The 125,089-nt window shown below is 45.2% G+C and overlaps 3 protein-coding genes across 5 annotated transcripts; 1 reads left to right on the top strand and 2 right to left on the bottom strand.

Annotated features, from left to right (window-relative positions):
* The first annotated feature begins 13,375 nt into the window (after positions 1-13,375).
* Positions 13,376-17,740, top strand: LOC122424397 (proline-rich protein 36-like). Its single transcript, XM_043442141.1, has 5 exons — positions 13,376-13,409; positions 14,336-14,490; positions 14,607-14,748; positions 15,328-15,482; positions 15,848-17,740. Exons 1-5 carry the CDS (start codon positions 13,376-13,378, stop codon positions 17,738-17,740), a joined length of 2,379 nt encoding a protein of 792 aa, XP_043298076.1.
* An 11,114-nt stretch (positions 17,741-28,854) lies between these two features.
* Positions 28,855-47,540, bottom strand: MRPS24 (mitochondrial ribosomal protein S24). Its single transcript, XM_043443533.1, has 4 exons — positions 47,347-47,540; positions 47,199-47,267; positions 46,969-47,080; positions 28,855-29,291 (listed from the first exon to the last, which is right to left on the bottom strand). Exons 1-4 carry the CDS (start codon positions 47,521-47,523, stop codon positions 29,008-29,010), a joined length of 642 nt encoding a protein of 213 aa, XP_043299468.1. The 5' UTR covers positions 47,524-47,540; the 3' UTR covers positions 28,855-29,007.
* Positions 47,541-54,702: 7,162 nt separating this feature from the next.
* LOC122425139 (up-regulator of cell proliferation) lies at positions 54,703-90,774 on the bottom strand. 3 transcript variants are annotated; one of them, XM_043443526.1, is made up of 5 exons: positions 90,611-90,774; positions 74,747-74,817; positions 61,313-61,363; positions 61,058-61,096; positions 54,703-57,980 (listed from the first exon to the last, which is right to left on the bottom strand). In XM_043443526.1, the coding sequence occupies exons 1-5, from the start codon at positions 90,622-90,624 to the stop codon at positions 55,387-55,389; spliced, it is 2,769 nt and encodes a 922-aa protein (XP_043299461.1). In that variant the 5' UTR covers positions 90,625-90,774; the 3' UTR covers positions 54,703-55,386. The 3 variants fall into 3 exon arrangements, with proteins under 3 accessions (XP_043299461.1, XP_043299462.1, XP_043299463.1); XM_043443527.1 differs by lacking the exon at positions 61,058-61,096; XM_043443528.1 differs by lacking the exons at positions 61,058-61,096; positions 61,313-61,363; positions 74,747-74,817; positions 90,611-90,774 and adding an exon at positions 58,782-58,911.
* Between the last annotated feature and the right edge of the window lie 34,315 nt (positions 90,775-125,089).

Consider the following 125,089-nt stretch of genomic DNA (forward strand, 5'->3'; position numbering starts at 1 on the left):
GCCCACTGGCTCCACGGGATTCTTTCCAGGGTCTCTGCTTGGCGGCCAGGGGCGTCCCCTCTGACTAAGCACCCACCACCATTGACGTCAATAGGGGCGGAGCTGCCTCACCCTATCCAAAGTCCCGAGCTGCTGGGTCCTGGCCCACTGAGAAGGCAGTCTGCAGCGTCCTTGTGGCTCTCCCACCATGGCTTCGTCCAGCTCCTCCAGCACCTCAGGCGGTACGTTTGCCCTCGCTCCCTGGGGTCGGATCACGTCTCGGGGGGTGGTGGGGGGGGTCTGTGGATAGCCCGGCCAAGGGCCCATGGCAACCGTGTCGACTGACCGCCAAGAAAGCCAGGCACCGGTCAGCTGGGTCCCTGGTTTCCAGGCGTCAGGTGTGCCCAGAGAGGCACCGTTTGGTCGTTTGGCTCCTTTGGCACACACATGGCTTCTCCTTTCTCTTTTCTGTGATGATGGTGTTGGTTGTGTGGTCGGGGGGCCGGTAGGGGAACTGGCATGGGGCCCTATTTCCTCATCTTGCCATGGAAATGGAAGTCGGGGAGCTCTGTGGCTTTGCCACCTTCAGTGGCTTGCTCTCCACAATGGCCTAGGGCCTTCTGTCTTCCGTCAGGCGTTGCGTGTTGGGCTTCGCTTCGGCTTCCTTCCCTTTCATTTCCTGTTCCCCTAGTGATGGCAAATATGGCCCTGGCTCCTGTTAGCCCCGAGAAGCCAGGTTCCCTCCCCCCCGCTGGCATCGTGATGGAGGGAATTGTGGGAGAGGTCCCATCGAGACGTTTTCCAGGCATCTGCTCAGGCAGGTGGAAAAATGTCTCCGCACACAGGCGGGATGGTGTGCTGGTCTTTGGTGGGTGGGATTTCTTGCCAGCTTTGTTTCAGGGGCGGGTTTGGCTTCCTTTCTGCTTGCTGGTGTTCCTTGGATTCCGGCGTGGGTGGGGCGTGGGGGATTTCCCCACTGCCCTTGACTCTCAGCCTGGCTCTCGGGGTGTAGCCAAGTGACCTCCAAATGCAGAGGCGTCCCCGGGCTCCCGGCTTTGCTGAGGCACAGGGGCAACGGCCCTGGGTGGGGAGCATGCTTGGGCACTTCCGTCGAGTCCTCTCCCACCCCCACGTCCTCTGAGACTTTTCCCTTTCGTCTCTTCCACAGGCCCCATCGCCAGAGGATCTCGAAGGAGGAGGCTTGTTCTGAAGCTGAGCCAGAAGGACACCCTGCAAGCGCTCTTTCAACAGAACCCTTACCCTGGGATAGCGACCAGGGAACGACTGGCCCGAGAGCTTGGCATTGCCGAAAGCAGAGTTCAGGTAGGGCCCTCTCTCTCCACCCGTTCTCCCTCTCAGGCTCCCCGTGCCGATCCGCGTCAGCAGAAAGCATCTGGAGGCCTTTCTCTTGAGGTCGAATTCTCTCTGTTTGCCCCTAGGTCTGGTTTCAGAACCAACGAAGACGATGGCTAAAGCAGAGCCGATCGCCGTCTGCAAATATGCACCAAGACGGGGAAGGGGCGCCACGGTCCACGGCCAGGCCACCGTCGACACCTCCTCGACCTCAGTCTTCCACTCAAGGTAAGTTACCCAGCGTTCTGCAAAGGCAAGCCCCCCAGAGAGGGTCCCGAAACCTCCCCCTCTTGACAGAGAATTCTCTCTGCTGGTGGATGACCACCAGAGGCTCAGAAACACCAAGGAGGGAGGAAACAGGGCCATCTGGTTGCGTCCCCCATCAGTGACCCAGATAGGGCCACCATGTCCCCAGGCAGCGTGGACGGGCAGCACTGTTCCCCCTTTGCACCCCCTCCCCAGTCCCCGTCGGGAACTTTAGCCTCCGGCCGCCCAGGCAACCTTGGCCGAGGAGCATGCTTCAGGGCACTCTGCGGCAAGACCGGAGGAACAAGGAGACACACAGGGGCATGCATGTGTGCCGAGTGTGCGTGCGTGCGTGTGTGCATGCACACCTCCACCATGGATCCAGGCACGCGATCCATCTGTGGGTGTATTCCCTAGAACCCCGCCCCGGCTGCAGAGCCACCTGAAGTGATTCATGTGTGTGGGACTGTCCACCCCCTGCACACCATCTAGGGTGTCTGTGTTGTCAAGGTCCCATGGGCCTTAAAGTCCTCTCCTCTCGGTGTGTTCTTTCCTTGGTAGAAGACTCGGCCAGAGAGGCCAGGAGAAAGAGGACAGTCATCTCTCCTTCTCAAACAAGGATCCTTGTGCAAGCCTTCACGAGGGATCGCTTTCCGGGGATTGCCGCCAGGGAAGAACTGGCTCGTCAGACGGGAATCCCAGAAGCTCGAATCCAGGTACGTTCTCCACCCAGCGCATGGGCCCAGGCCGTGGCCCAGGAGACGGGCACGTTCAGCCCTGCCAAGCCTTTGGAGCTGGATACACGTCGGCTTGGGCCGGGGCTTGGGCTAGGGGGGAGGGGGCCGAAAGTTGGTGGGCTGAGTGGTGGGTTATGTGGCGCTTTGGGCCCTGCAGGCGCCCCTCATTTCCCAGGGCCCAGGGATTCGTTTGCAGAAAATGGCCCTGCAGAACTCACCCTGGGCCTGCCAGATCAGAGGACGGGTGGCCAGGCGGGGTGTCGAATGGGTGCCACAGAGGCGCCAGCACGTTGATCTGGACGGTCACGACTTCTGATGTGCCTGTCTGCCTTTTGCTCCCCTAGATATGGTTTCAAAACCGAAGAGCTCGGCACCCCCAGCAGAGCGCAAGGGGGCCTGGCAATGGCCAGGCCCGAGGACCAGGCGGCGCATCGGCCACGACCGCTCCTGCTCCAGAGGACCGAAGGGCCCCAACCGCTGTCCACAGCACCTCTCCTCCCCTTGGCCCCTCTCAGACACACGAGAGCATGCCACCCTTGGCTGCAGCCGCTCCTTTGGGCGCCCCCACCTTCTGGGTGCCCGCGACTGCCTCTGGGGTCTGTGTGGGCCAGCCGTTGATGTTCTTCGTGATCCAGCCCAGCCCGGTGGCTCTCCAGCCAAGTGAGAAGCCACCACCTCCTCCCCAGGTTGCAGTGCCCTGGGCCCCGTGCTCCCCTGCTGACACGGCCCCTTGGCAGCCTGGGCCAGGGGCCATCCTGCCGCCTCTACAGCCTGAGACACACATCAGGCGGGAGCCGGAGTCACCCGTTGGTGAAGGCACGGCCCCACCGCTAGAGCCACAGCCCCATCCGCCCAGCCTTCCAAGCTCAACAAACCTCCTAGATGAGGTCTTGGCGGCCACCGGCATCCTGGAAATGCAGGCGCCTTCCGCGGGGGCCGCTGCAGATGCAGGAGCGCACCCTGCCCTCCCAGGCACACCCAGCTTCCTAGAAGAGTTCGTGGAGGCCACGGGCATCCCAGACACGCAGGCCCCTTCCCTGGGGGCCGCTGCAGATGCAGGAGTGCACCCTGCCCTGCCAGACGCACCCAGCTTTCTAGATGAGCTCATGGAGGCCCAGGGCATCACGGAATGGCAGGCGCCTTCCCCGGGGGCTTCTGCAGATGCAGGAGAGCACCCTGGCCTCCCAGGTGCACCCAGCTTCCTAGAAGAGTTCGTGGAGGCCACGGGCATCCCGGACACGCAGGCCCCTTCCCTGGGAGCCGCTGCAGATGCAGGAGAGCACCCTGCCCTCCCAGGTGCACCCAGCTTCCTAGAAGAGTTCGTGGAGGCCACGGGCATCCCGGACACGCAGGCCCCTTCCCTGGGGGCCGCTGCAGATGCAGGAGTGCACCCTGCCCTGCCAGACGCACCCAGCTTCCTAGACGAGCTCATGGAGGCCACAGGCATCACGGAATGGCAGGCGCCTTCCCCGGGGGCTGCTGCACATGCAGGAGTGCACCCTGCCCTCCCAGGTGCACCCAGCTTCCTAGACGAGCTCTTGGAGGCCACGGCAATTGCGGACTCGCAGGCGCCTTCCCCGGGGGCCGCTGCAGATGCAGGAGAGCACCTTGCCCTCCCAGGCGCACCCATCTTTCTAGACGAGCTCTTGGAGGCCACGGGCATTGTGGACTCGCACGTGCCTTCCCCAGGCGCTTCTGCAGATGCAGGAGTGCACCCTGCCCTCCCAGGCGCACCCAGCTTTCTAGACGAGCTCTTGGAGGCCATGGGCATTGCGGACTCGCAGGCGCCTTCCCCGGGGACCGCTGCAGATGCAGGAGTGCACCCTGCCCTCCCAGGCGCACCCAGCTTCCTAGATGAGCTCTTGGAGGCCACCGGCGTCCTGGACACGATGGGGCCTTCCCTGGGGCCCTCTGCAGATGCAGGAGCACACCTCGCCCTCCCAGGCTCACCCAGCCTCCAAGATGAGCTCCTGGCCATCACATGCATCCCGGGCTCGCTGGGTCCTTCCCTGGGGTCCTCTCCTGTCATCCCAGTGTATCATCCAGGCCTCCCCGAGTCACCCAGCCTCCTAGAGGAAATCATGGCTGCCACGTTCATCCAGGACACGCCCTGGTCTTCACCAGGGGCCGCTGCAGGGGAAGAAGGAGTTGAGGCAATCCTGGAAGCACCCCTCAGTGAGGAGGATTACCAGGCCCTCCTGGACATGCTGCCAGGCTCCCCAGGCCCTCGGGCTTAGAGGGAGAAGAAGGAAAGGGGCACCTTCTTCCCTGAGCCCCTTTCAGGTCTCCTTGCCTCGGATGCCGAGCCACGGAGGTCTCGGAGTAGGGAAGATTTAGGTTGGGGGGGGGGTGGCGGGTGGAGAGCATAGTAACGGGATGACTACCAGCAACTTTGGGGACAAACACTAGAGCTGGACCTGTGGGAAGTATGGGCCCCTCCAAGAGGCACAGCCCACCTGAAGCCTCAAGGAATCCCAGTATTCCAGTGACCAAGAGGGTGGCTAAGAGCGGACATTCCGTGGAGCCAATAAAGAAACCCTGTGCTCTGCACAAGTCCTTTTGGTCTGACTCTTCTGTGTTCTGGTTGCGTCTTTCCAGCAGTCCACACAGTCCACACAGTCCACACTCCTTCCCTAGGCCAGGGCCAGCCGAGGGAGTGGGAGTGGGAGATAGGGCAGTGGGAAGGTGGAAGGCTGGGAAACGCAAGGTAGGAGGGGGCGAGTGGATGGAGGGAGAGGGTGGGGGTGAAGGGAGAGGGTGGGGGTAAAGGGAGAGGCTTGGGGAAGGCTGAGTGGGAGAGGGAGGGAGGGAGAGAAGGGAGGGAGACAGAGAGAGTTGGGGACGGAGAGAGGGAGAGGGCGTTTGGGGGAGGGGGCGGAGCCCCCGTCTGGGACTCAGCGTCTAGCCACCGGCCATCCCTGCAGCTCTCCCTAAAATAGTCCGTCAGGGACATGCTTCCCTCGGTTTCGGGGTGCCTGCTCTGGGCGGGTTTCCCGAGGTCAGATCCTCTGAGCCAGCAGTAGGGACCTACCCACACAACCGCTTTCACGACCAGACTCCATGTCAACACACATGCCCGATAGAGCTGCAAAGGCCAATCATCTCCGTGTGTCTCTCTGACCCTCAGGGTGTCGTGACTCAGCTCGCCCTGCCACCAGAATCCCCCCGTCACCCGCAGACAAACAGGCATGATTTCCTTGCAAACCCGTTCCTGAATTCCTAGACACAGTGGTTTCGAAGTACATACAAGCCCCTGACTGTTCTCATGTGAAGCCCCCGTGGTTGGCTTTAGAGACCTGGGTGGCCAAAGAATCCATTGGGAAAGATGGCTGTGGCTGTGGTGTTGTGGTTCGTTCGTTTCTTTTCAACTCATTGGGACCTGTTCAGAGCCATCCCCCGTGTTGCCTCACGCAGCCTCGTCCCTTCTTTGTCTGCTCCTGCCTCCTGATTGCCTCCTCCTTCTCCTCTCTGCCCTCCGTTTCTTTAAGAAAGCACACACTATTTCCACGTCCAGTTGTTGGCACAGGTCAGGGCGTGTCTCGGTCCAGAACGTGCATGCTTCCTTCCTTGGCTTAGTGGAACCACCTTCCACTAAGTAGTAGACCCACTAAGTAGTACAACCACCTTCCCCTGAGGAGTAGGAATTACAGTGTCCCGTTTCCCAGGTCTCCCCAGGGCACTTTGGGTAGGGGGTGGACTGGGGAAGTGCGAGCATCAGGGTGCACCTGCAAAAGCCCCAAACGGTGTGAGTTGCCATTCGAGACGCTGGCCCATCACGTCTCTGGCAGTCGACATGGGATTCTGGCAAGTCAAAGACTTGGGGGTATTTGGTGGGGGTGGGGGTAGGGTGGGTGTGGGCAGGGTGGTGGACTGGGACTGCTGTCGGGAAAGGACGCCAGGGGGACACGGAGGAGGTGGGGAGGAATGTGGGAAAGGGAGGCAAGGATTTAAAGGATCTAGGAGGAGGCACCGGAGAGAGCGTCCAGTGTGCGGGAATGCCTCGGAGGAGCCGGCGGAGGCCATTGCGGCCAACGTATGTGTGCAATGTGGAAAGGCGGGAAAAGCCAGGGCGTTTCGGAAGGCAAGGCAGGCTGGGAAAGGGGGCGTGGGCGGCAACTTCAAAGGGACCTAGGGGAATACCAGGCAGTTAGGACTCTGTGCACTGCCGAGGGCCCCCAAGCCTGGGGTTGATTCCAGATGCTGCGTGGCAGGGCCACACACCAAAAGCCCCAACGGCCCCCCCAGCCCAACCTGGACCTTGGGGGTCTGGGGCACGGGCCATGCCCATGAAAGCCCACTGGCTCCACGGGATTCTTTCCAGGGTCTCTGCTTGGCGGCCAGGGGCGTCCCCTCTGACTAAGCACCCACCACCATTGACGTCAATAGGGGCGGAGCTGCCTCACCCTATCCAAAGTCCCGAGCTGCTGGGTCCTGGCCCACTGAGAAGGCAGTCTGCAGCGTCCTTGTGGCTCTCCCACCATGGCTTCGTCCAGCTCCTCCAGCACCTCAGGCGGTACGTTTGCCCTCGCTCCCTGGGGTCGGATCACGTCTCGGGGGGTGGTGGGGGGGGTCTGTGGATAGCCCGGCCAAGGGCCCACGGCAACCGTGTCGACTGACCGCCAAGAAAGCCAGGCACCGGTCAGCTGGGTCCCTGGTTTCCAGGCGTCAGGTGTGCCCAGAGAGGCACCGTTTGGTCGTTTGGCTCCTTTGGCACACACATGGCTTCTCCTTTCTCTTTTCTGTGATGATGGTGTTGGTTGTGTGGTCGGGGGGCCGGTAGGGGAACTGGCATGGGGCCCTATTTCCTCATCTTGCCATGGAAATGGAAGTCGGGGAGCTCTGTGGCTTTGCCACCTTCAGTGGCTTGCTCTCCACAATGGCCTAGGGCCTTCTGTCTTCCGTCAGGCGTTGCGTGTTGGGCTTCGCTTCGGCTTCCTTCCCTTTCATTTCCTGTTCCCCTAGTGATGGCAAATATGGCCCTGGCTCCTGTTAGCCCCGAGAAGCCAGGTTCCCTCCCCCCCGCTGGCATCGTGATGGAGGGAATTGTGGGAGAGGTCCCATCGAGACGTTTTCCAGGCATCTGCTCAGGCAGGTGGAAAAATGTCTCCGCACACAGGCGGGATGGTGTGCTGGTCTTTGGTGGGTGGGATTTCTTGCCAGCTTTGTTTCAGGGGCGGGTTTGGCTTCCTTTCTGCTTGCTGGTGTTCCTTGGATTCCGGCGTGGGTGGGGCGTGGGGGATTTCCCCACTGCCCTTGACTCTCAGCCTGGCTCTCGGGGTGTAGCCAAGTGACCTCCAAATGCAGAGGCGTCCCCGGGCTCCCGGCTTTGCTGAGGCACAGGGGCAACGGCCCTGGGCGGGGAGCATGCTTGGGCACTTCCGTCGAGTCCTCTCCCACCCCCACGTCCTCTGAGACTTTTCCCTTTCGTCTCTTCCACAGGCCCCATCGCCAGAGGATCTCGAAGGAGGAGGCTTGTTCTGAAGCTGAGCCAGAAGGACACCCTGCAAGCGCTCTTTCAACAGAACCCTTACCCTGGGATAGCGACCAGGGAACGACTGGCCCGAGAGCTTGGCATTGCCGAAAGCAGAGTTCAGGTAGGGCCCTCTCTCTCCACCCGTTCTCCCTCTCAGGCTCCCCGTGCCGATCCGCGTCAGCAGAAAGCATCCGGAGGCCTTTCTCTTGAGGACGAATTCTCTCTGTTTGCCCCTAGGTCTGGTTTCAGAACCAACGAAGACGATGGCTAAAGCAGAGCCGATCGCCGTCTGCAAATATGCACCAAGACGGGGAAGGGGCGCCACGGTCCACGGCCAGGCCACCGTCGACACCTCCTCGACCTCAGTCTTCCACTCAAGGTAAGTTACCCAGCGTTCTGCAAAGGCAAGCCCCCCAGAGAGGGTCCCGAAACCTCCCCCTCTTGACAGAGAATTCTCTCTGCTGGTGGATGACCACCAGAGGCTCAGAAACACCAAGGAGGGAGGAAACAGGGCCATCTGGTTGCGTCCCCCATCAGTGACCCAGATAGGGCCACCATGTCCCCAGGCGGCGTGGACGGGCAGCACTGTTCCCCCTTTGCACCCCCTCCCCAGTCCCCGTCGGGAACTTTAGCCTCCGGCCGCCCAGGCAACCTTGGCCGAGGAGCATGCTTCAGGGCACTCTGCGGCAAGACCGGAGGAACAAGGAGACACACAGGGGCATGCATGTGTGCATGCACACCTCCACCATGGATCCAGGCACGCGATCCATCTGTGGGTGTATTCCCTAGAACCCCGCCCCGGCTGCAGAGCCACCTGAAGTGATTCATGTGTGTGGGACTGTCCACCCCCTGCACACCATCTAGGGTGTCTGTGTTGTCAAGGTCCCATGGGCCTTAAAGTCCTCTCCTCTCGGTGTGTTCTTTCCTTGGTAGAAGACTCGGCCAGAGAGGCCAGGAGAAAGAGGACAGTCATCTCTCCTTCTCAAACAAGGATCCTTGTGCAAGCCTTCACGAGGGATCGCTTTCCGGGGATTGCCGCCAGGGAAGAACTGGCTCGTCAGACGGGAATCCCAGAAGCTCGAATCCAGGTACGTTCTCCACCCAGCGCATGGGCCCAGGCCGTGGCCCAGGAGACGGGCGCGTTCAGCCCTGCCAAGCCTTTGGAGCTGGATACACGTCGGCTTGGGCCGGGGCTTGGGCTAGGGGGGAGGGGGCCGAAAGTTGGTGGGCTGAGTGGTGGGTTATGTGGCGCTTTGGGCCCTGCAGGCGCCCCTCATTTCCCAGGGCCCAGGGATTCGTTTGCAGAAAATGGCCCTGCAGAACTCACCCTGGGCCTGCCAGATCAGAGGACGGGTGGCCAGGCGGGGTGTCGAATGGGTGCCACAGAGGCGCCAGCACGTTGATCTGGACGGTCACGACTTCTGATGTGCCTGTCTGCCTTTTGCTCCCCTAGATATGGTTTCAAAACCGAAGAGCTCGGCACCCCCAGCAGAGCGCAAGGGGGCCTGGCAATGGCCAGGCCCGAGGACCAGGCGGCGCATCGGCCACGACCGCTCCTGCTCCAGAGGACCGAAGGGCCCCACCCGCTGTCCACAGCACCTCTCCTCCCCTTGGCCCCTCTCAGACACACGAGAGCATGCCACCCTTGGCTGCAGCCGCTCCTTTGGGCGCCCCCACCTTCTGGGTGCCCGCGACTGCCTCTGGGGTCTGTGTGGGCCAGCCGTTGATGTTCTTCGTGATCCAGCCCAGCCCGGTGGCTCTCCAGCCAAGTGAGAAGCCACCACCTCCTCCCCAGGTTGCAGTGCCCTGGGCCCCGTGCTCCCCTGCTGACACGGCCCCTTGGCAGCCTGGGCCAGGGGCCATCCTGCCGCCTCTACAGCCTGAGACACACATCAGGCGGGAGCCGGAGTCACCCGTTGGTGAAGGCACGGCCCCACCGCTAGAGCCACAGCCCCATCCGCCCAGCCTTCCAAGCTCAACAAACCTCCTAGATGAGGTCTTGGCGGCCACCGGCATCCTGGAAATGCAGGCGCCTTCCGCGGGGGCCGCTGCAGATGCAGGAGCGCACCCTGCCCTCCCAGGCACACCCAGCTTCCTAGAAGAGTTCGTGGAGGCCACGGGCATCCCGGACACGCAGGCCCCTTCCCTGGGGGCCGCTGCAGATGCAGGAGTGCACCCTGCCCTGCCAGACGCACCCAGCTTTCTAGATGAGCTCATGGAGGCCCAGGGCATCACGGAATGGCAGGCGCCTTCCCCGGGGGCTTCTGCAGATGCAGGAGAGCACCCTGCCCTCCCAGGTGCACCCAGCTTCCTAGAAGAGTTCGTGGAGGCCACGGGCATCCCGGACACGCAGGCCCCTTCCCTGGGGGCCGCTGCAGATGCAGGAGAGCACCCTGCCCTCCCAGGTGCACCCAGCTTCCTAGAAGAGTTTGTGGAGGCCACGGGCATCCCGGACACGCAGGCCCCTTCCCTGGGGGCCGCTGCAGATGCAGGAGTGCACCCTGCCCTGCCAGACGCACCCAGCTTCCTAGACGAGCTCATGGAGGCCACAGGCATCACGGAATGGCAGGCGCCTTCCCCGGGGGCTGCTGCACATGCAGGAGTGCACCCTGCCCTCCCAGGTGCACCCAGCTTCCTAGACGAGCTCTTGGAGGCCACGGCAATTGTGGACTCGCAGGCGCCTTCCCCGGGGGCCGCTGCAGATGCAGGAGAGCACCTTGCCCTCCCAGGCGCACCCATCTTTCTAGACGAGCTCTTGGAGGCCACGGGCATTGTGGACTCGCACGTGCCTTCCCCGGGCGCTTCTGCAGATGCAGGAGTGCACCCTGCCCTCCCAGGCGCACCCAGCTTTCTAGACGAGCTCTTGGAGGCCATGGGCATTGCGGACTCGCAGGCGCCTTCCCCGGGGACCGCTGCAGATGCAGGAGTGCACCCTGCCCTCCCAGGCGCACCCAGCTTCCTAGATGAGCTCTTGGAGGCCACCGGCGTCCTGGACACGATGGGGCCTTCCCTGGGGCCCTCTGCAGATGCAGGAGCACACCTCGCCCTCCCAGGCTCACCCAGCCTCCAAGATGAGCTCCTGGCCGTCACATGCATCCCGGGCTCGCTGGGTCCTTCCCTGGGGTCCTCTCCTGTCATCCCAGTGTACCATCCAGCCCTCCCCGAGTCACCCAGCCTCCTAGAGGAAATCATGGCTGCCACGTTCATCCAGGACACGCCCTGGTCTTCACCAGGGGCCGCTGCAGGGGAAGAAGGAGTTGAGGCAATCCTGGAAGCACCCCTCAGTGAGGAGGATTACCAGGCCCTCCTGGACATGCTGCCAGGCTCCCCAGGCCCTCGGGCTTAGAGGGAGAAGAAGGAAAGGGGCACCTTCTTCCCTGAGCCCCTTTCAGGTCTCCTTGCCTCGGATGCCGAGCCACGGAGGTCTCGGAGTAGGGAAGATTTAGGTTGGGGGGGGGTGGCGGGCGGAGAGCATAGTAACGGGATGACTACCAGCAACTTTGGGGACAAACACTAGAGCTGGACCTGTGGGAAGTATGGGCCCCTCCAAGAGGCACAGCCCACCTGAAGCCTCAAGGAATCCCAGTATTCCAGTGACCAAGAGGGTGGCTAAGAGCGGACATTCCGTGGAGCCAATAAAGAAACCCTGTGCTCTGCACAAGTCCTTTTGGTCTGACTCTTCTGTGTTCTGGTTGCGTCTTTCCAGCAGTCCACACAGTCCACACAGTCCACACTCCTTCCCTAGGCCAGGGCCAGCCGAGGGAGTGGGAGTGGGAGATAGGGCAGTGGGAAGGTGGAAGGCTGGGAAACGCAAGGTAGGAGGGGGCGAGTGGATGGAGGGAGAGGGTGGGGGTGAAGGGAGAGGGTGGGGGTGAAGGGAGAGGCTTGGGGAAGGCTGAGTGGGAGAGGGAGGGAGGGAGAGAAGGGAGGGAGACAGAGAGAGTTGGGGACGGAGAGAGGGAGAGGGCGTTTGGGGGAGGGGGGCGGAGCCCCCGTCTGGGACTCAGCGTCTAGCCACCGGCCATGCCTGCAGCTCTCCCTAAAATAGTCCGTCAGGGACATGCTTCCCTCGGTTTCGGGGTGCCTGCTCTGGGCGGGTTTCCCGAGGTCAGATCCTCTGAGCCAGCAGTAGGGACCTACCCACACAACCGCTTTCACGACCAGACTCCATGTCAACACACATGCCCGGTAGAGCTGCAAAGGCCAATCATCTCCGTGTGTCTCTCTGACCCTCAGGGTGTCGTGACTCAGCTCGCCCTGCCACCAGAATCCCCCCGTCACCCGCAGACAAACAGGCATGATTTCCTTGCAAACCCGTTCCTGAATTCCTAGACACAGTGGTTTCGAAGTACATACAAGCCCCTGACTGTTCTCATGTGAAGCCCCCGTGGTTGGCTTTAGAGACCTGGGTGGCCAAAGAATCCATTGGGAAAGATGGCTGTGGCTGTGGTGTTGTGGTTCGTTCGTTTCTTTTCAACTCATTGGGACCTGTTCAGAGCCATCCCCCGTGTTGCCTCACGCAGCCTCGTCCCTTCTTTGTCTGCTCCTGCCTCCTGATTGCCTCCTCCTTCTCCTCTCTGCCCTCCGTTTCTTTAAGAAAGCACACACTATTTCCACGTCCAGTTGTTGGCACAGGTCAGGGCGTGTCTCGGTCCAGAACGTGCATGCTTCCTTCCTTGGCTTAGTGGAACCACCTTCCACTAAGTAGTAGACCCACTAAGTAGTACAACCACCTTCCCCTGAGGAGTAGGAATTACAGTGTCCCGTTTCCCAGGTCTCCCCAGGGCACTTTGGGTAGGGGGTGGACTGGGGAAGTGCGAGCATCAGGGTGCACCTGCAAAAGCCCCAAACGGTGTGAGTTGCCATTCGAGACGCTGGCCCATCACGTCTCTGGCAGTCGACGTGGGATTCTGGCAAGTCAAAGACTTGGGGGTATTTGGTGGGGGTGGGGGTAGGGTGGGTGTGGGCAGGGTGGTGGACTGGGACTGCTGTCGGGAAAGGACGCCAGGGGGGCACGGAGGAGGTGGGGAGGAATGTGGGAAAGGGAGGCAAGGATTTAAAGGATCTAGGAGGAGGCACCGGAGAGAGCGTCCAGTGTGCGGGAATGCCTCGGAGGAGCCGGCGGAGGCCATTGCGGCCAACGTATGTGTGCAATGTGAAAAGGCGGGAAAAGCCAGGGCGTTCGGAAGGCAAGGCAGGCTGGGAAAGGGGGCGTGGGCGGCAACTTCAAAGGGACCTAGGGGAATACCAGGCAGTTAGGACTCTGTGCACTGCCGAGGGCCCCCAAGCCTGGGGTTGATTCCAGATGCTGCGTGGCAGGGCCACACACCAAAAGCCCCAACGGCCCCCCCAGCCCAACCTGGACCTTGGGGGTCTGGGGCACTGGCCATGCCCATGAAAGCCCACTGGCTCCACGGGATTCTTTCCAGGGTCTCTGCTTGGCGGCCAGGGGCGTCCCCTCTGACTAAGCACCCACCACCATTGACGTCAATAGGGGCGGAGCTGCCTCACCCTATCCAAAGTCCCGAGCTGCTGGGTCCTGGCCCACTGAGAAGGCAGTCTGCAGCGTCCTTGTGGCTCTCCCACCATGGCTTCGTCCAGCTCCTCCAGCACCTCAGGCGGTACGTTTGCCCTCGCTCCCTGGGGTCGGATCACGTCTCGGGGGGTGGTGGGGGGGGTCTGTGGATAGCCCGGCCAAGGGCCCACGGCAACCGTGTCGACTGACCGCCAAGAAAGCCAGGCACCGGTCAGCTGGGTCCCTGGTTTCCAGGCGTCAGGTGTGCCCAGAGAGGCACCGTTTGGTCGTTTGGCTCCTTTGGCACACACATGGCTTCTCCTTTCTCTTTTCTGTGATGATGGTGTTGGTTGTGTGGTCGGGGGGCCGGTAGGGGAACTGGCATGGGGCCCTATTTCCTCATCTTGCCATGGAAATGGAAGTCGGGGAGCTCTGTGGCTTTGCCACCTTCAGTGGCTTGCTCTCCACAATGGCCTAGGGCCTTCTGTCTTCCGTCAGGCGTTGCGTGTTGGGCTTCGCTTCGGCTTCCTTCCCTTTCATTTCCTGTTCCCCTAGGGATGGCAAATATGGCCCTGGCTCCTGTTAGCCCCGAGAAGCCAGGTTCCCTCCCCCACGCTGGCATCGTGATGGAGGGAATTGTGGGAGAGGTCCCATCGAGACGTTTTCCAGGCATCTGCTCAGGCAGGTGGAAAAATGTCTCCGCACACAGGCGGGATGGTGTGCTGGTCTTTGGTGGGTGGGATTTCTTGCCAGCTTTGTTTCAGGGGCGGGTTTGGCTTCCTTTCTGCTTGCTGGTGTTCCTTGGATTCCGGCGTGGGTGGGGCGTGGGGGATTTCCCCACTGCCCTTGACTCTCAGCCTGGCTCTCGGGGTGTAGCCAAGTGACCTCCAAATGCAGAGGCGTCCCCGGGCTCCCGGCTTTGCTGAGGCACAGGGGCAACGGCCCTGGGCGGGGAGCATGCTTGGGCACTTCCGTCGAGTCCTCTCCCACCCCCACGTCCTCTGAGACTTTTCCCTTTCGTCTCTTCCACAGGCCCCATCGCCAGAGGATCTCGAAGGAGGAGGCTTGTTCTGAAGCTGAGCCAGAAGGACACCCTGCAAGCGCTCTTTCAACAGAACCCTTACCCTGGGATAGCGACCAGGGAACGACTGGCCCGAGAGCTTGGCATTGCCGAAAGCAGAGTTCAGGTAGGGCCCTCTCTCTCCACCCGTTCTCCCTCTCAGGCTCCCCGTGCCGATCCGCGTCAGCAGAAAGCATCCGGAGGCCTTTCTCTTGAGGACGAATTCTCTCTGTTTGCCCCTAGGTCTGGTTTCAGAACCAACGAAGACGATGGCTAAAGCAGAGCCGATCGCCGTCTGCAAATATGCACCAAGACGGGGAAGGGGCGCCACGGTCCACGGCCAGGCCACCGTCGACACCTCCTCGACCTCAGTCTTCCACTCAAGGTAAGTTACCCAGCGTTCTGCAAAGGCAAGCCCCCCAGAGAGGGTCCCGAAACCTCCCCCTCTTGACAGAGAATTCTCTCTGCTGGTGGATGACCACCAGAGGCTCAGAAACACCAAGGAGGGAGGAAACAGGGCCATCTGGTTGCGTCCCCCATCAGTGACCCAGATAGGGCCACCATGTCCCCAGGCGGCGTGGACGGGCAGCACTGTTCCCCCTTTGCACCCCCTCCGCAGTCCCCGTCGGGAACTTTAGCCTCCGGCCGCCCAGGCAACCTTGGCCGAGGAGCATGCTTCAGGGCACTCTGCGGCAAGACCGGAGGAACAAGGAGACACACAGGGGCATGCATGTGTGCCGAGTGTGTGTGTGTGCGTGTGTGCATGCACACCTCCACCATGGATCCAGGCACGCGATCCATCTGTGGGTGTATTCCCTAGAACCCCGCCCCGGCTGCAGAGCCACCTGAAGTGATTCATGTGTGTGGGACTGTCCACCCCCTGCACACCATCTAGGGTGTCTGTGTTGTCAAGGTCCCATGGGCCTTAAAGTCCTCTCCTCTCGGTGTGTTCTTTCCTTGGTAGAAGACTCGGCCAGAGAGGCCAGGAGAAAGAGGACAGTCATCTCTCCTTCTCAAACAAGGATCCTTGTGCAAGCCTTCACGAGGGATCGCTTTCCGGGGATTGCCGCCAGGGAAGAACTGGCTCGTCAGACGGGAATCCCAGAAGCTCGAATCCAGGTACGTTCTCCACCCAGCGCATGGGCCCAGGCCGTGGCCCAGGAGACGGGCACGTTCAGCCCTGCCAAGCCTTTGGAGCTGGATACACGTCGGCTTGGGCCGGGGCTTGGGCTAGGGGGGAGGGGGCCGAAAGTTGGTGGGCTGAGTGGTGGGTTATGTGGCGCTTTGGGCCCTGCAGGCGCCCCTCATTTCCCAGGGCCCAGGGATTCGTTTGCAGAAAATGGCCCTGCAGAACTCACCCTGGGCCTGCCAGATCAGAGGACGGGTGGCCAGGCGGGGTGTCGAATGGGTGCCACAGAGGCGCCAGCACGTTGATCTGGACGGTCACGACTTCTGATGTGCCTGTCTGCCTTTTGCTCCCCTAGATATGGTTTCAAAACCGAAGAGCTCGGCACCCCCAGCAGAGCGCAAGGGGGCCTGGCAATGGCCAGGCCCGAGGACCAGGCGGCGCATCGGCCACGACCGCTCCTGCTCCAGAGGACCGAAGGGCCCCACCCGCTGTCCACAGCACCTCTCCTCCCCTTGGCCCCTCTCAGACACACGAGAGCATGCCACCCTTGGCTGCAGCCGCTCCTTTGGGCGCCCCCACCTTCTGGGTGCCCGCGACTGCCTCTGGGGTCTGTGTGGGCCAGCCGTTGATGTTCTTCGTGATCCAGCCCAGCCCGGTGGCTCTCCAGCCAAGTGAGAAGCCACCACCTCCTCCCCAGGTTGCAGTGCCCTGGGCCCCGTGCTCCCCTGCTGACACGGCCCCTTGGCAGCCTGGGCCAGGGGCCATCCTGCCGCCTCTACAGCCTGAGACACACATCAGGCGGGAGCCGGAGTCACCCGTTGGTGAAGGCACGGCCCCACCGCTAGAGCCACAGCCCCATCCGCCCAGCCTTCCAAGCTCAACAAACCTCCTAGATGAGGTCTTGGCGGCCACCGGCATCCTGGAAATGCAGGCGCCTTCCGCGGGGGCCGCTGCAGATGCAGGAGCGCACCCTGCCCTCCCAGGCACACCCAGCTTCCTAGAAGAGTTCGTGGAGGCCACGGGCATCCCAGACACGCAGGCCCCTTCCCTGGGGGCCGCTGCAGATGCAGGAGTGCACCCTGCCCTGCCAGACGCACCCAGCTTTCTAGATGAGCTCATGGAGGCCCAGGGCATCACGGAATGGCAGGCGCCTTCCCCGGGGGCTTCTGCAGATGCAGGAGAGCACCCTGCCCTCCCAGGTGCACCCAGCTTCCTAGAAGAGTTCGTGGAGGCCACGGGCATCCCGGACACGCAGGCCCCTTCCCTGGGGGCCGCTGCAGATGCAGGAGAGCACCCTGCCCTCCCAGGTGCACCCAGCTTCCTAGAAGAGTTCGTGGAGGCCACGGGCATCCCGGACACGCAGGCCCCTTCCCTGGGGGCCGCTGCAGATGCAGGAGTGCACCCTGCCCTGCCAGACGCACCCAGCTTCCTAGACGAGCTCATGGAGGCCACAGGCATCACGGAATGGCAGGCGCCTTCCCCGGGGGCTGCTGCACATGCAGGAGTGCACCCTGCCCTCCCAGGTGCACCCAGCTTCCTAGACGAGCTCTTGGAGGCCACGGCAATTGTGGACTCGCAGGCGCCTTCCCCGGGGGCCGCTGCAGATGCAGGAGAGCACCTTGCCCTCCCAGGCGCACCCATCTTTCTAGACGAGCTCTTGGAGGCCACGGGCATTGTGGACTCGCACGTGCCTTCCCCGGGCGCTTCTGCAGATGCAGGAGTGCACCCTGCCCTCCCAGGCGCACCCAGCTTTCTAGACGAGCTCTTGGAGGCCATGGGCATTGCGGACTCGCAGGCGCCTTCCCCGGGGACCGCTGCAGATGCAGGAGTGCACCCTGCCCTCCCAGGCGCACCCAGCTTCCTAGATGAGCTCTTGGAGGCCACCGGCGTCCTGGACACGATGGGGCCTTCCCTGGGGCCCTCTGCAGATGCAGGAGCACACCTCGCCCTCCCAGGCTCACCCAGCCTCCAAGATGAGCTCCTGGCCGTCACATGCATCCCGGGCTCGCTGGGTCCTTCCCTGGGGTCCTCTCCTGTCATCCCAGTGTACCATCCAGCCCTCCCCGAGTCACCCAGCCTCCTAGAGGAAATCATGGCTGCCACGTTCATCCAGGACACGCCCTGGTCTTCACCAGGGGCCGCTGCAGGGGAAGAAGGAGTTGAGGCAATCCTGGAAGCACCCCTCAGTGAGGAGGATTACCAGGCCCTCCTGGACATGCTGCCAGGCTCCCCAGGCCCTCGGCCTTAGAGGGAGAAGAAGGAAAGGGGCACCTTCTTCCCTGAGCCCCTTTCAGGTCTCCTTGCCTCGGATGCCGAGCCACGGAGGTCTCGGAGTAGGGAAGATTTAGGTTGGGGGGGGTGGCGGGTGGAGAGCATAGTAACGGGATGACTACCAGCAACTTTGGGGACAAACACTAGAGCTGGACCTGTGGGAAGTATGGGCCCCTCCAAGAGGCACAGCCCACCTGAAGCCTCAAGGAATCCCAGTATTCCAGTGACCAAGAGGGTGGCTAAGAGCGGACATTCCGTGGAGCCAATAAAGAAACCCTGTGCTCTGCACAAGTCCTTTTGGTCTGACTCTTCTGTGTTCTGGTTGCGTCTTTCCAGCAGTCCACACAGTCCACACAGTCCACACAGTCCACACTCCTTCCCTAGGCCAGGGCCAGCCGAGGGAGTGGGAGATAGGGCAGTGGGAAGGTGGAAGGCTGGCAGACGCAAGGTGGGAGGGGGCGAGTGGATGGAGGGAGAGGGTGGGGGTGAAGGGAGAGCATGGGGGTGACGGGAGAGGCTTGGGGAAGGCTGAGTGGGAGAGGGACGGAGGGAGAGAAGGGAGGGAGACAGAGTTGGGGTCCGAGGGAGGGAGAGGGCGTTTGGGGGAAAGGTGCGGAGCCCCCATCTGGGACTCAGCTTCTAGCCACCAGCCATCCCTGCAGCTATCCCTAAAATAGTCCATCAGGGACATGCTTCCCTCGGTTTCGGGGTGCCTGCTCTGGGCGGTTTTCCCGAGGTCAGATCCTCTGAGCCAGCAGTAGGGACCTACCCACACAACCGCTTTCACGACCAGACTCCATGTCAACACACATGCCCGGTAGAGCTGCAAAGGCCAATCATCTCCGTGTGTCTCTCTGACCCTCAGGGTGTCGTGACTCAGCTCGCCCTGCCACCAGAATCCCCCCGTCACCCGCAGACAAACAGGCATGATTTCCTTGCAAACCCGTTCCTGAATTCCTAGACACAGTGGTTTCGAAGTACATACAAGCCCCTGACTGTTCTCATGTGAAGCCCCCGTGGTTGGCTTTAGAGACCTGGGTGGCCAAAGAGTACATTGCTAACGATGGCTGTGGGTGTGGTGGTGTGGTTCTGTTCGTTTCTTTTCAATTCTTTGGGACCTGTTCAGAGCGACAGGAGAAGTGCCGCTCATTGTCCATCCCCCGCATTGCTTCAAGCAGCCTTCTTCCATCTTTGTCTGCTCCTGCCTCCTGATTGCCTCCTCCTTCTCCTCTCCGCCCTCTGTCTCTTGAAGAAAGCACACACTCTCTCCATGTCCCGTTGTTGCCACAGGACAGGGCTTCGTTCTGTCCAGAATGGCTTGCTTCCTTCCTTGGCTTAGTGCAACCTCCTTCCTAAGCAAAGGGGTCACACTCTCCCCTTTCCAGGGTCTCTCCAGGACACTCGGGGTGGGGGCTGGGCTGGGGAGGTGCAGGCATCAGGCTCCACCTGAAGAAGCCCCAAATGGCGCAAGCTGCCATTGGAGACGCTGGCACATCACGTCTCTGGCAGTAGACTTGAGCTCCAGGCAACTCCAAGGCCTGGGGGCGTGGTGGACTGGGACTGCTGTAGGGAAAGGACGCCAGGAGGGCATGGAGGAGTTGGGGAGGGACGTGGGCAAGGGAGGCATAGAAAGCGAGGGATCTAGGTGGAGGCACTGGAGAGAGCCTCCAGTGTCCCGGAATGCCTGGAAGGAGCCTGCGGAGGCAATTGAGGCCAACGTCTGTGTGGAATGTGAAAAGCCGGGCAAACCCAGAGAGTTTGGCGAGGCAAGACAGGCTGGGAAGGGGGGCGTGGGCGGCACCTTCACAGGGACCTCGGGGAATTCCCCGGCGGTTAGGCTCCGTGCCCGGGGTTGATCCCGCCTGCTGTGAGGCAGGGCTTCACACCAAAGCCCCCCCCCAACGGCCCACCCAGCCCAGTGTGGACCCTGGGGGTCTGTGGCACCAGCGTGCCCGTGAAAGCCCACTCGCTCCACGGGATTCTTTTCCGCCCCCTCCTCACTTGCCGCCCCTGCCCCTCCGCTGGGCTGGTAACTGATCCGAAGAGGAGGAAAGACACAATTGGAGCCACCCGCCCTAGTGAGACTGCATCCCGCCCCATGATCATGCCAGGGCCAAAGGTCTATTCCTCCGCTGCGCTCCGCGCACACGTGCATATGCACGCATGCACGCACACACCGTCCTGTCCAAGACGCTCTGCGACCCCCTGGACTCATTCTGGAGGCCAGGTGGTAGCTTTCTCGCTTCTCCAGCGGATCTTCCCAACACGGGAATCAAACCGGGGTCTACTGCGTTGCAGGCGGATCCTTTCCCAAAAGAGCTATCAGGGAAAGCCTGAGCACCGCCAAGCCAAGTTCAAGGCCAGGCCCAAGGAGAGGCCAGGCTAGCTGATCTCCGCCTCATCCATCCATCCGCCCGCCCCACATCCCAGCCAAGGGTGCGTCCCGGCCTGAATGAGGAGGCGTGGGTCAGAGGAAGGAGCCCCACTGGAGGCACAGCGCTCCGGGGACTGGCTTCTTTCCCCCGGTATCGGTCTCCTCCAGGTTCAGCCGTGTGGCTTGCACCACGCAGGAAAGAGTCTTCTTTGCGAGAGGTGGGAGCAGAAAACGCATTTGGGTGGACACAGCAGCTCGTCGGCGCCCACGCACTTTTCCTTTGCCCTGGACACTTCGGGTGCTTGCCAAAAGGCTTCATGCTTGGGAAACCCGGTGCCCATGACCAGGGCGCAGCTTCCATCTCTACCAGGGGCCTTACCCCACTTCAATGCTTCTCGGTTTGGGCGGGAGGTGCAGTGCGCTGAGCCCAGCCTGACCTGCTTGATCCCGCGGCAGGTCCTTCCGCTCCACTGCTGCAGCTGCAAGTCCAGGGCGGCATTGGCAACTGCGCCCGGCAGGACCACCACTCACAACCAGGCTCCTCTTGCCTTCACTCACCCTCCTCAACCCTGCCCTTCTCGGATGCTTTGTGGGCTGGAGTGGGGTGGGAAGAGGAGACAAGTTGTTCTTTCTCGAAAACGATGCCCTTGGCCATAGGGCGCTTTGACCGAGCTTAGTAAGCGGGATGGGGTGGCACGGTGCAGTTGAAGTTTGAAGGAAGTTCTGGCTAGATATCGCCAGGCAAACAAGAGTAGCCTCTCTCTAGCAGGACAGCTGCAGCCCACACCCTCTGGGGGAACAGGTCAGGACACGCATCCTAGTCCATTAACCATCCAGGTTCTCTGGAATTTCCCTGCTTCCAGTGGGGGACAATTTGAGCCTTCTCTGCTGGTCTGGTCCGTGGCCAGGAGAATGCAGTCCTTCAGGCGTGGGCGGAGCCGTGGGCCGAGGCTCCACCCCTTCCGCCTCTCAATCCCCGCCCGCCCCCCCGACCGAGGTTACTTAAGGCCTGGCCCTGGGGTCCCTGGGTCTCTGTTTGGCCACAGACACGCAGAGGAGGGACACTTCAGTCTGTCCTTCTCCCTGTGCCCGGTGCTCACAGCGTCCTGCCACCTGGAAGCCCATTCCCAAGACAGAAGGAGGGAAAGCCTGAGTCGAGGTCTGTCTTTTCGTTCTTACATCTGAGCTGCTGGGTGGTGTGGGGAGTGTTGCTTTTGCTCTTGTTTTTGGTGGGGGTGCTGGGGGAGGTGGGGGAGGTGGTGGGGGGGAGTGGGGAGGCATTCCATCCTTGACCCTTCAGGCGCTCGCCTACGCATTCAGGGAACGGCTACCCCGACACACGCTGCACGCGCACACACGTACACATACCTCATCCCCCATTTTGGTCGAGGGCGGTGGAGGAGGAGGAGAAGGAGGAAAAGGGGTGTGGGGTCAGGGTGTCCCTGAAAGCCAAAAGTTTTCTGCAGTTGGCGCGTGAGGAGACAGGCACAATGGACGTCTCTCGCCCTCGAGCGTCCTCTGGCCTTCACTACCCTCACAGTGGGCCGGGCTCCCACGGCCTCTCAGGCTGCAGAGGCGACGCCTCAGCAGGGGCACCACAGGGGCCGTTTCCTCCACCTCCAGGCCGAGCACCTGGGCGGTTCCACCTCCGGCGCCCTCCTTGGATTTCCCGCTTCCCTGGGGAGAGACCACAGGGCAGTCACCACCGGATTCAGGGGGCTCGCCGTCAGCTTCTTCCCGCGTGGTGTGCTCGCTGTCCCCTGGCTTCACCATGAGGTACCACATGTTCGTCCTGTCGTCCCCGAGTCCTTCACGCCCTCCCCTCGTGGAGTCGTCCGTGGGCCCCAGCTGCTCGTTGCCCAGCACGCCTCCCAGACCCCGCTGGCAGTCAGAAGCCAGTCCTTGGGACACCAGCGGTCCATGGCAGAGTTCCCCCATGTCTTGCAGAGGGTCGCCCCTGGCATCAGCAGCAGCCCCCTGGAACCCTCCTGAGGACCCCAGCTATCCTCCAACCGTCCCCAGGCTTCTGGGTCCCTGGGCCCGTCCCATGCAGGAAGCATCAGCCCCAGCGCTGAGCCCGCCAGATGCTGGGCCAGGATCTTCCCTGGGTTCACCCATGGCCCCAGGCTCCTCGCCACCCTGCACCCCGCCGAGCCGCCGGTGGGAGGCAGAGGCCAGCCCCCCGGACACCGAGGGGCCCTGGCAGACCTCCCCGATATCTTTGATGGGGTCTGCCCTGAGCTGGGGCCGCAAACCAGGTGAGCCCCCCGAGGATGCCAGCTCCTGGCCACCCTGCACCCATCGGATGGGCCGGCGCGACGCAGAGGGCAGCCCAGCGGGCGCCCCGGGGCCCTGGCAGACCTCCCCTGTGTCTTCGTCCGGGTCTCCCCTGAGCTGGGGCGCAGACCACTGCGAGCCCCGCGAGGAGCCCTGCAGCCGACAGAGTCGCCGCCGCGAGGCAGAGACCAGCCCGCCGGGGCCCTGGCAGACCTCCCCTGTCTCTTCCGTGGAGTCTCCCAGGGGCTGGGACCCAGACCCCGCGGAGCCCCGCGACGCCCACAGCTCCTGGCTGCCCTGTATCCCGCCGAGCCTGTGGCGGGTCGCAGCGGGCAGCTCCCCATATCCCTGGCAGACCTCCCCCGTCTCGTTGGAGGAATCTCCTTTGGGCTGGGGCCCTGACCCTGATTAGCCGCCCGAGGCCGCCATCTCCTCGCCACCCTGCACCCCTCGGAGGGGCCGGCGGCACGCAGAGGACAGCCTGCCCGGTGCCCCGGGGCCCTGGCAGACCTCCCGGGTCTCTTCGGAGGAGTATCCCCTGGACTGGGGCCCGGACCCTGCCGAGCCCCCCGAGGCCACCATCTCCTCGCCGCCCTGCACCCCTCGGAGGGGCCGGCGGGATTCAGAGCGCAGCCCGCCCGGTGCCCCGGGGCCCTGGCATACCTCCCCCGTCTCTTCAGAGGAGTATCCCCTGGACTGGGGCCCTGACCCTGCCGAGCCCCCCGAGGCCGCCATCTCCTCGCCGCCCTACACCCCTCGGAGGGCCCGGCGGGACGCAGAGCACAGCCCGCCCGGTGCCCCAGGGCCCTGGCAGACCTCCCCCGTCTCTTCGGCAGAGTCTCCCGAGAGCTGGGGTGCAGGCACCTGGGACACCCAGGGGGCCCCCTGCACTCCTCCGAGGCACCGGCGGGAGGCAGCGCCCAGCCTGCCGCCCGGGCCCTGGCCGACCTCTCGCGCCTCTTGGGTGGAGTCTCCTCTGGGCTCCCCCGCAGCGAGCTGGGGCTCTCCCATGGCTCCGCTCGTCTCCCACAGCCACCACCCGCCCGCCAGAGCGGGCTGCTTCCAGGCTGGAAAGGCCCGTTCTGGCACAGACCTCATGGCTTGACTCCCTTCCCTTTTCCGTTTCCCCAGCAGGGACTGCGGCCTCTTTTCCCGTGTTCCCACGCTCACCTGGCTTCCCACTGGGATGGAGCCAGGGTGTTCCCGCTGCTCCCCCTGACGGCTTCTTCCCGCCACGCCCTGGCCAAGGGTCGGGCCCACCGGAGCCTGGGTCTCGCCGGTCTCTCCTCGGCACCGGTCAGTGTCACACACGTCCCCACCACAGAGGCCCTCCCGCCAGGCGGCCTCGCCACTCACACCCTTGCCCTTCCGCTTGCTACTGTCAGGCCCTGAGGCGCCGGAGGGAAGCCTCTCTCGCCCGACCTCAGCACCCCTAAGCCGGACCTCCCACGGAGCGGGAGCCCCCGGCGTGCTGGCGCGCTACGCTGCAGAGGACCTCAAGTAACCTTGGTGAGTTAAACCAAGCGCCATCAGCCTCTTTCTCTCTCTTACTTTCTTATCGTCGACTCCAGACCACCAGGTTTCAGTCCATTAAAGGACCAACACAAGACCCCTATATATGCTGTCTAAACAGACCCACCTCAAACCTAGGGACACATACAGACTGGAAGTGGGGGGTGAAAAAAAGATACTCCATGCAAATGGAGAACAAAGTAAAGTAGAAGTAGCAAGGCTTGTATCAGGTGAAACAGACTTTAACATAAAGATGGTTGTAACAGACAAAGAGGGACACTACATAATGATCAAGGGATCAATCCAAGCCATAATATTGACATACATGAACCCAACAAAGGAGCACCTCAAGACGTAAGGCAAATGGAAATAACTATTAAAGGAGAAATTGACAGTAATAGTGGGGGGCTTTAATCCATCCTCTCATGGATGGATAGATCATCCTGACAGAAAATTAACAGGAAACACAAGCTTTATACAATACATTGGACCAGTTGGACCTAATTAATATCTTCAGTACATCTGATCCAAAAACAATCAGTTCAGTTCAGTTCAGTGGCTCAGTCGTGTCTGACTCTTTGCGACCCCATGAACGACAGCACACCAGGCCTCTCTGTCCATCACCAACTCCCGGAGTCCACCCAAACCCATGTCCATTGAGTCGGTGATGCCATCCAACCATCTCATCCTCTGTCGTCCCCTTCTCCTCCTGCCCTCAATCTTTCCCAGCATCAGGGTCTTTTCAAAACAATAGATTTCACTTTTTTCTTAATTGCACATGGAACATTCTCCAGAATAGATCAAATCCTGGACCACAAGTCAGCCTTGGAAAAATTTTAAAATGAAATCATTTCAAGCATCTTTTCTGATCACAACAGTGTAAGCTTAGATAGTATCTACAGATGGTGTATTAAAAAGCAAAGACATCACTTTGTCAACAAATGTCCTTACAGTCAGAACTATGATCTTTCCAGTAGTCATCTATGAATGTGAGAGTTGGACCATAAAGGTAGAATGCCAAAGAATTGATCCTTTTGAACTGTGGTGCTGGGAAACACTCTCAGAGTCCGCTGGACAGCAAGGAGATCAAACCAGTCAATCCTAAATGAAATTAACCCAGAACATTCATTGGAAGGACTGATGCAGAAACTAAAGCTTCAATACTTTGGCCACTTGATGCAAAAGCCAACTCCTTGGAAAAGACCCTGATGCTGGGAAAGATTTAGGTCAAAAGGAGAAGAGAATGACAGAGGATGAGATAGTTGAATGGCATCACCAATTCAATGGACATGAACGTGGGCAAACTCCAGGAGATAGTGAGGGACAGGGAGGCCTGGTGTGCTGTAGTCCACAGGGTGACAGAGTCGGGCACAACTTGGTGACTGAACAACAGGATAAAAAACTATAAATAACAAGAAACATGGAGGCTAAACAACGCACTTCTGAATAACAATAGATTACTGAAGAAATATAAAAGGAAATCAAAACAAGCCTAGAACAAAATGACAATGAAAACAAGACAACCCAACACCAATGGGATGTAGTAAAAGCAGTGCTAAGAGGGAAGTTCATAACAATAAAAGCCTACCTCAAGAAACAGGAGACATCAAATCAACAACCTAACCTTACACCTACAGCAACCAGAAAAAGAAGAACAAAAAACCCCAAAGTTAGTAGAAGGGAAGAAATCATAAAGACCACAGCAGAAGTAAATGAAAAAGAAATGAAAGATAGCAAACATTAATAAAAATAAAAGCTGGGTCTTTAAGAAGATAAAACTGACAAACCGTTAGCAAGATTCATCAAGGGAAAAAGGGAAAAAGACTCAAATCAATAAAAATAGAAATGACAAAGAAGTTACAAAAGACAACACAGAAAAACAAAGAATCATCAGAGACAACTATGAGCAACTATATGCCAATAAAATGGACAACTTGGAAGAAATTGACAAATTCTTGGAAAAGTACAACCTTCCAAAACTGAACCAGGAAGAAATAGAAAATATGAACAGAACAAGCACACACATGGAAGTTGAAACTGTAATAAAAAATATAGATCAGTGGAACAAAACAGAAAGCCAGGAGAAAAATCTACACACCTATGAATACCTTATTTTTGACAAAGGAAGAAGGATATACATGGAAACCATTTTTTAATAAGTGGTGCTGGAAAAACTGGTCAACTAAATGTAAAAGAATGAAGTTAGAACACTTCCTAACACTATATATAAAAATAAACTCAAAATGGATTAAAGACTTAAACATAAGACCAGAAACTATAAAACTCTTAAGAGGAAAACAAAGGCAGAACACTCTGATATAAATCACAGCCAAGATCCTATATGACTCTCCTCCTAGAGTAATGGAAATAAAAATAAGAATAAACGAATGGGACCTAATTAAACGTAAAAGCTTTTATACAATGAAGGAAACTACAAACAAGGTGAAAGACAACCCTCAGAATGGGAGAAAATAATAGCAAATAAGACAACTGACCAAAGATTAACTTCAAAAATATACACGCAGCTCCTGCAATAGCAGGAAAAAAAAATCAAAAAAAGACATTTCTACAGATATATAGATGGCTAATAAACACATGAAAAGATACTCAGTATCGCTCATTATTAGAGAAATGCAAATCAAAACCAAAATGAGGTATCATCTCATACCAGTCAAAATGGCCATAATAAAAAAAATTTACAAATGCATGCTAGAGAGGGTGTGGAGCAAAAGGGAACCCTCTTACAAAGCTGGTGGGAATGTAAACTGATACCACCACTATGCAGAACAGTATGCAGAGTCCTTACAACACTAGGAATGAAACTATCATACAGCCCAGCAACCCCACTACTGGCCATATACCCTGAGGAGACCAGAACTGACAAAGACACAAGTACCCCAAAGTTCACTGCCCCACTATTTACGATGGCCAGGACATGGAAGCAACCCAGCTGTCCATCGGCACTGAATGGATAAGGAAGTTGTGGTTGATCAGTTGCTCAGTCATGTCAGCAGCCCCGTGGACTGCAGCATCCTAGGCTTCCCTGTCCTTGCCCATCTCCCAGAGTGTGTTCAAACTTAAGTTCAATGAGTCAGTGATGCCATCCAACCATCTCACCTTCTATCGCCCCCTTCTCCCCTTGCCCTCAATCTTTCCCAGCATCAGGGTCTTTTCCAATGAGTTGGTTATTCCCAAACTGAAGCTTCAGCATCAGTCCTTCCAATGAACATTCAGGGTGGATTTCCTTTAGGACTGACTGGTTTGATCTCCTTGCAGTCCACGGAACTCTCAAAAGTCTTCTCCAGCACCATAATTCAAAGGTACTAGTACTCAACCTTCTTTATGGTCCAACTCTCACATCCATACATGGCTACTGAAAAAAATCATAGCTTGGTGTATATGAATCTTTGTCAGCAGCAATGTCTCTGCTTTTTCATACACTGTCTAGGTTTGTCATAGCTTTTCTTCCAAGGGGCAAGCACCTTACAATTTTGTCGCTGTAGTCACTGTCTACAGAGATTTCAAGATTAAAGAAAAAAAAAAAAACACACTCTCAACAGATTGGGTATAGAAGTAACATACCTAACATAATAACACCATATATGACAAACCAGCCTTGTCATCATGAGGAGGCTTGCAAAACTTAATGAAGCTATGAGCCATATCTTGCAGAGCCACATAAGACAGGTCATAGTGAAGAGTTCTGAAAAAAAAGGTCCAAGGGAGGAGGAAACAGCACACCACTCCATTATTCTTGTCACGAGAACCCCAGGAGCAGTATGAAAAGGCAAAAAGAAATGAAACCAGAAGATGAGCTCTCCAGGATGGTAGGTTTTCAGTATGCTACTGGGGCAGAGCATAGGGCAATTACAAATAGCTCCAGAAAGAATGAAGTTGCTGGGCCAAAGCAGAAACAACGCTCAGCTGTGGATGTGTCTGGTAGTCAAAGTCTGATGTTGTAAACAACAGTATTGCATAGGAACCTGGAATGTTAGATCCATGAATCAAGCTAAGTTACAAGTGATCAAGCAGGAGATGGCAAGACTGAACTTAAACTGAACTGAATCTTAGTAATTAGTGAACTAAAAAGGACGGGAATGAGAGAATTTAATTCAAATGACTGTTATATCTACTATTGTGGACAAGAATCCCTTAGAAGAAATGGAGTAGCTCTCACAGTCAACAAGAGTCCAAAATGCAGTATTTTGGTGCAATCTCAAAAACAACAGAATGATCTTGGTTCATTTCCAGGGCAAACCACTCCAAATCTATGCCCCAACCACTGATGCCAAAGGAGCTGAAGTTAACCAGTTCTTTGAAGACCTACAAGACCTTCTAGCACTAACCAAAAAACTAACCAAAAAAGGGATGTCCTTACTCATAGGGAAGTGGAATGCAAAAGCAGGAAGTCAAGAGATACCTGGCTAAACAGGTAAGTTTTAGCCTTGGAGTACAAAATGAAGCAGGGCAAAGCCTAACAAAGTTTTGCCAAGAGAATGCACTGGTCATAGCAAACACAATTTCCCAACAACAACAGAGATGACTACACATGGACATCATCAAATGGTCACTTCCAAAATCAGGTTGATTATATTCTTTGCAGCTGATGGAGAAGCTCGATACAGTCAGCAAAAACACGACTAGGCACTGACTGTGACTCAGATTGTGAACTCCTTATTACAAAATTCAGACTTAAATTGAAATAGATTTTTTAAAAAATAACTGCTTTATAATCTCCAAAAATGGATCTTTCCATTTTAAGAGAAAACAAAGAACTTCAGTTAAAGTTCCTGACACAGTGATTGGCACAGGATGTGCACTGAACCATAGCTATTACTTAAACCTCAGGTAACTGGCAGCCTTCTTGGGAACCCTGGAGCATCCTCAAAGACCCTATTCTAATTCTCTAGACAGACCAAGAAGCAAGACAACATGGACAGTCTATTTATTCAATAGCAACACTGAAGACAAAGTCTCAGAAATCTGAGGGGATACAGTTCCCCTATTTCTACTTCAGTCCATTTTCACAAGTTTCTGTCCTTTGCAGGCTACAACTTGATGTAAAAAGCTTGATGTATGTCCTAGATATACTTATACACAACCTTTGAGGGAACAGTTTGGAGGTGCAGACGAACAGGACACTTGTAAAAGTGGGACAGCAGGGTCTCACTGTAGCCCACAAGGAAGTAGAACTTGTGTGCGGGCAGCTGCCTCAGGACCAGGGCACAGATCTCCACCTGGTTAGCCCAGCGCTTTAGAATCAGCTGGTCAGCCAGGCAGCCTGGGAAAGTGCCCAGCATAAATTTGCGAAGGAAAACATCTTCCACTGTTCGCTCGGCAGCATGGTCCTCCCCATCCAGGTTACCTGAAGAGACAAGGGTACCATGGTGAGTTGGCCAAAACTCCAGAGGTAACATCCAAGAGCACTGGGCATTCAATTCCCCACCTTAGCCTCTTCTCTTTTCTTCTACAATGGAAAAAGAATAATACTCTGAAGCTTCAAGAACATTATTTCAATAATCCCCAAACAAATCCTGTGAAGTATGTATTATCATTATCTTGTCTCACAAAAGAGAAGGGCACAAAACTGAGATGATTCCTTTATGTAGACACAGAGTACCCCTTTCCCACTCCTTCCTCATTGCCATACAGAAGCACTGGTCATTCCATGGGCCAGAGAGAGAAGGCCATCAAGCTACTTCTGAGATGTGAGCTCTCTCACTTAACGAGAGCCATGGCCTCAACAAGTAAATTCTCACTGTGGATCATAAACCTTTGCACCTCTTACAATATTTGTTATGAGTCTCCACACCCAGCCCCTAGACCTCAGAACAAGAACTTGAAAAGGGTTTGGGACAGAAATCCATACTTTAAGTAGGTTCTCTAGACAGATGTGTCTCAAACATTCAAGTTGAGAACCCTTATAAAGAACAAAATATTGTTGATTCTCATTAGTTCATAGTAGTTATGCTTTGTAAAGTTAAGAGTTATGTCCTATATAATCAAAATGAATGACAAATTAGTAAACACTAAACTAAACCACTGTTCCTGGTGGAAATTCTGCAAGTCTCTGGTTACAATATTTTTATCAACAGATTGATATTAAGCCTTATTTTATTTCTCTGTTAAAGACACCTACAAATGGCTGATTAACACGGAACTCTCTCCCAACAGCTCTGTAACACATGCCTGAAGGAAGCTTTTCTAACAATTATGCCCTGTAAGGTACAACTCAGTCTTCTTGTGCTTAGGAACACTAGACGGTGTTGCAGTGAAAAGAAAAAAAAAAAAAGCAATGAGTTTCTCTTTTTTTCTTTCCCTTTCCTGAGAACAAAGGAAATAATGAGAACAGTAAACAGGCTGGAGGGAAAACATAAACAGGCCTGAAAGAGATAATCACTCCTAATTTTACTTAATTCCCAATCTGTAGTCTGTATCTAGGTTTACTTTTCCCCAAACTAATCTGACACTATGTAAATTACATCCTGCACCTATCACCCCCTAACTGTATGAGTTCCATCCAGAACCTATTACCCTTTCCTAAGTGAAGTTGCTCAGTCATGTCCAACTCTTTTGTGACCCCATGGACTGTAGCCTACCAGGCTCCTCCATCCATGGAATTTTCTAGGCAAGAGTACTGGAGTGGGTTGCCATTTCCTTCTCCAGGGGATCTTCCCGACCCACGGATCGAACCCAGGTCTCCCATATTGTGGGCAGACGCTTTACCATCTGAGCCACTAGGGAAGCCTATTACCCTTTAACTCTTTGCTAATTACATCCAGTATCTGGTGCATACCCTCATCACACTCCCTTTGTAGACCACTCCTTGTAGCTTTTTCATTGCAGAAAGAAGGCCACATTCAATAAACCACAGACAAATGAACCCAATTACTGGGTTTCCTGCTGCCTACTATGACTGTTTTGAAACAATGCAAGAATGCAGGACCTTCATTACTTTGAGCCTTATCATTTACCCTAAGACCAGGAGACCCAGGCTATATAAAGTCTAGAGAAAAAAGAAAAAAAAAAAAAAAAATGAAGTCTCCTGGTTCACAGTTCCTGAGGCACTAGCATGCTGTTGTTCTCCCCTCAGCTGACTTCTTCCTCTAAACTCTGTCTCCATAATTTTTATTTGGCATGGGTGGGCAGAGAAAGCCAAGATTTTGGCTGCAATAAATGGGAGCTCATGCAGAATCTGCTTGCGGGCAGGTGACCCCACAGGGCCCCTTGGTTTGATTGGAAGTTTCGGGATCTCTCTCCACACCAGGCTCTTTCAAGAAGAGTGGCTCATTGGGGGATTTCTCTGAGGCCAGATGGCCTGAGACTCCCTGTTGTAGGGCTGTACCCCAAACACACCCAACCAGCCAACTTGGCTGCATAATTCCGAGGCTACGGTGGAGAATAGGGGAGAAAATGCTCTACAGCTACAGAAGCTTTATTTCTGCCTTGAAGACGCCTTCTCTTACACTGTCCCCTCTGGCACAGATTTCTACTCCGAGAAAACATTAATTCTTGGAGGAAAAAAAAGAGGGAGTTTCGTATGTACCAAACTGCTACGTTTGGTAAACCCCCTAGAGACCATTGATATTTCCTGTTTGGGGAATCGCTTCAGTCCCAGTTTGGAAATTTCTATGAAGAGAAACTGCTTTCACAAGGTGCCACTCTGGACAAATGTCACAGGTTGAGCAGGACTTGGAAGTCACATTTGAGGCATTCTTGCCATTTGGCTTTTTGATTTTTGAACATCTCCATGCCATCCCTTTGGGGCATTTTTCTGCCCCCTTGCTTTTGATTTATGGGCATGTCTTTGCCATTTTCTTTGTTTTTAGTGACTTCCTGCTGCTGCAGTTTGGTTTGTTTATATTGGTATGAGCATGCAAACATCCAGTACTAACTGTTCAAGCTAGAATAGGAAGCACTTCCTCTAAGCTTCCATCACAGAGTCCTCTACAAAAAATTCTAAGTTATTGTTGACCTATAGGTAACAAGACCAGGAGCTGACTGTGGCTCAGATCATGAACTCCTTATTGCCAAATTCAGACTTAAATTGAACAAAGCAGGGAAAATCACCAGACCATTCAGGTATGACCTAAATCAAATCCCTAAAGATTATACAGTGAAAGTGAGAAATAGATTTAAGGGACTAGATCTGATAGACAGAGTGCCTGATGAACTATGGATGGAGGTTCATGACATTGTACAGGAGACAGGAATCAAGACCATCCCCAAGAAAAAGAAATGCAAAAAAGCAAAATGGCTGTCTGAGGAGGCCTTACAAATAGCTCTGAAAAGAAAAGAAGCAAAAAGCAAAGGAGAAAAGGAAAGATAAACCCACATGAATGCAGAGTTCCAAATAATATCAAGGAGAGGTAAGAAAGCCTTCCTCAGTGATCAGTGCAAAGAAACGGAGAAAAACAATAGAATGGGAAAGACTAGAGATCGCTTCAAGAAAATCAGAGATACCAAAGGAACATTTCATGCAAAGATGGGCTCAATAAAGGACAGAAATGGTATGGACCTAACAGAAGCAAAAGATATTAAGAGGTGGCAAGAATACACAGAAGAATGGTACAAAAAAGATCTTCACGACCCAGATAATCATGATGATGTGATCACTCAACTAGAGCCAGATATCCTGGAATGTGAAGTCAAGTGGGGCTTAGGAAGTATCACTACAAACAAAGCTAGTGGAGGTGATGGAATTCCAGTTGAGCTATTTCAAATCCTTAAAGATGATGCTGTGAAAGTGCTGCACTCAATATGCCAGCAAATTTGGAAAACTCAGCAGCGGCCACAGGACTGGAAAAGGTCAGCTTTCATTCCAATCCCAAAGAAAGGCAATCCCAAAGAATGCTCAAACTACCGCACAATTCCACTCATCTCACATGCTAGTAAAGTAATGCTCAAAATTCTCCAAGCCAGGCTTCAGCAATACGTGAACCGAGAACTTCCAGATGTTCAAGCTGGATTTAGAAAAGGCAGAGGAACCAGAGATCAAATTGCCAACACCCACTGGATCATTAAAAAAGCAAGGGAGTTCCAGAAGAACATCTATTTCTGCTTTATTGACTATGCCAAAGCCTTTGACTGTGTGGATCACAATAAACTGTGGAAAACTCTGAAAGAGATGGGAATACCAGACCACCTGACCTGCCTCTTGAGAAACCTGTAAGCAGGTCAGGAAGCAACAGTTAGAACTGGACATGGAACAACAGACTGGTTCCAAATAGGAAAAGGAGTATGTCAAGGCTGTATATTGTCACCCTGCTTATTTAACTTATATGCCGAGTACGTCATGAGAAACGCTGGGCTGGAAGAAGCACAAGCTGGAATCAAGATTGCCAGGAGAAATATCAATAACCTCGGATATGCAGATGACACCACCCTTATGGCAGAAAGTGAAGAGGAACTAAAAAGCCTCTTGATGAAAGTGAAAGAGGAGAGTGAAAAAGTTGGCTTAAAACTCAACATTCAGAAAACTAAGATCATGGCATCCAGTCCCATCACTTCATGGCAAATAGATGAGAAAACAGTGGAAACAGTGGCAGACTTTATTTTTGGGGGCTCCAAAATCACTGCAGATGGTGACTGCAGCCATGAAATTAAAAGACGCTTACTCCTTGGAAGGAAAGTTATGACCAACCTAGACAGCATATTAAAAAGCAGAGACATTACTTTGCCAAAAGGTCCGTCTAGCCGAGGCTATAGTTTTTCCAGTAGCCATGTATGGATTTGAGAGTTGGACTATAAAGAAAGCTGAGCACCAAATAATTGAGGCTTTTGAACTATCGTCTTGGAGAACACTCTTGAGAGACCTTTGGACTGCAAGGAGATCAAACCAGTCAATCCTAAAGGAAATCAGTCCTGAATATTCATTGGAAGGACTGATGTTGAAGCTGAAACTCCAATACTTTGGCCACCTGATGCAAAGAGCTGACTCATTTGAAAAGACCCTGATGCTGGGAAAGATTGAAGGCAGGAAGAGAAGGGGAGAACAGAGGATGAGATGATTGGATGGCATCACTGACTCAATGGACATGAGTTTGAATAAACTCCAGGAGGTGGTGATGGACAGGGAGGCCTGGAGTGCTGCGGTTCATGGGGTTGCAAAGAGTCAGACACGGCTGAGCAACTGAACTGAACTGAACTGATAGATATGATTCAAAGAGCAAAAAAAGTGGGAGGGGGACAAGAGATACTTACATCTCAAGAGAAACTATGAGATCTCTGTCTGAATATATGTGTATGTCTCAGTATGCACCTCTGATTTGGATAATATTGCTGAGGTTAATTTGTCAATGAGCTCTAACTAACTGGCTTAAAGTAAGTGCTTACAAATCAACCATTTCTGAACACAAGAGAAATTAAGCTAAATTTCAGATTCATGTGAACAGGGAAATATTCAGTATTTTATTAATACCAAGTATTAATGTGTTAGTTTGTTGATCTAATTAGCATAAATATACATTAGAGTTATCTACCTTAAGTATAATACATCTTATTGTGCCCAGATTTAATAAAAGCTAAATAAAATCTTGTTACACTTGTTACAAATTTGTCATCAAGGAAAGTAACTCAATCTGAAGAAACTTTTAAGGAAAGAAAACAAATCTGAGATAAAAGCTTTAGGTCAATTAGGAATATTTATGTTTTAGCAATGTCTTACTTAACTTAAAATATAGAGTTGTGCTAAATGAAGTTAGATGATGGATGTATACTGAATAACTAGACAATTTCCAAACAATATACAATACTGAAACATTAATTACTCAACACTGGCTTCCTTTAACAAAGAAGCAAAAGGTTTAGAATACATTAATAGCATATATCGACATTAAGTAATAATATATTAGCACATATTAATAAATGTGTCTGGTGCCACACTGAGATATTTTCAGTAAGAAGCACACTTTTCAAGAAATTATTATTTGGATTTATGTTTATCAATCTACAGAGTGCTGATAAAGAACAGTTCATGACTGCTTAAGGAAGAAGGATGTGTGTTTTCATTTTCAGTAAACAAGACATGGGAAATGGAATTGCTTTTTTATTAGCGGAGGAGGAAGCAAGTCTGACTTACAAGTGGCTGGTTTTGGGGGATGAGAAAAAAAAAAGAATGATACAGAAAGTGATAAAAAGGTCTGTGGAAAATGGACCCCAAGAAAAGAGTTTTGTGGTCAGGATTAACAAAGTTCAAAATAAATAACTGAGAAAGCAAATCAAAAAAAACAAAAAAGCTGGTGCAAATCTTGAATTTGGTTTTTCTCTCTGATAGGCGGACAAGTTTTCTTAAAATCCTAAACTGCCTTTGATAACAGATTTTAAGTTCTTTACCATTTAAGTTACCTGCTCTGTGTTTGCCTTTGAAATCTTGTATTGGTACTCTGACTAAGTGAATCGCTAGTGTCTCACCATGACCTATGATCCTATGTGACAGTGTGTTCTAAAGTGGAGAAGAAAATGGCAAATCACTTCACTATTCTTGCCTTGAGAACCCCACAAACAAGATGAAAAGGCAAAAAGATATGGGAGTGGCAGGATATAATTAAAGTAATGAAACAAACAAAAACCTACAACCAAGATTAATCTACCTATCAAGGATCTCATTCAGATTTGACAGTGAAATCAAACAAAAGCTTAAGAGAACTCAGCACCACCAAATCAACCTTAAACAAATGCTAAAGGAACTTCTCCAGCAGGAAACCAGAGAAGAAAAACAAAAAAAAACAAACCCTAAATGATTTAACAAAATGGCAGTGGGAACATACATGTCAATAACTACCTTAAGTGTAAATGGATTAAATGCTCCAACCAAAAGATACATACTGGTAGAATGGATACAGAAACCAAAACCTGCCTATAAACTGCCTACAAGAGATCCACTTCAGACCTAAGGACAAAAACAGACTGAAAGTTAGGGGATGGAAAAAGATATTCAATGCAAATGGGAATCAAAAGAAAGCAGGAGTAGCAATACTCATATCTCACATCAGGCAAAATAGACTGAAAACTGTTACAAGAGATAAGGAAGACACTGAATAATGATCAAGGGATCCTCCCAAAAAGAAGATACATATAACAATTGTAAATGTTTATGCACACAACATAGGAGAACCTCATACATAAGGCAAATACTAAAAACCTTTATGATAAAAGGGAAAATCAACAGTAAACAATCCTAACAGGGGACTTTGACACCCCACTTACACTGATGGACAGATCATCTGGACAGAAAACTAATAAGCAAACAAAAGCCTTAAATTACACATTAGACCAGATGGTCCTAACTGATATCTTCAGAACATTCCACCTCAAAACAGCACAGTATACTTTTTTCTCAAGTGCACACAGAACATTCTCCACGATAGATCACATCTTGGGTCACAAATCAAGCCATGGTAAATTTAAAATTGAAATCATATCAAACATCTTTTCCAAGCTCAACACTGAAACTAGATATCACCTACAAGAAAAAAAACTGAAAAAATACATGGAGGCTAAACACCACGCTTCTAAATAAGCAATAGGTCACTGAAGAAATCAAAAGGGAAATTTAAAAATACATGGATACAAATGGCAATTAAAATATGACCCAAAACCTATGGGATGCAGCAAAAGAAGTTGAGAGAAATTTATACAAGCCTACCTCAAGAAACAAGAAAAATATCAAATCAACAACCTAACCTTACACTTTACTAAAGCAACTAGAAAAAGAACCAAAAAACCCTTCAAAGTTAGTGAAAGGAAAGAAACCATAAAGATTAGAGCAGAAATAAATGAAAAAGAAATGAAGGAAACAATAGCAAAGATCGGTAAAACTAAAAGCTTGTTCTTTGAGAAAAACCGAACCAGGGAAAAACAGAAAGCATGAACAGATCAATCACAAGCACCCAAATCAAAACTGTGATCAAAAATCTTTCAACAGACAAATGCCCAGGGCCAGATGGGTTCACAGGTAAATTCTACCAAAAGTTTAGAGAAGAGCTAACACCTATCCTGCTCAACTCTTCCAGGAAATTGCAGAGGAAGGAAAAAATCAAAACTCATTCTATAGGACATCATCACCCTGATACCAAAACCAGACAAAAAAAATAACACACAAAAAAGAAAATTACCAGTCAATATCACCGATGAACATAGATGCAAAAATCCTCAGCACAATTCTAGCAAACAGAATCCAACAACACATTAAAAGGATCATATACCATGATCAAGTGGGATTTATCCCAGGGATGCAAGGTTTCTTCAATTCAAGTAAATCAATCAATGTGATATACCACATCAACAAACTGAAAGAAAAAACATATGATTATCTCAATAGATGCAGAGAAAGCTTTTGTCAAAATTCAACACCCATTTATGATAAAAATTCCCCAAAAGTAGGCACAGGTAGTAGGTCTACCTCAACATAATAAAGACCATATACAACAAACGACAGCAAACATTATCCTCAACAGTGAAAAACTGAAAGCATTTCCTCTAAGGTCAGGAACAAGACAAAGGTGCCTGCCCATTCCCGCCACTATTTGTCAACATAGTTTTGGAAGTCCCAGCCACAGTAATCAGAGAAGAAAAAGAAATAAAAGGAATCCAGATCAGAAAAGAAGGAAAATTCTCACTGCATATGACGTGATACTATACATAGGAAATGCTAAAGATATCACTAGAAAATTGCTAGACCTAATCAATGAATATCATAAAGTTGTAGAATATAAAATTAATACACAGAAAGTTCTTGCGTTCCTATACACTAACAATGAAAAATCAGAAAGAGAAATTAAGCAAACAATCTCATTCACCATTGCAACCAAAAGAATAAAATACCTAGGAATAAATCTACCTCAAGAGACAAAAAAGCTGTATGCAGAAAAGTGTAAGACACTGATGAAAGAAGTCAAAGATGACACAGAGATGGAGATATATACTATGTTCTTGGATTGGAAGAATCGATATTGTGAAAATGACTAAACAACCCAAAGTAATCTACAAATTCAATGCAGTGTCTACTAAACCACGGATGGTATTTTTCACAATTTGTATGGAAACACAACAGACCTCGAACAACCAAAGTAATGTTGAGAAAGAAAAACAGAGCTGGAGGAATCAACTTTCCTGCCTTCAGACTCTACTATGAAGTACAGTCATCAAGACAGTATGGTACTGGTACAAAAATAGATAAATAGACCCGTCTTTAACTTTACACACAAAAATAAGCTCAAAATGGATTAAAAACCCAAATGTGAGACTGGACACTATAAAATTCCTAGAGGAAAACATCAGCAGAATGCTCTCTGACATAAATTATAGCAGCATCTTCTTAAATCCATCTCCCAGAATAATGTAAATTAAAAAAAAAAAAAAAGGACCTACTTAAACTCAAAAGCTTTTACACAGCAAAGGAAACAATAAACAAAAAGACAACCCACAGATTGGGAGAAAATATTAAAATATTTGCAAATGATGTGACTGACAGGATTAGTCTCCAAACTTTACAAACAGCTTATAATCCTTAACAGCATCAAAAGAAACAGCCCACTCAGGCAGAACTGAACAGACATTTCTCCAAAGAGGACATACAGATGGCATATGAAAAGTTGTTCAACATTGCTAATTATTAGAGAAATGCAAATCAAAGCTACAACGAGACGCTGGTCAGAATGCTATCATCAAAAAATGCACAAACAATAAATGCTGGTGAGGGTGTGGAGAGAAGGGTACCCTTCTACACTGTTGGTGTGAATGTAAATTGGTATAGCCACTACAGAGAACAGTACAGAGGTTCCTTAAAAAACTAAGCTACCATACGACACTACAATCCCACTCCTGGGTGTACATCTGGAGAAACACATGATCCAAAAAGATTCATGCACCTCAATGTTCATTGCAACACTATTTACAATAGCCAAGACATGGAAGCAACCTAAATGTCCATAAGCAGAGGAATGGATAAATAAGATGCTACATATATACAATGGAATATTACTCAGCCATTAAAAGCAATGAAATAATGCCATTTGCAACATGGTGGACCTAGACAGTGTCAAACTGACAAATAAATCAGAGAAGAAGAAACATCATATGACATCCCTTATATGTGGAATCTAAAAAGAAGTAATATAAATGAACTTACGTACAAAACAGAGACTCAGAGAACGAACTTATGGTTGTTGGCATGAAGGGATAGTTAGGCTGTTTGGGGAGGTCACGTATACACTAATATACACAAAATGGAAAACGAAGAAGGAACAATTATACACAGTAATGCAACTCTACTCAATGTTAGAGTGGTGAGGGGGTGGATGGGAGGGGTGGGGGAGAAAATGAATGCATGTAAATGCATGGCTGAGTCCCTCCACTGTCCACCCGCACTGCATTGTTAGCTGGCTATACCCCAATACAAAATAAAAGGTTTAAAGTTAAAAAACAAACAAACTACAATGAGGCATCACCTCACACCGGTCAGAATGACCATGACCAAAAAATCTACAAACAATAAATGTCAGAGAAGGTGTGGAGTAAAGGGAACCCTCTTGCACCGTTGGTAAGAATGTAAACTGATATATCCACCATGGAGAACAGTATGGAGATTCCTTAGACCATAAAGAATAAAACTACCATGTGACCCAGCAATCCCACTACTGAACATATACCCTGAAGAAACCATAACTGAAAAAGACATGTGTACCCCAATGGTCACTGCAGCACTATTTACAATAGCGAGGACATGGAAGCAACCTAGATGTTCATGGACATATGAATGGATAAAGAACTTGTAGTACATATATACAATGGAATATTATTCAGCCATAAAAAAGAATGCATCTGAGTCAGTTCTAATAAGGCTCTAATAAACCTAGAGCCTATTATAGAGAGTTAATAAAAAGAAAAACAAATATCCTACATTAACACATATTGATGCAGTGGTAAAAGAATCCACCTGCAAATGCAGGAGATGCAAGAGACGTGGGTTAAATCCCCGGGTCAGGAAGCTCCCTGGAGTAGGAAATGGCGACCCACTCCAATATTCTTGTCTGGAAAATTCCATGGACAGAGGAGCCCAGCAGGCTACAGTCCATGAGGTCACAAAGAGTCAGACACAACTGAGCCCGCCTGCAACACATATATATGGAATCTAGAAAGATGGCACTGATGAACCTATATGCAGGGCAGCAATGGAGACAGACACAGAGAACAGACTTGTGGATACAGTAGGGGAAGGACATGATGAGACGAACGCAGAGTAACATGGAAACATTCACATTACCATATGTAAAATAGTCCGTGGGAATTTGTGTTATGACTCAGGAAACTCAAACTCGGTGTTCTCTGAAAGCCAACAGGGGTGGGATGGGGTGAGAGACGGGAGGGAAGCTCAAGAGGGAGGGGACATAAGCACACCTATGGCTGATTCATGTTGATGTACGGCAGAATCCAATACAATATGGTAAAGCAATTGTCCTCCAATTAAACTCAACATTAAAAAGACTATGCTCATGGCAGCCAGTCCCATTACTCGTGACAAATAAAAAGGGAAAAAATGGAAGCGGTGACAGAATTTTATTCTCTTCAGCTCTAAAATCACTTCTGACAGTGACTGCAGCCCTAAAATTAAAAGATGCTTGCTCCTTGAAAGGAAAGCTATCACAAACCTTGATAGCATATTAAAAAGCAGAGACATCACCTTGTCCACAAAAGTCTGTATAGTCAGAGCTATGGTTTTTCCAATAGTCATGTACGGATGTGAGAGTTGGACCACAAAGAAGGCTGAGAGCCAACGAATTGATGCTTTCAAATTGTGGTGCTGGAGAAGACTCTTGAGAGCCCCTTGGACTGCCAAGAGATCAAACCAGTCACCCTAAAGGAAATCAACCCTGGATATTCATTGGAAGGGCTGATGCTGAAGTTCCAATTCTTTGGCCCCTGATGCAAAGAGCCGACTCACTGGAAAAGACCCTAATGCTGGGAAAGATTGAGGGCAGGAGAAGAGGGCAGCAGAGAATGAGATGGTTAGACAGCATCACTGACTCAATGGACATGAATCTGAGCAACTCCAGGGGATAGCAGAGGACCAGAGGAGCCTGGCATGCTGCAGTCCATGGTGTTGCAGAGTCAGACATGACTTAGTGACTGAACAACAACAAAGATTATACTGTATGGTACGTGTGTGCATGCTCAGTCATGTCTGATTCTTTGTGAACACATGGACTGTAGCCCTAAATTGTTACCAAAATCGCAAGTCTGTGTGCCAGATGCACGGTGAGGTCCATCAATACTAAAACATTACGGTTTAGAATAGAAAAAGGTTTATTATAGATTCATACAAAGAGATGGTGGCTCATGCCCTAAGAACCCCAAGGTTACTAAAAAGATTTCAGCAAGCTGTTTAAAAGCAAAGGGTGAGGGATGGGTATGGTTACTTGTTGCAGACTTCTCCAAATCAGATCCTCTCTTCTCAAGGTCAGGTCATGGTTAGGTAACAATGTTCCTGTAAATCTCTACCAGCTGAATGTTATTCTCTGTCCTGACAAGAAAGGGCAAAGTCCCAATGCACAACTTTCACCCTCCAAGGTCCCAGTCTGGCTAAGAGGAGGCAGATCTCAGTTGGCAGCTCCTTTCACAGCCTGCCCAGCTCTCATCCCTGAGGGAGCCAGGCACCCAACCAACTGGTCATCAGTCTCATCAGGCCGCCCAAATGGGGAGACCAGGTCCCCCAGACTGTGACCAGGCAGAAGGCAACTGCTATCAGGTTGCAGAGACAGGGATGGGGAAAGAGGTTCACTGCTGCCTCAAGGCCTGGGCCACGGCTAGTGGAGGGCCTCAGTAAGGGCTACAGAGCCCTGCAGTACGTAGTCCCCAGTCTATTCCCTGGGCCCTCCAGCTCACCTGCTGGCCCAAGGCTGGGTAAGCTGGAGGGCCTCCAGGAGAAGGCCTGACTCTGCCTCTTACCTCACTGTCCACCTCACGGCCACCACACCACTGATCCCTGACTGGATCACTTCCCCAGTAATGCTTCATTGACAGTTATCAGTGGACAGGGCCAACTGTGGCACTGACCAATAGATGAGCAGGACCACGAACGGTCGCTCACTGATGGCTGGTTGCTTATGAGCAGGGCCCACTGAGGCAGCAAGCAATGGCTGAGCAAAACCTGTTGCCTAGTAACAGGGTGCACAGTAAGGAGGCAGAGCAGTGGCTGCCAGCTAAGGGCTATGATCATCCTGTTCTGTTACAGCCTGCCAGGCTCCTCTTGTAACAGCCTTTAGCACACAGCCACTGCTGTGCATCATTACTCTGTACCCTATTATCAGGCAACAGGTCCTACTCAGCCATTGGTTAGTGCCTCAGCGGGCCTCGCCCACTGGCAACCAACTGTCAATGAGCAACAGTTAGTGAAAGGATTCAGACAACAGCTGAGTGTTGGTCATGAGGTGGAGAGTAAGGTAAGAGGCAGATCCCGGCCTTCTTCCCAAGGCCCTCCAGCTCACCCAGCCTTGGGCCAGTGGGGGAGATGGGGGGCCCAAAGAACAGGCTTGGGGCTGTGTTCTGTAGGGCTTTTCAGAGCCCTCACCAAGGCCTTGAGGCAGCGGTGAACCTCTCCCTGATCCTGGTCTCTGCGACCTAACAGCCATGGTGGAGTGGTGGTCCCACGTGGGACGCAAGGTGTAAGCGGCCTTTCCCTCCCTGGTGCTGGCCTGCATGCTCCATTGAGACAGACACCAGCTATGATGATTCTGTGGGCCCCTCCCTGGAAGCATGTGAGCACCATAGAGAAGTGACCGTTAACAGCCCTGCTCTGCTATTGGTCGGTGCTACTGAAAGCCCCTCCCTCTACTGTATAGACCCTGAATTCTAAGGGTTTTTGAGAGGCTAGTGTGCCATCTTCTCTGTTTGCTGACCTTCCAATTAAAGTCATTATTCCTTGCTCCAACAACTCATTTCCAAATTTATTGGCAGCGAGCAGAATGAGCTTGGGCTCAGTAACAGTGGCAGTTTGCCTGGGACACAGTCTGTGGGACCTGGTCTCCCCTCTTTGGAGGCCTGAGGACTAGTTGGGTTGGGCAAAGTCTGGAGACCTGGCCCTGAGCGAACTGTCAACTGAGCTCTGCCTCCTCTTAGCCAGGACCAGGACCCTGGAGTGTAAAAGTTGTGCCTTGGGACCTTGTCCTTTCTTGTCAAGACAAAGAATAACATTCATTTGGTAGAGATTTACAGGAAAATCATTACCTGAACATGACCTGAATCCAAGACCTGACTTCAAGAACAAAGGATCTAACATCAGGAAGTTTGCAACAACTAACCACCCAGGACTGATCTCCTTCAGGATGGACTGGTTGGATCTCCTTGCAGTCCAAGGGACTCTCAAGAGTCTTCTCCAACACCACAGTTCAAAAGCATCAATTCTTCAGTGCTCACCTTTCTTCACAGTCCAACTCTCACATCCATACATGACCACTGGAAAAACCATTGCCTTGACTAGACAGATCTTTGTTGAGAAAATGATGTCTCTGCTTTTTAATATGCTGTCTAGGTTGGTCATAACTTTCCTTCCAAGGAGTGTCTTTTAAGTTCATGGCTGCAGTCACCATCTGCAGTGATTTTGGAGCCCAGAAAAATCAAGTCAGCCACTGTTTCCACTGTTTCCCCATCTATTTCCCATGAAGTGATGGGACCGGATGCCATGATCTTAGTTTTCTGAATGTTGAGCTTTAAGCCAAATTTCTCACTCTCCTCTTTCACCTTCATCAAGAGGCTCTTTAGTTCTTCACTTTCTGCCATAAGGGTGGTGTCATCTGCATATCTGAGGTTATTGATATTTCTCCCAGCAATCTTGATTCCAGTTCTAACTGAGTGCAAATGGCTCCATTCCTTTGGACAGGATAACACAAGCACTGACCATTATCTAGACCATACTCAAAATTGTTATCAAATGTAGCTTGGTTCTTATTCCTGCTTTGACTCCTGGTTACAGTAATTCTTTCACCGATCTTTGGCCTCTACTTTTTTAAGAAAAACAAAAAACTACTTGTTAAATTTTGCCTCCTCCAGATTACAACAGATTCACATCAAGGTAAGGATGATACAGAGATTACAGCACTTCTAAGAACAGATCCTGGAGGAATAACAAGAGAAGTCACCCGAGGGTCCCTTAATAAAACATAATGAAACAGAGTGATAACTCCACGACCCCAACCAGGTAGGGTTGACAAGTCCCTTGTCAGCCTGAACAAGCTACAGAAGACAAGCTATAGTCCCTCATCTTCCCAATAAAGATTTCTTGGGGTTCACATCTCTCAAAGGGGATTTGAAATAGGACATAAAGGAGCCCCTGGGTTAGACAGCTGATGACCGTCAAGTGGAGCAAAACTGAGGTTTTCTCCTCAGCCAGACAAGAATGATACCTATTTCCCTTCCTCCACTAACATGGAGTAAATAAATTAACACTGGGGAATTTGTTGCAGTGAAAAGGAAAAAAGAGGAATGAGTTTCTCTTTATTTTCCTTTCCCTTTCCTGAGAATAAAGAAAATCAAGAGAACACTGAACAAGCTGGAGAAGAAACATAAACGGGCCTGAAAGAGCTAATTTTAGTTTTACTAGTTTTTTACCTAGTTTTACTTTACCTATTCCTAATCTTAGTCTGCAACTAGGGTTGCTTTTCCCAAAACTAACCTGACTTTACGTAAACTACATCCTGCACCTATTGCCCCCTAACTCTGCATGAGTTACATCCTGCACCTACTACCCTTTAACTCTATGCTAGTTACATCCTGGACCTGTGCTTACTCACCTTCATTGCACTCCCTTTGCAGACCACCCTTGTAGCTTTCTGCATTTTAGAAAGAAGGCCACAGTACAATAACCCAGAGACAGATGGACCCAACTACTGGGCTACCAGATTGCAAGACCGAATTACCAGGCTACCTGATGCCAACTATGACTGTTTCGAAAGAATTCAAGAAAAATTCAAGATCTTCATTACTTTAAGCATTATCATTTACCCTAAGACCACAAGACCCAAGCTATATAAAGTCTCATTTCCCCTAGGAGTGGGGCACAGCTCTTCAGACACTAGCCTGCTGTGTTCTCCCCTAAGCTGGCTGAAGATTAAAGCCATCTTTCTATTCCCTCAAAACTCTGCCTGTATTTTTTTATTCGGCATCAGTGGGCAGAGAAAGGCAAGATTTTGCTGGTAAGAAGAACATGTCAGGGGAATCAACAACAAAAAGCACAAAACTTGAAAACATGCCACTGCTGTGGCTGCTGCTAAGTCACTCAGTCGTGTCCGACTCTGTGCAACCCCATAGATGGCAGCCCACCAGGCTCCCCCATCCCTGGATTCTCCAGGCAAGAACACTGGAGTGGGTCGCCTCTTCCAATGCATGAAAGTGAAAAGTGAAAGTGAAGTCGCTCAGTCGTGTCCGACTCTTAGCGACCCCATGGACTGCAGCCTACCAGGCTCCTCCTTCCATGGGATTTTCCAGGCAAGAGTACTGGAGTGGGTTGCCATTGCCTTCTAACAGATCTCAAAAACAGTACTCGTTTATAGCATGAAAGCTGAAACAGGAAGGCAGAGAGCCTTATTCAACCTCAGCTGGGAAGGTACATGTGGAGTTGTTGCTCTGCCCACAGCTGAGGATGAACGTGAAAGTGAGGTAGGAGATAGATGGAATTCAGGTTGGACATTTATGATCAGCCGCTCTTCTGCTTGCATTTCCTGAGATACAAGACAGGTGGGCTTCAGCTGAGGAATTTACGACCAACAAAAACTGGGCAGATATGCAGTCTTTGTCTCCTGCTAACACCCCAAGGGAATAATCATAGCAAGGATAAAGAAAGAAAAAACCCTACACATGCACAGAAGGGCTCCTTGGGGTCAAAAGTCAGAGGACAATTCCAGGCCACAATGAGTTTTGCTCCTCCCAGAAGCCTTCACTTCAAGATCCATCTTGGCTGGGGTGTACCTGGGCACCGGAGGGGAGGGTCCTGAGACAAATTAACCAAAGCAAACAAAGCAAGGTGACTGGCCTGAGGGAAGACACAGACTTGGAAAACTGCCCCTTTACAAAGGATCTAAACTTCCCAAAGGGGCGCTCTCTCTGAGCTTGCCTATGAGCCTTTCTGCATGTATGTTTCCTTTCAATAAACTTTCTACTTTATTCTTTATCTTCTGCCTCCTTACCTGAATTTGTTCTTGACTAGGCAGGCAAGACTAGGGAACGTGGCCCTAATTGCTGGCTCCTGTGGTACAATGGTTAGGACTCCCTGTCTGGGAAACTAAGGCCCTGTTTTCAGTTACCGCTTGCTGTTACTTGCTGCAAGCTACCGCTTTCTGTCACGCAAGTCCGAAATCAAAAAGCACCTCGAGCAGGCAAATTCACAAACATGGAATTGCAAATAATGGTGTCAACTGTATGTCGATTTGTGCTCTGGTGGAAAACTGCAATATTTAGAACAGTTTCCTGGGTCCTTCAAATTCCACAGGGTTTCACTTTTTTCACTGTCTCTGAACTATTTTATATCTCTAAATTATAATTGATTTTTATTGTTTTAGTCATTTAGTCATGTCTGACTTTTTCTGCAACCCCATGAACTGCGTCACCCGCCAGGCTCCTCTGTCCATGGTATTTTCTGGGAAAGATTAACGGAATGGGTTGCCATCCCATCCCAGGGATCAAACCAGTGTCTCCAGGTTTCCTGCACTGCAGACAGATTCTTCACTGCTGAACCATACAGGAAGCTCCAAATAACCGACAGCAATGCAAAACAATTATCTTTAAGCATGCAAGTAGTTTCTGTGGAAGTTCAACAAAGTCCTTGCCCCCCACCATGGAAAAAAACCGTTTTGCATCCCTTCAAATACATTTGGACATTCCGTATCACATACCTCTCATCTATATTAATTCTTCTTTATTTTGTTTATTTAACTGATTTCTAACCCACCCATTTATTACTGAGTTAAATAAAATCTCTGACACGTGTTCAATTCGTGTTTTATGTGACAGTCACGACACAGCACGTCTTCTGTCCCGCACCGTCCCCTCACCTGTGTGCAATGACAGCCAGCCCTTGCGGTGGGCGATGTAATGAGGCGCATGCGCTTCCTCATAGGTCACTGGCTTGTCCCCCTTGCCCACTCGGACTCGGGCCGCCCGGTTCTGAAAAGAAAGACAGGCCGTGACTTTCCGCGACCACTGACCAAGGGCAAGCCCTAGGTCATGCCCCCACCCCCAGGTCCCAGACCCCGAGGCCGCCGAGTCCTCATGCTGCGCTCACCTTGGAGCAGACCGCGGAGGTATGCAGGGCGCGCCAGATGCACGGCAGATCCCGGCTCCAGGACAGCATCTGTAGGGACAGTGAGGCGTGAGACCCAAACAGGGGCCCTCACCGCCACCCGGCAGTCCGGCCCGCACCGCCCACTCACCAGAGGCCTGAGCCCCCGACCGCAGTGGAGCGCCACCATCTTGGGCGGGGGGGCGGGGCGGGGCGGAGCCGAGCGGGCCGGGTAAAGACAAACCGCGCGAGGCTTCCACCAGGACGAGACCACCCGCGGGCCGGCGCGGGGGTGCGAACCTCTCGACCTGGCGGGGCTGCGCGCCATCAGCCCCGACCTGCTGTGGGCAGGTGGAGGCCCCGGCTCCGGGCTCAGGAGCCGGGCTGTGTGGGGCCGGGAGGTGCGGGGAGCAGGACTCTGCGCCTCCCCCCGCTGCCCTGTGCACGTCTGGCACCCCTCCGCCGTGCCACAGTCGTGGTTTGCGTCATCGACCCGGAAACTGAAGGATGCTGAACGCGAGGATTCGCTGTCTGAGAGCTCTCACAGGTAGGGTGAAGGGTGTTTCGGAGGGTCGGTGCTAACACTACCGCCTGGCCAGGGTCTTTAGAGAAACAGCGTTTTACCACGTCTGAGAGATTAGGCTGCTGAGCTCTGTCTTCAGATAATATCGTTTTAAAAATGTGGGGTGGGGGGTGACTGACTTATCCACAAATAAAGAAGAAAATCTTTTGGTTAAAACTTTATACAGTTCTTGGGAGGGGCAAGAGAAACTGGGTACGAAGGGGTACGAAACTGAAATGAAATACTTCCTGCCATATTGGTGGGCAAGCGATGTCACAGCTTTCTGCGTGATTGCAGCCTTCCAAATGTGAATTCCTGAGCCTTGCTGACACTCGGCACCACTCCTACATAAGGAACTTAATTAAGGATGTCACAGTCACCAGTGATTGACCAAAGTCACGGTTACAGCCTCCTGTGTAAGCCAGAAGGCCCTAAGGGAACTCAGGGAAGAGAAATTATCTCTGTAAATATGCAAGATGGTGGCCCCAAGCTGAGAAGTATATGAAAGGAATGACTTAAATAATCCCAGACTCTTGCATCTTCCCATACATAGAATACTAAATTCCTAAACTTGCTAGCTGGGTTCCTTTACTAAACAATAATCTTCGATGTTTAGATTGCCTGTCCCCACCTCTCCCTTTGTTGCAAACTTTGCACACCTGGCTCCCAGGCCCGCCTCCTTGAAGCAGTGTTCTCAGAGCTACTGAGCTGCTGTCTCCCAGGCTCAGGGTCCTAAACATTCCCACCAAATAAAATAACTGTATTTACAGGTTGTAACTAGTAGTTTTTAGTCGACAGGGTTAAGGGACACAGACTGCAATGTAAAAATAAGTAGGGTAAAAGAAATATTGTTCGATACAGGGAATATAAAAAGTTTTTTAATTTTATAACTTTAAATGAAGTATAATCTATAAAAATATTGAATTATTAATATTGTTGTACACCTAATATAGTATTTTACACTAATATTAATAAATTAGCTGAACCTTAAACTTAAAAATCATCCAAGTCTTCAAGGATGGGTTATGCAGAGGGTAAGTTTTCACATCTGACCATAATCTAGGATCTGGTCCTTGAGGAAGGGAAGTTTTAAGGGAGAAAGGGCTGATGGACAGGAAATTCTTGGAGATATTATAGAACCTGCTCTACTCAAACCAAAGCATTGCCAAGGTAATTGTATCCAGAAATTATTGTCAGAGGGGAAAATATCAACACTGGATATCTTAGTTCAGAATTTAACATAATAATGGAAAAAACACAGACTCTGGATTCAGGTATAACAATCTTTGTACAATTGAGCCTCAGTTCCATAATCTATATAATTGGTTTTGTTAATAATACCACCTCATAGAGCTGTTACTGGTACTGTTAGGTTGAATCATGTGAAGTTGCCACCGTTTGACCATTTTGACTTAAATCATTCACCCTAATGCTGCTTACAACTGCTGTGGTTTCCAGTGGAGGGGAGGACTAGATTATTATCTGTGTGGAAGGGAAATAGAGGCAAAGGCAAACAGTGAATTGCCTCAGATGACACTGGGGAGGTTTGGAGAGGGACCCTTGGCTTCAGTGCAGTACATTTTCCATGATCAAGTTTCCTCTGACCATTTGGAGCTGGTTTCTCCAAAAAGGGACAGTGTCTTTCATGCCCACTTTACTAAGAAAGTTTTATTTCTAAAATTTTTAACTGTGGCCTCCAGCTGTTCTGCGTATTGAATAAGGGGACAGAATAGGAATGAGATGTTCTTCAATCACAATATTTTTCAAATATAAGAACTTTCAACTTTAACTGAAGGACTTTTTTAAGCTGATAGTATTTTTTTCTTTTAAAAGTTTCCATAAAGTTTGGTAGTTTATATTTTGGTAAATTTTTGAAAAGTGAAAGTTGCTCAGTCGTGTCTGACTCTTTGCGATCCCATGAACTGCAGTCTATGGAATTCTTCAGGCCATAATACTGGAGTGGGTAGACTTTCCCTTCTCCAGGTGACTTTCCCAACCCAGGGATCAAACCCAGGTCTCCCGCATTGCAGGTGGATTATTTACCAGCTGAGCCACAAGAGAAGCATTTTTAAATCTCAAAAGTGGTGAGGAACGTGGGATCTGGTAGATATAGATCAGGTAGAACTACAACTTCCTGGCTTGTCAATTTAGGCAAGTGACTTGACCTTCCTGAGTCTCAGTTTCTCTTATCTATAAAATGAGGACAATGATGGTTGTTGTGAAACTCACCTTGTAAAATGCCTGATGGAGTGAGCAGTTAATAAATATTTTGTTGTTATTGTTGTTGTTGTCTAAATAATAAAGTCTCTGATATCTATATCCTCTTAGAGAAATGAACCAGCCATTGAGGGTTTATGAGAATTCACTGGAATACCACCTTCACCCACGTTTTCCATCGAGGTGACAATGGCCTGGACTTCACAGCAGAAGGCAGTGCTGTCCAGCCGAGCAGGAGCTGTTGTGCTTGGGGTTCAAGTTTTGCCACTCTTCCTTATGCCTGAGAGTCTCCCAAGAATTCCAAACTGATCCAGATCATTTACTACCTTTTGTTTATTATCTTTATTTTATACTGTTGCAATCCTTGTTGCAAAAAGGGATTCAGCTGGTTCCTTGAAAGGGGGTGATGGGGGAGGGGGGGTCACATGAATGTGTTTGCATGATTTAAACAACTTAAAAGTATATTTTAATACATTAGCATGAACTTACATTGTTTTAGATCACCAAGAGAAAAACTTTAGTAGGATATTTATTTTTCTGTAATTTCCATTTAACAAAACACTAACGGTGTTTTTATACACTTTGCTTCTCCCATCAATCCTAGAAAGGAGGCAGTATTGTCCAGGTTTTGCAGATCAGAAGGTGGAAGCTCGGAGACTCCCCTGAGGTTACAGAACTAGCAAAGGGTAGCAGCCTTCTTGTTCCAAAGCATGTGCTCATTCCGTATCTGGGGTTCCACTGCATCACTGAGTAGGGGTGAGTGTTCAGAACCACAGAGGATGGAGGAATGGCCCGTGTGTCTGTGGCTGGGCACAGAGCGCTCCGGACTGGCCCAGGGGGACTCCCTTACTGGGAGTCCAGACCAGAACCCTGGGGAGACAAGGATGTCCAGCTGTTTATCCTCACAGGTGAGCTCCTTTGCTCTCCTCGTGGTAGCCAGGAGGGTCCAGATTCCCCTTTTTACTCTCAGAGCAGCGATTCTCCACCCTGACTGCATATTAGAGTCCACTTGACCCCATACCACAAGGACAGTACTGGGCAGAGTGGTGGCACCTGTCCTCCTGCAGTGCTCCTTAGATAATCCCAATTTACAGCCAAGGCTGAGAAACAGCATCCTCAACTCCAGGTCTATGTGAAAGACCCCCAGAACTTGATCTGTAGAGACCCCGTTGCAGGAAAGGGATATTAGATGATCCTTACAACCCTTTCCTACCACCAGTCTTAGGAGACCATCACAGCTCTTATGCTGAGGGGACTAGAAAAAGGAGGGGGCTTCTGTGTGGTCTGGAGTTTTTTTGAAGATGGTCTGTCCAGTGGGTCCAGTGTAGCCCAAAGGCTCACTTGTATCAAAGGACAGAGCACTGGCTAGGCTGCGGGGTGGCACTGTGTGAGAAGGAGACTGCAGAGCACAGTCCAGCCTAGAACAGTGTTTGTTTCCTGAACTCACAAGCATGCAGCCTCTGGGAGCAGTGTCTCAGGCAGAGACGTCTGCCATCCTGTTGGCTGTGGGGTCATGGAGACAACTCCACTCATGTTGGTTCTCCTCACAAGATGGACTTGTTCTAGTTCAGAACTGCTGATACTTTAAATTTTGTAACCCTATGGTTTTTGTGTCACTCTTGGTAATTCATTTTCTGCTAGTAACCAACCCATTCACTAAGAGAATCCCAGAGGTTCTCACGACCTCTATTCTGTGAACTAAGCTAAACAACCACTGAAATCAAATTAAAGCCGAGTCTTGAATTGTCTTCTCTCTTGCATAGGAAGCTAAAGCAGCCCTAATCCCATGTTTCCCCATGAGCCCCTACCCCTGCCCCTCAACTCTCCTTCTATTGAGGCACAAGAAGAGGGGTTACATCCAAAACTATCATTACTGACCAGCATTGGTATGCTGAGGAAGTCCAGTCTCCCGATGGTGGAACCAATTAGAAACACCCTTTGCTACACTGGTAGCCTAAACTAAAAGGGGTCCTACTTCAGGACCACTTGAAGTAGATGGATAGGCGTGGGCCTCAGATATGAAAGGCATTGAGACATCACTCCCTGGTTCTTAAGATACTGTGCTAGACCTGGACACAAAAAATGGGCTTGATATCCTTTCTTCTGATGGGGAGGGCAGAGAAGGAGACAAGTAAAAGGGGCTTAGATAAGGACCATGACCCCCTTAGGTGATGGAGTGGAGGTGGGGCTGCCGTCAAAGCCATCCTAAAGAAGGGCCAGCCAGGACCAGGGACAGGTGGATGGAGGCCCCAGGCAGACAGTGTAGATGCAGCCATGGAGCCCAGAGTGTGGGCACTGGGGATGCAAGCTGGAAAGTCACAGAAGCCGGAGCAAGACCACCGTGGAGCTCTCTTCTGTGGCTCTGACTTACTGGTGCTTGTAAGGCTGCGTTCTGATGTAATTTTGTTGAAATTTTAGGAACTGAGGATAGGTTTGTAGCGTAAGTCATTTTTTTTTACTACTGACTCAGAAAGAAAGGATTTCTCTTTATTGGGCTAATTCACATCTGAGGAGCTGAGGAGAGCTACCAGATTAGGTTTACACTGGTACAGATTTCTCAACAGTAGCCCTGCTAGACAATATGTTTCAGTAAATCTAAGACCACATCGTTTAGAAGACATTACCATTTAGGAGAAAAGCCTGCAAATTAAGATATCACTGATCAATTACAAGATAAATCCTTTTTGGCCTGTTTAGGCCAACCATGAGGTTGACGGAGAAGGCAGGCAGCTTCCTTTGCATGAGTCTCGGGTACGCAGACTGGGGTAGACACATCTTCAGGTGCCTTACTTGTGTGTGCACACAGACTGGCTCCTCCAAAACCAGCTTTTGTGCACTCACCACAGAGGAGGTGCTAGTAGTGACAGATAAGGCCTAGAGACGTTGAATGACTCTGTTCAAGGGTTATGTAATTAGCAGGAAGCAAGGCCAAGTTCAAAACCAGGCCTTGAGTCCCACATCCTACTTTCTGTCTCCAGGGAATGGGGCAGGTGCTCTTGTGCCCAGTCTTAAAACTCCTAGGCCCGTTTACTCCAAGATCACTGACATGGTTTATGCTTTCACTGAAGTACCTGATACCCTGTGAGCAGTCCACCCACCCGTTCCTTGGAGAGGCTCTCACATCACCAAGCTGGATGCTCCAAAGACATTACTGCCCAGTAGCCCCACAGCAAGTTCCATGACCTCTCAGACCCTAAAGATGTCTTCAGGTCTGATGTAGGGAGGCCTTCTGACTGTGGTGAACCCATGAATGGCTACAGTAGGCTGATGCTTAGTGTTCTGAGCTCCAGGGCCAGGATCACCTGTCTGAGCCGCAGACCCCAATCCCAGCTGTGTCACTAGTTCTGGAAATCTCTTGCTTGGGCCCTAGGGCCACCTCCTCTCTGTACTTTGTGATTTCAGGAAAATGAGGCCTCCAGGTAGTGACCAGGAACTTCTTTCTGTTCTCTGAACTCCTTCTACCAGACTTGGAAAGGAAGCCCTCCAGTCTGGAACCCTTTCTTTAATGGCAGGCTTCTCAGCCCCTGTTCCAGAGCCCCAGGATGCTCCTCCTGCCGCCCCTGAAGTTCAGAATGTGGTCCCTGTGCTCTGGGAGCCTGGCTCTGGATATGTGAAACAGAGGTTAGAGGAAGTGCTGGAACTTGGGGAACCTAGTCTTTTGCTAACAAATTTAGGAAAACCTTATCACTTCTGAGGGCTTCTCTGGTGGCTCAGACAGTAAAGAATCCACCTGCAACATGGGAGACCAGGGTTTGATCCCTGGGTTGGGAAAATCCCCTGGAGAAGGGATAGGCTACCCACTCCAGTATTCTGGCCTGGAGAATTACATGAACTCTACAGTACGTGGGGTCACGAAGAGTCGGACACGACTTTTATGTATCACTTCTGAAACTCAAAAGAGTTCCTAATGCTCAGGCACTACAAATTCATTTCTTCCTGGATCATTATATACACAAATAGTAAGATGTTGGTTCACCTGGAAATACCAAAACCTGTCCTTCTTTTTTCCCTCTTAGAGCCATGAAAACTACCCAGTTGCCTCTCTAGCACTACAGGAATTTCACCCAGGATATTCCTGGGTCCCAAATTCAAGCACTGGAAATCTCTTACAACTGTTGAATATCAACCCGTTCCTTTAAAAATTGATTCAAGCTGTTCCAGCACAGATAAATTCTAGCTGGAAACTCACCAGAGGAGAAACTCCATGTTCTGGCTCATGGTGTCAAGTGGGCCATGGATGATGTCAAGGGTCTGGCCCTGGAGGCATGAAACTGAGATGAAGGGGACGCCCAGGGGCCAGGCTGGGGTTCAGCCCGGAAGCTGTGGAAGTTTGGGGACAACAAGCGGTCACAAGCAGAGGCACAGGGCAGAGGACACCCCCTTCCTCATCAGCTCCTCACCGCCAATGCAGGTGTGTGGGCTGGATGAGCTGCTGAACTGCTCCAGGCCTCCTTTCCTAAAATGGGTAAGGATGGAGCTATCATCACCATCACAGAGTTCCCGTGGAGATATCTGGTTCAGTTTTCTATGAACAGCCTGAAGGCTGGATCTCTGCTTAAAGAAAGGGGACATGATGGCGTTTTAAAAGACGCTCTCCCAGGTGTCCACATTCCAGATGTTCTAGTAAGCGGCCCCCTCAGACAGACACTGTGATCCTCTTTGAAGAAAAAGAGAAATCAAGGCACAGAGAGGAACCTGCCCATTACTTACCACTTGTGCACTCACTAATTTCATTCATTCAACACACATTTATTAAGTGCCTGCAGTGTGTCAGGCTCTGGGGGTACACATGTGGGTCATGTACTCTCAAGGAGCTCACAGGTCTAGGCGAGAGGCAAACGTCTGCACAGGTGAGACACTGCACGTGTTGAGTGTTGTGGCGGAGGTGTGAACAAAGTGCTGTGGACGCAACAGAACCAGCAGGAGCCCTCCCGAGGCAGGGGCAGTCCATACATGCGTGCACAGAGCGGGCACCCCCTCAGTGGGCAGGACCGGGTCGCCCATGCCGACCTAGTGGGAAGGCCTACCTGCGTCCTCAGGGCACCTTCCCGGCCCTACCCTGATTACTGTCTGCCTGGGCTGCAGTTGTCAGGAGCCACTCTCTGCTCCAGAGGCTAATGACAGAGGGTAGAGGTACAAAAGGCAAACCAGCAGGGGCTGCCGAGTTCAGAGACAAAGACTTTACTGCTTGTGTCGATAGCTCCTGCCCCAGGCTGTCATACTCCTGAAAGCATCTCTGAGCTGGTCTGTGAGGTAACTTCCTTCCCTAACACTGTGTAGGCAACTCCAGACCCCAGCCCCGTTTCCACTGTTCTCCCCTCTCAGAAGCTGGGCACAGCCCCACATGGACATGCCCATCAGGACAGGTTGCCCAGAGCAGGCCTCCGGCAGCTGAACTTTCCTTTTGATGACTCACAGCCGTCTTACCAGCTCAATGAGCTGCTGAATGTTTTTATTTTGGTTGGACAGGCCATTCCTGATGTTTTCTAGCAGGCATCGCTTCAGTTCAAAAATGGCTTCACTGTACGCCAAGTTCACAGCGGCCATGGGAGGCACTCCATGCCATAGGCCGGGGATGTGCCAAATGTGCTGCTTCTCAGGGTCCCAAAAGGCCAGGTCAGCCAGCGTCTGGATCCCGTCACCCTGTTTCTCCATTTGTACTGTGGCTCTGCCCACGTCACTGGGCTGGTCCAGGAGCTGCCTCCGCTCTCTTGGCTTGGAGCCAAGGGCAGACACATCATGAAGGTTCTGGTATACAAACTGATAGTTGGGCATGTGCCCTGTTTTTTCCAGCCTCAGAAATGCATGCAGAATAGCTGGTGGAATGTTCCTTGTTTCAGCTAAACTGACCACAGTGACATTGCTCAGCCCCATAATCAAAGTGGCCAGGGAAGCCTCCCGCTCAAACCTCTCCCCTGCCTCGGTCCGGACTCCAGCTATCAAGCCCCCAGAGTCTATTACCAGGATGTGATCACAGCCCAGGTCCTGGCTAAAGCTCTCGGCCACCTTAATGAGCTGCATGAAGGCCCCTCGAGGACCACGGCCCCTTCCTGTGACAAACCGCAGCCCGAACATGGTATTGAGAAGGGTGGACTTGCCCGTGCCTGGCATGCCAAGTGCTGACAGGACGACCAGGCGCGACCTCCTCTCCAGGCGGACGTGTAGCTCCTTCAGGAGCCCTGTGACCCAGCGCAAGGGGGGGCTCAGGGTGTTCCCATCGATCAGCTCCAGGGGAAGCCCCTTCAGCAGCAGCTCCAAGGCCAAGCCTGGGAAGTGGGCAAACCGCCTCTGCCCTGCTGGCAGCTTCCCTGCCTCCACAAGGCAGCTTTCGGCCTCGTAAAACTGTCCCATCTCCCGCAGGAAATGCTCCACCCCCAGGGGCTCAGGCCAGAACGGCTCACTGAAGTCCACGGCCCCACAGTGCTTTGGTCTCAGGGTAAAAATCATCTCTGGAGATGGTCTTGGCCTTGGCTGGGCCACCCGGGCCAGTCCCCACTCCATCCATTTCAGGAAGTACTGCTTCTCCCCCAGGGAGGGGCTGCTGATGCCCGAGATGAACTCCTGGACCCCCCAGGAAGGGTCATGGTCATTCTGCTGCATTCGAAGTTCCAGTAACCGATGCCTCAGCTCAGCCCTGTACTTCTCAGGAGGGTCGCTGGCCCACTGAATCTGGCAGAGCTCCTTCTCCACCTGGGCCGCCTTTCTCCAAAGTTCCCCCTGTAGCCGCAGCTCGTCCCTGCGGTAGGCGTCCAAGTCCTTGATTTTCCTGGTGATCCGCTCCATCCGGTCCTTGGCCCGCTGACACTCCTCACAGTCCTCATCGACCTTCAGCCCCAGCTTGCGGGCTGCGTTCGCCATGTCCTCCACGGACACCCTCCTGCAGGGGGACCGGGTCACATGTGCAACAATGGCGCGGACCCTACGCACGAAGCCCACACTGTCTGTGCTGCTGACCTTCACGAGGACGTGTGAGTGATCCATCTTCAGCACGGGAATTAACCTGTTCAGAAATCTCAGGTTTGTGTTTCGCTTCCCACGGTAGGGACTCAGGATGAAGTAGTATTTTGTGGCCGACCCCTTCATGGAAGACAGCAATTTGTATTCCTTCTTACTGATGTTGTCAGTCAAGATGAATATGGCCGAGGAGATTTCTGTCAAGAGCTTGAACTGCAGCCAGTGAGACCCAATGTCACCTCTCAAGTTTAGGAAGGCCATGGGCTCTGGGAAAATGTCCAAGTCCTCCCTGCCACTGGGCAGAAACCAGGAAATTTCTACCAGCCCATCTGCTATCTCCCGAGGGTTGGTGCCCAAGTTCAGATCCCGATGCCAGAAACAGTCCTGCTGCCTGTGACTAGGGCTGAGCACGTCGTTGAGAAGCTGGGATTTGGAGTTGCTGCTGACCTCCATGCGCACAAAGGCAAAGGCAGGTGCTCGGGACAGGACCATGCTGTCTTCTCTGAAGCTGCCCACCACCCTTGGGGGCTGTGACCCCCATGTCCGCACAGTCCCCCTCATGGCCCACAGCAGAAATGTGTGGTAGTGGTTTTCTGGGTCAGGCAAAATAAGAGGGAGTGCAAACTGGCAGAGAGACATTTTTGACACAATTTCTTGTTGCAGGAAACTATCAGAGGAAAGCAGAAGGGCACAGAGAAGGTCCAAGGGATTCACAGGTGTGTCAGGTGTTGGCAGCTCGGAGAAGGAATAGATGTCTGCTGAGATGTCCTCGGCCGTGTCCCAGTAGATGATCTCCTCTTCCATTTGGCTCTCCTTCTCCACAGGCCTGGTGTCCAGGGGAAGGTCCAGGACCATGGTGGTATTCCTGGCTTCAGCATTGAGGGCCTGCAGCTTCCTGAGAAAATTCCAGGGCAAGTCTTTGGGAGTCTGAGGAGCCCAGTTCTTCATGCTGTCACTGCTGATCTGTAAGGCGTCCTGGAGGCTGAGTTTCTGTGTTTGGTATGTCTCTAGTCCCAAAAGAAACAGCATTTCTTGTAGTCTGCTCCTCTCCTCTGTGGAGAGAAATGAAGATATAATTGCTTACTCTGCATGTCAGGGCACCCAGGTTAGAGGTGGGGAGGGAGATCCCAACTCAGCAGGTAGGAGATGGCCTCCTGCAGAGCAAAATGCAGGCACCCCTAGGCCACCTGAGAACAAGACAAAGGTAGCATCACCCACCCCAGTCCCAAGTGCACCCAGAGAGTGTGTGACATTAGAGATGAAAAAGAAAGGGACATCCAGGGGCTACAATTAAGAATTGGGAGATTTTATATAAAAAGTGTCTTGTTTCTCTTGAAGCCTCCAAGATTTAGCAATGCCAAGCCCAAATTTAATTGGCTAGAGTAAGCAGCTACGCACTTTAGATGTGGAACACGGGCCTCATTCTCTGGCCACACCCCCCTCCCTTCAACATACTCCTGTGCTTCTGGCCCAGCAGTGGATTCCCTCACACTGTCACCAGGAATTTTCCACAGTGGACACAATCACTGATTCACTGTGGTTTTCTGGTTGATGTTCTTTTCTGTCTACAAATTGGAAATTTCATAAAGGAAACAGGGAGTTACTCTTGGGTACAGAGTAATAGAAATCACTTTTAAATAACATTGCTCCAAACCTGAAGCCAGTAGTATGGTTCTAAATTTTCACTGTATTAAAATATTTTGTAGAGATTCTAAGTCTGTACTTATTTGTTCAGATTTTCAGCCATAACATCCAATAGAGTATGAATTCTTACAAGCACTAGACGCTCAGAACAGTAATGCCACCTGCAAAGGTTTCCTCTGCCATCCCTGTTCTTGGCCACAGCATCTTACCAATTTTCATTGCATATAATTTACTGCATATAATTTTTTCAGTCGCCAAGTCGTGTCCAACTCTTCGTGACCCCATGGACTGCAGCACACCAGGCTTCCATGTACCTCACCATCTCCTGGAGTTTGCCCAAGTTCATGTCCATTGCATCAATGATGTCATAGAACCATCTCATCCTCTGTTACTACTTCTCCTCCTGCCCTCAATCTTTCCCAGAATCAGGGTCTTTTCCAATGAATCAGCTGTTCGCATCAGGTGGCCAAAGTACTGGAGCTTTAGCTTCAACATCAATCCTTCTAATGAGTATTTGTGGTTGATTTCCTAGAAGATTGACTGGTTTGATCTCTTTGCTTGAGAGCCCAGAGGACTCTCAAGAGTTTTCTCTAGCACCACAGTTCAAAAGCATCAATTCTTCAGTGTTCTGCCTTCTTTATGGTCCAGCTCTCACAACCGTTCATGACTACTGGAAAGACCACAGCCTTGACTATATGGATCTTTGTCGGCAAAGTGATGTCTTTGCTTTTTAACACACTGTCTAGGTTTGCCATAGCTTTCCTGCCAAGAAGCAGTCGTCTTCTAATGTCGTGGCTGCAGTCACCATCCGCAGTGATTTTAGAGCCCAAGAAGAGGAAATCTGTCACTGCTCCCACTTTTTCCCCTTCTATTTGCCATGAAGTGATGGGGCCAGATGCCATGATCTTAGTTTTTTTAACATTGAGTTTTAAGTCAAATTTTTCACTCTCCTCCTTCATCCTCATCAAGAGGCTCTTTAGCTCCTCTTCGCTTTCTGCCATTGGTATCATCTGCATATCCGAGGTTGTTCATGTTTCTCCCAGCAATCTTGGTTCCAGCTTGTAATTCATCCAGCTCAGCATTTCACATGACGTGCCCTGTGTATAAGTTAAATAAACAAGGTGACAATAAACAGCCTTGCGTACTCCTTTCTCAATCCTGAACCAGTCAGTTGTTCCATGTCTGGTTCTAACTGTTGCTTCTTGAGACATACAGGTTTCTCAGGAGACAGGTCTGGTATTCCCATCTCTTTTAAGAGCTTTCCATAGTTTGTTATGATCCACACAGTCAAAGGCTTTAGTGTAGTCAATGAAACAGACGTAGATGTTTTTCTGGAAATTCCCTCTATGATCCAGTGAATGTTGGCAATTTGATCTCTGGTTCCTGCCTTTTCTAAACCCAGCTTGGACATCTAGAAGTTCTCTGTTCATGTAATGCTGAAGTTTAGCATGCAAGATTTGGAACATAACCTTACTAGCCGGGGACATGAGTGCAATTGTCCAGTGACTTCAACATTCTTTAGTATTGCCTTCTTGGGGATTGGGATGAGGATTGACCTTTTCCAGTCCTATGGCCATTGCTGGGTTTTCCAAATTTGCTGACATATTGAGTGCAGCATTTTGATAGCACTGCACATAATTAGAAAACTTTAAATGTTAAATATATTACCAAAACAAATAAACACAAATCCTGCTGAGCTCTAGGATTCTCTCCATTCTTTTCTCAAAAGAGGAAGCTACGCCTATGATGCTACCTTAGGTGCTGACAGAAACCACAGGAGGAAGTACAGGTGACCAACCTTCTTCTTGTTTCCCAGTAAGTTATATGATGGGATCAGGACCATGCCTGGGTGAAGAGCAGGACTCAAAGCACTCATTCCCCTGTAGGGATCCACTTGCTGCCTAATGTCTCTCTTCAGAAGCTCAACCCTCCACAGGGGCTAACTGGCCATGCTATCATCCCAGAGAGTCAAGAGCTGGCAAACTTGTTGCAGAAACAAAAGAAATCCATCATATAAGTAACTTAGGTTTTTCTGATTATTGCCTGAATGAAACAAGGGACATTGTTTTTCTTATCCATACATAGAATAATTTTTTTAAGTAGCATGGTAGCTAAATGTGACAGGGAAAGCCAGAGCAAACAAACCTATTAATGTGTACATCCATGCCCAGTCCATGACCCTTGGCAGATCTATAAATGAAACCACTGGATCAGATGAATGACTCCCAAACTTGGATATGCTTTAGGATCACTTTGGGAACTTCTTAAAATTAAGATTTTTGAGCTTTACGTCCAAATACGCAAATTGATTGTGTTACTCTATACGGTAACAGCTCCCCAGGGTTTGTTTTTCTGGCAGTATTATTAATGGCACATAAAGGATTAATGGACTAGCAGTGATTCTGATGCAGTCAGGGGTTGAAACTACCAGCCCAGAAAATGTTTTCCATCAATAAGACAGACAGAGCAGAGAGAAGAAACATACCTATTGGAAAGTCACTATCCTGAGCTTCATTTGGACCCTCTAAAAAAAGCAAAGGAAAATGAAATATCAATCAAATCAGGGAGCTTGAATTGACACATATTAACTTAGGCTAAACTCAGAACCCCCATTCTTTCTTACTAAGGTAGTAACTTCTCCCAATTGTTCAAAATCTAAAATCCCAGTTATTTTTTTCACTTTGCCCATTCCTTATCTCTTTCCCTAATCCAGTCTGTTGCCAAATCCTGTAATTTCTACCTCCATAATGAAATTCGCAGTCATCTCCTTCCATTTCTCTCCATTCCAAATCTGGAAGAAAAAAAACATATATACACATTTAGTTTCATCAGCAAGTTAGGACCTTTCTACCAGAAAATTCAAGTGAAAATATAATGTTTAAGATCACCAGCCCAGGTTGGATGCATGAGACAAGTGCTCGGGCCTGGTGCACTGGGAAGACCCAGAGGTGGAGATCGGGTGGAGAGGGAGGTGGGAGGGGGGATCGGGATGGGGAATACATGTAACTCCATGGCTGATTCATGTCAATGTATGACAAAAACCACTGCAATATTGTAAAGTAATTAGCTTCCAACTAATAAAAATAAATGGAAAAAATAATAATTTATAAAAAAAAGATACAACGTTTATTTTTAGTACTATTATTGGTTTCCGTTTTTCCTATGTAAGTTTCATCTGCTTACAACCCCAAATATGACACAAAGTAGTAATAACCACACACACAAGATAATGATTTGCTCTAGGATTACCAGTCCATCCTAAAGGAGATCAGTCCTGAATGTTCACTGGAAGGACTGATGTTGAAGCTGAAACTCCAATACTTTGCCCACCTGATGCGAAGAGCTGACTCATTTGAAAAGACCCTGATGCCTGCAAAGATTGAGGGCAGGAGGAAAAGGGGATGACAGAGGATGAGATGGTTGGATGGCATCACTGACTCGATGGACATGCGTTTGGGTGGACTCCAGGAGTTGGTGATGGACCGGGAAGCCTGGTGTGCTGCGGTCCATGGGGTTGCAAAGAGTCAGACATGACTGAGTGACTGAACTGAACTGAACTGAACTGAACTGATATTCCTTGTAAAATTTACTAAATTTTGTGAAAATAAAATATAAAAAAAAACTTCATGAAACTTACATAGATTAATCTTTGATTTTAGAAACTATTAAAATATAAGTTGATATAAATTCTCTGGTTCAGTTTCAAGATTACCTTCCACAAACTTTTTTTATTCTAGCCTAAGGAGTTTTTGTTATCACTTAAAATGACGCACATATATGGGGGGAGGGCATAGAGTGGGGAATAATTATAACTTACAAGTAAATTGGTAATTATTCCAAGTCTCTAACAGCATAATATATTCATCAATACAAAATAATTTTAATTACTGAATTATTTAATTTAGTGCTATTTGGATATTTACATTGGGAAAAAAGACATTAAAACTCTAGATTTGCTAGCAAAAGTAGAATAGTTGGAGCAAGACTTCTCTGTACATATTTTTATTGTTTTGATTTTTGATCCAAGTAATAGTATCACCTATTTCAAAATTATAATTGTATCTTTAAAATATTATGAATCAGGAAAAGATACTGACATTTTTAGACTTATTAATTCTCTCATGATTTCTATATAATCAGATAAACATGACAATTCAGTCTTCTTTAACTTAAGAGAAGACATGAAGAGCTGGAAAGAGAAAAACAGAGAAAAAGGACAGGAGATTTGAAGAACATGAGCATATTAGAGAAGACACAAATGAATCACATAGATTGAACTGCACTGTTGAGGAGTCAAATTATTCACAGTGGACAAAAGACAACAGAAGAATTTTTGCAAGGAACCCAAAATGCATTCTGAGAAAGTACAATGGTTCAAGGTGAGAACAGGACGCTTAGGGAAGCCTGAGACGGGGTCAAGCCTGAGACAGTAGTTTTGAGCTGGAAGCAAGGAATAAACTTTAGACCCAGAGAAGACAGGGCATGCTTTACTACTAATGGGAGACAGCTTTGATTTGGAACAGGGAGCTAATAGGTGGATGAAGGCAAGGATGCACAAAGTGGCCAAAGGTCAGGCTATCAAACTAAGGAATCGCTGATGCGGGGTGTTAAGAGCCTAAAGTTTCAGGAGCAGAGAACTCTGGAAGTCAAAATAAACATTGGTCACTAGCAGACTGCAGGAGGGCTTCAGACAAGGACACAAGTCAGCAGCAAATACAGGAGGCCAGCAGTGGTTTGGTCCTGTGGGCCAAAGTCTCCACTCTATTTTCTGCTGGACAAGAACTGATCAGGATGGGGCAGGCTTTGGTCCCAAACCTGTGGGGTTGCTGGGCTCAAATGGAACATAAGGAGCAGAATGTGGGCAGGATCCACTTGAAATGAACTCTAAGTGGGGCAATTAAAATCATTCACAACCATCAAATTGAATGACTCTTTTTCAGTTATTAAAGTAGCCAGTACTCACACTAGAGTTTTTCATCAAATTTTGGAATATTTGTTATATTTGACACCGGGGGTTGTTTGTGTTAAGAAGGAGCTATGGACACCTACATGCACAAGAAAGAGGTTGAACTCCTACCTCACACCATATATAAAAATTAACTCAAAAGGTATCAGTGACCTAAATATGAGCTAAACCCATAAAACTCTTAGAGTAAGACATGAGGAAGGGTAAATCTTCATAGCCTTGAATTTGGTAATGAATTCTTAGGTATAACACCAAAAGTACAGGCCACAAAAAATACATAAACTGGACTTCATCAAAGTAAAATTCTGCATCCATCAAAGAACATTCTCAAGAAAGTGAAAGACAACCTATGAATGTGGAAAATATGTGCAAACCATATGTGATTGGATCTAGTATCTGGACTATGTAAACAAGTACAACTTCACAATAGAAAAGAAAAAAAAAAACTCAATTGAAAACTGGAATATTCAAAGAACTTGAATAGACATTTCTCCAAAATAATATACAAATGGTCAGATGCATATAAAATGATGCTCCACATCATCAGTCACTAGGGAAACCAAATCAAAACCACAGCGAGATAGCACTGCAACCTGTTAGGATGGCGATTTTAAAAAAAGGATGGAGAATAGCAAGCATGGACAGGATGGGGGAAACCGGAACCCTTGTACATTTCCGGCAGGACTTTAAGCGGTGCAGCTGTTGGGAAAACAATTTGGCTGTTCCTCAAACAGTTAAACACAGAATTACCAATTGACTCACTTATTCCACTCTGAGGTATATGCCTAGAAGAACTTAAAACAGGGACTCAAACAACTACATGTATATGCATGTTCATAGCGTGATTATTCACAATAGCCAAAAGGTGGAAACCAAATAGCCAAATGTCCACTGACAGATGTATAGATAAACAAAACATGGTCTATCCATACAATAGAATATAATTCAAGCCTAGGGAAAACTGGTCAACCACTTGTAAAAGAATGAAACTAGAACACTTTCTAACACCATACACAAAAATAAACTCAAAATGGATTAAAGATCTAAATGTAAGACCAGAAACTATAAAACTCCTAGAGGAGAACATAGGCAAAACACTCTCCAACATAAATCACAGCAAGATCCTCTATGACCCACCTCCCAGAATATTGGAAATAAAAGCAAAACTAAACAAATGGGACCTAATGAAACTTAAAAGCTTTTGCACTACAAAGGAAACTATAAGCAAGGTGAAAAGACAGCCCTCAGATTGGGAGAAAATAATAGCAAATGAAGAAACAGACAAAGGATTAATCTCAAAAATATACAAGCAACTCCTGCAGCTCAATTCCAGAAAAATAAATGACCCAATCAAAAAATGGGACAAAGAACTAAACAGACATTTCTCCAAAGAAGACATACAGATGGCTAACAAACACATGAAAAGATGCTCAACATCACTCATTATCAGAGAAATGCAAATCAAAAACACAATGAGGTACACGCCAGTCAGGATGGCTGCTATCCAAAAGTCTACAAGCAATAAATGCTGGAGAGGGTGTGGAGAAAAGGGAACCCTCTTACACTGTTGGTGGGAATGCAAACTAGTACAGCCGCTATGGAAAACAGTGTGGAGATCTCTTAAAAAACTGGAAATAGAACTGCCATATGACCCAGCAATCCCACTTCTGGGCATACACACTGAGGAAACCAGATCTGAAAGAGACACGTGCACCCCAATGTTCATCGCAGCACTGTTTATAATAGCCAGGACATGGAAGCAACCTAGATGCCCATCAGCAGATGAATGGATAAGGAAGCTGTGGTACATATACACCATGGAATATTACTCAGCTGTTAAAAAGAACTCATTTGAATCAGTTCTAATGAGATGGATGAAACTGGAGCCCATTATACAGAGTGAAGTAAGCCAGAAAGATAAAGAACATTACAGCATACTAACACATATATATGGAATTTAGAAAGATGGTAACGATAACCCCATATGCAAAACAGAAAAAGAGACACAGAAATACAGAACAGACTTTTGAACTCTGTGGGAGAAGGTGAGGGTGGGATGTTTCAAAAGAACAGCATGTATACTATCTATGGTGAAACAGATCACCAGCCCAGGTGGGATGCATGAGACAAGTGCTCGGGCCTGGTGCACTGGGAAGACCCAGAGGAATCGGGTGGAGAGGGAGGTTGGAGGGGGGATCGGGATGGGGAATACGTGCAAATCTATGGCTGATTCATATCAATGTATGACAAAACCCACTGAAATGTTGTGAAGTAATTAGCCTCCAACTAATAAAAAAAATTAAAAAAAAAAAACAATAGAATATAATTCAAGCCTAAAAAAGAACAACATGGAGGAACTCCAAAACACTATGCTAGGTGAAAAAAAATAAACACAAAAGGGCACATATTGTAAGACTTCATTTATAGGAAAATATTTAACATAAATATAAACAAAGACTTAACACAGACTGGTGGTCCAGTCTGGAAATTGGGAGAAGAGATGGGAGAAACTGCATAAGGGATAGAGAGTTTTACTTTCAAGTGATGGAAATGTTTTGGAAATCACCTAGATAAGAAGTGGTGATTTCATAAGTTTATGAATGTACTAAATGTCATAGAATTGTTCACCATAAAACGCTTTTCTCCCCCAGTATTTTTCCGTTTTTAAAAATTGTGTTAAAATACATGTAACATAAAATTTACTATCTTTTTTTGGGTGGAGGGGGGGGCATGCCACATGGCTTGCAGGATCTTAGTTTCCAGACCAGGGAGTGAACCCAGACCCTGGGAAGTGAAAGCGCAAAGTCCTAACCACTGGACCACCAGGGAATTCCCTGAAACATGTTTAAATGTACAGATCAGTGGCATTATATATTTTCTGACTTTATGCTTTTGACTACTCTAACTCACATAACTACACTCATACATTATTTGTCTTTTTGTGACTATTTCACTTAGCATAATGTTCTCAAAGTTCATCCTTGTTGTTGCATAATGTAGAATTTGCTTCCTTTTAAAATCTGAGTAATATTCCATTGTATGTATACACCATATTTTGATAATCCATTCATCCATTGATGGACACTTATGTTGCTTCCATGTTTTAATTATTGTGAATAATGATGCTATGAACCTGGATGTACAAATATCTCTTTGAGAACTTGTTTTTTATTCTTTTGTGTATACACCCAGAAGGGGAATTACTAGATCATATGGTAGTTCTATTTTTAATTTTGTGAGGAGCCCCCATACTGTTTTCTGGGCTCAGTGGTGAAGAATTCACCTGTGATGCAGAAGATGCAGGAGACGAGGGTTCGATCCCTGGGTCAGGAAGATCCCCTGGAGGAGGGCATGGCAACCCACTCCAGTATTCTTGCCTGGAGAATCCTATGGACAAGGAGCCTGGAGGCTACAGTCCACAGGATTGCAAAGACTCAGACAAGACTGAAGTGACTGAGCATGCATGGACACATACAGTTTTTCACAGTGGTTTCACCATTTTACATTTCCAGCAACACTGCACAAGGGTTCCAATTTCTCCACATCTTTGCCAACACATGTTCTTCTCTTTTTTTGTTATACTAGCCATCCTAATGGATGTGAGATTGTATCTCATTGTAGTTTCGATTTGCATTTTCCTAATAATTAGTGATGTAGAGCATCCTTCAGAGTCCTTATTGTCCATTTGTATATCTTCTTTGGAGAGATATCTTTTCAAGGACTTTGTCCAAGTTTGAATCAGGTTGTTTTTTATCACTGAGTTTAAGGAGTTCTCTATATATTCTGACAGTAATCCCTTATCAGATGTTTGACTGCAAGCGTTTTCTCCCCTCCGCGTGTTGACGTTAATCCTCTGTGTGCGCATGCGCAGTCACTTCAGTCCTATCTGACTCTTTGTGATTCTATGGACTAGCCTGCCAGGTTCCTCAGTCCAGGCGACTCTCCAGGCAAGATTACGGAAGTGGGTTGCCTTGCTTTTCTCCAGGGGATTTTCCAGACCCAGGGATCAAACCTGCATTTCCTATGTTACACACGGACTCTTTACTGACTGAGTTACCAGGGGAGCCTTATACTCTATGGATAGTGTCTTTTCCCCCAAAACTTTACACTTTTAATTTTGTATTGGGGTATAGCCAATTAACAATGTGGTGGCACTTTTAGGTGGACAGAAGGGCCTCCGCCATACACATACATGTATCCATTCTCCCCCAGGTGGATATTGTCTTTTTTAAAATATATATATATATATATATATATTAATTGATGTATAGTTGACTCACATTTTCTCAGGAGCACAGCAAGGTTATACAAATACACATATATCATTTTTGAAATTATTTTCCATCATAGGTTATTACAAGATATTGACTATGGTTCCCTACCCTATACAGTAAACCTTTGTTGCTTGTTGCCTATCTATTTTTTAATTAGAAATCTATCATTCTATTCATATTAAGTCAAACAACTGGAATCAGAATGTCATAATTTTTAGTTAGCAAAAATTCATAAGTTTTCTAAAATATATATTATACATTTTTATATGTACTAATACAAAAGCTTTTCTGGTACATTTGATAAAGGATTGAGAAAGAACATAAAAAAAAAAAGGATGGAGAAACTGGGGAACATAAACTAAATGAAATGTGAGCACTGAATGTGAAATAGAAAAAGTGAAACAAACAAGCCAAAAGTAAAAGGTCATCATATAGTCCAAATGTTCGTAAACATAACTGCTCATTAGAAACATATCTGGAGCTCTGGAGAAAAAAAAGCAATACCTGAGCAATTTTTTTCAAAAAATTTCAAGATAATTCTGATATGCATCTGGATTTTTAAAAGTGATTACCAGTTTTTCTATTAGATTCTAGTTTGGGTGATATAGAGCTCTTTTATTTTTCTGTTGACCAATCATGATACAATGGTATTAACTGAGTAAAAGTTACAAAATCACAATAGTAAAAGATGTTTATCAGTTTTCACAATCAATAGCTAGATCAAAAAGAAAAAGATAATTACAATTGCAAGCCATAATGGGAACATGATCAACTTAACAATATAAAATAATTACATACGATTTGGGGTGGGGTGGTAAGTGGAAGTGCATACACGCATATGTTTTCATCCCCCCAGCCAGTCTATGTCTTTTGGTTGGTGCATTTAATCCATTTACATTTAAGGTAATTATAGATATGTATGATCCTATTACTGTTTTCTTAGTTGTTTTGGGTTTATTTTCTGTAGGTCTTTTCCTACTCTTGTGCTTCCTGCCTAAAGAAGTGTCTTTAGCATTTGTTGTAAAGCTGGTTTGGTGGTGCTGAATTCTCTTTTGCTTGTCTGGAAAGCTTTTGATTTCTCCATTAAATCTGAAGGACAGTCTTGCTGGGTAGAGTAAGTATTCTTGGTTGTAGGTTCTTCCCTTTCACCAGTTTGAATAAATCATGCCATTCCCTTCTGGCTCATAGAGTTTCTGTTTAGAAATCAGCTGATAGCCTGATGGGAGTTCCCCATATGTTACTTGTTGTTTTTCCCTTGTTGTTTTTAATATTTTGTCTTGTCTTTAACTTTCATCAGTTTGATTAGTCTGTGTCTTGGCGTGTTCCTCCTTGGGTTTTTACTTGCTAGGACTCTGTGCTTCCTGGACTTGGTTGACTATTTCCTTTCCCATCTTTGGGACGTTTTCAGCTATCATCTCTTCAGATGTTTTCCCAGGTCCTTTCTCTTTCTTTCTGTGCCCCTCTTACTGTCTCACTGCAGCTTCTTGTTTGTCTTTGGACATGCAGTATCTTTTTTTGGTGGTTTCCAGCATCCTCCTGTTGATGGTTGTTCAACAGCTAGTTGCAATTTTGGTGCTTTCATGGGAGGAGATACACGCACATCCTTCTACTCCACCATCTTGAACGGGAATCTATTTAGTTTTCTATTCTCTATTTCATTGATCTCTGCTCTAATCATTTATTATTTCTTTCTTTGTGTGACCTTTGCATTTAGCTTGTTTTTCTTTTCCTGTTACAGCTTAAAGTTGTAAAGTTAGTCTCTTTATATGTGAAGTTTCCTGTTTTTAACATGAGCATTTATAAGTTTCCCCTTAGTACCACTTTGGATGCAGTCTATAAGTGTTAATATGATGTGTTTATATTTTCATTCATGTCTTAACTATTTTTTTAATTTCTTTGTGATTTTGTCTTCGATCCATTGGTTGTTTGAAAGGACATTGTCAGGTCTCCAAAATTTTGTGAATTCTCCAGGTTATGTTATTTCTAACTTTATCTCACCATGGTCAAAGAAGATACTTTGTATGATATCTATCTTTTAGAAACCACTGACACTTACTTTGTGGCCCTATATATGGTCTGCCCAGGAAAATATCCTATGTCCAGTTGAGAAGAATGTGTATATTGTTGTTGTTGCTGGCCGGGGCGGGCGGTTGTTCTGCATATGTCTCTTAGATCTAGTAGGTTTATTGTGTCGTTGAAGGCCTCTATTTCCTCACTCAGCTTCTGTCTGGTTGTTCTATCCATTATTCTGAGTGGGGTATTGGAATCCACAACTATTACTGTAGAACCGTCTATTTTCTCCTTCAGTTCTCTCGGTTTTTGCTTTTTATATTTTGATGGCCTGACATTACATAAATGCTTATAATTGTTATATCTTCTTTCTGTATTGAAATGTTTGTTAAAATGTAATGTCCTTCCTGTCTCTTTGAGTTGTTTTTTACTTAAAGTCTATTTCATCTGAAATTAGTATAGCCACTGCAGTTCTCTTTTGATAATTATTTGCACAAAATATCTTTCTCCATCTTTTTACTTTTACAAGTTGTCTTTGAATCTCAAAAGTGAGTCTCTTATAAACAGCTTATAATTGGGTCATGTGTTTTTATCAATTCTGCCAATTTCTGTTTTTTGATGGGAGAGTTTAATCTACTTACATTTAAATTACTGATAAGGAGGCACTTATTTCTGCCACTGTGCTATATCTTTTAGTCCCTCATTTCCTGCATTCCTTTCTTCTTTTGTGTCTATTTATTTTTTGGTAGTGAAATGTTTAAATTCCTTCTTGATTCCCTTTTGTGTATATTCTATAACAATTTCCTTTGTGGTTGCCATGGGGATTACATTTAGTCTCCTAAGGTTATAACATTCTAATTTGAATTTATACTAATTTAATGTCAACAACATATGCTCTAATTGTTTACATGCTGTAAAACCAAAAACCCCTTTTGCTTTTTGATATCACAAAATTACATCTTTATATAATGTGTGCCCCTAAACATAAACTAACAACTCTTCAAATGTATTAGTCTCCTAAATTACATACAGAACAAGATTTGGAATTACAAATCAATGTTACAGTAATGCTAGTTATTACATTAATTTTTAATTTAAATATATTGGTCTCTTACATAACATAGACAAAAAAATAGTGCAGTTACAAACAACTGTTACAATAATACTAGCTATATAATTGCCCATGTTTCTACCTTACTGAGATCTTTATTTCTCATACAGCATAAGGTTACTGTCTAATGTCCTTTCTCTTTGCAGCACTCCCTTAAGTATTTCTTCCAGGGATAACTAGTGGTCACAAACTCCCTCAGCTTTTGTTCATCAGGGAATGTCTTGATTTCTCCCTCATTTCTGAAGCACAGTTTTGCTGGATATATGAATCCCGGTTGACAGTTTTTTTAAGCACTTTGACTGTATCTTCTGGCCTCCAAAGTTTCTAATGAGAAATCTGCAGATTATCTCTTTGAAAATCACTTGTAGTGACTTGCTTATCACTTGCTGCTTTCAAGATTTCTTCTTTTTCTTTGTGTTATGTGTCTTGGTGTAGGTCTCTATGAATTCAGTTTACTTGGAGTTCATTGAGCTTTTTGGATGATTACATACACATCTTTCTTTAGATTCAGGAAGTTTTCAGCCATTATTTCTTCAAATATTCTCTCTGCTTCTTTCTCTTCTTCTTCTGGGTCTCCTACAATGAGTATCTTGGTCCTTTTGATGGTGTCCAACAGGCTCTGTCTGATTTTCTTCAGTCTTTTCTCTTGCTGTTCCTCAGCTTTGATAATTTCCACTGTCCACTCCACTATCTTCAAGTTCAATAATTCATTTTTCTGCCTGCCAAGTCTGCCTTTGAATCCTGCTAGTGAATTTTTCATTTCAGTTGTTGTACTCTTCAGCTCTAGAATTTGTTTTGGGGGAGGGGGGATCAGGATGGGGAACACATGTAAATCCATGGCTGATTCATGTCAATGTATGGCAAAAAACCACTACAATATTGTAAAGTAATTAGCCTCCAACTAATAAAAATAAATGAAAAAATAAAGAAAGTATCAAATTTAAAAAAATAGAATTTGTTTTGGCTCATTTTTAGGTTTTCTATTTCTTTATTGATATTCAACTTTCGTTCACTCACCATTCTCTTGACTTTCTCCATATCCTCCTTTAGTGCTTCTAGCATCTTTAGGATTGTTGTTTTAAAGTCTGTCTAATATATCTGCACAAAGTCTTTTGAGGGACAGATTTTGTTGATATATTTTTCCCTGTGAATGGATCACATATTCCTGTTTCTTTCTATGCTTTGTGATGTTTTTGTTGAACACCTTTGAATCTAATAATGTGCTAACAATGGAACTCAGATTATTTCCCCTTACTCAGGGTTTGCTACTGTTATTTTTTGATTGTTTGTTTTTGATTGCTGTTGGCTGTTGCTGTGCTGAGATTCAGCTTAAGATGTAAACTTAAAGTCTTCTCTGATTTTTTTTTGAGTATTTTCCTGGGAATGCACAGTTATTTTTTAATTTTTCCCATATATGCAGTTGTTTTTGAATGTTCTACTCTTTAATGTGTGGCTTACAAAATAGAAATAAGCAAATAATGATAGATGGGAAGGTGTTGATCCTTTGATTACCCCGTAAGGCCCTTCAGCTGGAGGGGGAGGGGCTTGCAACAATGTCTGGCGCTCTGACAGTTGCTGTCCCCCTCCTTGCCTTTAGCTCTGTGGTCAGAAACAGCAACCAGCAATTAGAGCACAGGTACTGGATATTTAGAGGACGGGTTTTTTGCCCGCCCTGGATCCCACAAGCTGCGTCAAGTTACTCCAAGACCGTGTGCACGGTTGCCTGCCACTCGGCTGTGGGTGGACATGGGCAGCTGCTACTGTATTAAGAGCTGAGACTGACCAAAATTAACTGCGGTTTACCCTATAATTCTTCCCCTGGAAGCTGGAATCCTCCATCAGACTGCAGAGTCCCAGAGTAATTACATCAGACAGATTCTGCCAGCGCAACTGCTATCCAGGTGAGGAGAGGTATTCCTGGAGCATCCTGCTGTGCCATCTTCCAGAATTCTCTTCAATGATTTTAAATAATTTTTTTAAAGAAAGAGTTATTAAGTAATTAGAGTCCCCAGACTTGAGATAAAGCAAAAGCAAATATATTCTATAGGATAATTATTTAAAGTACAAACCAGGCAAAACTAATCTATGCTTTTAGAAGTCTGGAGAGTGGTTATGTCTGGCAAAGGCAGGGTAGGAAGTGATTAGAAAGTGGACTTCTTAGGTAATGTTTTTGTTTAGCTTCTTCTCCTGGATGCTGGCTAACATAGGTCAGTCTTTGTGAAACTTTATCAAGCTATGTGCTTACAATATGGGCACTTTTCCATATGTATATTATACTTCAATACAACTTCTTTTTTAATTTTATAGGTTGAAAAGCTTGTTTAGGTCTTAAAAATATGCTTAAGAGGAATTCACATGCCTCAGGAAGAAATTTTTTTTAATAATTACAAAAGCCTTATTCACTGGAAAGACAGAATTTTGGAGAAGGGCCAGAACGTCTCTGAGCCTCAGTTTCCTCAAATGAAACAAAGGACTGATAATGACTATCTTATGAGGCTGTTGTCAAAAACTAAATAGGGCAACCTAGCTCACAATAAGCCAGTAAGGTCACTGCTTTTCCCCAGCCCACCCTGAAATTTCCTTTCCTGAGTTTCTATAGCACTGCCCACCAATAGATTGCCTTGTTCTATATCTACACTGCTAAACATGCAGTCACTAGCTGTATGGCTACTGAGCACTTGACATATGGCTAGTGTGAATGAGGAACTGAATTTTTAATTTTATTTAATTTTAAACGTGTGCCTAGTGGCTAATGTATTGAATAGTACAATTCAAGGTCTTGAGAAACTGAAGGGCTTCGAGCAATTATTGCTTGATCTCAACTTTGCTTAGCCTTGACCAACTGACCATGAACTCCCACAGTGCCTACCTTCTAGAACTTAAGTTCCAAAAAGACTAGGATTTTTGGTTATTGCATTCACTATTGTTTCTTATATTAACAATCTCTACAACAAAGCTAACACGTGGTAAACAGTCAACAAATATTTGTTTGAATGGATAAAATAAAATTTGATTAACCCAAGCTTATTTGCATATTTTTGTAGGGTTATTTTTGCATAACACTATTAATATCCAATAGGACACATTCATTTTCAGGAGCACCAAACTAATGAAAGGTAGATCCAAAATGGGGATTTCCCTGGGCTGGGAAAATCTCCTGGAGAAGGGAATGGCTACCCACTCCAGTATTCTTGCTTGGAGAATTCCACGGACAGAGGAGCCTGGCAGGCTATAGTCCATGGGCTCGCAAAAAATCGGACATGACTCAGCGACTAACACTTTCACTTTACTTTCAGATCCAAAATGAAGTTATTAAAAGAAGTTAAGATGTCTAGACTTGGGTTGAAATCACGAGGGGCAGCTACAGCCCTACCCCATACCCCAACTTCCCAGAGACATAAAAACCAACTAATATGGACCATGTTCAGAAAGATTACAAGCCCCAGTCTACTAGGACAGTCCCAATCTATTCCTCTTGTCCCTTTCACCCTCATGTGTGCCCAGTTTAGAAACTAGACAGTAACACTCAACACAGCTCAGGATGTAGGAATAACAATGTGCTCAAACTGGAGTGATGTGTTCCTGGTAAAACTGTGGTAAATACCTTTTTAAAAGTGAACCCTATTTTGAATATATGAGGGAAGCTTAAAAGACCCTTAAATGGATCTTCTGGTAAAAGGAAAAATAAATAAAAACCTTGCGCTTATTGATTTTTGAGGCCCATGATCCTACCCAGTACGGTGCTGGAATCCAGAACCCCAATGGGGCAGAAGAAATGGATTTGCTCCAGGGTGGGCCCAAGCCCAACTTTACCTGCAATGGCCACAGCTGTTCGTCTCTCAGAAGCTTTTATTTCTGAAGTTACTTCTCCCAAATCTGAGTATCTGAAACAATTTCAGAAGAAAATTATTATTAAATTAATGAAATGCCACTTTCACCTATCAAATTGGATACACATCAAAACCTCTTAGGAAGCCTTTAAAAACTACAAATCCTGGTCACACTCCAGATCCTCAAAACTAGAATCTCAAAGCCAGGCCCACACGTGTCTAGAAATACCAGCACTCAAAAACTGTGGAACGGAGCAAACAGCCATCCAGAAAAGCATAAAAATATATATCATTTGACCAATAATTCCACTTCTATCCTACTGAAACAATTAAAATTTAGTTACAAATATGTTTTCATTGTTTTATACTATTATGTGAAAATTGGACATCTTTTAAATCAAAGTTCAATAATAGGAATTATGGTACAGTCTTATTGTGCAATCATTAAAAAATATTCTATGGATCTCATTTTGTGGGAAAAAAAGATGTATGATATGGAATGATGTTAATGATATTTTCATTGGTGGGGGAAAAGCCAGGTTACAGAAGAGTATGTAGAGTGTGATTACTATTTAATAAAACTCTGTCTTTTTATCTAAAAGTGTATACAGGGAGATCTAGAAGGATGTTCATCCAAAGTTAATAGTGTGGGCAGGGAGGGATGATCCTGAATTAATTTAAGTAGCCTTGATAAGTATAATCTATTTAAGAATAAACTATTTTAGGTATATTATAGGAATGATTAAACGTGTTCATTTTGTCAGAAGTCAGGATTCCATTGCTGAAGAAAGGGCACACAAAGAATGGAGGAAGTTAGAAAAAGAATTCACAGAGGTACACTGGGATTGGAGGTACTGGTATGCACTCGTGATTTCTACATGCATGCTCGTGTATCTGTGTACACGTGCATACGTTTCCTAGCTCTGTCCATTGAAAAGGCCTGAAGCAAAGACACTACAGTACCAGAGAGCATACCAAGTACCCTTCAGTATCACATCACACTAAAAGGTACCAGGTCTCCTTGGAGAAATTACAGAGTCCAGGGCTGGAGCAGCAAAAGAACACGATGAGCCTGAGCATTTTATTTCTGAAGACTAAAAGTGAAAGTGAAAGTTGCTGAGTCGTGTCCGACTCTTTGTGACCCCATGTACTACCCAGTCCATGGAATTCTCTAGGTCAAAATACTGGAGTGGGTAGCCATTCCCTTCTCCAGCAGATCTTCCCAACCCAGGAATTGAACCGGGGTCTCCTGCATTGCAGGCTAACTCTTTACCAGCTGAGCTACCAGGGAATCCCTCTGAAAACTAGGAAGTACTCGTAAAAAGAAAATGCTGGGGTATTAATATGACAAAATGAACACATTTAATCATTCCTATAATATACCTAAAATAGTTTATTCTTAAATAGATTATACTTATCAAGGCTACTTAAATTAATTCAGGATCATCCCTCCCTGCCCACACAGAAGCCACCTTGAAGGGGCTCCCACCACCAGGTGTTAGTCAGTTTGAGCATGAATATAATTAAATACGGTGATCAATTTAAAACCATTGAAAAACAGGTATTAGTGAATCCGTATAGATAACAGAGAAACAAATGGCGAGGGGAGGACATGAGGGCTCTTGCTTATAACAGAGTGCTAATGTGGAGGGTGCTGCAGGCAGCGCAGCATCACTTTTAGAATTATCCTAATAAAGAATGGTTCAAGCTAGAAACACCAATGAATGCCAGTTCTGGCAAGAGAATGCTGACAGGGAGCAAGATATTTGCCCAGGCCCAAAATGTTTCCTCACAGATTGCTTATAGGGTGCCAGGAGGAAAAAAGAAAAAACTAGCAATTATACTTGACTTGGTAAGCAAAGCCAGTGAACATGGGGATAGATAGCCGTATGTGCCCCCAGCTGTGGTACCTTGAGGAAGTGTGGTACCCATGCAACACTCTGGCTGAGACTGTAGAACCCTGATGTACTCATAAGGACAAACCCAAAATGAAACGTATTGCGACAGGGGAAAACAATATGATCACAAAGTATGAATGTCTTGGGCTTCCCTGGTGGCTCAGCAGTAAAGAACCCGCCTGTGACGCTGGAGACCCGGGTCTGATCCCTAGGTTGGGAAAAGCCCCGGGAGAAGGGAATGGCAACCCACTCCAGTATTCTTACCCAGAGAATTCCATGGACAGAGGACCCTGGAGAATGGGGCTCCTCTACAGTCCATAGGGTCACAAAGAGTTAGACATGACTTAGTGACTAAACAACAACAATGAATGTCTCAAAAGAAAAAAAAAAATATTGAGGAACTTTCCAGATTAAGGGTGCTAAAGAGACAAGAAAAAAATGTAGTAACTACCCCTAAACTGGATCTTAAACCAGAAGGAGACATTTTGTGATCTACTGACTAAATTGAAAAATAGGTGCCATCCATGTCACATTTACTGATGTTGATAACTGGTACTGTGGTTATGTAAGAGAATATCTCTACTCTTAGGAAATAAGGTACTGAAGAATTTAGGGATAAAGGGTAATGATGTATGCAAGTTAGTTGCTAACTTTTTCTTAACTTCTAGTTAAGAAAAAAAGTATATATGTTTGTATTTATGTGTGTGTGTATACACATGCACACCCATAGAATGATAAATGGGAATGGTAAATGAGCTAAAAGGTTAAAAATAGGAGACTCTGTATGAGGTGCCTTTTTAATTTTGTAACTTATCTCTAAGTAGAAGTTATTTCCAAACAAAATGCTTTAAAGTTAATAGTGTTAGTTATTTCTGGGTAGTATGATATCAGTTTATTTTGTCTTATTTGAATTTTTTAAATAGAAGAGGCACATATTGATTTAATAAAGCTAAATGAGCTGTTAAAGTAATGCTATTAGCCAGGGTCAGGGTGAGAACTGGACGTGTGTCTGCCCCAAGAAAACTTATAATCTGCTGCCCCTTCAAACCAATGTTTTTCCAAGAGTGTAAGACATTTTGGCAGGCCCCCTTAGAGACAAGCAATCCAGCTCCATTTAATTCATCAGCAAAACAAATGTTTTATGTTAATAAAATTCACCCTCCTAGAGGAAAGAAGGATTTCAGGACCATTGGTTATTATTGCAGCATGTTCCTTGGAGGTCTCATCCTCAGCCCTCTCTGAAAAGAGCTCCGGTAACCTCAGTGGTTGCTGTCTTCACAGCTGCTTCAGCCATTTTAACATCGCAGGTATGTGCTCAGTTGTGTCCAACTCTTTGCGACCCCAAGGACCATACAGTCCACCAGGCTCCTCTGTCCATGGGATTTTCAGGCAAGAATACTGGAGTGGGTTGCCATTTCCTACTCCAGGTTATCATTGCAGAGTACTAGGCAACTCTCTGACTAAATCTGATCCTGTTGCTGATAAAAATGGAAGTTTCCATTGTCTTCTCTTCATTTTTCTGAAAAGAGCATATATTGCTTTTGTAAAAAGAATAAAAAATTAACCATGACTGGTTAAAAATAGTTTTCAAGAGGGAAAGGAGCAGGCCTGTCCTGGCGGTGACCTGGAGCCCTATGCTGAGACACAGGAGGACAGGGGCCGAGGACAGGGAGTCCCACCCAGGGTGTTCCCCGGCCTCTTCCCCCTGCACACAGGCTCTCAGGACACACTCGTCAGAAGGTCCCAGGACAGGAACTTAACTTCAGCCCTTTCTTCTTCATGCAAGAGGTAGAAAACAAGAGTGTAATTATCACAGGGACAACCCTGAATTTGTGCTAATTTCTAAAAATATACATATAAATCTCTTCTTTTTTCTCATCAAAGAACTTCACATCTAATTGAATCTCTGTGTTGTCAACTGGAAGCAGAGCTAAGTCTTGCAAGAGACAGCAACAACAGAATCTCACCTTTGTGCCATGCATTTTAGTTTACAACTCTGCTTTCAATACTTGCACGGCCTGAATGATATTCCCCAAATTTCTATAGTGAAACCCTAACCCCCAATGAGACTATATTTGGATATATGACCTTTAGAGGAGTAATTACTGTTGAATGAAGTGACCAGGGTAAGGCACTGATCTGATGGGATTGGTGTCCTATGAGAGAAGGAGACCCCCAAGAGCTGGCTCTCTCTCTCTGAAGGTGCGCAAAAAAAGGCCATGTAGGGAAGTAAGACAGGCCAGGAAGAGACGCCTTAGGAGAAACTGAATCTGCCTTCTCTGTGCTCTGGGACTTTCAACCTCCAGAATTGCAAGGAACAAATGTTAACAAATGTTAAGTCACCTAACCTGTGGTACATTGTTGTGGCAGCCTAAGCTGCCCAACATCATGAAGCTAGGGAGTGCAGAGCCAGAACCCAAACATCAATCTTCTGGTTCCCTTTTGGCTCATTAATTTTTAAGGCTCAGATAGGTTTTAGGTAACTAATAATTACAGCTAGTAATTATAAAAATTATAAAAACCAGCCCATCTGCCAATTCCAAGCCTTGCCAAGCCGACTGCTGCCTGTGCACAGGTAGATCAGACCAAGAGAATAAAAACACACAGTGTTTCCATTGGTCCCAGATATGGGCGAGGGGGCTTTCTACAAAGCAATTTTTGAAAATTACTAAATCGCTTTCTGACTTCAAAAATAAGACAAATATACACTGCAGAAAAATACCAAGAAAATGCCTTTGCTCTTTTGAGAAATTACTTAATATATTAATTAACCAATTCTCCCCTACACCTGCCTCTCAATTTTGACCTATTCACACTGCTGTGGTTTATTGCATTAATGAACATATAGGACTACATTCTGTGTGTTCTGTTTTGCTTCCCTTAAGGGTTATTTAGGTTTTGGTCTTCTCCTGAGACCCATGCTGGTCATTTCAGGACCCCAGAGCATAGCGCCACAAGTGGAACTCAGCTCAGACCCCGGCCCCTGGTCTGTGCTGCCGGTGGCCTTGAGACCATGGCACCACAACTCAACTTCCCTTCTGGGGGCACCTCCCATCCAAGCTTCTCTCCGGGACAGGAGGCGCTCTGAATGCCATCCTGAGGACCAAGTGTGTCCAACAATTCTAAGTTTAGGAAGCAGACATCCTGGTCTCTACACCGCGCCCCCTTCAAGTCTGGCAGGCAGAATCAAGACTCTGACAACCCCAAGCTGTCTGCCTCACTGGCTGTCTGTCCTGGGAAACAGGACAAGGCTCACTTGCTTGTCCTTTAGTCTCTCTTTTTACACTGCACAACAGAATTACTTGAGGAACTTTTCTATATATACCTAAAGATTCTGATTCAGCAGACCCACCTCTGAAATGGAGATGCCTGCTACCACCTCAGAGTCAAACATTCCTTGGACAGTGTCCCTCAAGGCCAAGAACAAACTGTCCAAACCTTGTGAGCAGGGCTAATTCCTAGCAACAAACTTGGCTCCTTCACTGAGTGGTTCCAGTAAAATAAGATAGCATAGAAAATCAAACAAAAGGAGACAAAATACAGGGACGTTGCTAACATGATGCAGTTAACAGTATAATTGATAACTTTGGATAATAAAGAGTTTGACCCTGGTTTTGGTGTTTTTGTTTTTTTTTTTTTTTTTTTGCTGTTTGATGCTAATAGCTTTCGAGATCTTCCACTTTCCTCCCTGCCCAACATCTGGGCCAGCAGACAAGAGAGTCCGAGGTCTCCCTCCTTTGGTGCTGGCTGGGGACCCTTACTCCATTACAGTCCCCAAAACAAAACCTAACCTGAGGCCACTTGCTCTACCCAGAAGGCGTCACTAAATGAGTAATAACTTCTGAAACCCTCTTAGTGGGTTGAACTGTGTCTCCCATACCTATGTTCAGATCCTAACTCCCCACTATGAATGGGACCTTATTCGGAAATAGAGTCTTAGCCGATCTAATTAGTTAAATTAACACAATGTCATACTGGAGTAAAGTAAGCCCCTAACGCAATGAACTGGTATCCTTATAAGAGGAAAATTTGAATACACAGGGAAAAAAACATCTGGTGACAGAAGTGTAGATTGGAGTGATGTGTCTACAATCCAAGGAACACCTAGGACTGCCAGCAGCCACCAAAGGGTAGGAGAGAGGCTTGGGACAGACAGAGCCTCCAGAAGGAACCAACCCTGCTGACACCTAAGTTTTAGACATCCAGAACTGTGAAAAAAAAATATTCTGTTTTCTTTAAACCTCCCAGTTTGTGGTACTTTGTTACAGCATCGCTACCAAACTAAGACAATATACACGTGGCTCTTGACAGCGGTATTAGCTTTGGCCTTTGTCTTGACATGGGTTCTCCTCTGTATGGGTGTCTGAGTCTCTTCTCTGCTACTTATAAGGGCACCAGTCACTAGATTAGGGCCCACCCTAACTCAGTGCAACCTCAAATTAACTAACTACATTTATCTGCAAAGAGCCTGTTTTCAAAAATGATCACATTCACAAGCACTAGGGGTTAGGACTTCAACATGTGTTTCAGAGGGGACACAACTTATCCACAACATTCAGCCAAAACTAGGGGCCATCCCACCTTTGCAAGGTGACCAGACACTGAAAAGTTTAAAACTCACTGTGCAGCTGTGAGGACTAGCTGAGAAAACACACGTGAAAAAGTTCCGTCCAACAGCACAGGAGGACAAGTTATTAAAAAACAGGTAATGGGCACGCACTCTGCAGCCTGGCAGTTTAGTCCCTGAAATACACTAGAATGTGCAGGGATCATGGCAGAGGAGCCCACCGCTGTCCTGCTTCTCTACACCTAGAATCTCCTGAGGGCAGCAGAAGCAGCACCCTGAGAACGAGCAGACCTCTCAAGGGTCAGGCAAATGTGTCCCGGCTACTGTCCCTGCAGCAGGGCCCTAGGGCAATAATCACTGCAACAGCCCAACCTAAGAGGGTCCCAAGGACAGAACTGGTGTAATGAGCAGCAGGTCTTCGTCCCAGGTTCATGCCATGGAGGACCACCATACACAAGAAAATAGCTCTAACATGCTGCCCCAGTCCTCCAGGAGCTTCTACCAGGACTGGGTTAGAGAGATACTATGAACACTCATTGTACAAACCCTACAGAATACATGTACGTCAGTCTTTAAAACAAAGCTGGCCATCTCTGCCCTGCACACCCAGTGAGGTTGCTATAAGGATTCAGAGAGATTTACATATGTGAAGCAAGTTTATATAAGGCAGTATTCTCTTGCATTTACCCACATATTTATTTACTGCTGGGAACTTTTCTAGGAGTTCAGGATTTATCTGTGAAGGACATAAATACCTCTGCTCTTAGCTTACATTCAAGGAGGTAGGGAAAACTGACAATAAACTAGCTTTGAAAGTTTAAATAGAAGATACACTGGGAGGTGTTAGAAGGCTCTGGAAGAAAGAAAGTGTAGACTAGGATCAGGGTACCAGATATGTGGTGAACGGGCGGCACAGACTGTGGTAATTGGATCAGGGTGGGCCTCATGGAGAAGGGGACATCACGCGCAAGCTTGGCAAATGAGGGCATTCAGCTGGCTCCATGAGGAAAGTGTTCCAGGCACCACACAGGCCAGAAGGTGCTCAGCGTTCAGTGGGAAGATGGTGCAACCGGTATGGAGTGAGTAGGAGGCAGGCACAGAAGAGGTCAGGTAAGACCAAACTTTCCAGGCCATAGAAAAGACCCCAGCTTTTATTCTGGGGGACGGTCTGAGTGCAAGTCAATATGCCTGTTTTATGTTGAGAACAGACTAGAGATGATGAAGATCAGATCTGGGTGGCAGCACCAGAGGCAACAACACAGGGTTGGGCTCTGAACTCTCTATGAAGGACGTGAGAAAGAGTCTGCTAAACCTCAGATGTTAAGACTCAGTAGAGCTGCTACTGTCTCAAATGGGAAGGCTGGAGATGAGCCTGGCTGGAGGGCACCATGAGCAAGCCAATGCTTATGTTCTGGCCCAGGACCCACAAACAACCTCCTGGGAGATGCTGAGCAGCACAGGGGCTGGAGGCACTTAGGGAAAGCAGCGTTCCACCATGGACCCAAAAGACACACAGTCTGCCCATAGCAAAGGAAGAATCAACTTGTTATTTACCCGTGATAACAGAAAGAAAATAGAAGAGATCAACTGAAAAATTGCTGTGAGCAATGAGAAAACTCGGTGAGCTGGGGACATAAAAAAATTGTAATAACCTAATTGCCTTCCTATATACAAACAAGTTTACCAACGTGAAAGGAGGACTCCCATGTAGAGTATCAACAAGAAAAAAATTTTTAATATACATAAAAATGTGCAACCTCTATATGAAAAGAACTTCTAAACACTAAAGAATATAAAAGACTTGAACAAATGCAAAGACATATCCTTTTTGGAGAAAGAAAGGCTTACCATAATTTTAAAGTCTGCTGCTGCTGCTGCTGCTGCTAAGTCACTTCAGTCGTGTCCGACTCTGTGTGACCCCATAGATGTCAGCCCACCAGGCTCCCCCGTCTCTGGGATTCTCCAGACAAGACCACTGGAGTGGGTTGCCATTTCCTTCTCCAATGCGTGAAAGTGAAAAGTGAAAGTGAAGTCGCTTTCTCCCTAAATTGACCTATAAGTGAATTTAGGTTCAAAAACAGATAAGCTGACTCTATTCAGGAATACCTGTTCAATAATAATCAGGAAAATTCTGAAAAAGAACAGTAAATCTGCCAGACAGTGAAACATAGTATAAGCCACAATAAATTAAAGCTGTAGTACTGGTTCACAAATAGACGAAGAGTTCAGTAAAAGAGGAGCCCAGAGTAGGCCCACATACAGTTGGGAATTTTGTCCCAGACCCAGGTAGCTCTAAGTATCTGGTGATTATTCAATTATAACAACTTGGAAAAAATAAGGGTAAATTCTTACTACTCCTTTCACCAAAATGAAAACTACCTGGGTCAAAGCATCAAATTAGAAAATGAAACAAAAATGCACTGGAAATAAATATTTAAGACTTAAAAAAAAAAAAAATCTCAGAGTAGGGAAGGCTTCAAAAAGTCAAAAGGCCAGATAGTGGAAAAGCATGCGTAACACAAAGGATGAAAGTTAGTTTTCTCAATGTACAAAGATCTACAAATCTATGAGAAAGAGCCAAGCTAAATAGAAACAAAGTAACAAAGATATCTCCAAAAGGCATTCTGGGTTTAAAACAGAACAAGAAGGACTGGAACCCACACTGCGCCCTGCCTCCCAGGGAGATGCTTCTCTAATGAGGGTGCCAGCTTCTCAGACAGGAGCAGGAGGAGCAGGAGGAGCAGGAGGCAAGGTGCCTGAGCTTTCATTTACGTTCACTTTGAAATTTTTACCATGTGCATTGTTATTAAGACAACTAACAGTTTTATAAAAAAAAATATTACAATGCAGAGAATCTAAGACAGAACCACATCTGACCTACATCAGAAAAAAGGCCTTCCTGACATGCAGGTCATCTCACTAGGAATGTAAAACCTCTTAGAGGGAATTCTTCTTTAAAAGAAAGAGCTGTGTCTAAGTTATTCTACATTCAGCCATATTTCATACAAGCAAAATTGAGGGTATAACCACTCTGCTAAAACAGCTTCTTGCTCCAATAAACCAACTGAACGCATCCTCACTTCACTTTCATCCCGAGCATGCCAGAGATGCTGCATGTGCTTTGTGATCAGAACAAAATACTGAATGGAACATTTTTGTTGTGCCTCAGTAAATAAATGTAAACCAGTTGTCCATAATGGGGCTGTTAGGCATCAAGTTTTAACTTAAACTGCTTAGCTGGGCCTCAATTTCTTTATCCTTACAATACAGGTAATAATAGTACTTACTATAGGGTTGCTATGAAGATTAAATAACATAATATATACAAAAACACTTAAAGAGGGCTTAACAACACACTCCTTAGAAGCAGGCAGGATCTCAATTTAAAAGGAGATTCCCTTGGGCTGGAAAACTCTTGCCACTCATGGTTATGGGTAAGAAGAGCCTCTCCTTTAAGTTGAGAGAGATGTCACCAAATGGCACTCCATCTGACGAAGCGCTGGCACATCTGACACCCATGAGCATGTTAAGTGGAGTCTGGTGAGCTGCTCTTGCAGAGCCAGCTATAAGAACACTTCCAGTTCTCTAGTTTTCTCCAGTGGGGACCCACTGGGGTGGCTGCTGGCTCACTGGGCAACCCCAGATCTACGAAGGAAGAGCGAAGTCTGCATCCTGCTGCCAAAGCCACATGCATGCATTCTTTGGAAGCCACAGCAGCTCCTGAGCAGAGGCTCAGGGCTCTTTTGGACTTCACCTGGGGGCAGATACATACCTCACATGAGTTACTCAAGTGTCTCATTCCTATGGTGTGATCTGTGGGCCCTTTCCTTCCTCCCCCTGGCCTGGCCAGAAGACCCATCCTCCACCCAGTATGAAGAGCTTGAAGCTCTTGTGGTCCATTTGGACCAGAACAGGCTTCAGTGGGAAAGCTGAGCCCTTCCCAGGAGCGGAAGCCCAGGATCCTTTCCTTTCCCACAAAATGTTGGTGTTGGAGAGAGTCTTCCTGGACAGGAAAGACAAAAGGTTGCAGTTAAGTCTGGGGTACTTTTAAATGTCCAATCGATGTTAATAGGAGTTGCTTTCAGCTGCCAAGGGAGATGAATCCTGGGGGAGTGGCCAGGAGGGCAGGTGAGGTGTTCAATGGCTCTCCTTGCTCCCCCTAGTTTCAGTCCAGGACAGATCTCATCATCACTCCAGGCCCTGTGTAGAGACTACTTAAGTGTTACAATGACCACATTTTCTGAAACAAAAACCTGAGGGTATGAGTTTACTTATGGGATATTATGGGTGGTTAGAGTTCAATGTTATCAACCAGATCAAAGAAATTAGGACTATTTCCAAGGGCTTTCTTGGTGGCTCAGATGGTAAAGAATCCACCTGCAATGTGGGAGACCTGGGTATGATCCCTAGGTTGGGAAGATCCCCTGGAGGAGGGCATGGCAACCCACTCCAGTATTCTTGCCTGGAGAATCCTCATGGACAGAGGAGCCTGGTGGGCTACAGTCCATGGGGTCACAAAGAGTTGGACACTACTGAGCGACTAAGCACCAAGGGGATATAAGGAGTCAGGGATGAAGTTTCTATTTTGAAGAAAGGGTCAATGAAGATGCCATTAGCTTACTATTTCTCAATTCAATAACTCCATCAGACAGGCAAAACTTTTAAAGTTTGATGTCATTGCATGTTGGAAGGTGTAGAGGACCCTTACAATGTGGTGGTGGAAGGGGAATGCGGTACAATCATTTATAAGGATTTTTGGTAGCATCAGCTGAAAAACATACAGGTCCTCTGACCACAATTCATTGTCTCTATTTTAGAAAAACACTCGTGCATGTCCATAGGGAGACACCAATTGTACAGCATTATCTTACAAAGAAAACTGAAAGCATTCTTAACTAGATAACATAAGCATGACAGAATGTTATATAAATGTCAAATTTTAGGTAGATCTGTTCTTTGTTTTCACATGGAAAGCATTTCAAAGCATACTGCTGGGTGAATAAAGCAAGCTGCAGAACAGTATGAGACCACTTATGTAAAAGACAGAGCAAATGTTTAAGATGGCAAATTTTATGTTATGTGTAAAATAATAAATTAAAAAATGGGGGGGAGGATATAACATGTAAATGCAACAGAAAATGTCTGTCAGGATACCTGCCTAACTAAGATGGCGGCAGGGGCTGGCGGGGGGCCGGGGGGGTGGGGAGCGGAGCATGTCTCTCTGATAAAATGATGGCCTGATTTAAAAAATACCAAAATGTTTAAACTGGTGGTCTAGGGGTACTCTTTCGCCCCCTTCTGATGCCTATGTCAGAAGCTTTCTCTATCTCCTTTATACTTTAATAAAACCTTATTACACAAAAGCTCTGAGTGATCCAGCCTCGTCTCTGGCCCCGGATTGAATTCATCTCCTCCAGAGGCCAAGAATCCCGCATCTTATCGTTCAGCAACAACCTTTCATCTTGGGGGCTCGTCCGGGATCCTTCTGGACAAGATGGGCCTGATAATCTATGTGAGCCTACTTCTGCTGACTCCAGAAATCCTGAGTCTACCATTTGATCCTCAAGACAATGCCTTCCTGTCCTGGGCTCACTCCTATGCTGCATTCCACAATCGGTCTAACTGCTGGGTCTGTGGAGCACTCCCCTCTTCATCAGTGGAAGTTGTCCCATGGTGGACATCTCCACTTCAAGGAAAAGACTTTCTCCAAGTCTGCGAATACCTTCGGCAACAATCACATGTGATGTCTCTTCTTAAACTGATGACATCTAACAACCTTAAGATGGACTGATGTAACTATGGACATAATGTGACTTTTCATTTTGATTTTAACTTGGTTTAATGACTATTTTGCCTTACATCTGTAACTGTATAATGGGGTTTTCTAACCGTCTAAAAGCTTTTAATTTACAAATAGTTGTCCGAGCTCCTATGAGTGCCACAACCTCCTCCAACTATTACTTGGGGCCCCTGGATCAGACATCCTCACTATGAGGATTAGGAGAATATGTTGCCTCACCAATTTAGGGACAACGCCCCTTGTCAGCTCGGAAGCAGTTATGGAATGAGAACGACACCCCTTTTCCCTAGGCAACATAATTCTCCTAAAAGAAAAGGGGGGAATGAGAGAGTCATTTCCTAGGCAGATTGATAAGAAGTCTAGGGGTCCCCAAGGAGAGAGAGGTCTGGGATATTCAAGGAGGAAGAAAGGACAAACTTTTACTCTTTTTCCTCTACATTCCTTAGGATTATATAACAATAATGTATCCTGCCTGAGGACAGTCTTTGGATTAAACCCTCTGGCTAATTCTGTTATCCTAAAACATAAATTATGGGAGTAGGTCTGGTCTTTACAAGGATGTATCCTGCCTGAGGACAATCTTTGGATTAAACCTTCTGGCCAACTCTGTTATCTTAAAATGTAAATTATGTGAGTGGGTCTGGTGACCCACTGGTGAGGTCTTTGCAGCCTCTGGCCAACTCTGTTATCTTAAAATGTAAATTATGGGAGTGGGTCTGGTGACCCACTGGTGAGGTCTTTGCAGCCTCCAGACATTCTTTGGATTCACTGGAGAGTATATAACTCCATTGCTAATACTAGCAAAGGGGGTACTCTTTTGCCCCCTTCTGATGCCTATGTCAGAAGCTTTCTCTATCTCCTTTATACTTTAATAAAACTTTATTACACAAAAATAAATAAATAAATAAATAAACTGGTGGTCTATAGAAACTTAGACTACACTTGACTTTTGTTTTCTGTTTTTAAATTTTATACTTTTGTTTTTCAAATTATCTACCATTAACAATGTGATATATACATATTATACAGTTAACTGGGTTTGCCATCCCTCTAGATGGGTATGGATGGATGGTTGTAAAGTTGCTCTGGTTAGGAGCCCCTTCAAGATGGGCTGCAGATGATGAAGGCCACAGACTTTGGTCCCAGGAAAATACACACTTTGTCCAATTTCTTTATATAATAAAGAATACTAATTCTTTATTAGTATTTTATACAAATTCAAGTATATCCAAATACTTTACACAATTTCAAGGAATGCAGGACCTTGGAAGCCCACCCATAAGTTATGAACCCCAGGTTAAGAACCTTTGATTTGGACATTTAAAGCTGCAGAAATGGATGCAATCATGCAAAGAACATGTACTAGGTAGGAATTAACAGAGATAGACTGTAGAATCCAAAGAACCCCCAACAGTGAAGGAGCAGGCAGAGCAAAGAAGAGATGCAGGCTATAAGGAGTGGAGGCCTACAGAAGAGGGTAGACGGTAGCAGACTGATGAGCTAGCTCCATCTCTCCTGTCCCCTCTGCCACCTCCAAACTGCTGTCAACGGATTGCCCAGAGCTGTATGACAAACATCCTTCCATGAACAGTGGGCAGTAAACCCACAAAAGGAGGCTAGGTCCTACAGTTTGACCCTGCCTCCATCTCTGGCCTTATCTCTGTAGCTCCAAACACACTAAGCTGTGAGTCATCTCAAAAATATCTTTTCCCTTTCATGACTTCATTTTGCCATTTTCTCTTGTATAATGCCTAGCATATTGATAAGGTCCTCAAAAATTGTCAGAATTTCTTCTTTCCTTACCAACCCTCTTATGGAAATTGTCACTTAGAAAAGAACACTAGATTTGGAGGCTCTTCCATAAACAGCCCAGCAGAAATCACGGCGTCCCCCTCCCATCCCTGCCCTGAGTCTCTGGACTTACTCCTGCCACACCCCGTCTAGTAGACTGACTTCGAAAGACCAAAGGATCTTAGGAAACCAGGTCTCCCTGGCTAGACACTGGTCTATCAGCAAAGCCTGCAGACATCTGGAGATGCGGACTGTTCCCAAATTTGTACACACCATAGTAAGTACCTAGTTCTTTCCATGAAATGAAAATAAAGTATACTAAAAATGTGACGTCAGTTTTCAAATGGGTACCTCTAAGAAATAAGTACCAACTGCAGACTTATGAGATCACTCAAAAATACTTCGGACTGCAAATGTCAAATCTGCACTTATATAATCTACCACAGGGATGCAGTTTAGGGACTATTGGCTCACAGAAGGGCATACCAGCCCAGCATTAAGTCCACCTCTGACCCATGACTACAAAGTAGTGGACACCAAATGCACCATCACTTGTTAAAAGGCCTCATGGAAGCCCCACACAGGCTCAGCCAGCCCTTGCTGCTTCCAGTCTGCCCTGCCTCACCCTTTCCTGACAGGAGGGCCAGCAACACAGTGGGACCTTGGACCTCTGGGTGAATCAACGTGGCCTTCTGAGGAATGACTGTTTATTTACAACCTCAAAGTACTGGGTATTTCTGACTGCTCCTCCCCAAACCTAGAAAGACAGCAGGTAGATGGAAAATATCCAGGACTTGTCTGGAGTCAAATCCAGCTTGCTCCATTAAGACCCACTGCACTGAGTCAGTTCACTAAGCCACGGCATGAGTGAACGAACTCCCATCACCTGGAAGGGTAGTAATATCCATCATTTCTACCTCGCAGCAACCCCACCCCCACACCAGCAACCGGTAAAAGCCCTCTGAGACGTGGAAGGATGTACAACGTGAATTGCTATCACAGCCACTAGGTCTATGACACTCTCAACAGTGGACAATAGTCAAATGAATACTAGTAACAACTAAAGCAATGACCTTGAGACTAATTTTCCTCCTCTGTTAAGCGTAGCTGTTTGATTAATTCTGTCAATCCTAGCCTTCATGACCATAATGAATTGCTGAGGTTTTACTTTGCAATAAAAAATTTTTTTTAATGACAAACTCTGTGTCACCATCACTTCCTAAAAGAACATTTAACACCAAGACAGTAGAACGGAGGTGATGTCGGAATCGCGGTAGCCACTGTAACCAGGCCCACGGCCCAGACCAAGAAGGAGGCCCCGACCTGGCCGAGTCGAGGGCTGACCCTGCCCTTACTCCTGACGTTCGGGGACATTCAGGCTGCGTCCTGACTGCGATGAGAGCCCAGCATCAACTCTACCGAGAACCAGCGGAGAAAACAGATGCGGAAGGCAGGGCGGCAGACCCCAGCCGGGCTCCGGGCGCGGCGGCTCCAGGCCCCGGGCGGCAGTGGGGGTGGGGAGCTGCCGCGCCCGCGCTCCCAGCCCTCGTCCCCCCGCCGCTGCCCGCCTCCGGGCCCCGGACCCCGATCCCGCCCCCCACGCTCAGAGCCTCAGCCCGCGCCCCCCGCCCGGCCCTGCCCCCGCCTCGGCCGCCCGCGACCAACGTCGGCAGCAGAGGGCCGCAGGGCCGGGCGGGGGTCCGGAGCCGCGAGCCGGGGAAGGCCGCCGGCGGTGGGCCGGAGCACCCACCGCGCAGCCCGCACCGGCGCGACCGCGAGCGCCGCACTCACCCGGACGACGCCATGAGCGCGACGAGGCCTCGGCGCTGTCGCCGCCTGTGCTTCCTCCGCGCCGAGCCGCTCCGCCGGGGAGGGGCCTCTCGCCGGCCCGACTCCACCAGCAGGCGGCGGGGACGGCGGGGACGGCGGGGACGGCGGGGAGGTCCCGGGGTCAGCCGGAGAAGGGTGTGAGCGCGCCGGCGGCCAGATGGGGCTGGAGCCGGGCATCGGTTCTGAGCGTCGAGGGCGGTGGGGCCTCGGGGAGGGGGTCCAGGGCCCGCTCCGAGCGGCCCAGAGTGGGGGGCGGGGGGCAGCTGGCGCGCTGACGGCGCTGGGTGGCACCGAGGACGAGGGCGGTGCGCGACCCACAGGCCTGATCCTCCCACCTGCTCAGGTGCACAGCTTCCCAGAGGCCAGCAGTCGCTGGAAGACGCCTTCTGTGCCAAACCAGCGGGAGAACCTGCCCTGGGGCCACTACAAACAGCTGCAGGACCCAGGTGAAGTCAGAACCTCCCAGATTTGAGTTTGATCTCCTTAAGAAAACCCTTTTCTTTAGCTCTGGTGTGTGAGGATGTGGTGTTGTTATTATGCACAACAGTAAGTTTGCTATTTCTTACTTGGTGTACTGTGTTGCACGAATGTTGGCCTCGGAGTCAGTGATCCATTGTAAAAGATGTGTAAAATCACACTGTGAAGTCTCGAGGACTGTGGGGGCACTTTTTATTTTTCTTTACATGATACTATTTATCCACAGTAATGGCTCTGGAATTCCTGCAGTGGGTTTCACAGCGTCAATGATGGGTACTTGAACCTCAGTTCCTGTCTCAGCAAAATGAGTTTTCAGAGGTAAATGAGCTCTTGTAAGTAAGAACACTTAGTAAAATGCTCTGGACAATGAAAATCATCGTTGATTGCACTCTGTGTTATATTAAATATTATGGTTTTTCCAGTGGTCATGTATGAATGTGAGAGTTGGACTGTCAGGAAAGCTGAGCACCGAAGAACTGATGCTTTTGAACTGTGGTGTCGGAGAAGACTCTTGAGAGTCCCTTGGACTGCAAGGAGATCCAACCAGTCCATCCTAAAGGAGATCAGTCCTGGGTGTTCATTGGAAGGACTGATGCTGAAGCTGAAACTCCAGTACTTTGGCCACCTCATGTGAAGAGTTGACTCATTGGAAAAGACCCTGATGCTGGGAGGGATTGGGGGCAGGAGGAGAAGGGGACGACAGAGGATGGGATGGCTGGATGGCATCACCGACTCGATGGGCATGAGTTTGAGTAAGCTCCTGGAGTTGGTGATGGACAGGGAGGCCTGGCGTGCTGCGATTCATGGGGTCGTAAAGAGTCGGACACGACTGAGCGACTGAACTGAATCATAATTTCTTTACTTTTACTAACAATAAGAGTAAGAGACAGTAAAGATGTGACTGAAAGCCTTTGCTCTGGAGCCAAAATACCTGGGTTGAAATCTCAGGTCTACTAATTACCAGCTGTGGAACGTCAGGAGGGTAGAACCTTCCCACGGCTACAGTTTCTTCAGTTTGCTTTTCAACGAGGATAGTAATAGGTCCCTTCCTCTCTATGAGGATTGAATGAGTTAATATTTGTAAAGTGATTAATACATTGCCTGGTAGATGGCCTTGTTGACTTACAGATTAACAACCTAAAAGCTGAAAGTTATGTTTTATTCAGTGGGAATTTTTAGGACTTTAAGCCTGGAGACAGCATCTCAAGTGACCCTGAGAGAACTGCTTGGAGAAGGTGAGGGGAGGAGCCAAGTTATATAGAAGTTTTGTAACAAAGGACAGGTAGTCTGAATATCAACAGATTATCATTAAAGAAAACTAGATAACCCAAGTTAAGGAATTTAGCACTTTTCTATGTATGGAGAGATGTAAGAGTCTGGGCTTCCTGAAACCATTCCTTTGATATGTACTCCAGCTTTCTGGGGCCAGTATCCTGTTTTTACATCCTGAGCTTCCTGGGGGCTCACTGTAGGTAGTGGCTGCGGTCTGACAGCTGCTAGATGGCATATATTCTCTCTTTTTTAATTTTACTTATTTATTTTTAATTGAGGGATAATTGCTTTATGATATTGTGTTTGTTTCTGCCACACATCATCATCAATCAGCCATAGGTATACCTACATCCCCTCCCTCATTATCCTCCCTCCCACCTCCCTCCTCCCACCCCATCCCACCCCTCTAGTTGTTACAGAGTCCCCATTTGAGTTCCCTGAGTCATATACCAAATTCCCATTGGCTGTCTATTTTATGTACAGTAGTGTACAGAGGATGAGATGGTTGGATGGCATCACCAGTTCAATGGACATGAACTTGGGCAAACTCTGGGAGATGATGAGGGACAGGGAAGCTTGGTGTGCTGCAGCCCATGGGATCACAAAGAGTTGGACACAACCTGGTGACTGAATAACAACAAGTGTATATGTTTCCATGTTACTCTCCCCATTTGTCCCATTCCCTCCCTCCCCCCACCCCCTGCACCATGTCCATTAGTCTGTTCTCTCCATGTCTCCATTGCTGCCCTGGGAGTAGGTTCATCATTACCATCTTTCTAGATTCCATATACATGCATTAATATACAATATTTTTCTCTTTCTGACTTACATCACTCTATATAATAGGCTCTAAGTTCATCCACCTCATTAGAACAGACTCAAATGCATTCCTTTCTATGACTGAGTAATATTCCATTGTATATATGTACCACAGGTTCTTTATCCATTCTTCTGTTGATGGACATCTAGGCTGCTTCCATGTCCTAACAATTATAAATAGTACTGCAGTGAACATTGGGATGGCAGGTATTCTTTCCTTCCTGAGTTCCCTCGTGGCTCACCAGCTTACCATCCATGGTAGCTGTAATCACTGGTGACTGTGACATCCTGGTTTAATGACATGGGAGGAAATATTCCATTTCTCAGCCTCTTAATCTCCAGAGAACCCATCCAATGTTTTGAGAATGCTTCTTTCCTTCAGTAAAATGGAATGTCACAATTGATGCCTTGAGTTCAGAAGATAATGCTCTGTAAGTGTGAGCTGAAAAGTAAAGCTACAGGGGGTTTGTGAGACCCAAAGTAGGTGTGAATATTAGAGGGTTAAGGAAGAGTTTGGGGAAAGGGCAAATGATAAAGTGCCCTGATTCCAGGCAGCAGTGGTTGCCATTGGAGTGGAGGAGGTCCACTGTTTTTTAAAAATAAGCTGTTGGTTTTAAAATATGTTTTGAAATATTGACTAGTCTTAGTTCAATGAAAGTAAATATTCTTCCTCAATATGAGTTATACTAGGTATGTAGCATTTCACTGCATGGTGAACCATCATATGTTTTAACCAACCCTTATTGTTGTGGTCCATGCATGGATTGGAAAAGAATTTTCATATGTGAGGCAGAATGAAAAGAGAGTAAAGTTTATTAGAGTGTGCGGCACTGTTAGAATACCAGGCCAGCCCGAGAGAGAGCAGAACCCTTTTGCAAGCTTATAGACAATTTTTATAGCCTCAAGACACAGAACATTCCTACTGGAATGATGGCATTAGGTGATTGGTTAGGGTTCTATTGGGTGGGTAACGAAAAGTGAAAGTGAAAATCACTCAGTTGTGGCCAAATCTTTGCGACCCTGCGGACTGTACAGTCCATAGAATTCTCCAGGCCAGAATACTGGAGTGGGTAGCCATTCCCTTCTGCAGGAGATCTTCCCAGCCCAGGGATCAAACCCAGGTCTCCCTCATTGCAGGCAGGTTATTTACCAGCTGAGCTACCAGGGAAGCTCAAGACTACTGGTGTGGGTAGCCTATTCCTTCTCCAGGGCATCTTCCTGATCTAGGAATTGAAGCTCAGGGTGGGCAATAGGGTGGATATTTTACCTAATATGGGGTTAGGGGACTGGCCTGTTTAGATCCAGAGGCTCAAACCATTCAAGCAGAATTATAAATAACTAAAAAGCTATTAGGCTTCAACAGTGTGTGAACTGAGAACTTCCAGATGTACAATCTGGATTTAGAAAAGGCGGAAGAACCAGAGATCAATTGCCAATATCCATTGGATCATTGAAGAAGCAAGAGAATTCTAGGAAAACATCTACTTCTGCTTCCTTGACTACACTAAAGGCTTCAACTGTGTGGATCACAACAAACTATGGAAAATCTTAAAAAGATGGGAATACCAGACCACCTTTCCTGCCTCCTGAGAAATCTGTATGCAGGTCAAGAAGCAACAGTTAGAACCAAACATGGAACAATGGTTCCAAATTGGGAAAGGAGTACATCAAGGCTGTGTATTGTCACTGTGCTTATTTAACTTCTATGCGGAGTACATCATGCGAAATGCCAGGCTGGGTGAAGCACAAGGTGGAATCAAGATTACTGGGAGAAATACCAATAACCTCAGACACACATGATACCACCCTTATGGCAGAAATTGAAGAGGAACTAAAGAGCCTCTTAATGAAGGTGAAAGAGGAGAGTGAAAAAGCTGGCTTAAAATTCTACATTCAGAAAACTAAGATCATGGCATCCAGTCCCATTATGTCATGGCAAATAGATGGGGGAACAATGGAAATAGTGACAGACTATTTTCTTGGGCTCCAAAATCACTGTGGATGGTGACTACAGCCATGAAATTCAAAGACACTCCTTCGAAGAAAACCTATGACAAACCTAGTTCAGTTGAGTCACTAAGTCGTGTCAGACTCTTTGCGACCCCATGAATCGCAGCACACCAGGCCTCCCTGTCCATCACCAACTCCCAGAGTTTACTCAAACCCATGTCCATTGAGTAGGTGATGCCATCCAACCATCCCATCCTCTGTCGTCCCCTTCTCCGGCCCTCAATCTTTCCCAGCATCAGGGTCTTTTCAAATGAGTCAGCTCTTTGCATCAGGTGGCCAAAGTATTGGAGTTTCAGCTTCAGCATCAGTCCTTCCAATGAATACCCAGGACTGATCTCCTTTAGGATGGACTGGTTGGATCTCCTTGCAGTCCAAGGGACTCTCAAGAGTCTTCTCCAACACCACAGTTCAAAAGCATCAATTCTTCTGCGCTCAGCTTTTCTTCACAGTCCAACTCTCACATCCATACATGACTACTGGAAAAACCATAGCTTTGACTAGATGGACCTTTGGTTGACAAAGTAATGTCTCTGTATTTTAATATGCTGTCTAGGTTGGTCATCACTTTCCTTCCAAGGAGTAAGTGTCTTTTAATTTCATGACTGCAATCACCATCTGCAATGATTTTGGAGCCCCAAAAAATAAAGTTAGCCACTGTTTCCACTGTTTCTCCATCTATTTGCCATGAAGTGATGGGACTGGATGCCATGATCTTAGTTTTCTGAATGTTGAGCTTTAAGCCAACTTTTTCACTCTCCTCTTTCACTTTCATCAAGAGGCTCTTTAGTTCTTCACTTTCTGCCATAAGGGTGGTGTCATCTGCATATCTGAGGTTATTGATGTTTCTCCTGGCAATCTTGATTCCAGCTTGTGCTTCCTCCAGCCCAGTGTTTCTCATGATGCATATAAGTTAAGTAAGTAGGGTGACAATTTACAGCCTTGATGTACTCCTTTTCCTGCTTGTAACCAGTCTGTTGTTCCATGTCCAGTTCTAACTGTTGCTTCCTGACCTGCTTACAGGTTTCTCAAGAGGCAGGTCAGGTGGTCTGGTATTCCCATCTCTTTCAGAATTTCCCACAGTTTATTGTGATCCACACAGTCAAAGGCTTTGGCACAGTCAATAAAGCAGAAATAGTTGTTTTTCTGGAACTCCCTTGCTTTTTCAATGACAAACCTATACAGTGTATTAAAAAGCAGAGGCATTACTTTGCCATCAAAGGTCCATGTTGTCAGAGCTATGGTTTTTCCAGTAGTCATGTATGGATGTGAGAGCTGGACCATAAAGAAGGCTGAGTGCCAAAGAATTGATGCTTTCATACTGTGGTGCTGGAGAAGACTCTTGAGAGTCCTTTGGACTGCAAGGAGATCAAACCAGTTAATCTTACAGGAAATCAACCCTGAATATTCATTGGAAGGACTGATGCTGAAGCTGAAGCTCCAGTATTTTGGCCACCTGATGCCAGGAGCTGACTCATTTGAAAAGACCCTGATGCTGGGTAAGATTGAAGGCAGGAGAAGGGTACAACAGGCTGAGATGGTTGGATGGCATCACCACCTCAGTGGATATGAGTTTGAGTGAACTCCAGGGAATGGTGAAGGACAGGGAGGCCTGACCTGCTGCACTCCATGGGGTCGCAATGTGTCACGACAGAGCGACTGAACAACAAAAAAAGCTATTGCCCAGCAAAAGAAATAGTTTTAAAAATGAGAAGGCAAGCTATGAGAAAGAAGAAGTATATGCAAAAGATGTATCTGATAAGAGGTTAATATCCAAAATATAGAAGGGACCATTAAAAATTGGGCAAAGAACCTGAATAGATGTTTCTCAAAAGAAGACAAATGTCTTCCTTTATACAAACAAGTGTATGAGAAGGTGTTCAGTATCACTAATCATCAGGGAAATGCAAAGGGGAAAGAAATTAGTGATCACTTCACACCTGTTAGAATGGTTATTACCAAAAAAAAAAAAAAAGGAATAGCAAAAAATGAAGATATTGGTGAGGATGTTAAGAAATGGGATGCCTTATACACTGTTGCTGGCTATGTAAATTGTTGCAACCACTATGGAAAACCAATGGAAGTACTTCAAAAAGCTAAACACAGAAATACCTTAGGGCTTCCCTGGAGGCTCAGTGGTCAAGGATCCACCTGCCAGTGCAGGAGAGGCAGGTTCTATCTCTGGATCAGGAAAATCCCCTGGGGAAGGAAATGCCACTCATTCTAGTATTCTTGCCTGGGAAATTCCATGAACAGACGAGCCTAGCAGGCTACCATCCATGGGGTCACAAAAGAGTCAGACATGGCTCAACAACTAAATAACAATGACAAGAAATACTTTATGATCCAATAATCCCACTTCTGGATATATATCCAAAAGTGTTGAACTCAGAATCTCAAAGTGATATCTGTACTCCTATATTCATCAACATTATTCACAATAATCAGCATATGGACCAACCTAGATGTCCATCAATAGATGAATGGGCAAAGAAAATGTGGTATATAAATAAAATGAAATATTAACCTTTAAAAAGTGACAAATCCTGCCATTTGGAAAAACCTGGATATATATGGAAGACATTATGCTGAATGAGATAATCCGGACACAGAAAGACAAGTACTATATTATTTCTACTTTTATAAGAAATTTAAAATAATCAAATTCAGAACCAAAGCATAGAATACTGGTTACCAGGGACTGAAAAGAGGGAAAAGTAAAGAAGTGTTGGTTGGTCAAAAGGCACAGAATTTCAGTTACACAAAATGAGTAGGTTTTGGAGATGTACTACACAACTTAAGACGACCTAAGTTAATAATACATATAAATATATAGTTATATATATATTTGACATAAAGTTGATTTACAATATTGTGTTCATTTTAGGTATACAACAAAGTGATTCAGCTATAGATATATTTTCTGTTTATTTTCCATTATGGGTTATTTCAAGATATTGAATATAGTACTCTGTGGGATACCGTAAATCTTTGTTGCTTCTATGTAGTGTAGTTTGTTAATCCCATACTCCCAATTTATCCTTCTGCCTTCTCCTTTGGTAAATATGTTTGCTTTCTCTGTGAGTCTCTCTTTGTTTTGTAAATAAGTTTTTTAGTACTATTTTTTAGAGTCCACATATAAGTGATATTATATAATATTTGTCTTCATCTGACTTACTTCACTAAGTATAATATTGTCTAGGCCCACCCATTTTGCTACAAATGACAATATTTCATTAATTTTTATGGCTGAGTAATATATATCACATTTTCTTAAGCCAGTCGTCTATTGATGGGCACTTGGGTTGTTCCCATTGCCTTGCTATTATAAATAGTGGGGCTATGAACATTGGAGTGCATGTGTCCTTGGAAACTAGAGTTTTTGTCTTTTCTGGATATACATCCAGAAGTGGGGCTGCTGGATAATATGTAGCTGCATACTTAGTTTTTTAATGAACCTCCATACTGTTCTTCATGTGGCTGTATCAACTTACATTCCCACCAACAGAGTAGGAGGGTTCCCTTTTCTCCACACCATCTCTAACAGATATTATTTGTAGATTTTTGATGATGGCCATTTTGAGACATGTGAGGTGATAACTTGTTGTAGTTTTGATTTACATTTCCCTAATAATTCTCAATTGTGAGCATCTTTTCAAGTACTTGTTGCCCATCTGTATGTCTTCTTTGGAAAAATATTTACTTAGGTCTTCTGTTATTTTTTCATTGGGTTTTTTGTTGATATTTAGCTATATGAGCTATTTGTATATTTTTGGTTGCAATATTTGCAAATATTTCTGCCATTCCATAGGTCGGTCTTTTAGTTGATGTGCAAAAGCTTTTAAGTTTGTTGTAGTTCCATTCATTTTTGCCTTGTTTTCCTTGAGAGACAGATCAAGTAAATATTGCTAGAATATATTTATGTTCTAAAATTGTATGTCTATATTCTCTCCTAGGAATTTTATGGTATCATGTCTTAGACTTAAGCCATTTTGAGTTTATTTTTGTATGTGCTGGGAAAGGGTGTTCTAATCTCATTGCTTTATATGTAGCTGTCCAGCTTTCCCAACACCACTTGTTGACAAGACTGTCTTTTCTCTGTGATACATTCTTGCCTCTCTTTCAGTAAACTGATTGACCACAGGTGTGCTGGTTTATTTCTGGACTCTCCATTCTGTTTCATTGATCTATATATCTCTCTTTGTGCCTGATATCACACAGTTTTGATTACTAGAGTTGTGTACTATAGTCTGAAATCCAGAAGGGTTATACCTCCAGCTATAGTCTTTCTTCAGGATTGCTTTGGCAATTCTGGGTCTTTCGTTGTTCCAAATAAGTTTTAGGATTATCTCTTCTATTTCTATGAAAAATATCATGAGTATTTTGATAAAGCTCACATTAAATCTGTAGATTGCTTTGGATATTATGGTCATTTCATCAATATTAATTCTTCTCATCCAAGAGCATATGAGACACCTTTTTATTTCTTCAAATGGTTTTCATTTTCTTTATCAATGTTTCAGGCTTTTGAGTGTAGTTACTTCACCACCTTGGTTAAGTTTATTCCTAAGTATATTTTTGGACAAGATTTTAAATGGGATTGTTTTGTTTCTTCTTCTTTCTGGCATTTCATTGTTGGTGTAAAGATGCAAAACATTTCTGTATCTTGAGATTTCTGTATCAAAATTTTTTTCTTGTTTCCTTCTACCTTACTGAATTCATTTATTCTGATAATAGTTGTGTGGAGACTTGAGGGTTCTCTCTATGGAGTATTATGTCATTGGCAGATAGTGACAATCTTACATCTTTCCTTCCAAATTGTATATATTTTATTTCTTTTCCTTGTCTAATTGCTGTGACCAGAATTTCCAATGCTATGTTGAATAGAAGTGGTGAGATAGGCATCCTTGTCTTGTTCCTGAATTTAACAGAAAGGCTTTCAGCTTTTCACCTTTGAGTGTTATGTTGGCTGTGGGTTTGTCATAAATAGCTTTTATTGTGTTTAAATATGTTACCTTTATACCCACTTTGGTGAGTTTTTATCATAAACAGATAATAAATTTTGTTAAATGCTTTTTCTGCATCGATTGAGGTTATCATATTTTTTTTGTCTTTCCTTTTGTTAATATATTGTATCACATTGATTGATTTGTGTGTGTTGAACCACACTTTTGACCCAGGAATGAATCCAATTTGATCATGTTGTATGATCCTTTTTTATGTATAGTTGGATTTAGATTGCTAACATTTTGTGAGGATTTCTATATCCATAATCGTCAAAGATATTAACTTGTAATTATTTTTCTTTCTTTCTTTTTTTTTTTTTTTTTTTTATTTTTTATTTATTTATTTATTTATTTTTTTTTTTCTTTCTTTCTTTTTTTGTGTGGTGTCTCTGTCTGAGTTTGGTATCAAGTTGCTGGTGGCTTTATAGAATGAATTTGGGAGTGATCCTTTCTCTTCAATTTTTTGGAATAGTTTGAGGAGGATAGGTGTAAATTCTTTGTATATTAGGTAGAATTCCCTGGGGAAGTTGTCCAATCCTGGAATTTTGTTCACATGGAGTTTTTATTATTAATATTACAAATTCTATTTCACTTCTAGTGATTGGCCCATTCAAATTACCTAATTTTTCTTTACTTAATTTTGGTAGGCTCTATATTTCTAGAACCTTGTCTGTTTCTTCTAGGTGGACCAATTTGTTGGCATATAACTGTTAATAGTATTCTCTTATGATTTTTTTTCCTGAGGTTGTTACTTCCCCTCTTTCATTTCTTATTTTGTTTATTTGGGTCCTCTCTCTCTCTCTCTTTTTAATGAATCTGGCTAAAGGTTTGTTGGCTTTACCTTTTAAAAAATCAGCTCTTAGTTTCATTGATCATTTTTAATTTTTAATATTAATATATGTTTTATTTATCTCCTCACTGATTGTTATTATTTCCTTCCTTCTGCTGATTTTAGGTTTTGTTAGTTCTTCTTTTTCCAATTATTTTAGGTGGTAGGTTAGATTTTTCTATTTGAGTTTCTTTTTGTTTGTTTCTGGAGGAAGGCCTATATTGCTATGAACTTCCCTCTTAAAACTGCTTTTCTGCATTCCATACATTTTATAAGGCTATGTTTTCATTGTCATTTGTCTTGAGGTATTTTCTGATTTCCTCTTTGAGTTCATAATTGACAGATTGGATTTTTTGGTAATATTTTGTTTAGGTTCCACATGTTTGTTCTTTTCCCCTTTTTCTTTTTGCAATTGATTTCTAATTTCATATGACTGTGGTTGGAAAAGATCTTGCTTTAATTTCTATCCAACTGAATTTGCTGAGACTTATTTTGTGACATCAAATGTGGTTCACCCTAGAGAACTTTTCCTGTGTGCTTGAAAAGAATATGTATTTGGAGGTAGTGTCCTGTAGATATCAATTAAGTCCAAATGGCCTATTGTGTCATTTTGGATCTCTATTGCATTATTGATTTTATTTCTGGAATATCTGTCCATTGGTGTCAGTAGATTGTTAAAGTCTCCTACTATTATTGTATTATTGTCCATTTCTCCCTTTATTTCTATTATTATTTGTTCATATATTTGGGGACTCCTCTATTGGGTGCATATGTTAAAGAGTTTAATATACCCTTCTTCCCTTTATCATTATGTAATGTCCATTGTTTTCTTCATGAACTTTGTTCTAAAGTCTATTTGGGAGACCTACACAAGATGGCAGAAGAGTTAAATGGGTATATCACCTTCCTTCCCACAAATACATCAAAAATACATCTGCATACGACCAACCCCTATAGAACACCTGAACACTGGCAGAAGACCCTAGACTTCCAAAAAGCAAGCTAAACTCCACAGAATGATGTAGGGCAAAAGATATGAAAAAGTAAAGAGACAAAGGATTTGGGACAGGGACCTGTGTCTCGGGAAGGGAGCTATGAAGGAGAAACACTTTCTGCACACTCAGAAACTCCCTCAAAGGTAGGAACAGGTGGAGATTTGGAATCCCAGAGGGGAACCAGCAACAGGTGCTTGGAAAACAAAGTAGAGAGTTCACCATAGAGATCATTGCCAACCAACACTTCCTAGCCAAAACGCTGTTTGCACACTTACCATGGCAAGTAGGGGTTGGATGCTGAGGCTCAGGCTTTGGGGCCCGGGTCCCAGGGAGAGGACTCCAGTTGCTTGCCATGAATATACTCTGAGGAGGCCAGTATGACACAGCTGAGGGAGTTCAGGGAAAAGCCTGGTCCTGCCAGAGAGACAAGGAATCATTGCTGCAGTAACCTTTTAACTTCGCACATTTGGAAACTTCAGGGCCCCATCTTCATGAGTGACATAGGAGGGAAAATACCCTGATGTTGGGAAAGAGTGAAGGCTGAAGAAGTGGGTGACAGAGCTTGAGATGGTTGAATGGCATCACTGTTTCGCTGAACATGAATTTGGGCAAACTCCCCGGAGATGGTGAGGGATAGAGAAGCCTGGCGAGCTGCATGCCATCCATGGGGCTGCAAAGAGTCAGACAGGATTTGGCAACTAAAGTACAACAACAAATCATGATAAAAACTCTCTAGAAAGTAGACATAAAAGGAACCTATGTCAACTTAACAAAGGCCATATATGACAAATCCACAGCAAACATTATTCTCAATGGTGAAAAACTGAAAGCATTTCCTCTAAGATCAGGAACAAGACAAGGGTACAAACTCTTGCCACTATAATTCAACATTGTTTTGGAAGTCCTAGCCATGGCAATCAGAGAAGGAAAGAGATAAAAGGAAACCAGATTGGAAAAGAAGAAGTAAACTCTTACTGTATGCAGATGACATGACACTATACATGGAAAACCCTAAAGATAACACTAGAAAATTACTAGAGCTCAGCAAAGAATATCATAAAGTCACAGGATATAAAATTAATGCACAGAATTCCCATGTATCCCTATACAGTAACAATGAAAAATAAGAGAAGGAAACAATCCCTTCCAACACTGCAACAAAAAGTATAAAATACCTAGGAATAAATGTACCCAAGGAGGCAAAAGTCTTCCCAGGTAGCATTGGTTGTAAAGAACCTGCCTGCCAATGCAGGAGACTTAAGAGACGTAAGCTCAATCCCTGGGTCAGGAAGATCTGGAGCAAGGCATGGCAACCCACTCCAGTATTCTTGCCTAGAAAATCCGAGAACCCCATGGACTGTGGAGCCTGGTGGGCTATTGTCCATGAGGTTGCAGAGTCAGACACAACTGATGTGACTTAGCACACTGAAGTTAAAGTGCTGAAGGAATGGATTTTGATCATCAAAAAATGTAGACCATCATATTCGGTTTGACCCTAATGTTATAAAGAATTTTAAAACTCTGGGAAATTTAAAAAATCTTAAATTTCTCCAATTAGTTCATAAGAAGTTAAGAATTCTTTGGCTAGAAACAAAGTGAACCTAGAGAGTAACGTCAACCTCCTTCTCCTTGGAGATCTTTGCCTTACCAAGTGAAAGTTTGGGAGTCTGAGAAACAGAAACCAAATCTCAGGACCCACCCAAGGCAAGGACTGTAAAAGAACAGCCTCCATCCCTAAAGCTGGTACCACAAAAGGCCATAAACACAGGACTGAGAGTGAAATAGCAGTAAACTGGTGTCCATTTCAGAGGAGAATTGATTGTCTCCAATTTGGCTTAGGAGGGTAACCTCTGAGAATATCAAAGTGAGAGGTGGTCCTCACATGAATTTACAGCCTGAATTCACACTATCCAGGAAATCTGAAAATTGAGAAGTAAATTTGGAGTAAATTCTCGACTGGGAGTCCTTCTAGGAGCCTGTAAGACACAAGCACAAATCCCCTCTGGAAAAATATACATTTTATTCCAGGCCTCAAAAAATTTCTGAAATAAAATTCCAAGAAAAATGAGCATCTGATAGTCAAAAATAACACAAACAGAAACAAGGCTCCATGAGTGAGAAAAAACTCAAATCTTCAAGAATTTTAACTAAATGGAATTATTATCCATAGATTTTATGTAACTATGTTTAATACTTTGAAAGAAATAAAAGATAATCTTAACTATATTTACCAAAACAGGTGAATGAGATTTGAAAAATAATCAAAACAAATAAATTATAATTAAAATCACAAGTGTAATGGGTGGGTTTAACTGCAAATTAGACATACTGAAAAGAAATTGGTGAATTGAAATACAGAAGTTAAAAAATTATCTAGAATGGAAAAAAAAACGTCAAAGAGAAAATATGAATAAGGGTTAAGAAACAAAGAAGATGAAGAAAGTTTAATGTATATGTAATTATTGATCCAGCTAGGAAGGAAGGGAATGTGGAGAAGAAGCAATATCTGAAATATCTGCAGCAATATCTGAAAAAAATAATGACTAAGAAGTGATGAAAGGGAACAACTCACAGATCCAACAAGCTAAACAAATCTCAAGCCGAAGAAACAAAAAGAAATCCATACCTCGTTATATAAGAATGAAATGAATAGCATGAAGAATATACTCTAGGGAAAAGGAAAATTGGCAGATAGAAGATCTGGGCAGCAAGAGGTAATAAAGAGCAAAGGAAGCAGTAACTTTGTGGATAAATTTAAACTGACATTGGCCTTAAAAACAGTAAGAATATATTCGGGTTTAAATAAAACAATTTTAAAGGCAAGATTAGTAGACAAAGTAAGGTCCCCCACAGATGCCCATATTATAATCCCTATAACTTGTGAATATGTTATGTTACATAGCAAAGGGAAATGGAACTAATCAGATGATTTTAACAAGGGAAGAGTATATGGATGACTGGAGGAAGAGCAATGTCCACTACAAAGGGTCTTCAAATGTAGAAAAAGGAGGCAGAAGAAAATGTCAGAGTGGTAGTCTACAAGGACTTGATCTACTGTTGCTGGATTTGAGTAATGAGAAAGGGATCTGAGCCAAAATATACAGGCCATCTTTAGAAGCTGGAAAGGCAAGGAAACAAGAGTCCCTCTAGGGCCTCTAGCAAGGAGCAGAGACTTGCCAACAGCTTGATTTTAGCCCAGTGAGATCTGAATTGAACTTCTACAGAACTGGAAGATGATACATTGTGTTGTTTCAAGTCACTAAGCTTATAATGATTTGTTACAGCAGCAGTAGAAACTAAACACAGAGAGTTAACATGTCAACAATAGTATAACAGCAGATGCAAGAAAAGTACTTCTAAGACCTTTTAATTTATTGAGGGTGTAAGTAGTATGAAACTTACATGCCATTTCTGGACATTTCTGACTCCCAGTGTTGGCAACTTGAAATCAGCCATGACGGGAGTACTTAAATCACAGAAATAAGTACATGCTACAAACCAGGCTTTTATTTACTAATATTATTTTTAATTTATTTATTGCTCTTTGTTAAAGAGAAAAAGCATATTGTAATTCTTGGAGTATAGAAGCAATATAGTCCTAACCCTAACTTCCAGACTGATACTGAATTTATTTAAAATGTTGTTGTTTCTCAGTTGCTAAGACAGTGCTGGTTCTTTGTGACCCAACCGGCTGAAACACACCAGGCTCCTCTGTCCTCCACTATCTCCTGTAGTTTGCTCAGATTCATGTCCATTGAGCTGGTGGTGCTATCTGTCTCATCCTCTGCTGTCCCCTTCTCCTTTTACCTTCAATCTTTGCCAGTATCAGGATCTTTTTCAATGAGTCAGCTCTTTGCATTAGATGGCAGAATTACTGGAGCTCCAGCTTCAGCATCAGTTCTTCCAATGAATATTCAGGGATGATTTCCTTTAGAATTGACTGGCTTGAATTTCCTTGCAGTCCGGGGGATTCTCAAGTCTTCTCCAGCACCACAATTCAAAAGCATCAATTCTCTGGTGCTCACCCTTCCTTATGGTCCAATTCTCACATCTGTACATGACTACTGGAAAAGCCATAGCTTTGACTGCAAGGGACTTTGTCAACAAAGTGATGTCTTTATTTTTAATACGCTGTCTAGGTTTTTCATAGCTTTTCTTTCAAGGAACAAGTGTCCTTTAATTTCATGGCTGCAGTCACTGTCCTCAGTGATTTTGGAGCCCAAGAAAATACATATAAAACAGGTGAGACAGTAAAAAGTACAAAGATGACAGTTATAAATTGGAACATTAGTGATTACAATCATAAAAGGCAAAACATGTCAGACTAATTTTTTAGAAGTGTACTACATATTATTAAAAAGACACTTCTGGAGTACAAGAATGCTGAGAATTTGAAAGCAAAAGGTTAGAAAAAGACATTTTGGGTAATTCTAACCAAAAAAAAGTTGCTGAAGTCACACTGCTGCTGCTGCTGCTGCTGCTGCTAAGTCGCTTCAGTTGTGTCCGACTCTGTGCGACCCCATAGACGGCAGCCCACCAGGCTCCTCCGTCCATGGGATTTTCCAGGCAAGAGTACTGGAGTGGGGTGCCATCGCCTTCTCCCAACTTAGAGTAATACTAGGTAAAATAGATTTCAAGGCAAAAATCACTACAAGTGAAAAATAGGGAAACTTCATAAAGTGTTATTTCACAGATAGATATAACAATTTTAAATTTGCAAGTGCCAGTTATGTAACATTAACTATAGAAAGTAAACATTGATACAATTATGAAGAGAAATAGATTAATCTACCATCATAGTGGAAGATTTTAACACATTCAGCACTTGAGAAACACACAAAAAAATAAGCACATAATATATTTTCATAACTTGGCATAAGGCATATTTTCAGTGTGCAGAAAGTCTGCAATGATTGTGTAATATTCTCCTATCTTCCTCACTCAGCATCTCATAATGTTAATATCTGTAGAACCATAATGCAATTGTCAAAATTGAGAAATTAACATTGTCACAATACCACTAACTAAACTACAGACTTTACTCAGATTTTACCAGTTTTCCCACTGGTAAAATTCTTTATTTCTTCCAAAATTCAATCCAAGATTCCACTTTGCTTTTGGTTGTAATGTTTCCTTATTTTTTCCTACTCTGTGCCAGTTCCTCAGTCTTTCCTTGCCTTTCATCACCTTGACACTTTTGAAAAGTACAGTCCGGTATTTCAAAGAATGTCCTTCAATTTGGGTTTGCCTGATGTTATAAGTAGACTGAGGTTATAAGTTTTGGAAAATACCACAGAAATATTACTCAAATTTTTCCAGCTGTGACAATGGGAGTTCTTTCAGGCTGACTACTGTGTCTTTCTACATGCTCCCATTTTCTCTCCTTTTTTCCCCTAGCACTTCCTGACTTTCTGCCACAAAAGAAACTCCAGAATTATCTCACATTTTCCTTGTCCCAACCCCGAAATTAACCACTTTTCCAGGGGGCACTGGTCATTTTTAATGGAGAATGGTACTTAGAAACCAAGATCTGTGTACTAGGTAGTTAGTTCATCACCCTTGTTGTGTCACTCTTCTAGGTCCCCTCAGCTGGCAGGAAAAGGAAATGTGTATGTATTAAGTCGTATGGACACACATCTATGTTGAAAAATCCATTAATACCTATATGTATATATTGGCAGAAAACAAAATGTGTTGGCAAGGATGTGGAGAAACTGGAACTTTTGTGGGTTTATAGTGGAATTATAAAATGGTGCAGTCATTGTGGACAAATATGGTTGTCCTCAAAATATTAAACATAGACTTAACGTTTAACCTTGCTATTTGCCTCTGGGTATATAACTAAAATAATTGAGAAGATGAACTCAAGCAATTCTCTGTAATCAGTGTTCAAAGAAGCTTTGTTCACAACAGCCAAAAGGTGGAAACAACCAAAATGTCCATCAGTGTATAAATGGATGAACAAAATGTGGTATATATAGTCTTTAAAAAAGAATGAAATTCTGATACATGCTACAGTGTAGCTATACCTTGAAGACATTATGCTAGGTGAAATAAGCCAAACAAAAATGTACAAATATTGTGTGCATATACTTAATGTGAAGGAGTTTGAAGAGTTAAAAACACAAAGAAACAAAGTTGAACAGAAATTATAAGGGGCTGGGGAGAGGGAGAATGGGGAAATATTGTTTAGTAGGTGCAGAATTCCAGTTTGGGATTATGAACAAGTTCTAGAAATTGATAATAGTGATGCTTGTACAATGATGTGAATGTACTTATTTTCACTGGACTAATACTTTAAAATTATCAAAATAATAACTTTGTGTTATGTATTTTTACCACAATAAAAATGCATATTAAAAAGGTCAAACTAATATCTCAGAATCTAATTCAGCGCAAGCAATAGCATAGCATTTTTCCCTCTGATAGTGAGAAACATGATGTTCATTATCATAGTATTTATCAGAACGCAGGCAACTTTTATTGATTAAGTTTACTGTCTTACTTAAGGATAGTTTGTGGCACCCCAAAACAATTACTACAGTAATATCAAAGATCACTGATCACAGATCACCATAACAAATGCAATTCATTTTCTAATGACTGCATAATAAGTAACCCATAGTAAAGATGTACTCTAGTTTAGCCAAACATTCTATTGATTGGCATTAAGGTAGCTTTCAGTTGTTAACTGTGTATATATTTATGTCCATAGAAAAATATTCGTGGAAAATGCACATTTGTTTGTGTTCATGTAAGCTTAATTTTCACAAGATACATTATCTAAAATGAAATTTCAGAGAGTATGTGTATTTTTCATCTTAAATCAACCTCCAGGCTTTTCTTCCCAAAGAGTGGAGCAATCCATACTCCCATCAGGAGGATCTGAGGCCCTGCTCTGTAGTATGGTGACTATCTGCTGAATGGAAAAGAATATCCCTTTGTTGTTTTTCAATTTCATTTTCCATGATCACTAATGAGGCTAGGAATCATTTAAACTGTCTTCAATCATTGGATTTGCTCTGTTATAAGTTGTTATTCATACTGCTCACCTGCTTTTTCCATTGAGCCTTTTCCTTATTAATTTTTTATTGGAATATAATTGCTTTACAATGCAGTGTTAATTTCTGATGTATAGTGAAATGAAATAGCTATATGTGTACATAAATCCCCTCCTCTTGAGCCTCCTTCCTACCCCTCCACCCCACCACTCTAGGTCACCACAGAGCATTGGGCTGAGCTCCCTGTGCTATACAGCAGCTCCCTGCTAGCTGTCTATTTTATATATGATAGTGTATGTATGTCAATGCTACTCTCTCAGTCGTCCCACCCTCTCCTTCCTTTCCTGTGTCCACAAGTCTATCCTCTACATTTGTGTCTCTATTCCTGTCTGCAAATAAGTTTATCAGTACCATTTTTCTAGATTCCATGTATAAGTGTTAATATATGGTCTTTTTTTCTTTTTTTTTTCTGGCTTACTTGACTCTGTATGACAGGCTCTTGTTATTGTTCTTCACTCGATTAGTCATGTCTGACTCTTTGTGACCCCCATGGACTGCAGCATGCCAGGCTTCCCTGTTCTTCACTATGTCCCAGAGATTGCTCAAACTCATGTCTATTGAGTCAGTGATGCCATTCAACCACCTCATCCTCTGTCATTCTCTTCTCCTTCTTCCTTCTCTCTTTCCCAGAATCAGGATATTTTCCAATGAGTCAGCTCTTTGCATCAGGTGGCCTACATATTGGAGCTTCAGCCTCATCATCAGTCCTTCCAATGAATATTCAGGATTGATTTCCTTTAGTATTGACTGGTTTGATCTCCTTACTGTCCCAGGGACTCTCAAGCATCTTCTCCTGCACCACATTTCAAGAGCATCAATTCTTCAGCACTCAGCCACTACGTGGTCCAATTCTCACATCTGTACATGATTACTGGAAAAACCACAGCTTTGTCTATATGGACCTCTGTTGGCAAAGTGATGTCTGTGCTTTTTAATATGCTTTCTAGGTTTGTTATTGCTTTTCTTCCAAGGAGCAAGTATCTTTTAACTTCATGACTGCAGAAAGATATCAAGATACCATACCTTCTGCTTCTGTAAATACTTTTGTAAATACTATTCAATTGGAAATAAAATTACATAGCTCTTTACTTAAGAGAGAAAATATAAGTGATGTAAGAGATTAAAATACAAGAAAAAACATAGTGAAAATTTAAAATCCTGTTATCTAATGTAACATGATTAATGAACTTTTCCTCAAAAGAAGTAGATTAGGTGCAATAAGACATTTAAAATTATTTTCTTTTCATGTATATTACTTGGTGTTTGTGCATATCAATTAAAAATGCATTATATATATATATATAAATTTATCATAAGGAAGGTTAATTTCCTGTTTTCTTTACAACATAGTATTTCTTTATATTCTCAGAATTGGATTAGAAGTTTCAAGCCTCATTCAAAAATTTTTTATTTTTATGTTTTTTTTTAAGTCTCAGTCTTTCTTTTCCTTTTATTTATTTATTTATTTTTAATATAAACTTATTTATTTTAATTGGAGGCTAATTACTTTACAATATTGTAGTGGTTTTGCCATACACTGACATGGATCCACCACGGGTGTACATGTGTTCCCCATCCTGAACCCCCCTCCCACCTCCCTCCCCATCCCATCCCTCTGGGTCATCCCAGCGCACCAGCCCCAAGCACCCTGTCTCATGCATCAAACCTGGACTGGCGATCCTTTTCATATGTGATAATATACATGTTTCAATGCCATTCTCCCAAATCATCCCACCCTCGCCCTCTCCCACAGAGTCCCAAAGACTGTTCTATATATCTGTGTCTCCTTTGCTGTCTCACATGTGGGGTTATTGTTACCATCTTTCTAAATTCCATATATATGTGTTAGTGTACTGTATTGGTGTTTTTCTTTATGGCTTACTTCACTCTGTATAATAGGCTCCAGTTTCATCCATCTCATTAGAACTGATTCAAATGTATTCTTTTTAATGGCTGAGTAATATTCCATTGTGTATATGTACCACCGCTTTCTTATCCATTCATCTGCTGATGGACATCTAGGTTGCTTCCATGTCCTAGCTATTATAAACAGTGCTGGTACCTGTGTCTCTTTCAATTCTGGTTTCCTCAGTGTGTATGCCCAGCAGTGGTATTGCTGGGTCATATTGCAGTTCTATTTCCAGTTTTTCAAGGAATCTCCACACTGTTCTCCATAGTGGCTGTACTAGTTTTCATTCTCACCAACAGTATAAGAGGGTTCCCTTTTCTCCACACCCTCTCCAGCATTTATTGCTTGTAGACTTTTGGATAGTAGCCATTCTGACTGGTGTGAAATGGTACATCATTGTGGTTTTGATTTGCATTTCTCTGGGAATGAGTGATGTTGAGCATCTTTTCATGTGTTTGTTAGCCATCTGTATGTCTTCTCTGGAATTGAGCTGCATGAGTTGCTTGTATATTTTTGAGAGTAATTCTTTGTCAGTTGCTACCTGTGCTATTATTTTCTCCCATTCTGAAGGCTATCTTTTCACCTTGTTTATCATTTCCTTTTTTGTGCAAAAGCTTTTAAGTTTTGTCAGGGAACGTTTGACGGGAGGATTCCTACGTGCTGTCTCTCATGAGTCCTTTGTCCCTCTTCAAGCGGAACAGCACGCTGCTCCCAGGGACTGAGGTCATTGTGTGAGGCAGGCTTGGGTCTCCTTTAGTAAACATTCTCTTTAGGACAAAACTGCTTAGTCTTGTTCCCCTTTCTTGAGATATGGATTGTGTCCTGACCTTGTGACTAACATTACCCCTGTTCCCTTGGTAACGGTTGCTGTACGTTTGGTTTTCTGATCTCTATCATTCCCGAAAGAAGTTTCTTGTACCACAGCCTATATATACCCATAAGAAAATCATTAAAGCACCTTTGCTCCACCAGAGCTTAGGTCCCCGGGTCTTTTTTGTCTCTCTCTCTCTCTCTTTCTCTCTCTCTCTTTCTCTCTTTCACTTTCTTAACGTCGACTCTGTACCACAAGGTTCCGGTCCATTAAAGGACCCCAACAAATGGCGCCAAGGAACAGGGACACTGGTATACGTGGCATATCGGGCGGATATCGGGACCTATTGAGGTTGGTAAGTACTAAGGCATGGGTTAAACGGCTGACCAGCCCCATTATTTTTCTACTTTACTTCACCATTTGTTTAAATTTCAGGGACTTCTGGCTTCACGGCAATGAATAGAGGCTTGCCTTCAAACAGTAGTTGAACATAATCCTTAGTTTCCTGATAAATGCAGTTTTGATTTAGAAATTTGGCTCCAGGTCAAAGAAAATGTTAAATGAACAAGAAAAAAATATTCCAATTGATCTTTAGCCCCTATGGGCTCTTATTAAAGCTGTAATTCTGCCATTTCAAGGTACATTCTAGCCCTTCCAATATTCAGCAACAGATAGAAGACTTATTACATAAATATAAATTAAATGATTAAACTTTACAAAAGGCCTAATTATAACGATACAAAATATCTCAAAATTTTCTTACTAGCCCTGCCCCGGCTGCTCCAAATGCTTCTCCTCTGCCAACAGTCGCAACTCCAAAAGTCTCTCATTTGTTGGAACCTAATGAAAAGTTATGCTAATTTTTAAGCTAGATTAGAAGCTGCTATTTCCCATACTGTAATCGGAGAAGAAACCAAAAAACAGCAGAAAACCCAGGAAGAAAGAATTCCAATATAAGCCATGGCAACATTAAAAATTTCCAAAAAACGCCGCACTCGACGTCATCAACCTTATGATCTCCCTACTTGGGGACAGATAAAAACCCTTACTAATTAAACTGAAAACCTGATTTCTCAACAGGGAATGCCTCAGAATCCTAAAAATATTTTTCTTCGCTATGCTTGCTTTGATTGCTTTTGCTTCCCCCACTCGGGCTGACTTGATTGATCACACTTACTGGGCTTATATACCTAACCCCCCTTTTTTTATTGTAGGTTGTAAAATGGAAAGATATAGAACCAATCATATCCACTAATGAGTCAACACATATGCCCCCTCCTTGGAACTGGAGGGGCCCTCTCATCCTGAAGAAAAAGAAAGACTAATTAATATCATTCTAGGTTATGAAGTCCTTCCTTTATGTATGGGCCCAGCAGAATTATGTATAAACGTTAGTCGACAAACTTGGGCTTTCGTCCTGCCTCCAGAAAAGGATTTTTGGACACTACTTGGATTATTTACTGCCCTTTCTTTGTCAGTGAACCATGTTTATACTACTGAAACTTTAGGGAAAGAATTAGGGAAAGAACAAAGAACAACATGCAAAGGGTTTATTAATAAGAACTTTAAATATATTCCTGTTCATTAGGACAAATGTCAGGCCAAACCAGGAAAATTAATGTTTATAGCTAATCATACAATTGTCAATTGGGGACCCCATAGTATGTGGTTATTGAACTGCTCAGATGATATTAACAATACTATGTATGATTATATTACTCAAGTAACATGGAAGGTTACTAAGACTACAATGGAACATTACCATGACAGAGGACTTCTTGGCTAGCTTGATGATGGAATGGCCCCCACCTCGTCCTCAAATCATCTTTGATAAACAGATTGGGCCTAAACAATGGGACATCTGAAAACTTGCTGCAAGCACCGAAGAACTTGGGACTTGGACCAGACATTCCACAAGGACCAATCATAGCTATAGCAATTATTTCTTTCACTATAATCAATCATATTTTATACAAGCCTATGTTCCACTTCCTTCTGTTGTAGCTATAGGAAATTTACAATTCAATAAGACTTTATGTTCTGTAACTTGCATAAATTGTAAATTATATACTTGTCTTAACTCCTCTATTTCCTTAAAAAATGACTCCCTTTTGATTCTTTGATCTCGACATAATCTATGGTTACCAATAAATCTCCAATGGCCCTGGGAAGAAGGTCCCAAGGCTAGACTTGCTTCCCAGTTATTTACTAAATTGCTCTAATGATCTAAATCATTCATTGGATGGCTGATGTTTGACATTATAGGATTAATAGCTATTTGCACCATTGCTGTCATCACTAGCGTTACTTTACAAACCTCAATTCAAACACATAATTTTATCCAAAATTGGACTAAAGATGCTCATACTGTGTGGGCCACTCAGGCTCAAATAGATGAGGATATTCAAAAAGAAATACAGGAACTGAGAACAGCCATCAAATGGGTTAGAGATCAATAAAGAGATGTACAAAAACAGATGATGCTAAAATATGATTGAAATTCTACTCAATTTCATGTTACTCCTGTTCATTTCCTTAATAGTAGCTACAACTAGAAACAAATCAAGTTTCATTTTTAAAAAAACATATATGATAATGCCTTTCTGAATGTACAGTTATTACAAAAAAGAAATATGTGAAACCTTTTCTAATAATCTGCCCTCTTCCACTAGTATGGGAACTTTAGCTAAACAATTGGCTGATCAATTATCTGGGCTAGACCCACATAGATGGTTTCAAAGCCTTAATCATAGCATTGGGTCTAAAACTATAATTTCGGTGATTGTCTTAACAATTATATTTGTTGTCTACTGTTGCCTTCATGCAAAGATTATCAAAACTGAATAAACTCTGATGGTCAGAACTCTTCTTACAAATATTATAAATAAATAAGGGGGAATTGTCAGGGAATGTTTGACGTGAGGATTCCTACGTGCTGTCTCTCATGAGTCCTTTGTCCCTCTTCAAGCGGAACAGCACGCTGCTCCCAGGGACTGAGGTCATTGTGTGAGGCAGGCTTGGGTCTCCTTTAGTAAACATTCTCTTTAGGACAAAACTGCTTAGTCTCGTTCCCCTTTCTTGAGATATGGATTGTGTCCTGACCTTGTGACTAACATTACCCCTGTTCCCTTGGTAACGGTTGCTGTACGTTTGGTTTTCTGATCTCTATCATTCCCGAAAGAAGTTTCTTGTACCACAGCCTATATATACCCATAAGAAAATCATTAAAGCACCTTTGCTCCACCAGAGCTTAGGTCCCTGGGTCTTTTTTGTCTCTCTCTCTCTCTCTCTTTCTCTCTCTCTCTCTTTCTCTCACTTTCTTATCGTTGACTCTGTACCACAAGGTTCCGGTCCATTAAAGGACCCCAACAAGTTTCATTAGGTCCCATTTATTTATTTTTGCTCTTATTTCCAATACTCTGGGAGGTGGGTCATAGAGGATCCTGATATGATTTATGTTGGAGAGTGTTTTGCCTATGTTTTCCTCTAGGAGTTTTATAGTTTCTGTTCTTACATTTAGATCTTTAATCCATTTTGACTTTATTTTTGTGAATGGTGCTATAAAGTGTTCTAGTTTCATTCTTTTACAGGTGGTTGACCAGTTTTCCTGCACCACTTGTTAAAGAGATTGTCTTTTCTCTACTGTATATTCTTGCCTCCTTTGTCGAAGATAAGGTGTCCATAGGTGCATGGATTTATCTCTGGGCTTTCTATTTTGCTCCATTGATCTATATTTCTGTCTTTGTGCAAGTAACATACTGTCTTGATGACTGTGGCTTTGTAGTAGAGCCTGAAGTCAGGCAGGTTGATTCCTCCAGTTCCATTCTTCTTTCTCAAGATTTCTTTGGCTATTCAAGGTTTTTTTGTATTTCCATACAAATCATGAAATTATTTGTTCTAATTCTGTGAAAAATACCATTGGTAACTTGATAGGGGTTGCATTGAATCAATGGATTGCTTTGAGTAGTATACTCATTTTCACTATATTGATTCTTCCAATCCATGAACACACTATATTTCTCCATCTATTTGTGTCCTCTTTGATTTCTTTCATCAGTGTTTTATAGTTTTCTATGTATAGGTCTTTTGTTTCTTTAGGTAGATATACTCCTAAGTATTTTATTCTTTTTGTTGCAATGGTGAATGGAATTGTTTCCTTAATTTCTCTTTCTGTTTTCTCATTGTTAGTGTATAGGAATGCAAGGGATTTCTGTGTGTTAATTTTATATCCTGCAACTTTACTATGTTCGTTGATTAGCTCTAGTAATTTTCTGGTGGAGTCTTAAGGGTTTTCTATGTAGAGGATCATGTCATCTGCAAACAGTGAGAGTTTTACTTCTTTTCCACTCTGGATTCCTTTTATTTCTTTTTCTGCTCAGATTGCTGTGGCCAAAACTTCCAAAACTATGTTGAATAGTAGTGGTGAGAGCGGGCACCCTTGTCTTGTTCCTGATTTTAGGGGAAATGCTTTCAATTTTTCACCATTGAGGATAATGTTTGCTATGGGTTTGTCATATATAGTTTTTATTATGTTGAGGTATGTTCCTTCTATTCCTGCTTTCTGAAGAGTTTTTATCATAAATGGATGTTGAATTTTGTCAAAGGTTCTTTCTGCATCTATTGAGATAATCATATGGTTTTTATCTTTCAAGTTGTTAATGTGGGGTATTACATTGATTCATTTGCAAATATTGAAAAACCCTTACATCCTTGGGATAAAGCCCACTTGGTCATGATGTATGATCTTTTTAATATGTTGTTGGATTCTGTGTGCTAGAATTTTGTTAAGGATTTTTGCATCTATGTTCATTAATGATATTGGCCTGTAGTTTTCCTTTTTTGTGACATCTTTTTCTGGGTTTGGTATTAGGGTGATGGTGGCCTCATAGAATGAGTTTGGAAGTTTGCCTTCCTCTGCAATTTTCTGGAAGAGTTTGAGTAGGATAGCTGTTAGTTCTTCTCTAAATTTTTGGTAGAATTCAGCTGTGAAGCCGTCTGATCCTGGGCTTTTGTTTGCTGGAAGATTTCTGATTACACTTTCAATTTCCGTGATTGTGATGGGTCTATAAAGACTTTCTATTTCTTCCTGGTTCAGTTTTGGAAAGTTGTACTTTTCTAAGAATTTGCCCATTTTTTCCAAGTTGTCCATTTTATTGGCATGTAGTTGCTGATAGTAGTCTCTTATGATCCTTTGTATTTCTGTGTTCTGTTGTGATTTCTCCATTTTGATTTCTAATCTTGTTGTTTTGATTCTTCTCCATTTTTTTATTGATGAGTCTGGCTAATGGTTTGTCAATTTTATTTATCTACTCAAAGAACCAGTTTTTAGCTTTGTTGATTTTTCCTATGGCCTCTTTTGTTTCTTTTGCATTTATTTCTGCCCTAATTTTTAAGATTTATTTCCTTCTACTAACCCTGGGGTTCTCTATTTCTTCCTTTTCTAGTTGCTTTAGGTGTAGAGTTAGGTTATTTATTTGACTTTTTTCTGGTTTCTTGAGGTAAACCTGTATTGCTATGAACCATCCCCTTAGCACTGCTTTTACGGTGTCCCATAGGTTTGGGATTGTTGTGTTTTCATTTTCATTCATTTCTATGCATATTTTGATATCTTTTTTTATTTCTTCTGTGATTTGTTGGTTATTCAGCAGCGTGTTGTTCAGCCTCCATATGTTGGAATTTTTAATAGTTTTTCTCTTGTAATTGACATCTAATCTTATTGCATTGTGGTCAGAAAAGAGGCTTGGAGTGATTTCAAATTTTTTTTTAATTTACCAAGGCTAGATTTATGGCCCAGGATGTGATCTATCTTGGAGAAGGTTCCATGTACACTTGAAAAAAAGGTGAAATGCATTGTTTTGGGATGAAATGTCCTATAGATATCAATTAGGTCTAACTGATCTATTGTATAATTTAAAGTTTGTGTTTCCTTGTTAATTTTCTGTTTTGTTGATCTATCCATAGGTGTGAGTAGAGTACTAAAGTCTCCCACTATTATTGTGCTATTCTTCATTTCCCCTTTGATACTTGTTATCATTTGGCTTACATATTGTGGTACTCCTATGTTGGGTACATATGTATTTATAATTGTTATATCTTCTTCTTGGGATTGATCCTTTGATCATTATGTAGTGTCCTTCTTTGTCTCTTTTCACAGCCTTTATTTTAAAGTCTATTTTACCTGATATGAGTATTACAACTCCTGCTTTCTTTTGGTCTCTATTTGCATGGAATATCTTTTTCCAGCCCTTCACTTTCAGTCTGTACGTGTCCCTTGTTTTGAGGTGAGTCTCTTGTAGACAACATATATAGAGGTCTTGTTTTTGTATCCATTCAGCCAGTCTTTGTCTTTTGGTTGGGGCATTCAACCCATTTACATTTAAGGTAATTATTGATAAGTATGATCCCATTGCCATTTACTTTGTTGTTTTGGGTTCGAGTTTATACACCCTTTCTGTGTTTCCTGTCTAGAAAAGATCCTTTAGCATTTGTTGGAGAGCTGGTTTGGTGGTGCTAAATTCTCTCAGCTTTTGCTTGCCTGTAAAGCTTTTGATTCCTCCTTCATATTTGAATGAGATCCTTGCTGGGTACAGTAATCTGGGTTGTAGGTTTTTCTCTTTCATCACTTTAAGTATGTCTGCCATTCCCTTCTGGACTGAAGAGTTTCTACTGAAAGATCAGCTGTTATCCTTATGGGAATCCCCTTGTGTGTTATTTGTTGTTTTCCCTTGCTGCTTTTAATATTTGTTCTTTGTGTTTGATCTTTGTTAATTTGATTAATATGTGTCTTGGGGTGTTTTGCCTTGGTTTTATCCTGTTTGGGGCTCTCTGGGCTTCTTGGACTTGGGTGACTATTTCCTTCCCCATTTTATGGACATTTTCAACTATTATCTCCTCAAGTATTTTCTCATGGCCTTTCTTTTTGTCTTCTTCTTCTGAAACTCCTATGATTCGAATGTTGGGGTGTTTAACATTGCCCCAGAGGTCTCTGAGGTTGTCCTCATTTCTTTTAATTTTTCTTCTTTTTTTCCCTCTGCTTCATTTATTTCTACCATTCTATCTTCTACCTCACTTATCCTATCTTCTGCCTCCGTTATTCTACTGTTTGTTCCCTCCAGAGTGTTTATTATCTCATTTATTGCATTATTCATTATATATTGACTCTTTTTTATTTCTTCTAGGTCCTTGTTAAATATTTCTTACATCTTCTTGATCCTTGTCTCCAGGCTATTTATCTGTAACTCCAATTTGTTTTCAACATTTTGGTTCATTTCCACTATCATTATTTGGAATTCTTTATCAGGTAGACTCCCTATCTCTTCCTCTTTTGTTTGGTTTGGTGGGCATTCATCCTGTTCCTTTACCTGCTGGGTATTTCTCTGCCTTTTCATCTTGTTTATATTGCTGTGTTTGGGTGGTCTTTCTGTATTGTGGCAGTTTGTTGTTCCTCTTTATTGTGGAGGTTACTCGCTGTGGGTGGGGTTGGATGAGTAGCTTGTCAAAGTTTCCTGGTTAGGGAAGTCTGTGTCAGTGTTCTGGTGGGTGGAGCTCGATTTCTCCTCTCTGGAGTGCAATGATGTGTCCAGTAGTGAGTTTTGAGATGTCAGTGGGTTTTGGTGTGACTTTGGGCAGCTTGTATATTGGAGCTCAGGGTTATGTTCCTGTGTTGCTGGAGAATTTGCGTGGTATGTCTTGCTCTGGAACTTGTTGGCCCTTGGGTGGTGATTGATTTCAGTGTAGGTATGGAGGCTTTTGATGAGCTTTTATCAATTAATGTTTCCTGGAGTCAGGAGTTCTCTGGTGTTCTCAGGTTTTGGACTTAAGCCTCCTGCCTCTGGTTTTCAGTCTTATTCTTACAGTAGCCTCAAAACTTCTCCATCTATACAGCACTGATGATAAAACATCTAGGTTAGTGATGAAAAGTTTCTCCACAGTGAGGGACACCCAGAGAGGTACACAGAGTTATATGGAGAAGAGAAGAGGGAGGAGGGAGATAGAGGTGACCAGGAGGAGAAGAGGGGGAATCAAAAGGTACGAGAGCAAACTAGCCAGTAATCACTTCCCTACGTGTTCTCCACAGTCTGGACCCCTCAGAGATGTTCACGGAGTTACACAGAGAAGAGAAGAGGGAGGAAGGAGACAGAGGTGGCCAGGAGGATAAAAGGGGAATCAAAAAGAGAGAGACAGATCCAGTCAGTAATCAGTTCCCTAAGTGTTCTCCACAACCTGGAACAAAGAGAGTCACAGAGTTGGGCAGAGAAGAGAAGGGGGAGGGAGAAGATAGAGGCGACCTGGTGGAGAAAAAGGACAGTCAAAAGGGGGAGAGGGCAATCAAGCCAGTAATCACACTCCTAAGTAAAAATGAATACTGAAGATTGGGTTCTTAAAAGTACTAAATTGATAACAAATACCAAAAAGCAAAGGTTAAAAATCTAGAGTAGAGGTTAGACTCTCAAAAATATAATATTAAAAAAACAAACAAAACAAAATCACAAAAATTATAAAAAATATATATGAAGTTTGCTTTAAAAATAGGATCTTTTTTTTGCAGGGTTATAGTAAGTTATAAAAATGAAAATTAAAGGAGTAATAGAGGACTTAAATTTTTTTTAATTTTAAAAAAATGATAATAGTAAAAATATATCTAGGACTTTCTCTGGTGGTGTTGTGGACAGTGTGGGGTCAGTTCATTTTCAGATCAAGTGTTCCTTGATCCAGCTTATACTTCTCAAGATCTATAGGCCCCTTCCTATGTAGTCGGTGCTAAGGCAGGGTTTTAATCTATTGCACCTGTCACTTCCAAAGCGGTTCCCTCTGTTTATTCTGGCTTCTTCTGTTTGCTGGTCTCCTCAGTGTCTAATTTCCGCCCTGACACAAGGGGGTGGTGGTGGTCACTCTTTTAGGCTCACGTGTTCAGTCCTGCTGTGGGGAGGGAGCAACACGGCAAACAAGTATCACTGGCGTGTGCGGGGAGCACTTGCAGTGTCCCGGCCACGCTGGGTTTGCCCCCGCTCACGGCGTGTGTGCTTTCCCGGTCTACACTGCTCAGGCTCCAGGTTGCTCTGCCGGGAACTGTCTGAGGCGGGCCCCGGGTTGTGTGCACTTCCCATGTCCAAGCCACTCAGGTTCAGGTTCTTGGATACTCCACAAAGGTGCAGACTCGGTTGGATCTGCGTTTTGTGCACTTCCCAGGTCCGAGCAGCTCAGGTAACCAGAAAAATCACTAAGATGATAAGCTTTCTAGACTGTTAGCAGTAATATTAGACACCAGAGTAAGTGGAACTATATCAAAGTTTTGACTGAATAAAATTAGAAATCTAACATTCTATTCATATTTAGTCAAACAAGTGGAATTAATGTTATATTATTTTTAGTTATGCAAAAACATAAGTTTTCTAAAATATATATTATATTATACATACTATTTATACATATATATGTATGCAAAAGCTTTCTACTATGCTTGATAAAGGCTGAAGAATGAACAACAACAAAAAATAGATTGAGGTATTGGAAAGTATAGATTAAATGAAATGGGAGCACTGAATATGGAATAGAAAAAGTGAAACAGACTAGAGAAAAGTAAAAGATCATCATATAGTCCAGTTGTTTTTAAGCATGGCTGCCCATTAGAATTGTATCTGGAGCTTTGGAGGAAAAAAATAATACCTGGGCATTAATATTTTTCAAAAAATTCCAAGATAATTCTAATGTACCTTTGGATTTTGAAAAGTAATTACAGGCTTTTCTATAAATGGTTGTTTTAGTGATATAGAATTCTATCATTTTCTGTTGACCAATCAAGATACTATTAAAATGAATAATAGTTAATCTCAATAGTAAAAAAATGTTTATCATTTTTTACAAAGAGTAGCCAGGGAAAAGAAAGATAATTGCAATTTTGAGCCATAATGGAAAAATGGTTCACCTGACAATATAAAATAATTAGATACAATTTTAGAGGTTAAGTAGAGTGATATGGCAAGTGAAGGTGCATACATGCACATGTTTTCATTCACCCAGCTAGTCTATGTCTTTTGACTGGTGTGTTTAATCCATTTACCACATTTTTTTTTTTTTTTGAATTATCGTTTTCTCAGGATATATGCCCAGTAGTAGGATTGCTTGGTCATATGGTAGTTTTATGTTTAGTGTTTTAAGGAATCTCCATACTGTTTCCACAGTGGCTGTATCAATTTACATTCCCACCAACAGTGTAAGAGGGTTTCATTTTCTTCACACCCTCTCCAGCATGTATTGTCTGTAGATTTTTTACAATAGCTGGTGTGAGGTAGTATCTTGTTGTAGTTTTGATTTGTATTTCTGTGGTAATTAGTGATGTTGAACATCTGTTCATGACCTTCTTGGTCATCTGTATGTCTTCTTTGAAGAGAGACCTATTTAAGCCCTGAATCCATTTTTTGATTGGGTTGTTTGTTTTCTTGATATTGAGCCCCATGAGCTATTTGTATATTTTGTATATATTTGTATATTTTGGAGATTAAACTTTTGTATGTTATTCATTTGCAAATATTTCCTCCCATTCCGACAGTTATCTTTTCATCTTATTTTGGTTTCTTTTGCTGTGCAAAAGCTTTTAAGTTCAATTAGGGACCATTTTCTTATTTTTGTTTTTATTTTCTTTATTCTAGAAGGTAGGTCAAAAAAGATCTTGCTGTGATTTATGTCAAAGAGTGTTTTTCCTATGTTTTCCTTTATGAGTTTTATAGTGAATGGTCTTGCATCTAGGTCTTTAATGCATTTTGAGTTTATTTTTGTGTATGATGCTAGGTAGTATTCATTTCATTCTTTTATATGTAGTTGTCCAGATTTCTCAGCACCACTTATTGAAGATGTTGTTCTTCTCTATTGTATATTCTTGCCTCCTTTGCCATAGATTAGGTTACCACAAGTGCGTGAGTTTGTCTCTGGATTTTCTATTCTGTACCACTGGTCTGTATTTTTGTTTTTGTGCCAGTACCATGCTGTCTTGATTACCATAGCTTTGTGGTATAGTTTGAAGTTGAGGAGCCTGATTTCTCCACCTCTGTTTTTCTTTCTAAAGATACTTTAGCTATTTAAAGTGTTTTGTACTTCCATATAAATTGTAAAATTATTTGTTCTAATTCTGTGAATAATGCCATTGGTAATTGATAGGAATTGCATTGAATCTGTAGATTGCTTTGGATAGTATATTCATTTTCAGAATATTAATTCTTCAAATCCAAAACATGGTATACGTATCCATCTGTTTGATATCTTTGATTTCTTTCATCAGTGTTTTAAAGTTTTCAGAGTACAGCTCTTTTGCCTCCTTTGTTGTTATTGTTCTTCAGATGGTGACTGCAGTCATGAAATTAAAAGCTACTTGCTCCTTGGAAGGAAAGCCATGACAAACCTAGACAGTGTTTTAAAAAGCAGAGATATCACCTTGCCAACAGTGGTCCATATAGTCAAAGCTATGGTTTTCCCAGTAGTCATCTACAGATGTGAGAGTTGGACCATAAAGAAGGCTAAACACCAAAGAATTGATGCTTTTGAATTGTGGTGCTGGAGAAGACACTTTAGACTCCCTTGGACAGCAAGGAGAACCAGTAAATTCTAAAGGAAATCAACCCTGAATATTCATTGGAAGGTCTGTTGCTGAAGCTAAAGCTCTAATACTTTGGCTGCCTGATGCAAACAGCCGACTCATTGGAAATGACCCTGATTTTTGGAAAGATTAAAGATTTGGGCAGCAGAGGATGAGATGGTTAGATAGCATCACCAATTCAATGGACGTGAATCTGAGCAAACTCTGGGAGTAAGTGGAAGACAGAGGAGCCTGGCATGCTACAGTCCATGAAGTCGCAAAGAGTCAGGCATTCTTAGCAACTGAATAACAACAACAAGTCTTGGATTTGATTTTTGAGTCCATTATTCACAAGGCTGTCAGAACTGTCAAGATCAAAGATTAAGTTTCCAGTGTTCATGGGCTCAGTTGTCTTTTATTTTTTGCTGTGATGAAATATACATAACAGAGACACAGAAGTGCTTGCAGAATACCAGCTGAAAGTGGACAGGAGTAACTAACCACCAGAAAGGAATATATAGACCAATGGAAAACTTGGATGAAGGAAGTGGGGGGGGGGGGAAATAGGAGAGTTAGTTGGACTGGACCTCCCCTAGGTGGGTGGGGGAACTGAAGTAGGGGGTCTGATCCCCACAAAAGAGCAATTGTTTGGGCCAGAGGAGAAACATTTGAGGCTCAGAGTGAAGCAGCTGATCTGTGGCAGCCTAAATGGAATAAGGATCAGACTATATTTGCTGCAGCCATATGTACCCTGGACAGGGACATGAGTCCCCTAGAAGGTGTCATCTGCATATCTGAGGTTATTGATATTTCTCCCCTTGATTCCAGCTTGTGTTTCATCCAGCCAGGCATTTTGAATGATGTACTCTGCATACAAGTTAAATAAGCAGGGTGACAATATATAGCCTTGATGTACTACTTCCTCAATTTGGAACCAGTCTGTTGTTCCATGTCCAGTTCTAGCTGTTGCTTCTTGACCTGCATACAGATTTCTCAGGAGGCAGGTGAGGTGGTCTGGTATTCCCATCTCTTGAAGAATTTTCCAGTTTGTTGTGATCTACACAGTCAAAGACTTTGGCATAGTCAATAAAGCAGAGGTAGATGCTTTTCTGGAACTCTCTTGCTTTTATGATGATCCGACAGATATTGGGAATTTTATCTCTGGCTCCTCTGCCTTTTCTAAATCCAGTTTGAAAATCTGGAAGTTCACAGTTCACATACTGTTGAAGCCTGGCTTGGAGAATTTTGAGCATTACTTTGCTAGTGTGTTAGACGAGTGCAATTATGCAGTAGTTTGAACATTCTTTGGCACTGGAATGAAAACTGAGCTTTTCCAGCCCTGTGGCCACTGCTGAGATTTCCAAATTTGCTGGCATATTGATGTAGAACTTTCACAGCATCATCTTTTAGGATTTGAAACAGCTCAACTGGAATTCCATCACCCCTGCTACCTTTGTTCAGAGTAATGCTTCTTAAGACCCACTTGACTTCACTTTTCAGGATGTCTGCTCTAAGTGAGTGATCACACCATCATGGTTATCTGAGTCATGAAGAGTCATCTTTTTTGTATAGTTCTTCTATGTATTCTTGCCATGTCTTCTTAATCTCATCTGCTTCTGTTAGGTACATACCATTTCTATACTTTACTGTGCCCATCTTTGCATGAAATGTTCCCTTGGCATCTC

This window comes from Cervus canadensis, chromosome 22, assembly GCF_019320065.1.
Source record: "Cervus canadensis isolate Bull #8, Minnesota chromosome 22, ASM1932006v1, whole genome shotgun sequence".
In the NCBI taxonomy this organism is placed as follows: domain Eukaryota; kingdom Metazoa; phylum Chordata; class Mammalia; order Artiodactyla; family Cervidae; genus Cervus; species Cervus canadensis.

Excerpts from the sequence above, each read along its gene's own strand:
- LOC122425139 (XM_043443526.1), bottom strand. Across the intron at positions 61,097-61,312 it reads CTGCGAATTTCATTATGGAG|AGGGTCCAAATGAAGCTCAG; the intron begins GTAGAAATTACA and ends TGCTTTTTTTAG. Across the intron at positions 57,981-61,057 it reads GGATAGTGACTTTCCAATAG|AGGAGAGGAGCAGACTACAA; the intron begins GTATGTTTCTTC and ends TTCTCTCCACAG.
- LOC122424397 (XM_043442141.1), top strand. The coding sequence starts at position 13,376 with ATGGCTTCGTCCAGCTCCTCCAGCACCTCAGGCG. Across the intron at positions 13,410-14,335 it reads CTCCTCCAGCACCTCAGGCG|GCCCCATCGCCAGAGGATCT; the intron begins GTACGTTTGCCC and ends TCTCTTCCACAG. Across the intron at positions 15,483-15,847 it reads TCCCAGAAGCTCGAATCCAG|ATATGGTTTCAAAACCGAAG; the intron begins GTACGTTCTCCA and ends TTGCTCCCCTAG.
- MRPS24 (XM_043443533.1), bottom strand. The coding sequence starts at position 47,523 with ATGGCGCGCAGCCCCGCCAGGTCGAGAGGTTCGCACCCCCGCGCCGGC. Across the intron at positions 47,081-47,198 it reads CCTCCGCGGTCTGCTCCAAG|AACCGGGCGGCCCGAGTCCG; the intron begins GTGAGCGCAGCA and ends CTTTCTTTTCAG. Across the intron at positions 29,292-46,968 it reads CTGGCTGTCATTGCACACAG|GTAACCTGGATGGGGAGGAC; the intron begins GTGAGGGGACGG and ends TTGTCTCTTCAG.